Source organism: Gopherus flavomarginatus, chromosome 11 (assembly GCF_025201925.1).
Source record: "Gopherus flavomarginatus isolate rGopFla2 chromosome 11, rGopFla2.mat.asm, whole genome shotgun sequence".
NCBI lineage: Eukaryota > Metazoa > Chordata > Testudines > Testudinidae > Gopherus > Gopherus flavomarginatus.
The window spans coordinates 45859191-45982093 of NC_066627.1; the positions used below are offsets into that span (position 1 = coordinate 45859191).

At 43.7% G+C, this 122903-nt stretch overlaps 4 protein-coding genes and 3 long non-coding RNA genes across 10 annotated transcripts; 3 read left to right on the forward strand and 4 right to left on the reverse strand.

Annotated features, from left to right (window-relative positions):
• The first annotated feature begins 7658 nt into the window (after positions 1-7658).
• MRGBP (MRG domain binding protein) lies at positions 7659-15132 on the forward strand. The gene is made up of 5 exons (XM_050918704.1): positions 7659-7853; positions 9197-9318; positions 9851-9932; positions 12359-12433; positions 13688-15132. Exons 1-5 carry the CDS (start codon positions 7691-7693, stop codon positions 13876-13878), a joined length of 633 nt encoding a protein of 210 aa, XP_050774661.1. The 5' UTR covers positions 7659-7690; the 3' UTR covers positions 13879-15132.
• A 2170-nt stretch (positions 15133-17302) lies between these two features.
• On the forward strand, positions 17303-29521 carry OGFR (opioid growth factor receptor). Of its 2 annotated transcripts, XM_050918668.1 has the most exons (9): positions 17303-17590; positions 20044-20124; positions 22411-22458; positions 23502-23564; positions 23891-23978; positions 25383-25461; positions 25977-26043; positions 26413-26561; positions 27788-29521. In XM_050918668.1, exons 1-9 carry the CDS (start codon positions 17390-17392, stop codon positions 29199-29201), a joined length of 2190 nt encoding a protein of 729 aa, XP_050774625.1. In that variant the 5' UTR covers positions 17303-17389; the 3' UTR covers positions 29202-29521. The 2 variants fall into 2 exon arrangements, with proteins under 2 accessions (XP_050774625.1, XP_050774626.1); XM_050918669.1 differs by lacking the exon at positions 20044-20124 and having other exon boundaries at positions 17304-17590.
• Positions 20319-41437, reverse strand: LOC127031635 (uncharacterized). Its single transcript, XR_007768587.1, has 2 exons — positions 41408-41437; positions 20319-20916 (listed from the first exon to the last, which is right to left on the reverse strand). It is a non-coding gene; the product is annotated as an uncharacterized LOC127031635 (long non-coding RNA).
• On the forward strand, positions 34925-105697 carry COL9A3 (collagen type IX alpha 3 chain). The gene is made up of 32 exons (XM_050918674.1): positions 34925-35513; positions 36783-36851; positions 45665-45700; positions 46854-46925; positions 50753-50806; positions 58739-58774; positions 60506-60529; positions 61106-61159; positions 62587-62640; positions 64624-64665; positions 65803-65859; positions 68712-68765; positions 69314-69367; positions 70492-70545; positions 71508-71561; positions 72947-73000; positions 74721-74774; positions 76016-76069; positions 77365-77418; positions 78519-78563; positions 79708-79761; positions 80509-80562; positions 85194-85247; positions 86592-86663; positions 90341-90376; positions 93301-93345; positions 94772-94804; positions 95965-96111; positions 98122-98176; positions 98949-99131; positions 102756-102833; positions 103813-105697. Exons 1-32 carry the CDS (start codon positions 35448-35450, stop codon positions 104028-104030), a joined length of 2070 nt encoding a protein of 689 aa, XP_050774631.1. The 5' UTR covers positions 34925-35447; the 3' UTR covers positions 104031-105697.
• On the reverse strand, positions 68688-77060 carry LOC127031634 (uncharacterized). 2 transcript variants are annotated; one of them, XR_007768585.1, is made up of 3 exons: positions 77014-77060; positions 73264-73512; positions 68688-69634 (listed from the first exon to the last, which is right to left on the reverse strand). It is a non-coding gene; the product is annotated as an uncharacterized LOC127031634 (long non-coding RNA). The 2 variants fall into 2 exon arrangements; XR_007768586.1 differs by lacking the exon at positions 73264-73512.
• Positions 77570-101502, reverse strand: LOC127031631 (uncharacterized). The gene is made up of 4 exons (XR_007768582.1): positions 101470-101502; positions 81653-81771; positions 81333-81562; positions 77570-78017 (listed from the first exon to the last, which is right to left on the reverse strand). It is a non-coding gene; the product is annotated as an uncharacterized LOC127031631 (long non-coding RNA).
• A 6-nt stretch (positions 105698-105703) lies between the features above and the next one.
• Positions 105704-119307, reverse strand: TCFL5 (transcription factor like 5). 2 transcript variants are annotated; one of them, XM_050918680.1, is made up of 6 exons: positions 118586-119307; positions 117465-117651; positions 116712-116874; positions 112404-112647; positions 109819-109960; positions 105704-105886 (listed from the first exon to the last, which is right to left on the reverse strand). In XM_050918680.1, exons 1-6 carry the CDS (start codon positions 119305-119307, stop codon positions 105764-105766), a joined length of 1581 nt encoding a protein of 526 aa, XP_050774637.1. In that variant the 3' UTR covers positions 105704-105763. The 2 variants fall into 2 exon arrangements, with proteins under 2 accessions (XP_050774637.1, XP_050774638.1); XM_050918681.1 differs by having other exon boundaries at positions 112404-112644; positions 118586-119172.
• Positions 119308-122903: the final 3596 nt, after the last annotated feature.

Sequence of the window (122903 nt, forward strand, 5' to 3'; positions counted from 1 at the left end):
TATAATATTCTGGGGACATCCGCACCAGATTCCTGATGGGAACTTTGGAACAATCAAATAAGATTGGTCTCCAGAGATTCCATTGCCAGTTTTATGTGGAGCCTGCTGGGTAGACTGGGCTATACAGATACTCATGCTGTGCAGATTTGATCAATAATGATCATCAATAAAGCTCAGAACTATTAAGTCTCAGGATCTTGATTTAGGTGCCCCGAGGAATTACTGTAGTGAAACAACAACACATTTCTCTTGCCATCCTTTAACTGGATCAACCCAAATGCTCTGACCCTTTTTCCATTATTCTTTTTTGTGGGCAAAAGCAGTAGATTTCAAACAGAGCTCTGAATTAACCGAGACCATCTCCTTGGCCCCAAGTTCAAAAGTATTTCGTTGCCTCACTCTCCTTTATTAATAACCTTTGAGGATCTAGGCCCTCCTGCTCTTCCTTCTCCACCCAGCCAAGTGTTCCTCCCTTGCTAACAAAGCTGGCATACACTGATTATCTAGCTGTTTCTTCTCTATGAACTGGAACCAAATCCCACTGTAGTCAAAAGGAATTTTTCCAGCGCTTTCACTGAGCTTTGAATAATACCCTGTGAGAGCCTTTCCAATGGAATGAGATAATGTTTCTCCTTTCTTTATGCTTTTTTTAACGGAGAGACAATATATGAGACAACTCACCAGAGCTAGAGTACCTGTGTGACCAACATCTGCAGAGACATAATTCCCTCTCAATAGACCCCATGGTGCGATACTCAGGACTGCTGCAAGCTATCACAATTTCCAGTTAAAATTCAGTAGCATTTATTTGGTTCATTCTTAGTCACACTCATCTCTGATGTACCCAGACTGTCAGGCTTCTCCTGGGGGGTTGGGAGAAATAACAGGTTTCAAGCTTTGGACACATTCATTTTCTGAAAATGCTAAAGTGTTTCCAGACATTCTCTCTCTGAATGGCATCTGTTGTAGTTTTCAAGTTAGAGAGAGCAGAACTTAAAAATACAGTGGCAAAATTTGAAGAATCAAAAGCCTCTATTTGCAGTAGCCTCCATTTTTTGCATACTTAAAATGGCCTGATTCCTTAAAACACTGGCCAGCATAGCTCCGTTGGTCAGGTGAGTGAAAGAAACACACACCCTAACAACATAGCAAGACCAGCAAAAAAGGCCGCCAGTCAGCATAGCTAATGTTATTCTGGGAGGTGATGCCCTGATACCATCAGAACTCCTTCTGTCAGCATATGCTGTGTCCACACAAGGGGGCGGTGGAGTGTGGACATAACCTATGTCTACACTGAGCTCAGAGGTGTGACTGCAGCATGTGTATATCTACCTGAGCAACCTTCGATCTAGCTAACTAAAATAATACCAGCGAAGCAGGGGCAGCAGCACACACTGATCAAGCTCAGCTGGGACCCTGGGTATGTACTCAAGTGGCCGTGCTGTAGTCACATGGCTCTGGCCAGGCCAACACTTAAAATGTAGGTCAACGTAGTTACTGTGCTCAGGGGGTGTAACAAATCCACAACCCTGAATGCCGTAGCTGTGCCAATCTAACCCCCAGTGTAGACATAGCTATGTCAACAAAAGAATGCTTCTGTCAATCTAGCTACCGCATTTTGGGGAGATGGTGTTCTTCCACTGATGGAAAAAACCCTCTTGTTGCTGTAGGTTGGTCTATGTTTAAAATTTAGGTTGATGTAGCTACATTGTTGAGGGGTGTGAAAACACACACCCTGAGCACCATAGCTACACTGACCTAACTTCCAGTGTAGAGGCAACAAGGGCAATGGAAGAATGCTTCCGTCCATCTAGCTACCATCGCTCAGGGTGGTTGTGTGCCTACACTGACAGAAAACCCCCTTCTTGTCACTGTAGGCTGCAGATACACTACAGGGTTATGCCAGCACAGCTCTGGAGCCGTAGCTATCCCAATATTGTCCCTGTAGCGTAGATATGGCCCAAGGGGCATGCTTTAGTTCAAAAGGATGCACGGGAGTGCCTTTAATAGCCATTCATGCAACACATAAAAAATTCTTCGGTATTCAAAAACAAAGCTCTTATTTTGTTAAAAGTATGAGCACATGGCGTTCTAAACCTGTGACAGAAATAGTCGTAGCCATATTGCTCATCCCAGAAAACTGATGCTTCTAAAGATGATGCCAAGCGCTAGGCATATTTCTGAGTTGTTCAAACCGAGAACTCTTATGAAATGTCCAACTGCACAGTCCTGTTTCTCCTGAGGAATCTAACCTACTTCTGCAAAATGATGAGTACCCTCAGCTCCCACTAAAGTCAATTGGAATTTTGCTTTTGATTTGATCAGGAGAAAGACTGGGCTCTAAAAAAGGAGGGGGAAAATGTGAGAACAAAATTATGGTTGTCCTACATTGCCAATGTCTATTTAAAAATATTAGTAAGATTCAAGACTCAATAGGGGAAAAAAAGTCCACAATTAAAAATTCTAAATCTGGTCATAATCAATAAAGTGGCTAAGCACAATGTTATTATGGCCTCATAAATGTTTCTTGGAAGCTTTGAAATAGCCCAGAAAGTGTAAATACAAATACAAAGAAATAGAATTCTCTTCAATGGAAATAGAAGTAAATACTTGAATACACAAACCCTTTCTCTCAAATTACATTTTTTTTAAATTGCATGCTATTGTACTTTCAGAGGTAGCCACACATTTTTTCAAGTACACACAGCTTTGTGTTTCAAATGTCATTAGAACTTAATGACATAAAAATTGCTATCTAGACTGACACAATGATTCCTGCTTCATAACAGTCTTTAAAGAAAAGAATAATTTGACACATTTAGAAAGCTGAATAGTATCTTAACAGAGCTGAAGATTTTAAAAAATAACAAACCAACGACTCCTGGAAAACTTTGAAAAACATTCTATTGCAGAACAATTCTGTTACTCTATAATTTATTTGCCTTTATTTCTTCCTTCATTTTTTTTACTCCTTGGAACATATGTATGAAAACAGGAATTTGTTGCTCGGAACTTATTTGCTCCTGCTGTTTAGTCATCACAGGAATTCATAATCCTCTTTTCATAGTCCCACCCGATGATTTGGCATCAGCAAAGATCAAATTAACAGATTAAAACAGATCTGGAGCCAAATTAGTTTAAGGCTCAAGATCAGGGGTGGAGTTTGGATTGGGACAAAGGTACTAAGTTGAATTTAAGTATACCGAAGTCTTGTGAACTGTTGATGCATGATTTTAGATAAAAATAGAGAAAAATCTTGTGAAATCACAGCTCTCCAGTGGTGGATGCACAATAATAACTATATTGATACAAATGTGGTGATGGGCAGATTAGATTTTAGGAGATGTCCACGATCTTAAACAGTGAAAAATCTCATGGGGAAAAATTGTTCTTACAAGATTTCTACCATTCTGGGTTGGAGCTCACAGAAATAGGTGTTCTTGTGGGATTTCAATAGCATCGACAGCTGGGAAAATAGTCCCCTTCCATTTTGAAATGAGGAACTGGATCCAGAGATTCAAATCTTAAAACTCCTTCTGCCCAATATTCAAAAGAGTTCAGATTGAAGTTCTGGTTTTGACCCACCTCTAAATGTTTTATCTAACCCTTTAGCCTATTTTAGATGTGTACAGAGCATCAATCGCCATTGTAACAAGGGAGGGGTGACCAGCCTGTGGCTCTGGAGCCACATGCGGCTCTTCAGAAGTTAATATGCAGCTCCTTGTATAGGCACTGACTCCAGGACAGGAGCTACAGGCGCCAACTTTCCAAAGTGACAGGGGGTGCTCACTGCTCAACCCCTCGCTTTCCCACAAGCCCTGCCTCCACTCCATCCCTTCCTGTCCCCTCCCCTGAGATTGCCATGATCTCGCTCCTCCCCCTCACCCCCCGGAGCCTCCTGCAGGCCATGAAACAGCTGATCAAGAGGTGTGGGAAGAGAGGAGGAGGCGCTGATCAGCGGGGCTGCCAGGGGGCAGGAGGCACTGGGAGCGGGGTGGGGGCTGAAGTGGGCCTGCTGACATATTACTGTGGCTCTCTGACAATGTACATTGGTAAATTCTAGCTCCTTCTCCAGCTCAGGTTGGTCATCCTTGACAATTAGACACCATGAACACTCATGGAAACAGAAACTTTCCATTGTGGAATACTTTTGATGATAAACTCGTAAGTTTTTCCTCCATAGTTTTTATTATTAGGGTAATTTACTAGGGCCTTTGTACTTGTAAGTATCTGCTCCTGCTGTTTATTATTCACCTGAAATAGTAATCTTGTGTTTGTGACCACAGATATTTGTTGTGGAAATTATTTTAATGTCACAGAGAGGATTAAGATTTCAAGAGAGAAATAAGCAGCAGGAATACCTGATCACCTTAGCAACAGCGAGGCTGTTTCATGCCTGTATACCTAATAATAAAAAGAAGAAAACACAACACAGAAGAGGTGATACATTTTCACATTTTTCTGAATGGAATGTTTTGGGTAACATCTGTCTCACGAGGCAATAGTGACCTCCCCTTTCAGAATTCTCAGCAGCTAAGTAGTTCCTTAATTTTAAGCATATTTCAAAATGTATCAGCCGCAGGTGTGACACTTCAATTCTAGCTAAACATTATCTAGTGCTAACAGCCCATACCCATCCCTAGTGGAACTTTGGATTTCACTAGTATCTTGCATCAAAAGACATCTGAGTGCTTTAGAAATATTAACTTGCACAATATGGGGAGCTGTGTGATCTAGTTAAAACAGCATTGACCTGTGACTCTGGAGACCTGGCCTCTATTCCCACCTCTGCCACTAACCTGCATTGTGACCTTGGCCCAGTCCCTTCACTTCTCTGCTTCACCTGCACCATTCCTCTGTCTTGTCTATCTGAAATGTAAGCTCTTTGGTGAAGGGGACTGTCTCTTACTATGGGCAGGTCTTCACTACCCACCAGATCGGTGGGTAGTGATTGATCTATCGGTAGTCGATTTATCACATATAATGTAGATGCGATAAAATCGATCCCCAATCGTGCTCCCCGTCGACTCCAGAACTCCAGCTTGTGAGAGGTGAAGAGGAGTCAACGGGGGAGCGGCAGCAGTCGACTCACCGCTGTCCTCATGGCCAGGTAAGTCGACCTAAGATACGCTGACTTCAGCTACGCTATTCGCATAGCTGAAGTTGCTTATCTTAGGTCAACCCCCCCCCACTAGTGTAGATGTGGGCTATGTAAGTGCACAGCACCTGACACCAGTACTTGGGCCTCTCAGTTCTACTGGAATACAAATAATGTTAATATTGTACCCCTTATAGAAACATCAGATAAAAATAAATAGGGATGAATATTGTAGGGTTCTTTAGAAATGTAAGCTTCTACAGAACCTACTCTAAAAAACTGCGGAATTTAATAGAGAATGAGAACCCATCTACAGACCTCTTAATACCAGACTATTGAAGAGAGAGAATTTTGTACAGTAAAATCTTTAGGATGGTTCAAAAAACCTATAGGAAAGTTATTTTCTATTAAATTCATTAGGACTTCCCATAAGTGCACTCATAGTTAAACTATTAATTATCCCCATCTTACAGATTTGCAAAGAGACAGCCAGATTGATGCCTGGTCTGTGCTTAAAATTAGATGGACCTAGCTACAGTGCTCAGGGCTGTGAAAAATTTTGCTTCCTGAGCACCTAGTTAGGTCGACCTAACTCCCACTGTAGATGCAGCTAGGTCGAGGAAGAATTCAGAGCGTAGCCATGCCACTGTATTGTAGACAGGGCGAAAGACCAAGATTCTCAGCTGTGTCCACTGGTCTGAGCTTGGTTTTGGTGCCCAAGTTGACACAGCCTGGGACTGAGTTTCAGAAGTCCCAAGTAACCTCAGCTGCAGCTGCAGTCAAGGGCTGCTGGCGCTGCAGTTCTAGTCAGCGTTTCCAAATGAACACAGCCAAGGTGTGTCAGAGGGCACCCAGCTCCCCAGGCCAGAGCCAACACCTTTGCTCAAGAGACAGGCCTGAACCAGACCCCACAGGTCTGATGTGCACCAAAGAGAGACATCTCCCCAACCCCGATCCCTCCAGTGCCTCAGGAACCCAAGCGCTTGTGCCCCAAGACCAATGGGGACTGGCTCTGAGGGCAGCCAAACTGGTCCCCTTGCCCTCTCCTGAGGGATCTAAGCTGCCTGACTGGGACTCAGGCCCAGCTCTAGACCCCAGGTGTGGAGGGTCCAGAGTAGCCACCGGGGGAAGCAGCGCTGAGCCCCCGCTGCAGGGATCGGGTGGCCACCAGGGGGCACCAGAGCTGAGGGGCAGGGAGCAGCTGCTGAGCCCCCACTGAAGGGATGGGGGGGGTGTCATAAACAGATAGCTAAGGGTTAATGTCTCTTTCACCTGGAAAGGAGTAACCTGAAACACCTGACCAGAGGACAAATCAGGAAACAAGACTTTTTCAAATCTGGGTGGAGGGAAGTTTGTGTGTGAGTCCTTTGTTCTTGTCTTCTGCCTGTACTCTCTTGACTATGAGAGGATTTTTTTCTGCCTCCTGCTTTTCTAATCCTCTGTTTCCCAGTTGTAAGTACAAAAGATAAAATAGTGATTTATAGGGTTTTTATTTTGTATTTACATGTGTGTAGTTGCTGCAATGTGTTAAATTGTATTCTTTTGAATAAGGCTGTTTATTCATATTTCTTTTAAGCAATTGACCCTGTATTTGTCACCTTAATACAGAGAGACCAGTTTTATGTATTTTTTCTTTCTTTTTATATAAAGCTTTTTTTTAAAACCTGTTGGAGTTTTTCTTTAGTGGGGAACTCCAGGGAATTGAGTCTGTGCTCACCAGGGAATTGGTGGGAGGAAGAAGTCAGGGGGAAATCTGTGTGTGTTAGATTTACTAGCCTGACTTTGCATTCCCTCTGGGTGAAGAGGGAAGTACTTGTGTTTCCAGGACTGGAAATAGGGAGGGTGGAATCCTTCTGTTTAGATTCACGGAGCTTGCTTCTGTGTATCTCTCCAGAAACCGAGGGAGGGAACACCTGGAAGGCAGAAGGGGGGGGAAATGGTTTATTCCCCTTTGTTGTAAGACTCAAGGAATTTGGGTCTTGGGGTCCACATGGAAGGTTGTTGGGGGGACCAGAGTGCCCCAAAACACTGTAATTTTTTGGGTGGTGGCAGCTTTACCAGGTCCAAGCTGGTAACTAAGCTTGGAGGTTTTCATGCTAACCCCCATATTTTGGATGCTAAGGTCCAAATCTGGGAATAGGTTATGACAGGGGGCCAGGACTGAGGGGCAGGAAGCAGCGCTGAGCGCCTGCTGCAGGGATCAGGTGGCCACCAGGGGGCACCAGAGCTGAGGGGCAGGGAGCAGGCACTGAGCTCCTGCTGCAGGGATCGGGGCGGCCATCAGGGGGCGCCAAAGCCGAGGGGCAGGGAGCAGCTGCTGAGCCCCCGCTGCAGGGATCGGGGCGGCCGCCAGGGGGCGCCAAAGCCGAGGGGCAGGGAGCAGCCGCTGAGCCCCCGCTGCAGGGATCGGGGCGGCCGCCAGGGGGCGCCAAAGCCGAGGGGCAGGGAGCAGCCGCTGAGCCCCCGCTGCAGGGATCAGGGCGTCCACCGGGGCAACGCAGAGGCTGGGTCGAGGCAGGGGGCGGCCGCCAGGGGGCGCTGCGGCGCCGTGCAGGCCGGACCGCGGCGGCGCTTCCGGGGCCGCGCGGGGCGATGGGCGAGGCGGAGGGCGGCTCGGCCGGCGCCGCGGAGAAGCCCCCCGTGCCCGCGGGAGGGGCGGCTCCGGAGCCCGGCGCGCCGGCCGAGGAGGCGGTGGTGTGGAGCCCCGAGGTGGAGGTCTGCCTCTTCCACGCCATGCTGGGCCACAAGCCCGTAGGTGAGAGCAGGCCGCGGCCAGACCCCGGCCTCGAGTAGCGGCGCCGGCCGGGGAGGAGAACCGGGGCTGGCGGAGGCTCAGGGCGCTGGGAAGCGCCGGGCCCTGCGCCGCTGTGCCGCCCCTAGTGGCCTGACGCGGGCGGCGCCAGGGGAGGATGGTGCTGCCCCCAGCCCAGCCCGGCTCCCGGGCTGCCCTCCCGTAGTCTCAGCGCCCGGCTCCCAACCCTCCCCCAGGGCGCTCTCCCCTGCCGCCGCCGCCCGTCCTTTGGGGGCCTGTGAGTGGGCGGGGGGACACGGGGGGCCTCTCCTCTGGCTGGCCGCCTGGGGCGCTGCACCCACGTCCAGCCAGGGGACTGGCCTTACAGGAGCAGAGGGCAAGTACCAGCCTTGTCTCTTTATAGGCAGGGCCTGAAACAAGCCCTGCCCCCAGCGGGTAGGGATTTTCACATGTAAAAATATAGGTAAGGAATTGCGAATACAGGGAAAACTTAACAAGGCAGGGGACTACTGCTGGGCTTTCCTTTCCCTCCCTCCCTATCCTTGACTAGGAGGGAGTGCAAGAAAGTCTGGGGGAAAGGGGTCACGAAAGCTTATGCTCAAATAAATGTGTTAGTTTCCAAGGTGCTACAATTACTCCTGTTCTTTCTCCCCTTCAGTTGTTCCTTGTCGGGGAACCTAGAGGCAGTGACGCATCATCTCTGCAGGCTTGGGGGTGAGGGGTTGTTAGGTGCAAGTGAAAAATCCAGAAAAATGCTTGTTTACTTACTGTTTATCAGCCTGGATTTTAACAAGTAGACCTGCATAGATCTGTTGTAGTTACTTATTCTGTGACATGATACACGTACATCTTAGTGCAGGGGCTCTCAAACTGGGGGTTGGGACCCCTCAGGGGGTCACAAGGTTATTATATGGGGGGTTGCGAGCTGTCAACTTTCACCCCAAATCCTGCTTTGCCTTCAGCATTTATAGTGGTGTTAAATATATTAAAAGGTGTTTTTAATTTATAAGGGAGGTTGCGCTCAGAGGCTTGCTATGTGAAAGGGGTCACCAGTAAAAAAGTTTTGAGAGCTGCTGTCATAGTGAATGGTTTCAGAGTAGCAGCCGTGTTAGTCTGTATCCGCAAAAAGAACAGGAGTACTTGTGGCATCTTAGAGACTAACAAATTTATCTGAGCATAAGCTTTCGTGGACTACAGCACTACATGCATCCGATGAAGTGGGCTGTAGCCCGCGAAAGCTTATGCTCAAATAAATTTGTTAGTCTCTAAGGTACCAGAAGTACTCCTGTTCTTTTTGTCTTAGTGAATGTCGCTGATAGCGCTAACTTTTTCCTGCCTTCCTTCAGGTGTGAATCGCCACTTTCACATGATTTGTATCCGAGATAAATTCAGTCAGAATATCGGACGTCAGATATCCTCCAGAGTGATTTGGGATCATTTGAGCACCATGTACGACATGCAAGCACTAGTGAGTATAGAAGATTGACATTGGGTAATCCTGATTTCCAGTAGATTTCAGCAGCTTTGATATGTCAGACTCGTTGGGCCTGATTCTTCCATTAATGTAAATTAGGTGACTCCTATGAGGTCAGTGGAGTTTCACCTGTGTAAAACTAGTACAGGAAAGAGGAAAATCAAGTCCGTTATTTCTTCCATCTTATGCTCTTGCTCTGATGTAAAATTTCTAGTTCTGTAGGCCCTGACCCAGTAAATACTTAGGCACATGCTTAACTTTATACATTCAAGTAGTCTTACTGACATGTATAAAGTTAAGAACTCACAAGCCATTTGCAAGATCAGGGCTGAGAAATTGTCTCCCTCACATCCTGTATCTTGTCCTCTGATAACCCTTATGGAACTCCTGACCTCAGACTCAGATACCCTATTATGAGTTATTTGATCTTTTCCTATGCATGAAATTACTTGGGTGTTTGTTTAGAAAATCTGAACTGATAGTTCTAACAAAATCATACAAAATAAATTTTTCTTTTCTTTTTAAGCATGAATCTGAGATTCTGCCCTTCCCTAATTCAGAGAAAAACTTCATCCTGCCTGAGGAAATTATCCAAGAAGTGAAAGAAGGTGAGATCTGATACTAGGTTTTACATTGGGATGCTTTAATCCAATGTAGGTATGATTAGCCAACTTGAACTCCAGAAGAAGGGAAGAAGTAATGATGTTCCAGCCTGATGCCAGTGTTTCCCATCATCGGATTGTGTGGGTATGGAAAACAGTAGAAAGTTTAACATAGATGGAATCTTTGATACAAAGACATTTTATTTACACTATTTAGATCCAAACTGTCCCTTTGATTGAGTACACAGGTCTTCCACTTACTGCAGGGGAGGGGTGGCTGCTGTGCGCAGCAAGGTCATCAAAATTTGGCCCTTTGGACTCATATGCAGGTGATTAAAGGTTTATTTGTTTTGGAAGCGAGACGAAGTTGCACACTTTAGTAAGACTACCATTGATAGTAAGCACTGTGTCTGACTGTGTTTGCCAGGCTAGATCCTTTGTGTTTAAAATGATGGCCATGGAGTTTTGTTTTATTTCTAGAAAGAACTATATTAAAATATATAGTCTGTTTGGCCAATGAAAATTCCAGTTGTGTGTATGTGGTAAAATATTACCAATTAAGATTCATTAGGCAATTGTTACAATAATGGTACTTTTCTTGAAGTACAACTGTTTTAACACTGTAGTTACATTGGATAGCTGCAGTTCTCTGGCAGGTAAAACACTTGCCTTTTGATGGGATGTTTCACAAATCACCTGTGGTGTGTGGGAATTTTGCAATTGTTAGTTTCTTACATTCATTTTGTTTGTTTTATTTCCAAGACCACCATAGATAAAATTCTTTCTCCTTCTGAAGGGATACATTCTTCATACACTTCTTGCAGTAGTTGCCTCACAAATTACTTGAAAGCAAACTGAGAATCTTATCTTAAATTAATGCATTTATAGCTTTAAAGCAATACAGTTGTATTTATATTCAACTCTAAAATCTGTTCACAGAATCATAGAACTGGAAGGGACCTCGAGAGGTCATCTAGTCCGGTTCCCTGCACTCAGGGCAGGACTAAGTATTATCTAGACCATCCCTGACAGGTGTTTGTCCAACCTCCTCTTTAAAATCCCCAATGATGGAAATTCCACAACTTCCCTAGGCAATTTATTCCAGTGCTTAACCACTCTGACAGTTAGGAAAAACTAATGTCCAACCTAAACTGCCCTTGCTGCAATTTAAGCCCATTGCTTTTTTTCCTATCCTCAGTGGTTAAGAACAACAATTTTTCTCCCTCTTCCTTGTAACAACCTTTTATGTACTTGAAAACTGTTGTTATGCTCCCTCTCAGTCTTCTCTTCTCCAGACTAAACAGACTCAATTTTTTCAATCTTCCTTCATAGGTCATGTTTTCTAGACCTTTAATCATTTTTGTTGCTCTTCTCTGGACTTTCTCCAGTTTATCCACATCTCTCCTGAAATGTGGCACCCAGAATTGGACACAATACTCCAGTTGAGGCCTAATCAGCACAGAGTAGAGCGGAAGAATTACTACTCATGTCTTGCTTACAACACTCTTGCTAATACATCCCAGAATGATGTTCACTTTTTTTGCAACAGCGTTAACACTGTTGACTCTCATTTAGCTTGTGATCCCCAGATCCCTTTCCGCAGTACTCCTTCCTAAGCAGTCATTTCCCATTTTGTATGTGTGCAACCGATTATTCCTTCTTAAGTGGAATACTTTGCATTTGTCCTTACTGCATTTCATCCTATTTACTTCAGACCATTTCTCCAGTTTGTCTGGATCATTTTGAATTTTAATCCTATCCTTCATTTAATGTTTCTCCATGATTTTTGACTGCTTAATTTCAAAACTCCTTTATTCTTAGAGATCCTCTCTGTGTAATCTGATCTAGCAGAAATCTCCACCGATATGTAGCCCACTGACCAAAAAAAAAAGTCAAACTTGGAAGATCCAGATTGTCATCAGGTACCCAGTGCTGTTATCCAAGATAGGAATTGGAAGTTTAGACGTCTACCTCTGAAAAAGGACAGTAGTTCTTACGAAATTTTAAACTACACTGGAACGCCTCTCAACTACTAGCTGCAATAAGTATTCCACTCAGTATTTGTAAAAGGCAGCATCAGTCCAAGCCATTGCAGCATATTTTGCCCAGTTACTATTATAAAAATCTATTGGAATCTGTGTTTTGGTGACATCTGCCCTAATTGTTTCCATGACTCTACCTTATATTTGATGTCAGCAGTGATTGTGGCTCAATTGTTCTTTCCAGCCATCTGTTTTTTGGCAATGAGTAATCTGTTTACTTAACTTGAGTCAGTGTTGGCTGTTACAGTAACCAGTTTTGAACACCGTGTACAGTAACCAGTTTTGAACACTGTGCACTTACAGTTGATCCTGAGGTGCCGAACACAGGAAAAGATAAATTATACTTCTATCGACCAACAATCATCATTTGCTTAATAACTCTTTTTACAGGAAAAGTAATGATTGAAGAAGAGGTGAAAGAAGAAATAAAAGAAGAGTTGGAACCTCATGCAGGCCCAGAAGAAGGTACATCTGTAATTTTTATACTTCATAGCCAAACTTATCTAGAAGGCAACAGCAGTTCTGAATGGATTTCATCAAGTGGTATAGACCCAAAATTTGACTTACCTTAAACTTAAAAATGGCATGATATGGTACAGAATCTTTAAAGAACAAAAGAGCATCAGTCCGTTGCCAAGAACTAAAATACTTTAAAAATGCAGAAACTACTGTCTTTCTGGAGATCAACAAATTTGTATCCCCTTTGCTGGTTCTGCAGTTATACTGAACAGTGCCAAAGTCCTCAAGCAGTTGATCTGAGCTCTGGGAACAGATGCTAGAGGATAAAGGGCCATAGCTGATTCCTGTTAAAGCCAGAGGTAAAACTCCCATTGCAGTAAGCCAGCCTCAAGGTGACAAAGGTGTAGATCACACTAGCAAGGTCCACATTCAAAAGAAATGATTGCAATCTTCTGGCTCGGTGCAGATGGGAAATATAGTCCTTGTATCTTCTGCTATATGATCCTGTAGCAACAGCTGTGGATATAACAGTATCCCTAGTTTGTGAAACTGAAACAGATGGCAGGCACCACATCTCAATGGGAGGAATCCTTGCAGTACCAGATTAGTTGGTTCACCTATTTTGGCATCCTGCTGGCAGCAGTTGCCAATATCTGATATTTCAGAGGAATTACCTTTTGCTCCCACCTCAGTTGGGCAGTGCTATACAGTGCTGAAGCAGGGGAACTCCATTCTTATCTCTGAAGCTTCCTCCCTGACATATGAGATGTGATTTCTCTCATCATTTTACGTTGGACCTTGTGTTACTGCAATCAGTGAGGATTTTACTGTTCATTTTAATAAGAGCAAAATCAAGCCCATTGTGGGTCGTGAAATTATCCAGTTATATCATAAAATACTTGTTTAATTTTAAAATACAGCTACAATATTTACGTCAATGACAGTGAGTTTCATAGGCTGAACATGTGCCCTGTAAAGTAGAAGTCCCTTGGAATAAACAAACATTATTGCAATATAATCTAGGTTAGTGGATTATACTACTATTTTTAATTGATTTATCAAAGTATGTGGAGCATTTTAAGGACAAATAAATGAAAGTAAGGTATTCGTTTTAAATAACTTTTTCTCTGTAAAATGCAGAGAATACTTGCATACTTACAAGGATGTTGGGAGGCTTAATCAGTTCGAAAATTTCTATATAGTATACAAAAATTGTTCATATGAGCCTGATTTGGAGTCCTTGCTTTGATCCCTTTTCAGCTTATGCACCTTCAGGAAACTTGGGAAAAGCAGCTGAAAAACCAAGCAGCAAAGAGAAAGAAAGGAGCTCATCAGATTCTGGGTCCAAAGAAGGAGCTGATAAAAGGAAACGTAACAGAGTCACTGAAAAGGTCTTAAATGCAAACAGCAATCCCTCCAGTCCAAGTGCTGCAAAACGGCGCAGAACATAGAGAATACAGTGAAAGACAGGTGCTTTTAACTATAGAACCAGGGAAGGGAACAGTAGAATGGAATAGGAGAGAAAGGAAGTTGTTATAAAGATTTGTTAGGTGGAGAAAAAACTATTTGACCCTGATATTAAAAGCTTCAGCACATTGTCATTATGTGTGGACATGGGTTTGTGTGTCTTCTCTCATAACGGGTTGCTTGCTGGTCAGTATTGCTTAGCTAATCGATGGCTACATTCTCAGGATACTGCAGGAGAGTTGGCAGTTTTACAAGCATGTTTGTACTTAACAAGTCAAGTGGTGGCATTTTAAAATATTAGTAATGCGCGCGCACACACTCACACTGTGTTAACAGTTTGTGAAATAAGTTCTTGGCGGAACAAGGAGCCTCAGTTCTTGAAAAGCTTACGTCATTTATTTAAAGTTTGGATCCCTTTCCAGACTTATTTTTATTGCTTTCTTTGGTTACTGTTTTGGCCCCTTGCTGGGTTACTGTTCTTAGGACATTTTACTAGTAACATGTTATAGCAAGAACACCTTTTTCTATTAAATGTCTGGCTTTGTTGGTCCAGTAAAACTAAAAGCTAGTACGTTAAATAAAGATTTAAGGTGAAGCATTCTTTGTTACTGTTCTGTTTGACTGAGGGGAAAAGTAACCCTCTGTCTCATGGAGACTTAGTGTGGTATAATTTATTTTTCAACCTTTAATTTCATACTGTAAATAAAGGAAGATGTTAGATGTTTATAGACAGAAGTTCTCATAAGTGGCTTAAACTAACATGTCCAGTAGTGCCACATGGTATGAAAAGGATCCACTGCGCTATGCAAGAACTTGGAGATACTGCCTCATCCAGTTGTACTGTAATAGTGTATATAACAGTTGGTTTTGTATTTCAGTATTTAAGTCAATTTTTTTTAAAAAAAGCTATTTTTACAAAGGGCTGTTAAATGGAAATAATATTGTAAAACCTTAATCTTGTGCTGTTATTGTAATTTCCTGGAGTAGTTTTAGTTCACTCTTGCTGGTATTTTGAAACTTATTTTCAGTCTTATATGCTAGAGTATTGAGAATTGGTAGCAGTTACTATTTTTGAATTGCCAGAAAATGATCAATTCCCCCATTTTCTCCGTTCCCTCTTCCTGACATACTGATTTTAACAAGTGCATGTTAAACTGCTGAATGAAGCAGTCTGAAGTGTTATTGGTTAGTATCTTCACAGTATTAACTTTACTGTTAAATAAAACAATAGCCCAACACTTTTGTCATGAAGCATTGTCATCTACTTGAAGTGTGACTCTAATAGTTTGTCTCATTGTGTTTTATTAGTTGATCATTATGAAAACTAGCTTAAAAAAAATACAGGCTTAGGACCATTTTTTTAAAAGATACTTAGGTGCCAGTTTCAGAAATGTCTCTGTGTTGGAAATTGTGAATCCTCCTCCCTTTCCCCTATTTTAAACAATGGAGAAATGGATGTGTCTTGTTTTGGTTAAACAGTGGCACCAATAACTAGTATGTGGTCCTGTACAAAACCTCTTTGCCTTTGCAATTGGCTCATCCGTGGATCTCAGTAGAGCTCTGGCAATCTGTGTTCATTTTGTTTACTTCTGCTAAACAGGCAGGAGAGACAGCACATCCCATGCTTTGCTAGCCTTTGCCCATCATTTGTGTTTAAGTGACTACATGGTAGATATAAAATCCAGAGCACATGCCTTATTCATGAGGCTATTTTAACCTCTTAGTTTCTAGACCTCTACTCCCAAGTTTCTGCCATCCTTTCTCAGATTCCTATGCCAGGCCAGGCAGCTGGACTGAAAAAAACAAATCCTGCTGCTGTTCTTGCTCCAGGTCAATAGTTTCCTGCTAGCGGGTTTGTTAGAGGCCTGTCTTCTGCTGGCCTTCACTACACCCCACGCTGGCCTCCACAGACAAGAGGGCAGCAAGAAGAGCCTCAGCTCATCCTGAAGAGAGGAGAGGGATCTGGCACAGGAAAAATGGAAGGGCACTCCCACGGTAGGGAGTGACAACAGAGATGAGGGCAGGGCAGTGGGGGGGAATATAGCTAAAAGATGATGCCTGAGAAGCCTACTGGTTGCCCCCAGTCAAACCAGATGAGGTATAGCAGGCAGCTAGGTTTCCCCATGAAAAAAGCTGCAGGAAACTGGGGCCTGTTTAAGGGAAGGGGGGGGATGTGTGGCAGAGGGATTGGTGGGTGTATTCATCGATCAAGTAACCATCCAAACTTTGAGGAACATGGCAGAGTCCACAAAGTCAAACTTCAACTGTGCATAGATTGTGATGGCACTAAGAAGCAGGGCTTTCCCCTCCACTTAGCAGCAGCACAGCCCAAAGAAGTCTATATTACTTTTTAGGGGAGTGGGTGTTGTCAAGACAACCAGGGGATGCACTGAAGCGCTAAAACCCTGATGGAAGATGATAGTGGCCAAACCATGCAATCTTGTAGAGAATCCCTTTGGGGTGTTGTGTGCATTAACCACAAGGCTATCCTTTCAAAAAAGGGTATTTTTGCTATGTTGATCGCAGGCTTTGCCAGCTCTTATGTTTTTGCAAAGCTGCCTGACTGTGACAGGACATCACCATGTGATGCAACACTTCAGCGTAATCCCTGAGTGGGTGGGATGGATTTCCTGGTTTTTGCTTTTTTGATCTGGTAGAAGGGATATATAAGAGTAACCTAGAAACTACCCATTTTGAGGTTAATTTAAAATGGAAACCAGCCTTAAAAAATACCAAAATGTTCTGCAAGATGTCCTCTTCTCCCCACCTTCATGAAGCTCTGGCTTCTTTGCAACCTTGTCCCTTGATTTTTTTCCCCTTCAAATAAATCATTATTAAGTTGATCGAATGCAGATTTGGGGTCTGGTACCTCCTTACTCCAATCCTGCAAAGAGGTGCTCACGTGCTTACACTTATGCACTATTAAAATCGGACAAACATTTGTAGGATTGGATTTTACAGCCTCCTATTGCCCGCTGGCAGTGGGGCCAAAAAAGGTAGTGAGCGCTGGGCCCCTCCTGGATGCCTGCTCTCTACCATGGCCCCTGCAAATCAAAAGAAAGATAACAGTGCAGTACCCTACGCTAGGCATCCATGGCGGGCCCGAGCTGTCAGGCTGCCCTGCCTGCGGGAAAGGGCTCGCTCTCTCCGCGGGAAGGGTGTCTGCAGCCTGCGTGTGTCTGAGTCACCGACTTTTAACCATCAGCCTCGCCGCGAGCCGGTTTGGCGAGCGCCCCTAGCTTCCGGTTGCGCCCCATGCCGCAGCACCGCGCCAGCTGCTGGAAAAGCCTCCGCAGCACGAGCCCAGCGAGGGGTGGAACGCGGAGACACCGCCAACGTTCCAAGCGGCGCGCCTCGGCCAATGGCGGGACCGGGCTGCGGACCCGGGAGGCGGAGCCAGCTGTGCCACACGCCTCCCGGAATTCCATGAGGCCACTCACGTGGCTGGCTTTGTACCCTACTGCTCCCAGGGGCTAACAGAGCGCGGGAGCCCTGATGGCGGCTTGGATGAGCTTCAGGGGGCTGGAGGATGGCGAGAAGAGAGAGGGGTGCTGCTGGGAGTACGACTCCACCTGGGAGAGCGATGAGGAGGAGGAGGGAGAAGGGAAGGAGTCGCAGGAGGCCCGAGCCGACAGAGAGGGAGAGGAGTCCTCGCCAGGGTGGTTCAGGGGCTCCCACCAGGCCAGCGGCGCCCAGGTGACTCCTCCGAGTCGGCTTTCTGTATGTGAAAGAGGGGGGCGACCTGGTAGGGAGGCTGGGGGTTATTTTGGCAGGGCGGTGGGAGAGGTTATTCCTCCAGTGTGCTCGGGGGACTTGGGGGTGAGGAGAGAGCCCCTCAGTATCAGATCTGTGTATGTGGGGGAGAAATATTAATTTGCCTTTCCTGCCTTTCTCCTGGCCTTGAAGGGTTAGTGGTAAACAGTCGCTCACTCCTTTTAAGCAAGCTATCTTCTGTCTTCAAAATCTCCACCAACTCCCTATTGTAAGGCAAATGTTTCTCTCCAGCCCAGTAGTTTTCCTCGACTTTGCATTACTGTTTGTTAAATGTGTTATGAGCTGAGGTTGCATAGTTTATTCTGCAGCTTTGAAAGGTACAGCTTTCACATGTTGTAATGTCACACACATGTTGCTACGTGGAGTGTCTTGGAGCCTCTTCTGTATAGTTTCTTAGCTTGTGAACAAGAGCAGCCTGAAGTACCTTCAGAGAGTTTCATGGGATCACAGCATATTATTTTGCTGTGATCTTAATGAACCATATTTCTGAATGCCTCAAAGAAAGGGCAAACAAGCTCACTACGAATTAATTTTGCAAGAGGTGGGTATTTGGGACAGAGGTGTGCTGGTGAGGTTACTGCTCAATGGAAAAATTAAAATAAACATCTGAGGTGTTATGTTCCACTAAAGCTTCATGAAATTGCCATATGCTGTTTCTGAATATCTTTCCCAGCATTCCTGGTAAGCAGGATAATTTTGTTATAAATCAGCTTTCCATCTTGTAGACTCAGTTGATTCCACTTCCCTGAATCTATGATGGTGAATTCTGGTTTTTTAACATCATAGCTCAGAATTGTTGACACTGAGCATCTTCTGTTGCTGTATATGCTCCAACCACTTTATTTGGGGTGGTGGGTGGCCTTTTATTGGTGGCCCTAAGGGATGTTACTCTTAAGATTATCAAGTACCATCAAGCAATATTTCTTCGCTTTTAAGAATGAAATAACATTTACTAGGTTTTTACAAAGCTACTTCAAGAAGGGGTGCTATATAGATCTGTGGTGAACCTGAAAAAGACCACCAGCTAATGTCATACAGCACTTTAAAAAATCCTTATGAGGCTGCAAAATATGATTTTTATTTAACTCTGATGCTGTAAAATGTTAGTGTTGGATAACTGTGTGCTTTAAGTCTCTTGACAGAGAGAAACTTTACTTCATCAGTGAGTGTTAATAACAGTCCCAGGATACTACTTAAACAGATCTTTTGTTTTGCTTTTTGTCTTTGTTTTAGGAAAGAGAAAATCAAAGCTCATTGCAGTCTTTTTTTTTTTTTTCTAACTCCTCCTATCTTGGGGAAAAGGAAACTAATCCTTGGGTTCAGTTTCACTTTGATGACTCAGGTCAACACATTTGTAAGGTTAGGAGGTTGCACATCTTAGTTAATACACTTTTTTTTTAAGGAAGGTTATATTTTTAAATTATGTGTAGAAGCTCATTGGGAGCGTTCAGTAAAATAGCTTTTTGATTTTACCTTGAAGCACAAAGTAATGCTTTATTCTTCAAGGGCGCAGATTTAGTAATAAGTTTGCAAACAAAACTAAGACTTAGATCCTGTAAATGAATCTGCCCATGCCCACCCCAGCAGCAGCAGTAGGGAGTTCTGTTGACTTTACTGAGATTCTGCTTGTGCAGATCCATTTGCAGAATCTAGTTCCAGGACTTTGTCTCAAGTGCCTGTAGTATTTCATGAAATGCTATTCACAGAGATACAAGTGTCCTTGTGGACGAACTTTGTTTACTTATTGTTAAAGGGATGCTGTCAAGTCAAATTTAGTCCTAAATGTAGGTTTTGGTTTTAAAGGAAAAAAACTTTTACAAATCTTCAAACCAATTTTTATTCCTGTAGAAGCATCTCTTCCCTCTCCCTCCTCCCCCCCCAAACAAGCAAACATTCCTCTGCATTGTGCTAATGCAGAGGAATCAGAAAGTGGAATGGACTAGACACTGCTTCTTTTCCTTTCTTCCCTCTTTCTATGCTAAGAAAATTGCCTGTTGTTGATCACGAATGCGGCTGAACTGGTGCTGTATATAGTTTAAATGGAAGCAAAGGCAAAGACAACCTGTTTTCAGCACCAATGAATGGATTTTTCAAAGCCTGCTTTAAAGGGATGTTGTAGCTTCTTACCCCCAAAATATCAGCACCCTGCTTCTAAAAACGTTAACTCTTCCTTTATAAATGTATTGCTATCCCTCTCAAGCAAAGTCTGCAATAGTCTTTGAGGAGAGTGCGAGAACTCTTATACCAAAAAACATCCAAGTTTTCTCACCATTCATTTTACACACATCTGCAGCCTGCAAAGAGCTCTGACCAGTTTGCAAAACAAGTACCTATTTTCGCGCTTATTAAACTAACGTAGATTCCTCTCTCTTCAGTCTAGATGGTATTGTCTATTCAGGAAGACATATATGTTTTTGAGGAAAGTTCTTTCAGAGCTTAATCTTTCAGATGTCCAGGTTAGAGATTTTTTTTTTTTATTTTATTTTAAATACGTACTTTCAAACAACTGGCTGAAACCAAATCCTAAATCGTATATGTCTTTTGTACGTCATTACAAAAATGCTGTTTGTTCATAAGTGGAGCTGTCCATGGACATGTTTTGAGGTAACTTTTTTTATTACATTTAGCTTCCCCTATAAAACAATATGCATTTTTGTAATAAAAATCTTGGGTTTTATTCTAATTTTTTTAACATGTGCTTATTCTACTGCAGAATAGCAGGCTTCATGTTCCATTGCACCAACTTCCCTCTCTAACAACAAAACTGACTTTGCATTGTCCCATCCTCAAATAATTTTGTGAGGATGAAACCTCTGTTTGCTTAGGCTGCTCTTACTAGAATGCTGGCCACGTTCTCTTTACATGAGTCTTGCAGTTGTCTTCCTTTCTTTCTTGCCACTGGTTGCTAGCTCTTGTTCACATCCTCCAGCTTTGTTCTCAGCTTTTCTCACACACCTCTGAATGGAAGCTTAGCGCCAGGAACGCAACGGCAGGAGGTTGGGTATGCCTTCTCTGCTTGCCTGTCGTTGCTCTGTCTGATGATGCTCTGTTCGAGGACTCTCTTGTCTCAGATCCACCAGCTTTCTAAACAAAACTTGCTGCACTTCTGCTTCATATGAGTCAGCTTCCTTAAACTTGCATTATATCTATCTTGTCTCTTGCAGACCTAATCCTCTTCCATAATTGGAGCTAGTCTTCTCTTATTTCATGACACCTGATTGCGTTAGGGGATATTGGAGCAGAAGAGTCTGAAACGCAAATAAGACAGTTGGGGTGAAATCCTGGTCCCAGTGAAATCAATAGCAAAATTCCTGTTGAACTCAGAGGAGTCAGGATTTCACTCCTGGATTTTAAACATCAAGATTGTAGCTGGATTTCATAGGGCGAAATCCCAGTCTCTGTTTACATCCTAAAAAACAACTGTACTGACCTCCCTAGCACCAGGAATTTAAGTTCTAATCTTGGTCCTTCCATTGACTGGCCTGGACAAATCCCTCACTTATCTGTCTGTTTCATCTCCTGTAAAATGGGAATAATGCTTATCTACTTTGCAGTCTTGTTGATTTTAAATATGTATTTAGCCACCTCCTCTCTGGGTTATGGGGAAATCTGTGTAAATGTTCAAGATTTTTTAAAATTACTTTATTCTGTGGGAGACCTTTTTTCCAAAGGTGTCTAAAAGAAGTGTCTATAACACCTGGAAGATAAATGCTAAGTGTTTTTATTATTAAAAATCGATGGGACTGGACAGAGAAATCTCTTGACTACAAACCATTTGGTACATAATCTAATTCACCCTAAATAACGCAGTGGACATTGATCAATATTTGACTGTTTGCAGGAAAGTCTCTGTTTCCAGGACAGGAGGAGGAAATTATAATGGTCAGATAGTTGCAAAAAAATTGGGAGAGTTGTTTTGTTCTTGCAAGTGCTGAGCACCAGGGGCCAGATCCAGGCAAGCACTTTGAGGCTTGGTCCCAAATCCATTGAACCTGATGGAAAGATTCCCATTAACTTCAGAAATCTTTGGATCAGACCCTTTCTGCATGAGTAGTCTTGTTGAACTCAATGAGACTTTCCAGGCACTTAAGGTTAGACGATGTGCTGAAGTGTCTTGATGGATTGTGGCTAGAGTGTCTAGCAGCCTGCATGAGTCCTATCTGCATCTTTCTGCTGCTTGCATATTTTAATGGCAGTTCTGTCATTGAGGTTTGTATAAACACAATCCATGTTTTAAAAAATAAAAAACAATTTGCTTTTTTAAAAACATCAGTTATTTAATGTCACTCTCATAACTCCCACTTCCATGTGATGCTGGCAAGGAGAAAGTGAAGCTTTAGCCAGTGATTTCTGTCTAAACACTGTATTAAATTCATAAACACATCTTAGACTTCGAGGGCCTGATTCTCCTTTCACTTTCAGCTGCTTTACCCCAACGTGTAATTCAGTGACTTCAGCAGATTTGCTCAGGATTTTGTATCAGCTTATCTGAGAAAAGAATCATGTGGCAACTGTCTGTGGGTTTTTTAATACTGATTTGAAGTATAAACAACGCAACTTCATAACTAATAGTACTTGTCACTGAACTGACTGACTTGAAAGAAGTAAAATGTTACTGGGGTGTCTTAGTTCTTGATGTTGATGAGTGAACTGTATTTTTCTTTTAAAATATAACTGAAGTTTGGATTCAATAATGTCGCCCTAAGTCTCATGTTGAAGTATTATTATTTCTTTATTTTTAGGAGCGAAGAAGACCAGCTGTCTCATCAATTGGTTATAGAGGTTTTGAGGTAGGATTAAAACAGTGTTTGCCTGTTTGGAAAGATATAGATAATGGTGATGGGAAATATATTTAAATAACTCACTTGACTCTTGGCTACGTTATCTTACATAAACCAGCACTGCTGCTTGCTAAATCCACAGCTTCTTCTCTTCCGCTCTAAGCTGTGGAAGAGTTCAGTTTAGTAATATTCTAAGGGAGTGATCACCTAAATATTTTGCAGTTGGGTTTAAGTAGCCCTTTTGCTCCTACAAAATGTGCGGAAATGAGGTCTGGACTTCAGTTGTGGACTTCAGTTGTCTAGGCTACAATAAAAGGTGTCCTTTTTTTAAAGGAAAAAAAAGTGAGTTTATGCCTTAGCGTTAACAAGGAAATTTGTATTTTATTGTGTAGGGCTTCCTTGACCATCTAAAGTGGGAAGAAAATACAGCATGCCTATTAAAGTCTTAGTGTAGACCAGATGTTATCGTGTCTTTAAGAAACCCACACCTTTTATCTTAGTCTAGATAAGATATTGATATTTGGGCCTCATTCCAGTTAGCATTGTCTTTCCTACTCTTCAAGGGTAAGATTTGTGGGGTTTGATCCTACCTGCCCTAGGGAGAGAACTGAAGATTCCAGTCCCAAGGGTAAAAGACAAATAACAACTCTGCAGAAGTTCATACAAGCAAACCATCTGACCCTGGTTAATTAGACCGGGAAGGAAGGAAAAGCTGAGTTAATAAAGGTGATGGTGTCAAGCTCTCTTAGCCTGAAGGTACCTTCAGGGATGCAGTGAAACAATCAGAATGATAGAATGGGTGCTGAAGCATAGGTGAATCCTCAGCTGGTCTGCCAGGGGAGATGAGAAATTAGAACTTCATGGAGGATATTAATGGGGGGTAATGGGAGATATTTGCACGAGAGGCTGAGGTTAGCCAGACTTTCTCATGTTAGCCAGAACAGCATTTACAGCATCATTAGTAACCAACTCTTCAAGAAGAAAAAACAGTGTTTTCTGTTGGGAAGCTTTTGTTCTGGATCTCTGATTTGTCTCTTTCCTCTTCCCTTCAGTTCTTGACTGGACGCAACTGGACAGCTGCAAAAGATATGCAGAGATACAGGCATTGTTATCCGGTACAGGCTAGAGATTTATGAACTTTCATGGTTTTTTCCTCTTCTCATGCTAGACACAAGGGGTGCTTGGTTGATGTCATTTTATCAGCTTTAAATTGGCAGATTGATGAGGAATATTAAAATAATGATAATGTAATTCACTTCTCCTCATCCAGTTACCAGGATGTACTCACTACATCATGCTGGCTCAGAAACAAGCTGTTAGCTCCCAACTGCTGTTCTCAGACTTGATAGCCTTGCTAGCAACACAGAAGAACTATGGGGAAGATCATTATTTATGTGTTTTAATGCATTGCTGCTTGTTAATGTCTCTCTCTCTTCTGAAGGGTTTGAAAGAAAGGGAACCTGATGTTGAAGAGGAGGAGATGTGGAATTTAAGTTTTTACAAAAACGAAATTCACTTTTTGCCTCATGGTACGTATCTGACCTGGACCTCCCCATATGTGCAATTGTAATGCATGTGAGCTTGCAAAGTGTCCCACTGATTGGAAGGAATAGAATCCAGCTCTCCTGATTTCCAGCCCTGTGTTCAGTCTGCCAGAGCTCTGCCTTGTGTTGTCTTAGCTCCATGATGCACAAATACATGTAAATCAGGGTTTCCCCTTTAAATTGCAGAATGCGGCCAATTCCTTGGTCCTTGTTCTTTCCTTTGTTTCGCTCTGTGGCATATGCAGAGGTAACTCACCATGTGCACTTCAAAGTTTTCTGTTTGTAACTGCAGTTTGAAAGGCTCTTTGCTTTTTAAAAGATTAACTGATTGGGGCAGGCAGAATACCTGGTGGGCCCCTCTGTAGTCATTAAGTATATTTGCCCACAAGCCATTCTTTAAAATGTTAAAAATGTTTTCCGCTAGGCACCTTCCCACAGCAGGACATTAATGCCTTTAGACCCACATTCACATTAATTTCATAGCTTTGGATGAGAATCTGAGCTGTGGGTGTGAACCTTCGGCTCTCTAGATGAGTGTTTAGCCATCCAGCTCTCCCTCATGCCAAATCCCTGTGTGCTGAATTCTCACTCCAAGGTGCCTTCGCTTCAGGAATATGCGAAAGTGAAATGACGAGAGCTGCCATCCAAAGGGAAAACAGTAACATTTCATCACTGATCGGAAACTAAAAAATGAGATGAGTGTTTAACCTGACGTAAGCATCTGTAAAGTCTGGATGCTGTTTTTCTGGGGGTCCTTCTGGATCCGGCTGTGGTGCTCTGTGGGATGTCAGTCTTCGCTCAAGACTGTGAGACTCTGAAAGTACTAGAAGGCTTCTCTCCCCTTCATAGGGCTTGATCTTGAAAAGTGCTGAGCTTCCAGTGACTTCAGTAGAAGCTGAAGATGCTCACTACCTTGTAGGATGTACTTGGGTCATTGCAAGATCAGGCAGCAGACTCATTCTGGACAATCTACCCCTAATTTGTTGTGTGATAGCAGATCATAATGCTAGCCTGGCTACTACTTTCTGGGTTTTACGGTGCTTGGCTTGTTAGAAAATAATCCATCAATATGCAGTTATTTGACTGTGCAAAGGAATGCAGGATTGGGCCCTTTAAGGAAATGCCATTCCTGAGAGAGCCAGCACTCCAGTGTATGCAGAAACCTATGCTGTTAAAAACATAACTCTGTTAGGGCCTCTTGGAGAGGAAACTAGGTTGTCATTTTGTTGAAAGTGCTTTTTTTATGTAGGTTACCCTGACCTCTTTTGAAGACAGTGGGACAGATCCTGTTTTCTGTAACTATATCCCATCTCCTGGACAATCAGTTAACTTTACACATGCTCATTTGCTGCAATTTCTTCTCTCACCTCCCACGCTTTTTTCACCTAGGCTTATTTATTGATGAGCTCCTTGAAGCTTGGCAGGAGGATTACGAGACTCTGGAAGAAAACCATTCTTATATACAATGGTAAATAATTTATTACAAAAGGTGATGTCTCAAAGAATTTGCTGCTTCAGAGCTGCTGTGGCTGGCTTCTCAGAAAACCTTGGGCACCTCTCCAGCTCTAAATTTGTGAGATTTATTTTAGTCAGTTACATTCTTTGAAAGTAACAAGAGGGTTGAGTATCCTGGCGATTTCCCTTGCAGCTCTGTCAGTAGTCTTCAATCCCCAGCTGCAGTATGTATGGAAACCAGGTACTGAGCAAAGATATTGTGGTGATGGTTAAGTTAGAAATACCCAGACAGATAAACAATTAAGGCTGCTAATAGTATAAGTATGTATAATGACTTTTCGCAGTATGACTTAGGCTGTTACAGACTAAACTCTGTGTGTTTTCCATGTTATGTCCTCTCGAAGAGGATTGTATTTGGTATCTACAGCATTTTGGAGACCTTTCTGTTAACTTATTTTTAAGAAGCATGTGTGCTAGGTTAAATGTGATCTCTATTTTGTCTAATCTGCAAATCTTCTTTCCTTTCAGGTTGTTTCCTTTGCGTGAACATGGGATGAACTGGCGTGCAAAGCCTCTCACATGTAAAGAAATTCAGGTGTGTCTCTTTTTTTTTATTTCAAGCCTTTTATATCTGAAAGGCATTGGGGGTTCAACTAGGTAAGTGTTTGCCCTATACTATATAAAGTTACTCTGTTTTCTTCCCCACCATAATGGAGCCAGCTCCAATGACTGTTAAATGCAGCTTTTGATCTTTTTGCCCCTCAAATATCCTCAGCAATAAATTATAGGTTTGTTGATATAAGCTAGAAATAACCAGTGAAGATCCCAAATGTGTGTCTTTACACAATAGCCATTTGTAAGCATTGTGTGTAACTGAAAGACCTCTTAAATAACTGATGCAGATAGTTTTAAAATCTTTTTGGGTTGCCATACATGCAAATTTGGAGTCTTTTGTGCATTTCAGGCCTTTAAGAAATCCAAGGAAGTTATGCAAAGATTCATCAGAGCTTACAAACTCATGCTGGGTTTTTATGGAATAAACTTGATCGATCAAGAAACGGGGGAAGTGCGAAGAGCAGAAAACTGGCGTCAGAGATTTCGCAACCTTGATCGGTGAGTCCCATTTACACTGTTTGTTTGGTTTTTATTCCTCACTCTCAGGAAAGAACAATCAAATGAAGCCAAATGAATTAGTTGTGTACAGAGATAAAGGCTTTCTGTGTTACAGAAGTTGAGTGATCTGACCACAGAACTGGGAGCCAACTAGCCAAGAGTTTAGGTGTCCTTATTCTGGCTATTACTTGGGAGGCCTGTCAGCATCTTCTGTATTTTAAATTACTTGAACTGCTTAGAGGCCACAGCTGTCCCACCGTGAGCCATGGGTGTATCGTGTGTTCCTGCTTTGGCATTACTAGCCGAAAGGTGGGTGTCCATCTGAGTCTCCCTAAGGCTGTAATACAGGCTTAGAGACTTTGATATTTGCGGCCTCGGAGTTTGTGTCTCACACGTTTACTCTTCAGTGAGATGGGTCTCAAGCAGCTGTAGTCTCTGAAATCCACTGGAACAATTTTCACCTGTAGCTCAGTATATGTCAGGGATTACTTCTTTTAAGACATGCTGGGAAGAGTGTATAAAGTTCAGTTTTGAAAACAAAATGATACGGGAATTAAGAGTGACGATCCCTCATTACTGTTGGGAACTTGGAGTCCGAACTCCTGAGTTCTGTTGTTGGCAGTGAGCATGACTTGCTATGTGTGACATTGGACAAGCCACTTAACCTCTCAGTCATTTACATAGGGAATTATTCTTATTTAATAGCTGTGCTTCCTAAGGTGTTTGTAAGGCTGCTTGAATGCCTGTGAAATGCTTTCAGGTCCTTGGATGAAAAGTGTTACTTAAAAGCAAAGTAGTGGTGTTGCAGGTGGTATTGTCATGCACTGATTGACGATATCAAATCCCTTTTCCAATACGTATCTTTGTAGTTTAAACTGCACATCAACGATGGCAGTGGGGAAGCCACCCCCCATTCTGAAGTTCAGATATCATTTAATCTCTGCTACAGAGTTAACTGGAACATTGAGACATGGATGGGATAGCACTGTTGAAAGCCAGAGCAGATAAGCTAGATATTACAGCAATAGATTCTTCTAAATAGGCTGGCTTAAATGTGATCTGCCCTTAAAGATTCCAGTAAAGACTTACTTGTAGTTAACAGCGTTCAGCATGTCTGCTACTTTCTGGGTTCGAGTGGGACTCTGTACAGTGCTGCTTTCACTTTAAAGATGTCATTTTCATGTTTCACTGTCTTCAGTTCTTTTTTTTTTCTGTTTTTCTCTCAGGTTTAGTCACAACAATTTGCGGATAACTCGTATTCTGAAGTGTCTGGGAGAGATGGGGTATGAACACTATCAAGTACGCCTGGTTAAGTTTTTCCTAACAGAGACACTTGTTTTCCAAACACTCCCAAACGTTAAGAGAAGTGCCTTGGATTACTTCCTGTTCACCATCAGAAACAAGCAGAAGCGAAGGGAACTGATACACTATGCATGGATGCACTTTAAACCTCAGGATAAGTTTGCATGGGGGCCTCATAAGAAACTCCAGAAATATAAAGTTCCATCGTTAAAGTCTCAGCACTGCCAAAAGGCTGAGGACGAGAAGGAATCCATCAGAGATAAAGAAGCAGTGGGAAAGAATGAAACCAGTCCTCCAGACAGGGAGGAGAAAGTTGGAGATGCTGCATACTCAGAAACCAACAAGGTGACTGATGAGTGTACCTCAGAGGAGCAAAGTAAATGTGGTGCCATGTACGTTGCAGAGCGAGGAGACAACGTAGAAGAGAGAGAAGCCTCACTTCCCCAACTAGGAGAGACGGTTCTGAGTGAAGACCTTGTGGGCATGGGGGATGGAGCAGAGAGTGAACGCCTAAAGGAAAGCAAGAAAAGAAAGCTTGAGATGAACAGATTAACTGGTAAGTGCACAGGGCTATTGCAAAGTCCCACTGATATTGAGAAGATCTCTTATAACCTAGGGGAATTTGCTATCAATCAAAAGACCACGGAGACTCTTCCGGCATTGCCAGAAAAGGGTGATCACGTAACAGCTGAAGAAGGTGACATCAGTAGTGAAGACTTAAAGGCATCTGAGTCATCTGATGCACCTGTAAAAAGAAGGAAAGTTGATGAGGCAGTGCCGGAAAACAGTACTGTAAATGTGGCAATAACCTTGAACACTGACACCACTACCTGCAACGTCCAAGCAGCAGGGGCTGAGCAAGGAGAAGTTAGTGATGAAGACATGGGTGTGGAAGAAATTAATGTGAAAACTGAGAATGGTGCTGATGGTGCATCTGTGAATTCATTGCCTGGTTCTGAGACTAATAAGCCTGATCTGCGTTCTCTGGCAGGCAGTGGCTCAGTGCTATGTGAAGCAAATTCAGAAATACAGAACGAAGAGCACCAATGTAATGAAACTCTCACAGTAAGTGAAGGCCAGGTAGACGACAAAGAACAGAAAGAAGGGACAGAAAATGTCGGTGCAAGAAGGGAAACAAAAATCCCAGACAAGAACCGGGGTCAAGAGCTTCTTCAGCGGTGTGTGGTGGAATCTTATCCTGAAAAAGTCAGTGCTAGGAACATAGCGCAAGAAATTGATTGCATTGAGGACTCAGCAGAACTGAATGATCAGACAATGGCAGAGAGTGGCAAAAACATTGCAGTAGCACCAGAGCATGGGGAGGAGGAAGGACAGTAATGTCCTGAATTCAAGGAGCATAGAACAGTGATTCAGACTCCAAAGGCACATGGAAAAAGACGTCTCCTTTAAAACAATCCAGAACAAACTCATTCCTTCCCCTTCTTTCTGGTTGTCCTAACTAGAAAAAAATCTGCTTGGTCAATTTCATAGGGAAGAGCCCCGGCCTCTTCCTGTTCCTGTTTGTATCTGACATGCTGGACTGTCTGCAAGTATTTCCCCTCCTCTTCACCTCTTTTTTTGGTATGTGTTTTAAAGAAAGAAAAAAGCTTCTTTCCTCTTTGAAAGAGCAAAGCTCTTATTTAATAAGTGATCTTAATCCATGGAATACAGATATTTGTAGGATAAACCAATTGGTTTCTGGTTTTATTTTTTTTACCAGGTAACTCCTCTTGGGCACTTTGGAAACTGTCACATTAAAAACGGGGAGTTTTTACATTTGCTGTCTCCCTAGTAAAGGCCAATGTGAGGCCCTGTTGTGATATCATGTTGGTGAGGCTCTGCTGAAATCATTTTTTAAGGAGACACCAATTTGGTTCTTCAGTGGTTGTCCCACTTGAAACCTGGTGCTTTTCTGCTCCGTGAGGGCAACGGTCCCCCATTCTGCTAATATTTGCTTGCAAAAGGGGTGAGGGTAGCGAAATTTCATGTATGTGAAAATGCAAATGCCTTTCCATTGGTAAGTTCTAATTTTAAGAATTTAGTTTGGAATACCAGAGTTGTTGATTGAACTACTCAGTCCAAATGTTTGACAAATATTAACTTTAACGGGGCTTTTCTCCAATCTATGTGCAGGGATGTTGAGGGTTTAATTCCATCTAGCCCTAGCACAAGTCACTTATGCATTTCTTCCATGGGTTGTTGGGAGACTGGAAACCCACCAGTCTCTGAAAGAAAAGGAAAAAAAATAAAATACAAATCCGGCATTGCTTAAAGAGAGTGCTGCCCTCCTGGGAGTCCCTTTTCCTCTCTCTGTGGAGCCCTGGTGTTTTTTTCAGATGCTACTTCATTGGTTCTGAGTCCTTGAACTGTCTGTCAATGCAGTTTTCATCAGGCTACCGTTCCCTTGTCCCTAGTGCGGATTTTCACCCTTGATGATTTTAATCCCTTTTCTAGTTCGTGCACATGTTGTGCCAGTAGCATTCTGTCTCACTGTCCCAAGCATGTTCTGCAGCGTGTCCTGTGCACTGTTGGGGATCATAGCTCTATCTTGGCTGTGAAACAGTTAAACTGTTGAGAGGTGTGTTTTAAACCAGAAGCATCATGAGAATCTCTTGTCAGCCCCTGCCACCTACTGACCAGCACTAATGATGTTAATATCTATTGTTACTACCATCTAACTTGCACTTAATGTTAATAATGTGCACATCGGCTTTGTATGGAATTCAGCTGACGTAAAGGAGCATCATACAATGTCATGCTGTATGTAGGAGAAAATATTAAGGTATTTACCGCACTGGGCCTGCTTCACCAAGCAGAAGGAGAAAAATGCAGCAGCTGAAAAGACTGGACTTGATGTTCATTTAAACTCTGGTTCTATTTTTGGTTGGTTTGTTTTTTAAATACCATTTGTTTTTTGTAGAGCATTGCTGCAGCTTAGTTCAGCCATCTTATCAGAGAGTGTTTTCTTCTGCATATTCCAGCTCTTAAGCAAAGAGTCTTTAACTGTTCTGGAATTTAATCTGTGACTTGCCTGCTCAAAACTTGTATGCCCTGATCTGGCCTGGCATTTACACATATGTGTAACTCTAAGCACGCATGTAGTCTCGTTGAAGTCGGGGCATATATGCTTATAGTAATACACAGTAAAGGCCTTAAAACCCATTTGTTACAGTGTTTTTTCTCTAGAAGAAAAACACATTGTGTTTAAATATTCAGTAAAACTAACTAAAGACCTTCAGTGTTTAGAGAACACAGGGAAAAATTGCTTTTTATGAAAGTCTTTGTACAGTTTTATAGCTGTCTTTTTATTTAAGTAACGACGGTCTCACTAGATGTGTTCATACATGGCCCACTTTGCGTATCTTGTATGGTGATGAGTTTTAAATGAGATCTCAGTATAATGTATATTAAAGTATGATTTTAATGCAAACCAGTTGTGGGAGTTGTTTTTTCACATGTAGGGGAGGAGGAGGAAGAGTGGATTACCAAGTTCTCACTTGTGAGGCTGTTTTGAGGACCTTGCAGGCTGTTGCACATCTGAAAAACGTATCTTGGTGGGGAGGGATGTGCAGCTTCTTTGTGGGTAATCTACTGCATTCTAAACTTGGTTCTGGCCTTGTTGATCTAGTGAGATCTGTCCTAATTCATCCCTTTTCATAGTTCCCTTCTTCGTAAACACACACAAACTTTACCCCTCTCTATTTCTCATTCAGCTCTCCCAAGCATACAACTTATGCATCAGCAGTCCGCTCTAACATAACTGTGCATAACTAGGAATCCTCCAGAACTGTGTATAGGATAGGAAGCCTGGCACCTATGCCTGTCTTCTATCTGGGGAGTGATACCCCCTCAATCTGAACTGCTGGCTGGCCCAATTTGCCCCAGATTCCACCAACGTCCGTGTCTTTGGATATTTGCCTGGCCTTCACAGAGGTGGATCACCCCTCAGCTGTCGTGTTATGCTTCAGTCTAACAGGATTTAAAAACTTCTTAGACTGATGTCTTGTCCGGTACAAACAATACTTTTTTTTTTTTTTAAGTGTTCTCTCTAACGGAGCTTGAAATTAGTATTTCTTTTTCCTAATTGCCATGTAGACAGGGATATTATATCTTTAGCTCTCACTTGTGGCATGATAAATTTAACTTGCAAAATAAGTGTGTGTAATTAATATATACAAAATTTTTATGCAGATGCTGTCTGTGATGCTGCAGAATAATCTTTACTGCTACATTGGGAAGGGAAAGGAAGGATTGCCTTCTGGTTCAGGAAGATCTGGCTTCATTTTCCAGACTATCACAGGCTTTGGGGGCAGGTTGTTTATCTCTGTGTGCCTCAGTTCCACACCTGTAAAATGGGGATAATGCTTCCCTCCATCCTGGGCTGTTGAGAAGACAAATGTTTGTGTTTGGAAAGTGCTCCCTTATGGTAGTGGAGACTGAAGCTGTACCTAGATGGATGCCACTTTCTGTGGCTGCAGCAAAGAATCCTGTGGCACCTTATAGACTAACAGACGTTTTGGAGCATGAGCTTTCATGGGTGAATACCCACTTCGTTGGATATTCACCCATGAAAGCTAATGCTCCAAAACGTCTGTTAGTCTGTAAGATGCCACAGGATTCTTTGCTGCTTCTGCAGATCCAGACTAACATGGCTACCCCTCTGATACTTTCTGTGGCTGTTGCTCTAGGTTTTTATAATGTGCCATTCCTGCCCATTGACTTTAAGATAATTAGCATTAGCTACTCTAGGAATGGGCATAATAAAATATACGTTACACATGCACACACAAAGAAACTACATTAAAAGCAGGAATCAGTTCTGGGTTCTGTTCAATATCTTCATCAATGATTTAGATAATGGCATAGAGCAGTGGCGGGCACCCTGCAGCCCATGGGCCACAAGCAGCCTGTCAGGGTAATCCACTGACGGGCCGCAAGACCGTTTGTTTGCGTTGGCTGTGCTTTCTTGCGGCCCACCCCCGGATTACCCAGATTGTCCGCAGGTTGCCCACCACTGGCATAGAGAGTATACTTATAAAGCTTTGTGAATGATACGAAGCTGGGAAGGGTTGCAAGTCCCTTGGAGGATAGGATTAAAATTAAAAATGATCTGGACAAACTGGAGAAATGGTCTGAGGTAAATAGGATGAAATGCAGTAAGGACAAATGCAAAGTACTCCACTTAGGAAGGAACAATCAGCTGAACACCAACAAAATAGGAAATGACTGCCTAGGAAGGAGAACTGCACAAAGGCATCTGAGGGTCAGAGTGGATCACAAGCTAAACATGAGTGAACAGTGTAACACTGCTTCAAAAAAAAATCCCCAGCGATCATCATTCTGGGATGTGTTAGCAAGAGTGTTGTAACCAAGACCTGAGAAGTAATTCTTTCGCTTTACCCCATGCTCATTGTATCCAGTTCTGGGTGCTACATTTCAGGAAAGATGTGAACAAATTGGTGACAGTTCAGACAAGAGCAACAAAAATAATTAAAGGTCTAGAAAACATGACCTATGAGGGAAGATTTTAAAAAAAAATGGGTTTGTTTAGTCTGGAGAAGAGAAGACTGAGGGACATAACCGTTTTCAAGCACATAAAAGATTGTTGCAAGGAGAAGGGAGAAATGTTCTCGTTAACTTCATAAGCTAGGACAAGAAGCAATGGGCTTCAGTTGCAGCAAGGGCAGTTTAGGTTGTACATTAGGGAAAACTTCCAGTCAGGGTAGTTAAGCACTGGAATAAATTGCTTATGGAGGTGGTTCATCATCAGTGCTGGTATAGCCTGGAGGTGTATTAACTCCCTGTGGGTTCCCTCCATTGCACAAGGTCATTCAGCCCATAGTTGTACCTTAAGTACTAGCCCCCACAAACACCATGGAGCAAGGGGAGAGGTTAGAGCCCGTGGAGCTATGCAACGGAGGCAACCATCCAAGTGCCCTCTTGAGAACTCCAGATGGGATTAGGGCAAGGTGCTTTTGAACCACACCTTAAATTAATGCTGGAGCAGGTGTATAGCTTGGCAGCTCACCTAATGAGTGTATTTCACTTGGATCACAAGACCTTGCGGCTCGGGGGCAGCCCTTGCTGCATGTTGGTTCCCGACTGAAGTTTATTGCTTGGAACAATGAAAACAAAACATTTTTGCTATATTTTGTTGGAGAGGGGACCATCTCTATTTATAATGAGCACAGATTTTTGCCCTCATCATCCCCACTAGGCACAAATGTCCCATTAACCCACTGTATGTTTGTATCTCTTTTCTGGGGTAATGGAGGAAGTGGTCACGCTAGGAGACTAGTGCATTGTTGCTTGGAGGGGAGGGGAAAGAAGAGCCATGAATCCACTTTCTGAAATTTGCACGGTCATGGCTTTTGAAGGCATTTGCATCTCTCCTTCCCCACCTCTAGGTCCCCAGCTCCCCCCTCTGTGCTTTCTACCAACTTTCTGGTAGGCAGATGGAATCAGGAGAGGTGGGCAGGCTCTTCTGTACTGGGAACACACACTTTACTCATTCAAAAAGGGAAAAGAGCTAAAGTGTGGTTGCATCATAATGAGCATCTCTGACCCCTCAATCGCAATGAGTCTCTTTCCCCAGTGCATCTCCGCTTCCCGATTTTCACAGACAGTCCCCTTCTTTGGATGAAATCATCTTGAATTAACACGTAAAGGGAAACGTGGAGCCATTTGTAGGATTGTGAGCCTTGCTAATGTGCTCACATCTCAGATAATCTACTTTTGGATTGTTGTCGTCTTCTCAGTGTCACACGCCTGTAGTGAAAATATCTCAAAGGCAAGTTTTGTTTTAATCTTTTCAGCTTTCTGTGGCTTTCTCCTACATTCTTCTCCTTTGCTCTTCTCACTGTCGGCTGTCTCTTCAATGCCACATAAAGTGCCCACACAAAAATCAACCAGATGCTCTTTGAGTCTCCAAGAAACACACATCCATCAAGCATTTAATGAAGCAAAGATATTAGCCCTATTCTCTGCACTGACCTCGTGCCTTTATAGGGATCCCTGCATTTATTCCACAAGAGTAAAAATCCACAGACATTAACGAAGTCTTCATTTTTGTTACATTTCATCCATCCAGTACTAAGTTGGTAGTGAATTGTGAACTACTTTTCACTGGCCTAGGCGAGACCAAAGTGACATCTGGGTCTGGGGATGGTGGATTTTAATTTTGTCTCCTTTGGGTTATCTGTCTGAGTGACAATTTAGCTAAGGCAAGTCCAGCCTTTCCTTGGTTAGAAAGGTCCCCTCCCTATTTCAGTTGGCCTGAGCTGTCTGTCTGTGCGGTGAATGTGTGCCTCCTTTCATAACTGACTGTGCCACTCTGCAGTTTGCCCCCACCCTTTCCGCACCTTCCCCCTCCTGAAACCTGGTCTCTCTCTCTCTCTCTGAGCTCAGCCCTTCTCGCTTGCCTGTGCTTCTGAGCTCTGCCCCCTCCAGCTGGAGACTCAGGTTTATCTGGAGACGGAGGGGCTCATTCGGGAGCTGAGATCTGGGAGGTGAAGGAGAGATCCATTGGAACCAGGAGAAGAGAAAGGGGCTAGCTTCACTGAAGAGAGGCAGAGCGTGGAGACCATGGCTGGATTCTCGGCTCTTGGGCTGCTCTTTCTTTTTCAACTACTAGCCACATCCTCAGCTCAGGTAAGAATGTGCTTTTACTTCTAATGGCCAAAAATCCCAGCTATTGATGGAAGAAATACATAAGGATCAGAGGGTCTCACAGCAGCAGGATTAAATATGCACCATATTGCAGCAGGCCAGATAATTGCTGTTCATTTAAAATTGAAAGTTTTGTGTGTCAGAGAGCATATTGCCTAGCGGTGAGAGCAGAAGCGTTTACTGGTAGGGGTTTGTTTCATGTCCTATGATATGGAAACTGCCACTTTAAACTTTATGTAAAAGAATTGTCCTCATAGTTTGGTTTATAGCCGTGTCGGAAAAGCCTCAGGAAAAGGAGAAGGAAACAGTGATTTAGGAAAAAATATTTTTGTTTTACTTTAAAAGACAAAGTTGCCCACTAAATAGAAACCCCTTTGTGCTCCACTTCTTCATCCCATTCCGGGTTTTTCTCCTCTCCCTCCCCACCCCCGGACCCCCAGTTGATCTATTTTTGAGACATGTTTAGGAACAAGCACATTTAATTTGTATTCATTCAGGTGAAGCTACGTGTATTCATAGCAAACGTCCCTGTAGTGGTGTTAACTTTCCAGTGTGTATCGTTCAGGAAAATTCTCGGGGGGAGGATTTTTCATTGCCTTAATGAAGGAATTTTTGCAGCCTGGCTCAGGAATTCTGAACTGACCCTCATCTGCTGTGAGCAGAACTAGCTCCACAATGAAACCTTTGTTCCCTGAAGCTGCATTGCAGGTACCCTCTGGAGCTCTTTCCACAGAGCAGACCTTTATAGGATCCCGACTTCTCCCACACCCCTAAGAGCTAAACCCCCACACACTGTCCAGCTCAGATGGGTAATTACTCAAGTCCCTTTAGCTGTGCCTTCCTTCAGACATTAACTATATGGTTCCATCTCTTCTGCTGCCTGGTTGTATACGGAATGTGAATGTCATTTTTAATACCAACCGCGCACATACATTATTCTAACTTGGCTTTGCCTTTTCTCTGTGTCTACACTGTGAGTGACTGGGAATCGTTTTAGAGCCACTCCTGGAGCCAGGGCAGATATGATTTACTGTAAGCTTCCCATTCAAGAAACAGCTCCTGCTGAATGGGGATGGGTTGGGTCTCACGGAAGCACCGGGGACGTGCTTAGATTCTTAGCAGATTAAGTCTGGAAAGATCCTTGCTTCCTCTGAGCCTGTCATGGCTAGAGAAGGGGAGCTGGAGTCGCGCTGTGATCTGTGATCTACTGTGTGTGTTTTTTCTTCCGTTCCCTTTCCCCATCCCTCCCAGAGAGCAGGACCACGAGGCCCTCCTGGACCACGAGGACTCCCTGGATCACCTGGCAAGGAAGGCATAGATGTGAGTGCTGAGCAGCAGGGGGCAGGCTGAGCTGGGGGAGGGAGGTGGGGTGGAGCAAGGGGAGGGCACATTTCATAGGGAATTCTTCTAGTCTCCTGTCGTCCAGAGAGGCTCCAGGCATTTGGGCAGCACTTCAGAGTGACCGAATTAACAGCCCATGTGCCATAGGCAAGGAAACCAAGGGGCTCTGTCCTGCTGAGGCTGAGTTACGTCTGGAGGTGCTGAGTGCCTACGAGTTGCTCAGCACTTTGCAGGATCAAGTCCTCAGTGCCAAGTGGGAGTTTATGACAAAGCTGGTGTGTACAACAAGCATTTGTTAATCTTCCGGGCCTCCTGCAATGCTTTCTCTCTGGCATCTGCAAAGGATGCTGGTTAAAGGGTGGAGGACAGTGGTGGCTTTAGTGCAGCAATTACTGGGTGGTGTTATTGCACGCTTGGTACAATACTTTGTATTTTATACCATTAGACAATTGTTTGTTTTAAAAGGTGTCAAGCACCTGGCTCTCCGGAGAGGCCCTAGAAAGCTGAATGAAATATACCACGCTGGATGCTGATCTCACTCACACTGGCTTGACACCACTCTAGCTAAACTGTCTTCAATGGAATTACCCCAGATTTACACCCATCTGATGGAGATCAGAATCTGGCCCATTGATTCCACTTGGAACTTAAATGTTCTTAGTTTGTAGCAAGAGGCAAATTAAATCTATGGGAATACTTTTTTGGTGGTTAATTCCTTAGTATTAACCCTTCCCCATGACTACAGGGTCAACATCTGAGTTACTGCAGAATTTGGTGAAGGAAGAAATCTTGTCCTATTTCTTTTAGTTGAAGTTTCCGTTGAAATGAATTGAAATGTATACCCACTGGATAAAGACAGTCTTGTCTTCCACACCTATCACAGTGGATTAAAATCTGTTCAGGTGATCTCAAAGGAGACTATTAATATCTCAAATACTAAGGATCAAATTCTGATCTCTTCATTCATGTTGAGTAGCACCTTACTCCTTGAGCTACTCGTGGAGTAATTTTGCTACTCATCATGAGTAAGAGTGTCAGCATGGGGCCTTAAGCAGCCTTTTGAAATTCTATTCCTCCCATGCAAGTTAGTTTATTTTGGATGAGAAAGCTAAAAAAAGGTTTATTCCTTTGCATCTTGTAACGGGTGAACAAGTAGCTTTTGTGCTGCTAATTGCAGTTTTTTATGACCATTTTGCAAGGCTGGCCCCAGTGAAAACCTCATTGTTTTGCAGCCATTTCCCTCCATGTGTTCACTAGACTAAGGGAAACCAATTTACTAAATAATCTTATCCTAGTTTTTAATAACGAATGGTTTAGAGAAGGTAGGTCGTGAACTTCTATCTGAAATTTTGTAATAGAAGAACAAGGCAATTTAAAATGAAAGATAGCAAAAGAAGTTCTTTTTCACACAATTAGCCTGAAGAACTAATTGCCACAAGTTATTATGGCATGCCAGAGCTCAGCAGGATTCAGAAAAGGATTGGATATTTCTATGGGTAAAGAGTGATGATAATAAGGATTAAAAGAAGACCAAGAATTTTAGGACGGGTATAAACCTCATGCTTCAGTTCATAGACCATCAGCTAACTAGTAGGGATCAGGCAGAAACTTTTCCTGGAAGCAGGCTGTTCTGTTACTGCGTTCTGCTGGGTTTCGTTCACCTTCCTCTGAAGCAGGTGTTACTGGCTGCTGTCAGAGAGCGGATACTGGGCTTGATGGATGACCGGTATGATCCAGTACGGCAATTCCTATGTTCCGAATACTGTGCCATTCTCACTAAACAATTTCCCGCATAAACAGAAGTTAGTGTCTTTGATTTTAATAATCCAAAGATACCATAGAGTCATAGAAATATAGGGTTGGAAGGGACATCAGGAGTCATCTGGGTCAGGCCCCCCACACTGAAGCATGAATTCAGTAGATCTACTCCATCCCTGACAGATACGTTTCCAACCTGTTCTTAAAAACCTCCAACTTCCCTAGATGACCTGTTCCAGTGCTTAACTCATTATGTAATTAGAAAGTTTTCTCTAATATCTAACCTAAATCTTCCGTTCTGCAGATTAAGCCAATTATTTCTTATCTTTCCATGGGGTGATGTTGAGAACAACTGATAACCTTCTTCAAATATGTAAAAGGCTGTTTTAAAGGTGGCTATCAGTCCCTGTTCTCCCTCCATCACTCCCCCCCCCAGTCTTCTTTTCTCTAGACTAAACATGCCCAGTTTTTTTTTCAATCCTTGTTTTCTAAGGTCTTGTCATTTTTGTTGCTCTTTTTGGATGCTCTCCCATTTGTCCACATGTCACAATTCAGGCAAATCCGTGTCGTCAAAGTGTGGCAGTCTGCTTAGATAGATGTTTTTGAAGATGTGTCGGCTGTTCTAAAATGAAAAGAAATAAAATGCTGTTCCTCACCCTACATGGACTGGGTTTCCCTTCAAGGAACCCAAGGCCACGCTTTCAAACATGCCCTGTAATTCTAGAAACCTCTGTTCTGGGCTCCACCCTGAGACGCCACTGGCCCGAGTGCTCACAGCTCCAGCCAAAGTCAGCGGGAGCTGCAGATGGTCAGCACTTCTGAGGCATCAGGCTTCACATGTCTCAGGTGAGAGACCCAGAAACGGAGACATCCCTAACTAATGCCCATTCATGAAAACTTGGCCCTCGTTGTCCAACTTGGGCCTGATCCTGCAAAGCTCTGAGCACCGGTTACACATTTTTAGGGGCTTGTTGAAGGAAATGGACTTGGAGGGCCCTTGGCACCTTGCAGGATGAGGCCAGGTAATAATAACGAGTAATTAATCAGCTGAAGCTAGTCTTGATAGATCATAATATTAGACTGAGTTAAATCTCAGGGGAGCCAAACCCTGCAGACCTAGCTTGCAGAGGGAGGTTGGTGAGAGTTTTGACCATGTAAGGAAGGCAAGATTTCTCTCATACTCTGTCCTTAACTGAATGAAAGAAGGATGCAGCGGGAGCAAAAAGAAGGAAAACATGCTGTCGTGTATTAATAAATGAGAAATGCTCATCAGTCATTCAGGGTCAGAGCCTTGTATCATTCCACCCGTTGAGTCTGCAAGGAATCCCATTGACTTAGAGCATCAGGGTCAATATTTTAGTGGTTAGCATAGAGTGCACCAGCTTAATTTAAGGACCACCGTTTGCCAGGGTTCTCTTAGAAGATGTTGTGAGGTGTGTAATCCCACATGGCTGTGCCTTTTTATAACTCTGAATACAGAGGAACCTATTGAAGGTGTGTCAGAAATCTAGGCTGTTTTTTTTTTTTTTAATGAAAGAGCAGCTGTGTAAATTCTAATACTGTAAAGAAATAACTTATTTTATACGAGTGAGATCATTTTCAAAGGCATGCTCTGAACTTTTCTTGAGCATTTTTAAGATACTAGTTTTTTTTTTTCCCCTGTTTTTTTCTAAAACCATTCTGGCCACATTCAGTTCATAGATGGCTTTAGAGAAATAAGTGTGCAGAATGACTAAAGAGCATTTGCAGTCAGATGTACACTGCAGAAGTGTGCAGCAACTGCTGAATATAGGCCTCAAACAATGAACATTACATAATACGCAACTAAATTATTCAGGCCAACTCTGGATAAACCTTAAATGAACCCGGTGCTATTGGCACCCTTTCCAAAAGCTCCTTGCTGTGCTTCTGCCTCTCACTTTCAATCCCATTGAAGCCTCCTCTAATTATCTCCTTTAGAACACTGCATGCTCCATGATCTGTAACAAGGTAAGTGCTTAGCTCCCAGGAATACAAAGGGTGTGTTGTGATTAAACCAGTCACCTAAAAGTTGCTCTGAATTATTTCCAGCATGCAATTGCTACAAAGCCATTGTCAGTTCTCTAACAGACATTTCCCGTCCGGTCTGACTTTAATACAGGGTGGCTGGAGACTAAGTAAACTTACTTCCATCTCGTGTGAGACAGGGGAGAAGTATTCCATTACTGACAGCCACTGATTCTAATTCACTAAGAAGGATGATAGCTGTGACGGGTTGGATCACAGAAACCGCCCTGGGAGCTGCCAACCGATGTGCTAAGACTACTTCTATCCCTGTTTTCCCTGCCAGCTTAGGACTTCAGCACCCTGTCTTGCTGAGCCAGACACTCTTGTCTACTTCAGCAAAGACCCAGAGTCTGAATTACCTGCCCCAAAGCTGCAGGTTTACCTGAAAACAGCTCACAGAAGTGTGCTTGTCTTTAGCACCCAGATGCTCAACTCTGGGGTCTAAACCCAAATAAATCCATTTTACCCTATATAAAGCTTATGCAGGGTAAACTCATAAATTGTTCGCCCTCTATAACACTGACAGAGAGATATGCACAGCTGTTTGCTCCCCCAGGTATTAATACATACTCTGAGTTAACTAATAAGTAAAAAGTGATTTTATTAAATACAGAAAGTAGGATTTAAGTAGTTCCAAGTAGTAGCAGACAGAACAAAGTAGTCACCAAGCAAAATAAAATAAAATGTGCAAATCTATGTCTAATCAAACTGAATACAGATAAGATCCTCACCAGTTCCAGAATGCTCCCTTTTACAGGCTAGCCTGGGTCCAGCAATCACTCACACCCCCTGTAGTTACTGTTCTTTCTTTCAGTTTCCTTTCAGTATCCTGGGGTGGTGGAGAGGCTCCTTCTTTTGCCAGCTGAAGACCCCAATGGAGGGGTATCCCAGGGGTTTAAATAGACTTTCTCATGAGGGTGGAGACCACCTCCTCACCCTGTATAGAATCCAGTCACAAAATGGAGATTTGGAATCACATGGGCAAGTCACATGTCCATGCATGACTCAGGACCTGCAAGCAGCAGTCATTACCCACATGCTACCTTGAATGTCCTCAGGTAGACTTCTTATGTGGATTGGAGTCTTCCAAGCTCTTTTGTCTGTTAAATGCTTCTGGACTGAGCACTTAATCTGTAAATTCCTTTCCCAAGAAGTGACCAGAAGGGCTACTTCGAAATCAAGCAATTATACAGCCAGTGTTCATAACTCTGAACACACAAATGGTGCCTGCATACAACTAGGCTGAACATAACCAGTAGATCATAACCTTTACATGTAGCAAAACCCTATTCCAGTTATATCATACATTTTATGAGCACCCCCACCCCATAAAGCCTTATGGGGTACAGGTAAGTGCTTAGCTCCCAAGAATACAAAGGGTGTGTTGTGATTAAACCAGTCACCTAAAAGTTGCTCTGAATTATTTCCAGCATGCAATTGTTACAAAGCCATTATCAGTTCTCTAACAGACATTTCCCGTCCGGTCTGACTTTAATACAGGGTGGCTGAGACTAAGTAAACTTACTTCCATCTCATGTGAGACAGGGGAGAAGTATTCCATTACTGACAGCCACTGATTCTAATTCACTAAGAAGGATGGTAGCGATTTACCATCAGAGGTATAAACGCTGATCAAAGTTCTGATTCTGAATGGGTTCTGCTAGCACAGACCCCAGTGCTAAGGCAGAATCCCCTTGAAATCAAATGGGGACCCCACAGGGGTTCACAATAGCAGATCCCAACGTGTGATCAGGTCATACGACAGGAGAACTGTTCCTGAGTGGCTTTCTCTAATGCTGTGACCTTGCTGCCATGTATCGGTATCACAGAGGCCTGTAGGGAAGGGGACAGGGTGATGGTGATAATCTAGAGGAGGATATAAAACATTGCTGTTCATTCTGTTATTCAAAACCTGCCATCTCAGCATAACTTTCCCACTTGTTTTCATTATAAAAGCTCTTCCCCAGCTCGGATAAGGGCAACTATCTGTGGCATATTTCTGAGCAAAGGACTGCAATGGAATGGCCTCCGCATGTCAGAGTACAAAGACTCCCTCTATTTATTGACCCTCCAAGCTGTGTGTTCTCTCAACAGCCGCGCAACACACAAATCCCTGCACTCTGACTGACTCAGGGCAGCCGGTCCAAGTGTAGGGATTTGCACAGGAACTTTATGGTTGCAGACACAGTAAACATAGAGTCAGGTCTCAAATTCTTCCACCTTGGTTACTGTCTTCACAACTTCCCCCACCCAAAATGCCCACTGTGAAGCTGGCCACCACTCACCCTACTCAGTAGACCACTCCTGTGCCTCCACATCTCCTCCTAAGGATAAATGGAGCTCTCACCTCCCCCCACAAGTGTAATTAACAAAAAATAAATTTAAAAGGCAATGTGGGTTTATTATTTATTTAATACCTGCTCCATTCCAGCCATAGGCCCCCTCCTCAGCCATCTCTTTGCCCTGGAACTTACTTTACCCAGGATAGAGCTAGTACATCTTAAACTTACAGCACCCTGAAACAATCCTCTAGGTAGCCTTATGGAGGGGGAATGAGCCACAGGTCGTCTCAATCACGGTCACTGAAAGGTGGTTTAAGAAATAAAAGCAGAAACTTTGTCGGAAAAGTAAATCCTGCCTACAATTGTTTTCTGAAGAATTTCCCCCAAGCAGACATCACTGTGGTTTCTAGGCAAAGTGGAGGAAAAAGGGTTAATATTCTCTCTGCTTCCAGGTGACTGGGGATTCCCTTTCCACAAGGGGAATTTCCAGGTGGTGTCATAACTGGTTTTACATCACCCATTTCTGACCCCCATTCCAGCGAAGGCGCAGGAGGGACTGTGGCGAGAAAATGCTGTGCTCCGGTGACCACAAGGCTGCTCTAACTTTATGCCGGGATGACTGGCTCCAGGGTTGGGAGAGTAGAAAAGTGGCAGATAGCCATCCATGCCCCCTCCCCAGAGCACAGCTCAGGAGATCTGAGACATGTTGAACTCATGGGCATAACAGGCAACATGTTTCCTTAGATTATTAAGAAACATTGCAGAGATATATAGATATATAGACTACATTATCTGCGTCACAGATACATAACACTTCCTACGCAGATTAATATAATTAGGCCATCTTCTTTGTGATTTTTTATTTTAAAATAGCTAGAGGGAATGCAATAGCAGTTCTTAGGTGAAAGAAAATCTTATTTTTCTCTTCATTTTAGCTACATTCATTAAATGCTCAGCTTGTCTGCAGCAGTGGATCATTCTGTTTTATGTACCGAGATGGCCCCATTGCTGGAGCATCTGAGCACCTCACAATTTGTAGTGCATTTATCCCCACAAGAGGGAGGTGCTTTTGTCCCCATGTTGCAGACAGAGACACAACAGGGCCAAGGATTTGCCCAAGGAATCCAGTGGGAGAGCAGGGGATTGAGCCCTGGGATTCCCAAACCACTGGGCCATCCTTGCATCATGATGTGTAGAGAAGACAAGAAAGTGAAAATAAAGCTCAGACAGTTCCCATTCTTTCATATCGGTTGGTCCGTGGCCCATGCTAACCTATAAACAATATGAATGTGCAGCATAGTATTGGATGTGGGGAGACATGGTCCAGCAACAGGAGTGGAGGTGGCTCCTTTGGTGTACAGGCTGTGATTCAAGTCCAGTTTGGAGATTTTTTTATTTGTTACCTCCGTGCTGGGTTGTCAATGCCATCATTTTAACCTGGATCACCAGCAACACTGAATATGGGAGCCAATGCCCAGTGGTGCAATGTTATCCGTTGGCAGCTACCTTACTTATGCAATTGAATTGGGAGGGATGGAAATCAGTTGTGTTTTCGCTTGTGTCTTCTCCTCCCTCCAAAGATTAACCTCAAAAATAGAGCCCGTGAACGGACATGTAGCCTGTCTCATCACTGGTTTATGGGCACATGTTCCCCTGAGAGTCTCACAAATCCTCAGGATGTTCTCTTGTATCCAGTTTTGCATTTGGATCTCCAACTCAACAGAATATGTAAAAACTTCAGTGGCCAGATGGCTTCCTCTTTGCTTTACCTCTGACGAAGCCCGGAGTGTAAATTATTCCTGGAAGGGTCTGGGATAAATTATGCTGTTTGAGCAGCATTCAGAATCATAGGACTGGAATGACCTTGAGAAGTTACCAAGTTCAGTGCCCTGCACTCATGGCAGGACTAAGTATTATCTAGACCATCCCTGACAGGTGTTTTTCTACCCTGCTCTTAAAAATCTCCAGTGATGGAGATTCCACAACCTCCCTAGGCAATTTATTCCAGTGCTTAACCACCCTGTAGGTTAGGAAGTTTTTCCTAAAGTCCAACCTAAGCCGCTCTTGCTGCAATTTAAGCCCATTGCTTCTTGTTCTATCCTCAGAGGTTAATGAGAATAATTTACCTCCCTCCTCTTTGTAACAACCTTCTATGTACTTGAAAACTGTTTATTATGAATGAAAACTGTTAACTGAATTGTCTCTCTCTCCAGAGTTTGCTGTTGAATAACATAAGGGTTTTGCTAGATAGAATTGCCAACCCTCCAGGATTGTCCTGGAGTCTCCAGGAATTAAAGATTAATCTTTAAGAACATAAGAATGGCCACACTGAGTCAGACCAAAGTCCATCTAGCCCAGTATCCTGTCTTCCGACAGTGGCCAATGCCATGTGCTTCAGAAGGAATGAACAGAGCAGGTAATCATCAAGTGATCCATCCCCTGTCGCTCACTCCCAGCTTCTGGCAAACAGAGGCTAGGGACACCATCCGTTAATCTTTAATTAAAGATTATGTCATGTGATGAAACTTCCAGGAATATGTCAAACCAAAATTGGCAGTCCTCAGAGATGTGGAAGATTGAATCAGGGAGCTTCATATTTCAGAGGATGACAGGATCAATACCTTAGCGTATGGCAGTATGTGGCTGCTGCAAATAGACTGTAACAGGGAAAGATTTCAGTTTCATTGTCTTTTTTCATTCCTTTAGGGAGAACCTGGCCCACCTGGTTTACCTGGCCCACCAGTAAGTATTTACTGATCAACAACTAATTTGCTGTCTTGCTTGTAAATCTGCTACGAGAAATAATGTATGTGAATCCCTAATTTTTCAGCAGCAAGGGTCACAAACTGCACTTTCTCCTCTCAGTCCACAGCAGAACTCCTATTTGCATGTTTGGCATGAAAACTGAGAACAACTGGCAGCATGGAGTCAGCACTGACCTTAAGAAGAATCATAGTTAGGAGAGCAGAGGATCTGGGATAAAGCATCAGAATAGTGGAGCTAAAGGGCTTGTATTGTCATGCAACTCTCTTTGCAGACATTGTTTTTACAGTTCTTTCAACATGAGAGAGAACACTATGTAAATGCAGAGTTTTCATATGGTTATGCAGCACTCTTAGCGCTGGTCTCCAGTTTGGACATTTGTTTCTGGGTGTCCAAACCATCATTTGGGCATCCTTCTGGTTGCTTGACTTGCACACACAAATGCAGCTTTTGCGCATTGAAAATGAGCGTAGGCCACTCCTGCAACTACTTTTAGTTTTACCTGCAAACGTGGACTGTAAAATCAAGCTTGGAAATTTGGCCTATAGTGAAAAAATGCGCAAACAAAAATGGTGAGTAAAGCAGCTTCAGGGATAAAATGAAATATTGTGACAGACTTTGCTGTAGGTGGCAAAACATGCAGGACTCAGTCCTCCACTCTGGTTCTGTAAAACTGAAGAGGGTGTGTGTGACAGTGCTAGCATTATGTCACCTTTGTGGCTCCCCATTCCTGAGACCATCCAGGGTCGTCTTTAGCTCCCTAGGCATCTTAGAGTGGTCCTAGGTCTCCTCAGAATTGTGCCAGCTGCAACACTCCCAATCACACCCGGATGCCCCCTTCTGCTTGGGCTGCAATGGGGATCAGTACACGTACATGGAACTGCACGAGAAGAAAGCTGTGCCAAGCAATTACCAGGTTTATAGAAAACTGAACCAAAGCACATAAGTGTCTAGAGATTTACATACTTGTAGATTAATTATCAAATCAACTTATTTTGAAGACATTTTCCTGCATTGCAGGATATAAATTTAGCACTTTAAGAAATGAGCTGGTCATCTTCATCTTGTATCAAGTTATAGCCCGCTTCTGTAATTATTATATTAACAATGGCTGTCTATTCATCTGGTTTAGGGGCCAAAAGGTGCACCAGGGAAGCCTGGAAAGGCAGGTGAAGCAGGGTTACCTGGCCTTCCTGGAGTGGATGTGAGTATTTCAGCTTCGTCTCTTGGATTGATCAAATATTTTACATTGGCATGACCCCAAAGCAGCTTGTCGACTTGCACTAACTCTCCCGGGTAGCAGATGTGGGTGCTGAACTGAATCTGTCAATTACGCACCAAGGGAAATCTTATGCAAGATCAATGCAAACAGCAAATTTTAGTTGTTGTTCGGTTTTGCAACATGTTTTGATCAGCACAAAGTCAAAACTTAGCGCATCAGTGGTCTATCCTAGGCACTAGCTGTCAGTGACTTGTTTTGATGGTACGATCAGCGCTGTCTCTCTCCATGGTTACTCCCAGTGGCCCAGAACAGCCTCTGGCTGTTGGAGTTACAGGTGATTTGAGGCGTGGAGAACATTTACATCATCAGGTGTTTATTGTGCAAGCCTCAAAATCCTCCTTTTATTTGGGCCGTTTGCACCCACCTGACGCGTCAATGGCATGAGCCAAGAGTGACCAAACCTACAGGAGTTCAGATTTTCTTCAGGTTCCGTTGCAAGTGGATTCTAGGTTCCCAGTAGGTTCGGAATAAACCTCTTCAGTCCTCTTCAGGGTGCCAGATGTCTTCGGTCCTCTCCATCTTGGGATGCCAAATTACTGAAACACTGATATGGCTGCTGTATAATCAAGTACTAAAATAGACACATTTCTGATTCAGGAATGAGGAAACAAAACATCAGACTGATAACGTTTAGTCAGTTAAGTCCTTTCAAAATACATGAATGTTGTAAACCAATTAATATTTTTGGATTTAGTGGCTCTTCAAGGCTTAATAATGCATGTGCTTCATTAGAGTCCACGTGCAGCTGGCTTTAAGTGCAAATGAGGCAAGGCTGTGATCTGGTGGTAACTGCTACCAAAAGCCAATTACTAGTATGAGATCTAGTGGTTTGAATGCAATGGTAGAGCACTGAAACTGTAACTGGCCAGTCTTCCATGGACTTCTAGCAGCACGGCATTATTCTTTGCTGTCCTGTGGCTCATTGTGCATTGTCCTGCCCTAAAATCAGCACATATCTACCTTCCTGATGAGAGAACAGCTGCTACATTCAGAGAATTGCGGGTCTCCGAGCCTAGCATACAACGACTGCTTGCCACCAAGCATCTAACCAGATTATGTACAGGATACAGCTCTATGTCTCTTTGATCCAAATGCTGTAGCATTGTACTATGAGAACCTGGAAGTGAAACTGACTCAAAATACATCATGTCTGTTTTCATTCTCCCAGGTGAGTGAAACCCTGATGGTAAAAACTACACAAACAAGGAAAACAAAACTAGATTATCTGAACATGTGCAATGCTATGGTGCTTGGGTTGCAAACACTACGAGGAAATCTTTAAACATAAAGTTAATTGATTTTTTTTAAAGTGGCTTATAAAAACATATCTTGTTACTATTAATAATTTTTTAAAAGGTAACCTAAATTTGGCTCTAAACTCCCTGGCAGTGTCCCTTTATCTATACAGTTGCTTCTGTAATTCTGTACATTCCCTTTCCCCAGCAAGGTTCTGGAGGTTGTCTTCTCTCACCCCCTCACAACCTGTAGAACCTCTTTCATTCTGGTCTTTGACCCTTACATACTAATGAGGTTTGCCCTTCTGGGTGATTAATCAGCTGCTTCTGCTTCTGAGCACATATCTCTCTCACTATATCTGATCTGATGGCTTGTTATACTAGCCATCTTTCCTCTAGACAATTTCCAATGCTTTGAGAAAAGGCAGTGGGATAGTCCCTCAGCTCATATAAATTGTCATAGCTCCACTGATTTCCACTGTTTATACCCGCTGAGAATCTATCCTAGTGTCTTCATCAGTCTCCTTTTATGGTTTTCCTAACTATCCTGTATATTTGATAAGCTAAATGTTTAACGCTTGTTGTCCTCCATTATGGAGCGCATGCCTCTTCCCATTTTGCATTTGTCCCCTTCCTCTGAGTTGTTTTGTTGCTGGCTTGAACATTGCTTCTAGGGGGATGGCCCCCCAGCTCTATATCTGTTGACATCTGCCTGAGCCCTCTGTCTCACATTGCTCTCTGGCTCAATCAGATCCTCACTACACCGTAATTTCTTAGTATTGAACATTTCAAAGACTCAAGTTCTTCTCCTAAGTAAAAAACCAAACCAGCCAAAACCCCATGTTATCTCATCTCTCTGATTTCACTGTCACTCTGCTTAACTTTCCTTCCAAGGCCCAAAAACCTGGATTCATCCTTAATCCAAACCGCCTTCTTCACACCACCTCTTCTGTTTCTGTATGCGTCTGTCACCCTCTCTGGAACTCTCCCTGGATTGGTCCTTACACCAACCCTGACTTTGCGAAATCCCTTATTCACATGTTGATCACTTTCCTCCTTGTCCATGACAGTTCTCTTTTATGAGCTTAAATTCCCATTCTTGATATTTCAGAGAGTCCAATGCTACAGCCAGGTCACTGTTGGCCTAGGAATTGTGACCAATAGCAGCCCATCCTTCATCACTTAATCCTGGGTCCATCTCCAAAACCCAATTCATGTTTGCCTTCCTGGTGTCCTGACATCTCTGTGGACTCACTCCACTCCACTAACTTTGTCCCAAGCTCAGTCACTCCATTTCTCCAGCCTTGCTCTCCCTTCCATTCCCCATGGTGGACCCAATCTGTGACCTGATGTTGTATTTCTACTGCCTCATCTGTCTTGCGGTGACTTCCTTCCTCCCGCTAAGATGTTGAACCATGGCCTATATTTGACTCTGACCTTAAAACTTTCCTTTTCTTTAATAGCTTTGACAGGGACACAGTAAGTATTTTGAGTCCTACTGAGTCACACCTGCCCATTAACAGCAGTCTACTCCAAGAAATAGGTCACTCAAAGGGCAGGGTATCACTTAGAGTGAGTATTGAAGGCCCTTCATGATACTGCAGCACATGAAAGATGTTAGAGTATAAAGGTATTGCTATTGTGATCCTAAAAAGGGGATTTTAATTGCTCACTGGCCCGATCCTGCCCAGACTTACACACCTGAATAACTTCATTCATGTGAGTAGTTCCAGGGGAGTCTTTGCAGGATCAGGCCCTATAACACCCTTCCGAAACAAAGCTAAGCATTGAATCTGAGTCCCAGACTGTGGGACCTCACAGGTTTCAAGAAACAGAAACATATGGCTATTGATTTTTTTTCCTTAACATTCATGACATGTTTTTAAACAGTACACCCCAAATCTCAGTTAAAATGATCAGTACTGTAGCTATTTTAAAATGAATAACTGATGGAGTAACACTTTTTTAACAACCATATGTGTTTTGATCATTTACTTGAGGCAAATTAAATGAAGATATTTATTTTTAATAACCGATTAGGGATCTAAACATGAAAGTAGGACAAAACCTTCAAGGGCCAAAAATGTTCAAAAGTAGGTGCAACAAGTGCCTCAGCTGAAATATATGTACACCCACTGTATGCAAAAACTGGTATTTGCATATGCAGATCAGATAATTGCATGCACAACTCGGGGGTTCTGTGGCCACTGTAGGAGCACACCTTGGGCTGCATGAGCACCCATTAGCCCTAGCTTTGGAAATTTGGCCCAAATTTTAGCTGTGGTTAAACAGTAACTGACTTGAGTGTTTCACCAGATGTGCTGAATGAGCAGAAGAGAGCCATGTACTTTCTGTCCCTGGTTTCTCATTAAGAGGATGATTGTCAGGATTTCATGGGATTTGGGCACCCAACTCCCTTAGCTCTTCTGTAACAGGGATATTGGTTGGGGTTTCCAACTGGCTCTAGCTATGTCTTCTTCTCTGCTCTTATCCCTGCCTTTCTTTCCCTCCCAGGGTTTAACAGGACCTGATGGCCCGCCTGGCCCAAATGGGCCACCAGGAGAAAGAGTAAGTAATAGAACTTAAATCCCTAGTCTGCTTACATTTATATTCCCAAGGTACTGCTCAATGGTTATTTCAAATTTCTTTGTAACTTGGTGACATTTAGAATATTATTTGTGTAGTCCTAGCACCTACAAGCCCTAGTCCTGGACCAGTTCTCAATTGTGCTAGGTGCTGTACTCCACTTACATGCTTGAAACCAACTGCTGTTCTCATCTCCCAGAATTGTTTTTTTTCCCCATGTAATTATGATCTAGGGTTGTGCACTGGGTCTAATGTTTGTATTTCAGGTGTTTGTGTTGACATATTTCACTGGTTTGTTTCTAATTGCCTCAGGGGGCCATATATGTGCCTGGTCTTGGATGTCCCGGATAAGGAAATATCATTAGCAGACCAGATCTCAGGATACTTTGGGTGCATAACTAGCTCCTTGATGCATTCAGAAAGCCTGTGTAGAACATAAATTCAATTAACAAGCTTTCCAGGTTTATCCAAATACAGTTATTAGTGCTTTATTTGTGGTCTGAGTGCAGAGTCCTGTTGTTTTTTCTACTGCTGCTTTTTTTTCTCAGTTGTGTAGACTGGTGTCTTCCATTAATTCCTGGGTTGTGGTCACACTTGACATGGTGACATCATTAGTTGCATCAGCATGGATGTCACAGCCTTCACAGCAAGAAGCAAGATAGATTTTTTTTTTTTTATTGAATGTAATAGCTGCTTATAGGAAATCTGCCAAGAGGCACTATGGGAAAGAGAGAGGTCTGCCGTAGATCTTACAGTATGTTAGGTCTCAAGCATTGTCAGTCGTGGAGCAAAACTGTGCTCTTGGTTGCTTCCCATCTGTGCTGGCATTCTCCACTTGAGAATCCATCTCTGTTGCGGTCGTCTTCGACCAAGAGGAGATAAGTAGAGGGAGGTTTTCTGATGCACTCACCTTTGGCTTAACTCTGCTCCCGCTGCAGCCAATGAGTGTTTTATCCTTGATTTCAGTGAGGATGGTTGGCACCTCCTAGGATCCAGCCCCTGATTTTCAATACAAAGAAGGCCTGGGCCACAAAAGCATGCCTTATTTGCATGTTCTGTTACCCATATTTGCACATGCCCATCTGAGCGCACACACACCTGATATCCATGTGCAAACAGGGTACCTGAGAATTTGATGTATGCACAGAGTAACTCACATTTTAAGCATTGAGCTGAAACATGCAAATTCATGATTAGCACACACAACAACCGAACTGGACGTTCAGATTAGACGTGTTCCCAGGTCTTGAAAACCTGTTTGTCAGCATGGTGCATATTTTAGACCTGTTGACATTTACAGCATCTTTTTAAGGTCAGTGATCCATCTAGAAAGTCTTTTTATAGTCAATACAATAAAAGCAGGGGAAGAAATTGTTGAATTTGAAAACAGAATTTTAGCAATGCAGCATTGTTATCCTAACTTCATTTGCTCTGGCCCTTATTCAAGAAAGCACAGAAGAACCATTGCAGTCAATGCAATACAAGCATGTGCGTATGTACTGTCTTCAATGGATGTAAGCACGTGCTTAAAGTTAAGCACATACTTTAAGTTCTTTTCTGAATAAGGATGTTTTCCTAAACTTGGGCCTCTGTGGATAAAAAGGCTCTTCTGGCTGTCATTATGACCAGGTGTGCTTGGCTTCTGGCAGTGTATTCACAAGAGATTTTTAGCTTCTGTTACTATATTATTAAGAAATGTTTCTGTTCTCCCATAAAGGCTGCCTCTTGGTTTGTCAAAGAGATTCTCAAGCACCTAATGAAATAGTTCAGTTGCTCTACGTCTGTTCTCCCACTGACTTTAGGAGTAGGACTCTTCCTATATCGATGGCATTGTCAGCCCTGAGAGGTTTTTAAACAAGAAAACAATTAATTTTGGCTATGAGATTACCTGGATTATCACCTTATTGCTGATGCCAAAGGCTTTTAAAGATTTAAAAGATTTTAAAAGGGCTGTTTGAAGTTTAGTGTTTTATACTGTGTGTACACAGTGTAGAATGCATCAATAAATCAGTGGATTCCTGAGAAAATACCAAGACTCAGCTACTTTCTAGAACCCAGAATAATTTATATTTATGACTGAATTTAGAATGGCATATTAGGCACACATTTTATATACTGTATCCATGTATATTCAGAAGTAATATTGCCCTACTGTAAAAAATTATGGGAAGATTATTTTCCAATCATAAGAGAAAGCACAGTGTTATCAGGAGAATGAGTTGAGTCAGAAAATGCATTATTAACTGATGCACCTCCACTGAACTTAATTGAGTCACACCATGTGGCTCCAGGACTGCATATTGACCTATAATCATTGAAACCTTCATTGCTATGTATTAAGGTCCTGAACTTGCCCTGCTGAAGTCAATGGGAGTTATGCAATTGATTTCAATGGGAGCAGAATCCAGGTTTAACTCAGTAAGTGTCAAGAACTTAACATTTTCTTTTTACAGGAACAGCATCTAGCCTTGTCCTCAGTGGTTGTAAAGGTTTTAGGGTTAAAGATGAAAGTGATCAGAAGAAAACCTGAGTAATATGTAGTAGGACAATGGCTGAGTTGACATTTGCAGCAGAGTTGATTTTTATCGGATTACAGCCATTCCTAGCGTGACACTTCTTAATGAGGCACTGGGCTCCTCAGAAATCTGTTTGCTTAACCATCCTCTTTAAATATAATAAGGGAAAACATTTCTAATCTGGGTTGGTATGCAGAAATCTTGGGGTGGAATGGCAGTGCTTCCTGGGATCACCAAGTAAACATTCTCACCAGCAGTTACTGGGTTATTTTCCAGGTCTGTCCATCTCTCTTGTTATCACACTCTGTACTGGATACAATTTCAGACTCTTTTCAAACTCAGAAAATGCCCCCCAAATATTTCTGAATTAAAATAATGGTTTCCTTGTTGAGAAATTGGATGCCAAGTTTTAATCCTTGAGTGAGGGTCTTTTGGCTTCCTTTTAAATCCCTCTGAAAATAAAGGTCACACTTGGCCATAATATTTCAGTATTTGCACTCCTGACAGCAATCTGGACCAGGACATGGGAAGGCAGGAGAGAGAACCTGAAGTGAAAGTCATCAGAAATCTTCTGAACTCTAAGACTGGCATGTTTAAAGGATCCTGGAGGAGTTAAGCACCCCTGGGCCCCTTAAAAAATCCTAGCCCCTAGAAAAATCACTTCTGGTTCAGTTTGAATTTTGAGTGGTGACATGCGAGAGTTTTTATCAGAACTTGTTCACCCCGGCCTCATTTAACAGGCTCTGAAATAAGAGTACGTGCTATATCTCTTGACGGACTGGTCTCCAAACACACGCAAAATTCCTCAGTAGAAAATAATGGGGTTGTTAGGGTGCATTTGTGCCAGTGTCGTCTCTGAGACACCTGCAATTTATTGTCTATGCTTCTGCTTTCACTCCCAACATTTCTAAACTGTGCATTTAAAAAAATACTATTCTTTTTTGATTTTGGGGGAGTCAGAGCCAAGGCAATTCGAGTGCGAAGGCACCCTGGCAGCCTGCCAGACTCCCCCAGACAAGGAGGAAATCCCGCGACGGCTACTCTTCAAGTGGGAACCTGACCTGGATGCTCTTTCCCTGGGGAGTTGCTGGGAGGAAAAGGGAGCACCAGTTGCAATTTCACAAGTGTTCTATGCATGCCACCCGATTCAATCTCGGGGCCTACGTGTGCAATCGTGTGGATGGAATTCTGAAAACCCGGGGGCTAAGTTCACAGTGGCATGGGCGGTTGTTCTAGTTTGTGCATGCAGTCACCATGCACAATTGCGCACACACACTGACAGAATCCACCGTCCGTGTGCTCCGTCATGGGAACTGCACGTGCAAATTGGGCGTGGATTTTGTGCAAGCATTTCATGAGCCTGTGGCAATCTGACACTGAGAATCCCAAGAGTCAGCGAATGTAACAGACGAGCACTCCACTCGCATGGGGCATCTTGTGTAAGTGGATGGCGATTTTTACTGGCTGAGCGTTAAGTTTAAAATGTCCTATAAATAAATACATCGCTTGTTGTGGGTCTGAGTCTGCCACCTCCTCATTTACTGTTCTGAGTTCTGCCTTTACCCTGGAATTGCAGCAACTGAGAACAATAGTAGCAATGCAAGTAAAGAGCTGTAGGCGCAGGAGAGCAAAGCTGTTCTATCTCGCATCGTGAGCATCGACACAGCATAGAAAAATTCAGTGTGAGGCCTGTGTTGGTGCCATTAAACAAAAGATAAGCTCACTATCACTCACATTGAATAAGAGTGGCACATCATCTCCTCCTCCTCCTTCTCTCTTCCCTCATGCTTGTTAACATGAATAATTAAGTCAACCTACCGTTATCGGCTGTCTGGCTGTATTTTCCTTATCCTGTCACAGCTACATCTCCTTTCTGGTTAAGAATAGGCTAAGAACTTTGAGACCATCAGTCAGCTAACCTCAAGCAGAAACTCTTGGCAGTAGAAAAGAGGGTCGGGCTTGGGGTCTAATATTTGTGTGTTTACACATTTCATTGACTTTTTCAAGCTTCCTGGAGCCACTGATGGCACTGAAATAACGGGAGAGCTGGTCTCCTGATGCTCTTTCATTTCCCAGGTGGTAGCAATGCTATGGGAAGGCCAGATGGTGTGTTACTTGGGCCAATAAATTGTTCTCCAAGACTAACAATGGTGGTGAAAAATGAAAGCTTTAAAAATACTCTGCTACTGAGGTTTTGCCCAAATGCCAAGAGATTCGCGTTGAAGCAGATTTCTGTGGAACTCCCGTGCATTTCCCATGCACAGATTTGTATAAGCCATTAGTTCCTGGGTACTTCACAGCTCCCTAAGTTATGTTCTGTAGACAACGATCCTGTGTGTGCTTTCATGCGTGTGTGTCAGTCATTTGAGCTAAGAAGTAAACTCTTCCATTTTCACTGGTAGATTCAGGAGCATCTAGGGAGTGGAATTTGTTCCCCCAGGATGTCTGCCTCAGCTCATCCCCACATCTTTAACTGAGCCTTCGAGCTCTCTTCTGTGCTGCCCAGATCCTGGTGTGGTTGTACACTGGGCTGGTCCTTGGGTGTAACTTAGAGTGGCCATCAGTGACCTTTGCGGGGCTGATACAGCAGCTGGGAATTGCTGAGCTGTAGAGAAGCCCCAGCCAAGTTCTGGTTTCCCTGCACGTACCCCCTACACTGACTCCAAGGAGGGAGGCGGGGGTCGTGTTGAAGCCGTATAGCTGGAGGATGCCACTTTGGGCAGGCAAGGTGACAGAAAGCAGCCCTAAGGCAAGGGAGAAGCTGCCACTAGCGTGTTCTTCAGGTTTAATGTGTATCAGATTGTATATTGGACCCACTCCCTTCTTCATGGTGACACATTATTTGCCTTTCGATATTATTGTTGGTTTATGATGGTTTTGAATGGGGTTGAGTCTTCCATTGCTGTTCAGCTTCCTTAGCACCAGCGGGAGGGCTGGCGGATTATACATTCAATTATTGCTAATACTATTTTTGTTAACTGGTCCTGATCAGCAGCACCATTAGGCAGCTCATTTGGGCCTGTTTGCAAACCCTTTGCTCACATTACTAGCCGTGTTGATTTCAGTGGGTCTACTTGTCAGGGCAAGGGTGCGTGTGGGTGTGATCTCAAGCACAAAAAGCTTGTATTTAAACCTTATCGACACAGTAGTAACCAGCACCTGCTGTCAGCCGCAGTCAAGCGTGCGATTCCCTTATCTGTCCCCACCTTCCGAGGTGGAAGATAATCTTTAGTTCCCGTAATTACCTCCTTATACAACAGCAACGGCTGCTCCACACTAGGGGCTCCCAATCTAGCCCTTTAGAAATTGAATTGGGATTTTAGGACCTGATCTTGCAAGGTTAAAATCTGTGCCTAAGCATAGGAGAACTCCCACTCGGGCATTAGTATGCCATGCAGACACATCTCTGAATTCTTCCTTTGCTAGGAGCATACCATGCTATTTCCTAGGGAACTCGTCATTGTTACAGGCGTCGTCAAAAGTGTGTCTTGATGAAGGTCATTTTTGATATGACAGTAGGCAAGTAATAGCTAACTAGCGGTGTGTCAACTGCATTGTAAGCCCTGGACTATGGGACCCAGGTTTGTGGACTGGATGTTTCCAAGCCCTCCCTTGAGCCTCCACACTGCACTGTAAACCTGGGTTTGCTGTTGCTGAACTCGAGTCTCACAGCCGTGCTAACATCCATGAAGAATAAGGAGAATTTGAAGAACTTCTGACTTGCAGCTTGACCTGTGTCCCCACTGCAAAATGACAGGGCTAGGACCTGAGTCACCATGTGACTTGGGCTCTGACCCACCTTCCCCACTGCAGCCTGGATCCTGAATACTTGCTGACTGGAGTCAGACTGATGTGTGTGTGTGTGGACCGAAGGGGGGCTTGGGCTCAAACCTGACTTGGAGCCTGGGTTTAGTGTGCAGTGTAAATATTCCCTCAAGCTCCACGATCAGCTACTGCATTGCTGACTGTTCCAGTACAGTGTAGATTTTAAGGTAGGTTCATTACACAGGCAAATGGCTGATCCTGGGCATATTGGCACACCAAAAAGTTTTGCAGATCGCGGCCTGCAGGAATGAGGACTCCAGAGTCACTAAAGATGTCATGGAGTCTCCTCAGAGAAATACAAACCTGTTGCCAGTTTTCAGACGGTGGGGATGACAACTCTGTTTGACATTACAGTCCGCTGGGCATGGCATTAGTATGAATGATCTTCTATGCCATGAGACTTATTGTATTGCTGGCTAATGTTTTATTTATAGTCAGTACTGCACTGTGCTTATAGATAAGCCCTCTGAGTCTCCAGATATTTGTAGGGAAGACGGCTGGGAAATTGTATGATTCAGCACCCACCATTGAGCACAGTTGCTTACTCAGAGGGGAATGTGTTTGCCCTCAGCACCAATGTAAATAAACCCAAATCTTTCCTGTAATTTCACATGGCAACAAGGGCAGAGATTAAGTTACAGGAGGCCTGCCATTCTGTAACCCGTTGTGTTCAGTAGCTGTAGAATCACCATGCAGGGAACAGTATTTTCTTCATTCATTTTTCCATTTCCATTTAGTCTGCTTTGGAACATTAACCAATGATTAATTTCATAGACTCTTTCCAGCATTGGCATCTTCAGAACACAACAAAGGGATTAAAAAAGCCCAGCTGTCTGTCTCGTTGTCTGTAATGAAGCAGAAATTTAGCAACTTCAGTGATTTAATTTTATCCTAAAATCAAGATTGCAAACATGCTCAGAAACCTGTAAATCAGGCTTAAGGTTTGGAATGCAAAAGCAGGAGGGAAATAACACCACAATAGTTGGCAAAAAGAGACAAGTCCCAGAATCTAAACATCTTTGCTTGAAGGGGAAAGGGATGAATTAATAAAATGCAGTACAGTTGGGTCCCGATCCTGTCAATGATTTCAGATCTTGCCCTCGGGTCCACAGCATGAAGTAATTACGGGACGTTTCAAACGTTAGAGTGAATCTCACTGGCTATCTGTAGCCAACTTTAAAGATTCCCAGTGACCAATCTGTGACCTGTTGTGTGTTGTGGTTCTCCACATTTAGTCTCACTTAGTGGAGTCCCGTGTTTTAATCTGAGCTCACAGATTTTTCTAAAAGAGTAGAGAAGAGGCTCTGTATTGAGCATCAAGAGCATTCTTGAATCATTTAACTAATCAGACATGTCAGAGGGTCTTTTACTCACGTCTGTGAGCTCAGTCTCGCTTTACCATGTGGGTGGTGTAAGATGCTACTGAACTTCTCCAGAGTAAGGTGACTCCATGATCTGGTATGTTCTGGATGCTCTGAGCCAGCAGGCTGACATCTAGATTAGAAACTCCCCTTTTACTTCTGTGGAGAGACCTAACCCGCTAACTCATATTCTGATGTTTCTAATCCTACAGGGTGCTTTAGGACCTGCAGGGCCGCCTGGACCAGCTGTAAGTAACTGAGAATTTGCAGACTTGTGTAGCGTAATACAGGTGCAGAATTCCCCATAGTAAAGTACCAGCAAAGCCCGTCTTGATGACAGTTATCTCATTGTGAGGGTCAGATCACAGGGCAAGAAAAGATGTGGGTCTTGTCTTGAACCAAACATACGGGCTCAAAGATGAAAAGAGATCATGTACTAAGTAGAGATGTTGGCCAGGAGGGGTCTGTATTAAAATATATATATTTAAAATATGTAAAACCAGTTCTAACTGTCAAAGGCTTGATCCAAAGCCCGCTGAAGTAAATAGGAGACTTTCTGTTGCTTCAGTGAGCTTATGCCCAACATTTATAAATTACCCAGCGTGGTTCCTGTCAGACGTGGACATATGCCAACTCATCGGGCATTGCGCTGGGCAAGATAAGGTCTTTTCCAGCCTGTAAAAAGGAGCTGTCAGAATGTTCAGCCTGCTGAACCATCCAGCTGGTTAAGCTTCCTCAGAGACTTTATAATAATTCTGAAATCCACACAGCTGTGTTAGAAGATCTCTTTATTTAGCGGGGAGTCACATTTAACCATCGCTATTTGGGCCAATGGTATTACAGAAAAATTTAGAGCTAGATCCATATTGATCAGTACTGATGTCTTAGTAACAAAGCCCCTCAAAAAGCCTACTAGGAAATTAAATGATGGGCATGTTTTAATTCCAGATATAACCTCTCCACTGAAATACTGCATTTAAAAAACCTTGGCTCCTTAATGCTGAAAAATCAAATAGCCTTTTCCAAGGTGATGATTATTATGGTGTTAAAAATCCAGCTTCTCAGCCCAGGGAGCTAACAGGAATGACTAACTTAGTGTGCAACATCAGCACATGCTACTGACACTGCCGGTCCTCTCTTCATATGACCAGGAGGCAGAATATTGAGGTGCATAGAGTCAAGCATTCTGGTTGCTTGTCAGTTTCAGTAGACTGTCCGCTCCCGAGGTCAGAACAGTCGAGATGGTTTAACATACCTCGCACACATGTGACATGGCCTATGTTATACTGAAGGTCAGACTAGTGATCACAGTGCTCCCCTGTGGCCTTGGAATCTCTGATATCTCGATGATATCTTAAACACTGTGTTTACGGGCCAGCAGCCAGTCACATAACATTAATTCGATCACAGTCCTTATTTTATCAGGAATGGTAGTTTTTTTTTTTCATATCCCCAGAGAGATGGTTTTCTTTTAATGTAGCTTTTAACAGGTACCAAGAGAAGTGGCTTCCCAACAGCAAAGGATTTGTAGAGAAAACTAGGTTAAAAAAAATAGTGGGGGGGCTGTATTTGTACCCTCATTTGTGCACATGACCCATTGATGCGTCACTGGATGAATCTTGGAGCAGTGAATAGCCCGCGGGCAACAAAGTGGAAAAGTGAACGCAAAATACAGACGACAAATCTAGGTAGGGTGACCAGACAGCAAGTGTGAAAAATCGGGATGGGGGTGGGGTGTAATAGGAGCCTATATAAGAAAAAGACCCAAAAATTGGGACTGTCCCTATAAAATCGGGACATCTGGTCACCCTAAATCTAGGATTCAGTAACTGTCTCTGGCTCCACTTTCTGACTAAATTAGAACAATAGGGGCTAGGGGAGTGTTGGGCGGTGGGGGAAGTAGTTTTTTGATACGATGATTCACTCTTTGTGTGGTCAGTTTGCAAATGATCTTTCTTTGTTTTAAATTTTGTTTTCAGGGCAAGGGACTGCCAGGCCCTCAGGTAAGTAGCAGCATCTTTCCCAGGGCTGGTCTACACTAGAATGTTGGGTCAACCAAGCTACATTGCTCAGGAGTGTGAAAAATTCACTCTACAGAGCAACATTGCTAGGTTGGCCTACGTTTTAAGAGTAGACCAGACCTCAAAAAGGGGGTTTAACTTATTACATTGGTTGTGTTCTACTTTGGTATTTTCCCCAAAACCCACCCACAGACCCAGATCCTTGGGTGCTCTGAGCAGTGCTAAATCCAGTGGGTGTGAAGCCATGGCTAAGGGTGGCCTGATGCAACCTTTACACTGCTGGAGGCTGGTTTGGCCACTGATGTGAATTAGAGATGCCACAGAGTGCAGCAGCTTTGTACCTGGTGGGAATATTTCATTGCTTTCCCCTGGAAGGGGATCCCTCTTGAGGACAGGGAGCCAGGGAGTGTCTGTGTTCGTATATGGAGCATCTGGCTGATAAGGTGTGTAAGGGAGAGGTGTAAGAGTGGGGGGGTGAACAGCGTAAAGCATTTGCTTTTGTACTGTGAGAGCAATACTGGGTAGCAGCATATGTAATGTTCTGGCTCAATTTTATAGGGGCCTCCAGGACCCAGCGGACTCCCGGGCGGAAACGGACTTCAGGGGCCAGCTGTGAGTTTCCTTTGCTGTTTAATTCCCATTGATTGAACATCCTGCAGCCACGGAAGAACAAGGTCTATTTCTGGCCTCTTGCTGTGCTTGGGAAGGTTAATGAGAGTATGACACCACACTTGCTCCGTGAATAGGCCAGCAGGAGATGCCATTCCCTGTACTGGCTAGTGCGGTGGGTGTGTGTCAGCAGGGCTGGTGCAAGGATGTTTCACGCCCTAGGCGAAACTTCCACCTTGCGCCCTCCCCCGAACCCCCGCCCTGAGGCCCCCCTCCCGCCCTGTGGCAGCTCTCCTCCTCCGCCCTGAGGTGTCCCCCCTGTGGCAGCTCCCCACCCTCTGCCTGAGGCACCCCCCCGCCCCAGCTCACCCCTGCTCCGCCTCCACCGTGAGCACACCATCGCTGCTTCACTTCTCCCGCCTCCCAGGCTTGCGGCGCCAATCAGTTTAGGCGTTGCAAGCCTGGGAGGCGGGAGAAGTGAAGCGGCCACGGCGTGCTCGGGGAGGAGGTGGGGCAGGGGTGAGCTGGGGCGGGGAGTTCCCCTGCGTGCTGCCTCCCCCCTTACTTGCTGCAGGCGACCCTCTCCGCATCCCCCTGCCCCAGCTCCCTCCACCTAAATGCCGGTGGCGACCGGGCAGCTGAAAATCTGGCCGCCGCGGTCGCTGCCGAAGAAAATGGCGCCCCCCAAATCCTAGCACCCTAGGCGACCATCTAGATTGCCTAAATGGTAGCACGGCCCTGTGTGTCAGCTGCCACGCCAGAGCTGCTCAATGTGTTCAGTCATCTCGCTCTCTAGTGGCTGAAGTCTACAGGACGTGTTAGCTGTAACTGCGAATGAAGGCTTTGTATCTCATGCCACATGTGTGCCGGTTAGCTGGTGACAAAGGTGTCCATTCTTTGTGGCAGGGGATTTGTCACACCTGGAGCTCAAGCATGTCACTGGCATGAAGCCATTTAATATATTGGGTCAAATCTTCCTTTTGCAGTCATGCACAAAATTTGCATTCACATTTTGAAGTACAAATCCTGAGGACTTATGCCTTGGACTGAAGGAATGCAGGTGCAAATACTCAGATTTGTCCTTGTAATTCCTTTGGCAGGCACAAAAGCATCTGCAGAAAGAGACGCTGTGGCTCAGTCCTCTTCTAGACATGTCCCCATATGCCACATTAAAAAAAATGTGATTGCATTTTTGTTTCTTTTCAGATTTTCAGTCAAGTTATTAATATGGTGAAATTGTCCCAGGAAAACCTTTCTTATCCTCATTCATCTCATACATATATAGTATTTATATGTCCCACTGGATTGAACAGCAAAACGTCTGTTGATTTGAGTGGGAACAGGACTGGGTCCTTCAATGGACTCTTTTCCCAAGAGAGATTCTACAGAGTGTGTATATGGGAATTCTTGTTATTTCTCACTCCTTTTAGGGACCATCAGGTCTTCCAGGATTCCCAGGACAGCCTGGACCTCCAGGGCCTCCAGTAAGTTGCGATTTTTCCATGTAATAAACACAAAGAAAGCTAAACTTGGTGTGATTTTTGGAATCTTCTTCTTGTGCCCATGGAAACAGCTGACAGGGCAGTTGCATTTTTTTGCTGTTTTAGGTTCAAACTCACACTTAAGTTGAAATGTTCCCTACAAACTAAAAACAATGCATTAGGGTAGTGGTTTTCAAACTTTAGCAACCCGAGGATCCCCATTTTGATTTAAAAAAATATGTGGACCCCCAAGCCCCCTGCTCAGCCCCACACCCTGCCCCCAAGGCCCTGCCCCATCTCTTCCTGTCCCCACTTCTCCCCTACCCCTCCACTTCCCTGCCTCTTTTCGCCCCCTCCCCCGAGCACACCCCATCTCCACTTCTCCTCCTCCCTCCCAGCACCTCCTGCACACCCCAGACATGATTACACCCCCCCTCCTGAGCGAACCTGTGTCTTCCCCTTCCTCCCAGCGCCTCCTGCACACCCCAGACATGATTTCACCCCCCCTCCTGAGCGCACCTGCGCCTTCCCCTCCCTCCCAGCGCCTCCTGCACACCTCAGACATGATTACGCTCCCCCCCGAGCGCACCCGCGCCTTCCCCTCCCTCCCAACGCCTCCTGCACACCACTGAGCAGAGCAGCTGTTCCTCGGTGTGCAGAAGGTGCTGTAAGGGAGGGGGAGGAGTTGATCAGCAGGACCCGTGGACCTCCTGGGATACCCTCGCGGACCCTGTTTGAGCAACGCTGCATTAGAGGGAAAGCAATGACTGTTTATTGCCCATGCTTATGAGTGTTTATTATTCCTGCTGATGCCGAGTGGGCAGGGAGTGATGCAGTGCCCTGTGGCTTCAGGTCACACACTGATCACAGGAAAGATTTTTCCTCCCGGGTAACCATGGTGTGATTGGCTGTATTGTTATGGGATTTTTCTTCACGTTCCTCAAAAACAGCTGGTCTTGGGGCCTGAAATGGGTGAAGATGATCCTGTGAAGATGTCTGGCACCCTGTCTGGAGGGATTGCTTACCCTGACAGCAGCAAGAGCCTTTATTAGATGGAGCGACAGTCTGATGAACTATATCAGACCCTGTGTTCCTGTAATCCCATGCCCTTGTGTGGGTTGCTGGCTGTTAGGATTTAACTTGTGCATCTAAAATCATGAGCCTCTACCGTGTGAGCTAAAACATCCACCTCTGTTAGCTATGGTTATACTAACCTCCCCAACCACTGCGTGCACCAGCAGCCACCCCAAGAGGGGGATGGACGCCATCCTGTGTCAGCGTGAGTTACGTTCCTATCATACATATCCTAAAACTAGCTTTTGTGTGTAGTGGAGTAATTGTGCAGGTAGGGTTGTTGGTAATTACCTATAACTGAGGAGATGGGTCTCCTTTAAAGGCGTCTGCATTAGACAATGAGTGGAAAGTCCCCCCCCTATAAAGGGAAATTCTCCTGAAGATAACAATCTTGGGAAAATGGAACTGGGGTTCCCTCTGAAAAATTTGCTCCTTGGCAAACATGGTTCCTCCCCACATCCTGCAGATATAATCACACCTCTATGTTGGTCTGCTTAAGCCATAGCCATTGTGTTGGCAGCTGTATGGTCTAGTGATTAGAGCACATTGTTAGTGGTTAGCTGTCAGGGCTCCTTAATTCTGGGGTTCTGTTGCTAACTCTGCCACCGATTTGAGGTGCGTGACCTTGCTTCATCCGTAAGTGGCTCATAGGCCTGGCGTTGGCCATCTGCCAAGGGATGAATTTTACCTTGTGTGACTCAGGCAAGCCATTCAACCTAGATTTACCTCTCTGTAAAAGGAGTGTAAATCTATTGACCTAGCTAACTCATGAATGTGCTTTGAGAGGCTCGAATGAAAAGGAAATACAGAAGTGGAAAATATCTGTGTCAATAAAATATGTTTTTTGGAGATAACATTTTCTTTGGTGCTTTGTGTTGATATATTTAAAAGTCTAAATGTTCTTGGTTATAGGGTCTTCCAGGGGTTCTTCCTGATGGCAGTGGGGACCTTCAGGTAGGTTTTTCTTTATATTGTAGCAACACATTGTTAACTTAACCCCTTAAACAATTTTTTATGTATGGATTTGGGTCAACATAGGTCTATTTTAATGTGCAAGGGCTAGATCATGCAAACATGGTAACCATACCCATTAAATTAATGGAGCTGTTTGTGTGGCTAATGTTTCCAGGTGCATAAGTATTTGCCCTATCAGGGCCTTGGACTCTTTCAAGTATGAAGATATTTTAGAGCTCTTTCAGGATATTCCTTGTCATTTTACTTCAGTTTGTTCCTTGCTTCCCTAGTGCCGATTTTGCATATGTTTGATCCCTTTCCAGTTTAATGAAAAGCAAATTTTAGCATTTGACAACTGATAACAATTTTTCATGCATCTGTTTCAAACAGAAAAAGTCAAATTTGTTTTGCTGTTTATTTCCATGGGCAGCAGCACCTTGTTCCCAGGGGCATAAGTCTTGTTTGTTCTTTCCTTTTTGGGCAAATATCTTGATTTCTTTATTTCAAAGGAATGAAACAGACATTAAGGTAATGAGTGATATAGATGATATTTCAAGATTTCACAGCTGTTGTTATGACAGCTTCTTTGCTTTCCTAATTAGAGTACTCTGAAAAAGCTTGTCTTGTTGACACTGTCTTATGGGAAAGACTTATGGAATATAACTGAAAATAACTTCTTTGGTAATTTTTTAGGCCACCCTATCGAATTTAATAGAAAATTATCTCCCTGCTACAGAATTATAAACAAAGGTTTAAAAAAAACCTATAGAAGGATCTCATTCTCGATTGTTCTATAAATTTTTTTGAAGTACTAGCTATAGAATCCTCTTAAAATTGGGCAGTTAACACACTGAGTACCTTTCCCAGACCTGAGGAAGAGCTTTGTGTGGCTCCAAAGCTTCTCTCTCGCACCAACAGAAGTTGGTCCAATAACAGATATTACTTCCCCCGCCTTGTCTCTCTCATATCCTGGAACCGATACGGCTACAGCAACCCTGCAAACAATATATAAGAGCTAGGTATTAGTGTTAGTATTATTGATCAGCATATTTTCCCCCTCGATAATAATGACACCCACCTTGCTCCAAACACCCATTGTCTGTGATGGCTAAACCCATGCATGTTTGTTTTGTGCAGTGCTCAACTCTCTGCCCCCCAGGCCCTCCAGGTCCTCCAGGAATGCCAGGATTCAAGGTAAGAAAAATATCCTCTGTAAACACAAGGAGTTGAGTCCCAGAACGTGTGGCAGCGGAAGGCCTGTGGCTGAGAGTAGGACTCAGGTTCACACTGTACAAAGTACACTACAGTCCTCCTTTATCCGAGCTGGTGGGTCTTGGAGGACGTTACCCAGACACAAATTGCCATCAGCTTTTATTTTCAAGAGAGAATTGAAGGATACAGGCCCCATCCTGCTCTCAGCACATGGCATTCCCATTAACATCCATGGGAGTTCCAAACGCACAGGGCTTGATCCCACCATAGCGCTTAACCACACACCCCCCCATGGACTGCAGTGGGAGAATTTGCAGTGCTTAAAGTTAAGCATGTGCTTCAGTGCTTTGCTAAATCGGGACTCTGGCTCCTTGCAGGATTGAACTCGGAGTCCCTCTTTGTTAGCTGTAACTTTGACTGTCTCTACTGCAACTGGGAGGGTGTTCCCCAGTGCACACAGACGGATGTACTTGCTCTGCTCCAACTAGTGTGCTAAAAATAGGAGTGTGTCTGGGGTAGCAAGGGCAGCGGCTCGGGGTAGCTGCCTGAGTACAAACCCCCAGACCCCTCTGGGCGTGTCTCAGGCAAGTAGCCCGAGCTGCTGCTCTTTTTAACATGCTAGCTGGAGCACAGGTAGCCCATGCCTGCCTCCTCATCCCCTTAGAAACACATCCTGGGTTTTTCAAGTACACTTATCACTGTGATGCGGAGATACCTATTGTATTGTGGAGGGCATAACTCACGTGACCAAATACCATTTCACCCTATTTCCCGCCTACTGTAGAACCCAACTGCTCCCCAGTTTACAACGTGCTGCTTGGCAGTATGTAAATTCAAGGCTGCAGCGGGTGTTCCGCCGCACTGAAAGGCAATACCCCTCACTTCCCATCCCGCACCTTGCACGGATTGGGTACCAAATATTTAGTTCATCTGTCTGACGGGACAAAACCTCAGCTCAGCTTCTCAACCAGCTGCTCTGGTGCTGAGCTGGGGGAGCTCAGCTTCTCTGATCCTTGCAGCAATATTTAGCAGATGTAGAGGGACAATCCTGCAGGAGGCCGAGTGTCTCCTGGGGAAATACTGGTGTCCTTCAGTTCCCATGGAATTCAGTCCTCTGCAGGAAATGCTCAGCTCCCCAGAGAACTGAGAGATCCATTAGAAACACACACAGTCAACTGTTAGTGGTAAGGGGTGAAATTCAAGGCCCGCGAAATAAGAAAGTCTCCAAATAGGGCTTAAGTAATGGATAGGTCCTGAGCTCGTCCTCTGCACCATGAGGAATTTCACCCAGGCTAACTAGTATTAGTATGGTCTTTTGCCACAAAAATAGTGGAGATGAAAGGAAATGAAGCAAGGCAGAGTTTTATATCAAGATCATTGGAGTGTATATGGGTTCATTGCCAGCCTGATGGGGTTGCCGGAGATGTAATAATAAGCTATGGAAGATTAAATATCCTTTTGCATAAATGGGCTTTTAAAAAAATGTAAAGACCTCAGGTAACATTTTTCAAAAGCACCCAAACCTCATTTTCAAAAGTGACATAGGGTAACATTTTCAAAAGCACTTAAATCCCATTTTCAGAAGTGACTAGAACTTTTGGTTCTCAGTCACTTAGATGCTTTTGAAAATTTTATCCTTAGGCATTTAGGAACTGTAAGATGGGCAGCCTGCTCGTGGCCAGAGATTACTCTGTGGTGCCCTGCCTCTGTTTCCTCCTCTTCAGGGCCCTTTCAGAATTCACAGTTCAAAGGTGGTTCCCATTTATTTAGTCTTTTGGTACATATCGGCACCAGGGCCGGCGCTTCCATTGAGGCAAACTAGGCAATCACCTAGGGTGCCAGGATTTTCGAGGGGCAGCATTTTGCCAGGGGGTGGGGGCGGCAGGCAGCTCCGGTCGACCTGCCGCAGTCGTGCCTGCGGACGGTCCGCTGGTCCCGCACGGCTCCGGTGGACCTCCCGCAGGCACGGCTGCGGCAGCTCCCCCAGAGCCGCGGACCAATGGACCCTCCGCAGGCATGACTGCGGCAGGTCCACCAGAGCCGCGGACCAACGAACCTTCTGCAGAAATGGCTGCGGCAGCTCCACCGGAGCCGCGGGAGCAGTGCGCGGGGCGGCGAAATGGCTGTGCGCCTAGGGCGCAAAAAACTCTAGCGCTGGTCCTGATCGGCACCAAGCAGTTCAGTGTGTCTCTCCTGACTAATCCCAGATAACACAAACTCTCACAGCCTTCATCCCAGCCGGCCTTTGCAGTCTCTCCCCTGCATGCACAAGGTCTCTCCCAGACCTCTCTGCCTTGAGAGCTTTCTCCCACTCTCTCCTGCTTCTTCAGCATTTCCCCTGCTAACTCAGGGCCCTGCAGTCTCCTGGGCTTCCCCACCCCACAGCATCTTCCTGCCCAGTTTTTATCCCATGATCGCCTGATTCAACCTAAGTATGGCTAGTCCTGTAATCGGGGCTGGCTTAACCCTTAGCTCTCCAGCCCCTGGGCATGTCACCCTGTTACAGGAACCTAAAGTCTCCATTGGAAGAAGCTTTTGAAAATAGGGCTTCTGAAAATAGGGCTTCGGCATTTTTGAAAATGTTACCCATCCTTCACAACTTCAGTAGAATACATTCCAATAGACACGGACACGTCTTGATCAACTACTTGTCTGTCCTAAATGCAACGCCCATCCAGGATATGAGCAATGATGCTGCACAGCAGTTGCGTAAATTCCTCTCCAATAACTTCAGTCAATTCCCTGCCTTGCTTTAAATCCTGTCCCCCTTATATAGCTTAGCCTGCCACAGGGCAATAATGAAACTCTCAGCTCATTCTTGATTTTATTTTTAGGGGCATACAGGCCACAAAGGAGAACCTGGGGAAACAGGAAAAGATGGTGAGAAGGTAAAACTCTGTTTAAAGAAAAAAATTAGATTTTTTTTTTTTAGCCTTAAGACCAAGGGATTTCTCTCAGAATGATGCCAGGGCAGAATGAGACAATTGATTAGACAGCAAGGGAAAGCTCGTTATTTGATTGTACTTGGCATGTGGACTGAAGATCATTAGCCTCCATCATTTCATGTGTGAGAGAGAATATTTTAGCTAAAAAAAATGAATCATTTTTATGATCACAAATTTCAAGCATGGACTCTAAGCTGGCATCTGCAGTTTTGCTGTGCCTGGTTTTGCAGCTCATGCAAACGCTGCATTGATCACACAAGTTGGTTAGTTAGTTGCCTTCACTATCTGACCAATTGACAGAAACACTATTTGTGGCTGGAAGAAATTGCATAGAGGCAGAACATGAGGCCATAGTTTTGGTGAGGGAGGGTCTGGGGAAATAATTGGTGGGGAGGGTTAGCATGGAGAAGATTCTTGGGAAGAAGGTTATCAGGATCCAGGGTGAGATTTATCACTGCATCTTGTCTAACTTTCTGGTTTTCTATGCCCAGGGAGACGCAGGCCCTCCAGGTCCTCCAGGGATTCCAGGCAGTGTCGGCCTGCAGGTAAAAACTGCCTTTCAAACAAGAGCAGTCCCCTGATGCTCCCCCCAGTCACGCAGGATTTCAGTGTGAAATGCGAACAGTTGGGATCTGTCCATGGGGCTCTGGGATCAAGTCCCAGGCCAGCCTCTCTTACCCATTGTGGACACAGCAGTGCGCTGCTGGTAACAGACTGCACTGAGGGACGACTGATCCAAAGCCATTGACGTCCATGGAAAGACTCCCTTTGTCTTGCATGGGCCTTGCTTCAGGCCTGGTAGTGGTGCCATCCTGTGGATGAAACATTAAAGTGAATACTCATCTCATTGGCCCAGGTGGAGGCCGAAGGGCCCATGCCACGTTTGGATGGTAATGGGACTGAGCTCTGCACTGGGTCGTATGGATCCCTATGGAAAAGCATGGCTGCCTCACAATGCCGTCTGGTGGCCTGAGTGCAGCCCCGCACACAGCACCTCAGCTCAGTTTCCCTTCTTGGATCTCCAAATAAACCCCACACAGGGCTTTTCCAGTGCGATCACAACTGCCCTCCTTAGGGTCTGATTTATTAACTTAAAGTTCAAAGCGAAACACGAAAGTTTTTCCCTCCAGCCTTCAGCTCTGTACAGCCCAACCCCCACCCTAGGCTGGTCAGAGTCCGTCCTGCCTTAGGAGGATACTCCCAGCACTTCCTAGCTGCAGCAATTCCCCTGGTCTCTGGGTTTCCCCGGCAGGCGCCTCTCTCACTACACCCTCTTGAGCATCCCCCTTATTGCCGCCTCTGTCTGCTATAAATAGAAAATTGCCTGGTTCCCCTCAAGTGGGGCTCATTCTGTCATCAGGGTTGGCTTGACCTCAGGCTCCCCAGCCCAAGAGCAAGTCTCCTCACCCTGTTACACCCACCTCCCTGAATCTATCCCTCTCCAACAGAAGAACCAGACTGTATTGTCTCAGTCTGAGACCTCTCTGCTTTGGGGAGCAGTTCTTGGGGACAGGGTTTGTTGTCGTCCCCAAATCCCTCTGCTCGTCACTGTTTCTTAAGACTTCTTTGCCTTGGTTTTTAGGTTTTCACTTCCCCGTTTTTATCTCTTTCCGCTTCACTGTTTTATATTTGGCTGATTCGCTTTTAATGGGTTGTTTTTCTCACTTAGGGGCCAAGAGGGTTAAGAGGCCTCATTGGCCCAGAGGGTCCAGTCGGGGACAGGGTAAGTAACTATCATCTTCTCCAGACATTCCCCCTAGACTTTTCCCTCATTAAACCCATGCAGAATAAAATCCAATGGCCCTGTTAGATTTCACTGCCTCTAATTAATTTCATGTCCACGTCCTGTAAGAGCAACACTCTTGGCAGCTATTAGACACTGTGTGAATAAAGTTACTTCCCGTTGCCCTGTGGGATGACTGGCCAAGGAAAGCCCCATGAGGGTGCAGACTGTGGGCCTAATCCTGCAAGCTCTCCAGGCAGAGGACTCACCTTGAAGACAGCGGGAGTTCTGTGCATGGGCTATCCACAGGATCGGACCGTATCTTAGAGTAATAACGTAAGCGTGGGGGGACAAGTTGATCTGTGACAATACGAAGATGCTGTTGAGCCTTGCAAAGGGCCGGGGAATGGAACATTTTCTGAATGTTTTGCATGCGATTCCCATCTGGAAAGGAAAGCTGAAGAACCAATCGGAGGACAAAGATTTTTAGAACATGAGGGGGTGGGAGAATCATGAACACTGATGTCCTGTGGTGTCCAATCCTGTACCACTGACTTCAGTGAGAGTAGGATCAAGCCGTTACTGAACAATGGTGGCTGACCAGCATGGTCTTCGTCGGGTGTGCCTGGACAGTAGCTCAGGGCTGAACAGCTGAGCTTGAAGATGCCATGTCCTTCTGTAGGGCCAAGTACGTTACCAAGGCTTCACAGCTGTGAGTGTTATGTGTCTGGTGAGGAGATAACAGCAAGGAGACCCAGAGTGAAAACCTGCTGGTTTAGACCAAGATCCTCTGCTGGAGTCTATTAAGATCCTAACAGTTACTAAGGAGCATGTTGCGTCTTTCCATTGACATGTATGTGCTTTCTTGCTTTGTAAAAATAATTCAGCTAGGGGTGTGGCTAGGGTGTTTGGTCCAGAAGAGTCCTGATGGCCGCATTTTAATGCTGTCTTACTGGTTTTAGGGACCTACTGGTTTCAGAGGGCCACCAGGACTCCCAGGACCTCCCGGGAAAGCAGTATGTATCCATTCTTATTTTTGTAGAGTTTCCTTTGAATCCTCATGGCGATGGCCTCTAATGTCACTATTGGTGCCTAATGCTTGCGTTCACCAGGCCAAACCTTCCACTGCCAGTGAACAACAGAACCGCCCAGTTCCCTCACCAGAAAGAACGCACGTGTTGCATCAGCACAGTGCTCACTGAGTGAGATGTGCACAGGCAATTATATTTCCATAAAGACCTTCCTGGTTCCCACTGGGTACCTCTCCCATCTGATACTGGATCATTCCCATCTTCCTCAGCCCCTTATTCCCCGCCCCCCACACACTAAGAGCTACATCATCTCCTTTGCCCCAGATGTCATGCTGTCTTCCCCCAACCACCGACAAGTTCTCATTCTGGCCCTCGTAGGTTCAACACTTCCCATAGTTCTTCATTGTCCACCTTTCCCTCCACACACACTTCAGCAGATGTGGGCTTCCCTTTTATGTGCTTTGTTCACGCCTTCTATGTGGGGAGATGTTCCGCTTGGTAAGAGGAGACTGAGCAAGCTCCACATCTGCTCTCCTGCCATTCCCTCCTCTTGGCCAGATCCATGTTTAGCTCCCAGCCCAGAAGACCATTTTTCCCCAAGGTAGAATATTCTGTTCTGTGCCAAGGATGCAATTACACAATCTTTTGTACAAATCCTGAGTGAATTAGAGTTGTGCAGGAGAACTGTGATGGGCTTGGGGCGGGGGGACAGATTCCACACACCCACCGCCCGTGGACAGATCTCCAGTCTCTCTAGACTGCCCAATTATAGGTCCCTGTTTTAAGACATAGGGACACTTGAGCCATGGAATTGTGGACCCAGTAACTATACCATCCACCCTGCCTACCCTGCCACCAAGCCTGTCCTCCACTGTGGTTTATATGGAGCCCGGTTCTATGTTGCATGGTGGATGCAGAGTCCCTTAGCCCATTTGCTTTGCAACCATCCACGCCCTCCAATAGCGGGACTGCGGCCGGTCCACTACACTGGGGAAATTCACCCCAAGTGAGCTAAATTCAGGTCTTGTCACTTTCCCACACAGGAGGCATTGAGCTACTGCAATCAGGATCCAAGTGGTAACAGGTGAAGTTTCCCTCCAGCCTCACCACCGTATTTAACAAAGATCGTACTTCAGATGAACGTGGGGAAGAGCGTCCCTACCCTGTGGGATCACTGCCTGAGCCCCAATTGCAACCCACCCATGTGCACAGTGTTAGCGATTGTAACCGTGAAAGTATAGCAGCACTCCTAGCGAAACGTGGGCATCCCTCATGCCTGGCATGGCTAATTCCTGGGAACAGCGTGGAGACCATCTTAGTGCTGGTCATCAAGACGGAGATGGTTAATGGGTTTTCTTTTATCATTCCAGGGAGACCGAGGAGACAGAGGACCTCAAGGGTTCAGAGGGCCCAAAGGGGATACTGTAAGTGCAATAAAACACTTGCCTACTAAAATAACAAACATGAAGTCTAGTTTGCAGTTGTACAAAAGAGGTGAGCCTTAATTCTACTTGTGTCGCTTTGCTGGCAGAAGGAAAAATTCTCAAGGTAGGTTAGAAACTGACATTCATGCCTCTGGATGAGAGGCACTTCTGGGGAGGAGACACATAGATGGGTTCAAGGAGAATCCTTGGATCTGTTTAACTCAACCCTGTGCTCCAAAGGGGTCTCAGACCACTGCATTTACCTTTCAGTGTGAGATGTTATGTCCTTGATCCAGGTCCCATGTCAACTTAATTTTGCAAGAAATCCTTCTGAAATGTCTTTATGTAGCAACTGCTACTTATCAGGAGATGGAAGATAGTTCTGTTCCCAGTTCTGCTCTCAATTCTCTGGATGGGCTTGGGCAAGTTACTTAATCGCTCTGTGCCTCAGGTTCCCAATTTGTAAAATGGGGATGATGATACCTATTAATCCTTATAAATCACTTCCGGGTCTGTGAATGAAAATCACTGGATAAATGCTAAGTAGTGGTAGTTACTATTTCTATGAATCAGAGTGTTAAATATATTATTGCTCTTAAAATGAATCTAGGAAAGATCTTTAGAAACAAACTTTGATAAGTTTTCTTCATGGAAAAGAGTGCGCTTGTGCATGTATTATATCCGGTCATAGGTCTGAGCTTTCGACAGGATATTACCTTGTACATAGTTCAATCATTTGTTGTATCTTTTTGTCAGAAGTTCAGGTTGGAAGAAGAGTAGAGTTTAGCAAGATTTCTATACTCTTATTATTTTACTTGCTCCATTGGTCAGACTAGTTATTTAATCCTTGATATTTCCCATCAAGCAGGGCTCAAGTGAGTGGGAGGAAAGCAGGGATATTTTCCCAGCCATTCTGAAAAAGCTGAGCTTTAAGGCTCAGATTTGTGATGGTGTCTAGGCATTCTGCCACTAATTATTGCAAGGTCTAAATTACCTACTCAGCTACATCACATTTTCAAAAGTGACTTAAGCCATGTCTACACTACCCGCCAGATCGGCGGATAGTAATCGCTCTATCGGGGATCAATTTATTGCATCATGTCTAGACGCGATAAATCGATCCCCGAATCGACGCCCGTACTCCACCTCGGCAGGAGGAGTAAGCGGAGTCGACGGGGGAGCCGCGGCAGTCGACTTGCTGCCATGAGGACGGCCAGGTAAGTCGAACTAAGATACTTCGACTTCAGCTACGTGAATAGCGTAGCTGAAGTTATGTATCTTAGATCGATTTCCCACCCCCCCCCACCAGTGTAGACTAGCCCTAAGAAACCAGTCTCTCACTGAAAATCAATTGGATTTAGGCCCCTAAATGCCTGGCCATCTAAGTCACTTAGGCTTTAGAACACTAAGTGGAGCAACATATGAATACCTTTAAAAGTGTGGGCCTATGGGCTCGGGGCTTGATTCAGCAGCCGTTGGTGTCAATGGGAGTTTGCTCATTTGGGTCAGGCTGCTGATGCTGAGCACACATCTTCTGCTCGTCTCTTGCTCTAAATGAGCTAGTTATCCATCTGTGGATAGCTCAAGGTCAAACACAAACCGAATGAAATGAACCTATACTGTTAACATTTGAATATTGAATTTATTTAATCCTTTTACCTAATGACTGTTTCTCTGGATATTTCCAGCACTGGATGATAAAAGACTTGTGTGTTTCTAGGGTAGACCTGGACCAAAAGGATCACCAGGGACCGGTGGACCCATAGGAGAACCTGTAAGTCAGATTTTAAAATTACAAGTCTCTTTTGTTCCCTGGTTCATGACTTTACAATACAGCAAATGTTAGAAGAGCTTTTATGTTGTTTCTGTTTGATGTAGTCTCCACGTTAAGGGCTACATTTTCAAAGTTGTCTGAACCTGGACACTGAGGGTCTGTTTATGCAATCTATACTTATGTTCAAGCCCGGAGCTGGTTCTGTAGAAGTCAGTGGCAAATTTCCCTTTGACCTCAGTAAGTTTGGATTTTGGCCCATTCGTTAATTTGGCCCATTGCAGTTGATGGGACTATTTGCCTGACTGTTTCCTAACAGGAGTGAAGGCTGCACAATCTGACTGGACAGTTACACCTACAATTTAATGCCCAAGCAGCATTTCTGCAGTTGGCTGTCTAAATGGAAAGGTCTGCAGACTTAAAACGTCGCAGAACTAAATTTAGAGGATGCACATGAAAATGTAACCCTGAAATTTAATATAATCAAGTCACTTACTGGTTCTGGCTTAAAATTTAAAATATATTGGACAATAATGGTGACATTGGGTAAATGAAGTGTATGTAGGGTGACCAGACAGCAAGTATGAAAAATTGGGACAGGGTGTGGGGGGTAATAGGAACCTATATAAGAAAAAGACCCCAAAATCGGGACTGTCCCTATAAAATTGGGACATCTGGTCACCCTAAGTATATGTGTTTGTGGAATTTGTTAATGCTGCAATCTCTGGAATTAGAATCTGGGTTATATTTTTATGATCCACAAGTTATATTGTGGTTAAGAATAGATGACCTGCAACATCATATCCAAAGTTAGTGAAACCTATAACCAGTGGTGGATTCGTGGGAACTTATTGCTCATTAAGGCTATGTCTACACTTCCGCAGTAAGTCGACCTAGGTTACGTGGTCGGTCGACCTAAGTTACATGGTCGATATAGCTTAGGTTGACTTACTGTGGTGTCTACGCCATGCTGTCTCCTGTTGACTTATCTTACTCTTCTTGTTCCGGGTGGAGTACCGAGGTGCACCGGAGAGCGCTCTGCTGTCGATTTAGCAGGTCTTCAGTAGATCCAGTAAATCGACCCCCAGTGCATCAATTGCCAGAGTGTCAAATACTTTTAGGGGACTTTATAATTCAACACTAAAGGACTGACTGATCCTTATATGTTTCTGAACCTTTGCATGAGAGTTTGTAATCAATGGTGTCTGCGTCACAATCTTATTCTGCATTGTGCTCTTATTCAGGGCATGCCTGGCAAAGATGGACGAGATGGAACACCCGGACTCGATGGTGAGAAGGTTTGTAAAATCCTATTTCAACACCACGCAGAAAGATTTAAATTGCTGTCATCCACTGTGCCCAAGTATAGGCTTTCCTGAAGAAAAAGCAATGATCGAAAGACTTTGGCTCAAGAGAGAGATTTCCTGTAGTGTCACTGAGGCAGGAGAGGAAGATAGTTCACACTGATTGCCCTGGGGAAATCCCAACAAGAAATTAAACCCAAAGATTATGTGACATAATGAATAGAATTAACTGATATTACCAGGGTTAAGTGACAGATCCTTATTACACAATGACTAATTCTAAAGCCACTTATTTGTGGCAAAACCTGCAATATAAGTGGCCTCCTTATGACAAATGTTTAACGTCCTTTCAGAGCTATTGGTGGAGACATTCTTTTGTTCTCATCACTTACAAGGAAAGTGCTGTTAAGTGCTAGAGAGTTAGACATGTAACTGTGGGGTTCAGATTTCTGAAGGAGACCCTGGCAGGTGATCTCATGGAAATACACCTATTGGTCCTGGGAAAAAGGAACAGCCTTCACAAGTGAGAAATTAGAAGCTGTGGGTAGAGTTTTCAAAAACATCTAAAACAGTCAATGGGAGTTGAGTGCCTACTTCCTCTAGATGCTTTTGGAATCTCATCCCTTGTGTGCACACAGGCATTGCAGTTACCCATGTTGCACCTTCAAATGCCAATTGGGGCCTGCATATGGTTTTTGCAGATACAATAGGTATATTTTGATAGGTGCACTTCCCTTAGAATCTTTGTCCAGGAATGTACGCAAAGGTCTGATTCTGATCTCGCTTACACTCACTTTGCATCAATGTAACTTTACTGATTTCAGCGGAGTTTTTTCCTTTATTTACGACAGTGTGACTTAGAACATTATTAGGCCCTATAAAAGTTTAAGGCCAGATTCTGATCTTGCTAACAGCCACGTAAATTAGGAGTAACTTACTGAAATCAGTGGAGATGCACTGGCTTGAAGCTGGCTTGTGAACAGATAATACGATCCAAAATGTCCAGCTCTGAACAATGAAATTAAATGTCGGAAGGTTTAGGCAACTCTCTGTGTGGTATAATAATAAAAATGAGCACAGATTTTCTAGAGGGTATAAATGGGATTAATTCATCCAAAGGGGCTTTTCTAAAATCACAAGATTACAAGCGATTCTGGATTCTACAAATATTGAGTGGATGGGAAATAAAGCCTGTCTGGAAAACATCTGTTTGCAGAAGAGTCACCCCTGACTAATGTGAATAGCATCAGATCAGTCAATTGTCCATCTTAACCTATTGCTGTTTACAGGGTGAAGCTGCCCGCTTCGGTCCTCCTGGAGAGAAGGGGCCAAACGGACTTCCTGTGAGTATCACAGTATTGTTCCCATAAAAGAGTTGGAACATCTTGCCCAATGTAGGAGTGATACTTCTCTGTAATTTGACTGGGATGGAGGACACAAGAACAGCTTTTCTCACCTTGGGCCAAATTTTGGAAAGCATTGAGGCATCTAACTCACACTGGGATGTGCCCAGATGTCTTTCAAAATCTGGCCTCTTGTCTCACCATGTGTCTCAAACGTTTAAGCGCATACATAAGACTCGCTTCCCATGGTGCAACATGAGAACGCCAAATGTCTGTGCACAGTATATTATACAGACTGGAAACAATCTGGGATATTTGCACAGTAAATCATGGCAATACAGCTAGAAACATATAAAGAGAAATGATCAGATCCAATCCAGTTGCAGCCAAAAGACTTTGCTGGGGCTTTAGGAGAAGATAAAGTGATTCCGTCCCCTGCAGTTGGTGATAATCACCTAGTAATACTCCAGATTCTTGTGTCAGCCACAGCTGTGTCAGTGTGAAGTGAATCAGTTGACAGTGGCACACCTCCTGCCCCAGTGCCACCACAACAGAGCGGCTGAAACCCTAGGCAAGTTGCCATGGTGTTAGTTTGTGTCCTAATATTTCAGAAAGAAAACAAAGAGGAAAAATGTTAGCATCATAATGACATTTATCCCTTAGCCTAAGGGGCTAGGGCTTGGAAGTCAGGAGACCAGAGTCTACAGTATTCCTAACACTGACTTACTCCAAGACATTGTTGGCCAAATTTTAAGATCTCTGATCTCCAATTTCTTCATCAGTAAAATGGGGATATAAATACTTACCCCGCCCCTGCTTTGTAAAGTGAATCGTTGAGTGAAAGGTGCTATATAAGTACAAACTACTGTTATTATTATTGTATGTTTCATGTTCACCTTTTTTTCTCATTATCGTCAGTGGGAAGTGTATGGGTAGCACTCTGGATAATGAACTAGATGGTAATTTCTTCCATTGTTTTCACATGGAAAAATGTCTCTAATAGAAACTTATGTCCTGTGATTCTAAATGCCCGTATAAGTTTAATCAGACAGTAAATGTTATTCTACAAATTGCACAATTTCTGTTGTTGTTTTTTTCAGGGGCTACCTGGAAGACCAGGTCACAAGGGTCCAAAGGGTGAAGTAGTAAGTTAAGGAGAAGTTTTCACTGGGAAACTATTGTGTGTGTCATCTTAGTGCACTGCAATTTTAGGCCCAGTCTGGCAAACACTTACACACGTGCTTAATTCTGAGCTCCAGAATAGTCTCACTGAGGTCAAAGGGCTGAAAACACGTGCATAAATATTTACAGGATTGAGTCCTTAGGGATCATGGCCTGCATTTCTTTTTAAAATTGGCCTGCTTGCGTCACCTGTTGAGGTGACACAGTGTGGATATTCGCCTGGCTGTGCACATTGTACCTTCTCAGGTGTTTCTCAAAAGGACTTCTGAAGATCTCACTTTGACGGGTATTTCGGAAAATTAAAATGCAAAAGTATAAAATGCACAGTTCAGTCTCCAGTGAGTAAATATCCAGTGCAGGGGGTTTAATTGTGGGAAGATCCCTCAAGTTTCTTTAGACAGTCTGCTTCAATTCCAAAGACCGCCAACGGACCTCTGATAACCCTACCAGTGGCAGAATTTTGGAATTTGCCTCTCTACTGCCAAACTTTCACCCTGAAGTCACAAGACTTGACATGGCTGCCACACAATATGTGTAAAATGGCACTGTCAGTAAATCTGCATCAACAGTCCCCTTCAAGATAAGCTACACGGAATCTTTACAACAATGCATTTCATTCCTACACTTTGAGACACCAGACTGGCTCTCAGCAAAGTTTGATGAAAGAAAATCTGAAACAGATTGAGGCAACTCATCGTAAAATTGCTCATTAAAGTGTATTTGTTCTGACTTTCCCTCCCTTTCAATCTTCTATCTAGCATCAGCCTCATTATTACATACTATATACAAAGGCTACTAGTCCTCATGCTTCAGGGTGTAGATTGATCACTGGCTGAGGTCAGGAGGAAATTCCTCCCACTTATGGTGTTCCATAATATATTGGAAGTTCCAGCATGTGCACTTTAGCATAACTGTTCTATAGTTTTATATGCTATAAGAATTCTTCTCTTCTTGGAGTTTTATTGCTGTCTTTTAGCACGTTTTACTATCCCGTCTCCCCAGCAAGACTTATTAATTTCATGGTTTTCCTACCAGCTGGTTGGTAGGGAAGTTACAGAAGTGACTATGAAGTTCTGCCCAGCTGACTGTTTGTTTTCCCCACTACAGGGTAGTCCTGGAGAGATGGGAGAGGCAGGTCCATCGGGAGAGCCTGGTATCCCTGTAGGTATCTCCACATCTTATGTATATATCATGAAACTCTATTCAGTGCCTCTTAAGTTCCACCGCTGAGCTTGAGCTCACATGCTGCTTCTCTGGCACAACTGAGCTTGGCATATCCATAATAAGTGTTATGAACGTGTCTCTCTCTCTCACACACACACATATATGTGGTTTTTATACAAAGATATATAAAAAGTATGTGTGTACAGTGTGGTAATGAGGGCTGACAAAACAGTCCTTCACTTGTGGATGTAGAAACATTATGTGTGATTTTATCTGGGGAGCAGGATGTGGGATGGAAGTCACATGTCAGTTCATTAGAAACTCAAATACCACTTGCCCTGCTGCAGTGGAGTCAAACAAGCAGTCTAGAGAGGCAGTGTGCCCTAGAAGATAATACGCTGGACTGGGACTCAGGAAACCCAGGTTCTATTCTTGGCTTTGCCATTGGCCTGCTGGGTAACCTGGGGCAAGTCACTTCACTGCTCTCTGCCTCAGTTTCCCATTCTGTAAAATGGGGCTAATGATACTGACCTCCTTTTGTAACACAGTTTGAGATCTATGAATGACAAGTGCTATATAAGAGCTAGGTATTTTTGTTATAATTTATTAACTAGCTGATACTCATGAACTGACAGTGATGTGAGACATGAATGATATATTTGTGTAATGGTTTTACAGTGGGTTGGGAAGGGTGAAGTTCCTGCTTGACGAACAGTACCGATAACTTTTTGATATTGTTGATAGGGTGAGGCCGGTATCCCTGGTGAGAGAGGTGAGCCCGGACCTAGAGGAGTGTCTGTAAGTAGAACATTGTTTCTTCAAGCATAACCTTTCTGCAGTTAAAACACAGCTCTGTTATCAATCTTCAGAGCCACCATCAAGCTAAAATAAAAGGTTCCATCCTCTATTGGCATAATGTCTGTGGATTTACACCAGCAGAGAATTTAGCCCAAAGTAAATGGGCCAAGGTCTCCTCTCTTTTACCCCAGTGTAAATGTGGAGTAACCAGACTGAAGTCACTGTGCTTGTTCCATATTTACACTGAGGTAACGGAGAGGGGAATTTGTCCCATCTGATTCATGTGGCTGGTGCCCTTACATGATGGCAGCTTGGACAATCAGCACCTTCTTGATTTGGTAATAATAAGGGTTATTCTGGAATACCTGGCCTCTAGCGCTCTAAACGTGAAAGCCGTCCCTTTTAGGTGTCATTCAGAGATTCTAAGGCCAGAAAGGACAACTGGAATCATATGGTCTGACCTCCTGCATAACACAGGCCAGAGAATTGCCCTCAAATAATTCCCGTTTGAACTAGAGCAGATCTGTTAGAAAAACATCCAATCTTGATTTTAAAATTGCCAGTGATGGAGAATCCACCACAGCCCTTGGTAAATGTTTCCTATGTTAATGACCCTCACTGTTAAAAATGTATGCTGTGTTTCTATTCTGAGCTTGTCTACCTTCAACTTCCAGCTGTTGGGCCATTGTCTGCTAGATTTAAAGAGCCCATTAGCAAATCTCATAGCTGTAGAAAATGTTTATAACAACATTTGAAATCATACAACTCACCTAGGTTACTTACAGCCTTGAAACTTGGAAGAGGTGTGTCGAAAGGCTTGCAAACATGCAGGGAGCCATTGCACTCTTTTGTGCAAAGTTGTGCCCGTTTATGGTTTGCATTAAAATCACAGCAAACTCATGACCGCACAGTTTGATGCAAAAGAAGGTCATGTTTGAGGCTTTTGATGATATTTCATTTTGGGAGTTGGTTCAAATCCAGACACTGAGACAGCACAAACCTGTGAGGATTTTGAAAAGGAAACTAATGTTTGTGTGAAATGAAACAGTGGGTTTTGCCCAGCTCTAATTGCTTAGGTTTTTCCTCTCACCTGTAAATTGTAAAGAATTTCTGGTTTGAAGCATCTCATCAGTCTTGGGTCCAAAACAGGATGCTTCATACCCATTCTCAGCATTGCCACCGAGCACAGGGAATAAAGAGCTATGAGTGCTGTAATGAAGGAAGAGTCTACAGATAATTGCATTGCTCCCCATTGGGTTCCTGCAGAATGGTGTAAGATAAAAAACCGGCTTCGTTCACAATACTAAAAATTCCAGGACCACCATTTATTTTCCTATTTTCCAACAAGTGCTACTGTTGTGGTTGGGCCTGAATTTACAGGGGGGTTTGATCTTGTTTAAGTATTTTTGAAATCAGGAAGCCTACAGGACGTCTAAGATGATTTTTTCATATGTGCCACTTGGGCAGAAACTGAGCAGTTTAATAAGTTATTGTTCAGAACAGCTTGCTCTTTAAATTTCCTAGAAAAGGGAAATAAACCCTAGAGATACAAAAATTATTTGTTTTATGTCCTCAAATTTCAAAGTAAAATTGGGGAGGGGAAAAAATAGATATTTGGTTGTAAGAAAGACAGTTCCAAAGTTAAATGAGAAAATGAAAGTAGAAGGAAAAAATGAGAGCCATGAAAGTGTCGTTATAGTCAGTGGAGGGCCTGTATAAAAATGGCACTATTTTACTTAATTAGATCTGCTGATTGAGTTTATTCTAGATCATGTCTTCTTCCTTTAAAAAATTAAGGCTGGGGAGCCATGCAGAGCAGACACAGCTATGGGTTACTGAGCTAGATTTTAATCTGACTCTCAGTAAAAGAGATTCTGTTAATGATTCTGTTAATGATGCACAAATCAGAAAGACCACAACTGGACATTTAGATTCCAGAGTGAGTTTGTAGCAGGGATTTGGAGAAATCACATTTTTCAATTGCTCTGCTCTGGCTCCGCTCCAGCTCCTGGCACAAACCTACTGCTCTGCGCTCCAGCTCCAGGCTTCGCTCCAAAGCCCTGATCTGTAGGCCTGGCAGTTAGAAAAACAGGCTTTTTCTTTTTTAACTCGTAAACTGAGTAAATCTGGTATAGAGTCACTGCGAGATAATGTGTGTTGAACCTCACAGTACCATTTTCAAACAGTCACTTTCATGGCAGAATTTCACCTACGACCTAAACTTTCCTCTCTGCTTCAATCGCATAATGGCAAGAGAGGTTTAACAGTGAATCAAATGCTTCTTTTCGTGGCAGTTTATCATGCTATTTGTATTTCTCTGATAAATACACTGCACCTACATTGGGAAATCATTACTCAAAAAGAAAAGTTAGACTGTTTAACGAGAGAGAATTAATAGCAGATGTGAAATTCTATTCTTCGGGGCCCTGATTCAGGAAGGTACTTCAGGAAGGTGCCCAGCTTTAAGCATCTGTAGGGTGACCATATTTCCCAAAGAGAAAACAGGACACCCTCAGCCACTTGCCCATGCCTCCCCCCGCCCCCCCATGCTGTTGCCGGTTCCTGGAACCCAGGAGGCTGTTGTCTGGTCTCTGGAAGCCTGATCGCTGGAAACCTGGGTGGGAGGAGCACGCTGGAATGCTGCTTCCCCCCACACCCAGCCTTGCCCCTTCCTCACAGGGGACTGGCATCTCCGTTGGCCCCCTCTGTACCGCACCCCACTTTTTTGACAAATGTGGGCATTTGTCCTGTTTGCTCTTGCCAATTGATCAAGTCAGCAAGAACAAATGGGACAAAAGTCTCCTTTTGGGGAAAAAAGTGGGGACGGCTGAGATGGCTTAAAAAAGGGACTGTCCCGGCCAAAACAGGACATATGGTCACCTTAAGCACAAGTCCCATTGACTTCGGCTCTTACTGAATAAAATGGTGCCATTTTTACATAGCCTACTGACATGGAACTGCTCATATGTTTAAAGGTACTTCACTGAACTAAGGTCTGATTTGGATCTCCCTGACAGTGGCTTTGCTCCAGAGTGCCTGTAACGTCAATTAAGTTTTTATTGATTTAACACTAGTGTGTGCTCGTGACTTGTATAATATCTTATGTGCTTGGGGCAAAAAACCATGCTGGGTTCTGTCCACAGATATAACTAGTTCTCTGTATAATTCCAAAGCTCAAAACAAGGGGTAAAATCTTCAGAAGCACATAAGTCTCCTTAATTTTACAATAGGATTTTGGCTCCTAAGTGACTTAGGTCTTGAGAAAGTTGTACCCAGTGACCTTGGAGCCTAAATCCCATTTTCAAAAGTGACTTATTGCTTAGTCTTAGGCTCCTAAGTCATTTAGTCACTTTCAAAATTTGATCCAACATCATTTGTGTGTTTCATTTTCTCAGTAGAATGCAGCCTAGCCTCTTGTACGCAGCTGTCAGTTTTCAATCAGAAATGTTTTTAGCTGGAATAACAGAAAACACAAAAGGCTGCATGTTCAAAACACCTGACTGAAGTTGCTGGTGCAAAATGCGCCTGCACAAACATACATTTTTGCAATGAATGTGACTGCCAGTTGTGACTGCCCCAGGCATGCACTTTGTCATGCTTTTGTATTTGCATGTGTGTATTTCAAGGGGGTAGTTCCTGACTTCCAGAGGGGCTGCACGCTTGCAGCTCCTATTTGCTTCACTTGTAGTGGTGGACGCTCAACTCGTCTGGAAATCAGGCCCCAGGTTTTCAATTTGCCAGGCCCCCACAGTCTGTTCCTTTAATTACCAGTTTTCTTCCTAACTTCATCTGACAGTTCAGTAAGAGTTGAAAAATGGTTCAGGGAATTAATTAGCTTAACCTGTATGCAATTAAATATGTGATATATAGTTAGTACTAGAGTTGCTTGGAACTCCATCTACCGTCCCTCCCCCTCCCCTCGAAAACCTCTTTCCCAGCAGGCTTATGTGTCAACCTACTAAGAACAAAATGATCTGTGAACTGGAAAAGGTGCAAAGGGATTGTCTTGTGTTTTCAGTTCCTGCGACTTAGACTATCTCAAAAAGATCCTGTTAGGCTGTAAAAAGCCTTGGCCACTTATTTGACAGTCTGCCCCTGTATTAACCCGGAAATCTCAAGAGGATGATCAGGTGTATCTGTCACAAAAGCACCATTTAGCGGATCACGGTCAGAAAGCACCCACTGACTTCACTGGGATTAGTCATGTGCTTAAAATTAGACCCCTGCTTCCCTGCCTTGCTGAATCAGGCCAGTGAACTGTATCCCTTCAGAACTGGAGTGTCAGGTCTGAACTGACATATTCTTAGGGCTGTGTGTCTAGGAGAAGTTTGCACAGCACGAGTCCTACTGTGCCTGTCTCTAGCCAGGGTCACTTAGGCCCTTGCATTCGTAAGAACCAAATGAATCTAGGCACTGAGTAAAACAGAAATAATCGTTATTGTTAATGGTAATCATAGGAATAAAGTTCAATAAACAGCAAGCTGCCTTGCAATGGCCGTCCATCAGAATGGCTGTTAGTACTGCAGGGCTGCCTGCTTTTTGTTGTTATAAGGAAGGCAATTCACCTGTGTTCATGACTCAGTTGGTTGTGAATGATCTTTCTTCATGATGCTTATTCTTCTCTTTCTCAGGGCGCACTTGGTCTTCAAGGCCCATTGGGAGCCCCAGGTGTAAGAGGCTTTCAGGTCAGTAAGCTAGAAATTTGGGTAATTTAGTACCCACCAGGTTATAATCGTTTGGTGTCCATGCAAACTTCTGGCAAAGAAGATTGGGTGATAGTGACAAATGATTGGAGGGACTGGATTTCCATTAATTAGAACATACTTAATGCCTTCTTAAATATAACACAGTGAAAGGGAGAGCAAGGAAAGAGCAGTAGCCAAAATACTACTGTATCCACTGCAAGAACAAACACTGTCTTTATTTCACAAATGCAGGGGAAGTCTTTGAGATCTGATCATTTTATATCCTCCTTCACCTGGATATTCCCAACCCACTTGTCTTGAGTGTCCCCTGTGCTAGTCCCGGGGACCCCTCCTTTAATCCCATCACCTGCACTCCCAAGATTGCAGCTACTTTCCCCTCTCCAGCCAAAAAGTGGCTAGGGCCAGGTCTACACTACAAACTTGTCCCAGCATAGCAATGTCAGTGATGATCTGGGGTCCCAGATCAACAGGGCTGTGCCAGCAAAAGCCCCAGGTGGAGACTCAGTTACACCAGCAAACCCGTGCTTTTGCGAGTATAACTTACTTCACTCTGGCTGGGGCTGGATAGCTATGCTGGCAAAAGTGCTTTGCTGATATAGTACAATGGTATAGCTGTGTTGGCAAAGCCTTCCAAGTGTAGACCCGTCCTAGGATTCCGCACGAAGCCTGAGCAGCAAAAGACCTGAATTGTCCAGAGGACCCACTCTGGAGCATCATCAAGTGCTCCCCTATCTGCAGCACATCCAGCCTCCGTTGTCAGGGAGAGCTCAGCCTCAAGCCTTTCACGTGGCTCTGCAAATGTCATCAAGAAGCCATCAGGCCAGTTTTGCATGGGTGTTTTGATAAAGCTGCTTTGAATTAAAAAAAATCTGCAGGTTTTCATACAGTTCTCAGTGTACTGACCACATCAAAGCAGTAAGGGCTCTATCATCCATGGCCCATGGAGACTCATCGTACTGAAGCTTCATTGCTTCCTGACTCCCAAATTTGGTTCTATTGGTGCACCCAGATGGCCTTATTGTGGCTGCTAAGCAACCTCTGCTAATGCCATTGATGATCTGCAAGAGATTGGGCTGGAGTACCTCAAAATGCCTTCCCCTAGTCAATGGTGTCAGAGGGGAAGGATAGGGCCAGCAAGCAAGGACATGAGGAAGGAGAAGAGTGGTACTGGGGTCTGGAAGGACAGGGATAGTGGTCGGGACTCGGGAGAGTAAAGAAGGAAAAAGGGAATCTGGAATTAATGACTTTGTTCAGGAAATCAGTATTGAGACTGGTGAACTCTTGGGATATTAACAGGTGCAAGGACTCTTGTTTTCCCTTTAGGGCCGCAAAGGTGCCAGTGGGGAACCTGGACTCCCTGGCCCTACGGGGATTCGTGGTGAATTTGGTGACAGGGTAAGTAGAACTGGGCAGGAAAGATTTTTGCCGCCCTGCAAAAACTTCTGGGGTCTCAAACAATGTCCCCATACCAAATCATGGTGAAAAGTCAATATCTTGAAAATGTTCATGAACCAAACATCTGGAAACCGTTTTGGTTCAAGTCATTTGAAAAGTTTTGTTCCCATTTTGACCTTTTTTCTTGTTTGCTCCTGAGAGGACGGGCTGAATGAGAGCAGCCCTCACTTTACTCCCTCCCTGGCCCGTTCCCTCCACTTTGAGTGAGGTAGTGGCCCTTTATGGGGACCCTCTGACAGTGAGGAGAACTTTCCTATATGGCAGATTTCCCAGCATTGGGGTCTATGTCAGCAGTGTCTGCCTGTCCTTGCTCAGTTTAATTACTAATTTTTTCTCTAATTGTCGATTCTGAAACAAAAGCAATCTGTTTGCTCCTCAGGATTTTCCCCAGATCTTTCAAAGGTACAACTCTTGCCCATAAATTGGATGATGCTAGTGACAATAAAGTAAAGCCAGCAGAACTGCGCCAGCTTGTGCTCCCTGCCAGACCGGCGATGGAACACAGCCTTTAACATTTTCAGATCCTTATTTTGAACCTTACCTCTAATTTGAACATTCAGTTTTATATGGATAAATAACTGGGCCTGCAACAAAGTGCAAGTGCAAGCAGGAGCGGTTAGATACCTAACTTGCTGGCTTGCAAGAGTAAAATGTCTTTGTATGTTTACATTTTACCATTTGCAATTGCAGTTCATTGCAAGTGCAAAACTTCTACTGCCAAGTTAGGGGCTTTGTAGCTGAAAATCAAGCACACGATACCATTCAGCACATATAAATAAGAGAATTAGGCGGTCTAATGCTTCAGAACCTGGGTTCAATTCCCTGCTCCGCCACAGACTGTGTGTGACCTTGGGCAAGTCACTTACCCTCTCTGTGCCTCATTTCCCCTTCTGTAAAATGGGGATAATAGAAGTGTTCTGCCTCATAAGGATAAATTAAAAATTGTGAGGCACACAGACACTGTGGGATGGGACCATATAAATATCTTGGGCCTTGTCTACATTACTCGCTGGATTGACGGGCAGCGATCGATCCAGCAGGGGTCGATTTATCGTGTCTAATCAACCACCGAGCGTTCTCCCGTCGACTCCGGTACTCCACCGGAGCAAGAGCTGCATGCAGAGTCGATGTGGGAGAATCAGCAGTTGACTCACCGCGGTGAGTAGATCTAAGTACGTCAACTTCAGCTAAATTATTCACAGAGCTAAAGTTGCGTAACATAGATCGATTCTCCCCCTTCCCCCTTGTAGACCAGACCTAAGATAGAAGATCCACCTGGATAGGCAAAGTTCTTATGTCTTGATATATATAGGTTCAGCTGATTAATAAACTGAACCATTCCCTTATGCTTCCTGATGTCAGCCTCAGCAGGATGATCCTGACAAATCAGCCTTTTACTGATCTGTTGTTAAAAACAAACAACCAGTCCTGAATCATAGGAGTTAGAGCTGGAAGAGGGAGGGGAATCATGAGCTAATCAGCATTTCCAGTGCAGCATCTCCATTCCTACACGTCCCATTATGTTTAGACTGAATAGTTTATTTCAACAAGATTTTCCAGATCCTATCCCAGCCAGATCGGACTATTTGTTTGCAATGGACACAGAGCCGAAGAGGGTTTACTCTACCTGCTCTATATGCAGATTTCATCGAAGTGCAAGATCTCCATGCTCACAGGAGAGCTGCATTGTAGTTATTTAGAATATTTAATTAGGACGTTTTAAAAAAATCTTTTCTTTTTTCTCTACAAACGGAAACATACCTGGGCCCTGCGAGGCCAGAACTTAAAAATAAATTCAGTGGTTGGATTTAAATAGAATTATTCTCGTTGAAAAGAAGCCAGCCGCGCAAAAATGAATGTGAGTCGTCCACGGCCTGCAGGAGAACAGTAGCCGTGTGTTCCATGGCTTCCTTCACTTCCGCTTGTAGGTAAAGTCTCTGTGTAAATAATCACCCCGGGCACCAGGGATTTCATAATGGGCCTCTGTCTTAGACCTGGAAGAATCTTGTGGTGAGATTTCTGCTTCTCAGTCACAAGGGGCTCTGAGTCTGGATGCTACAACAGCAGGCGTACTGTAGAAACAAGAATCTCCACAATGAAAAATGTATTTTTGGAGATGATGCATCCCTTTAAAACTATGGCCCTGTTAAAAATGAGTGAACAGAGAACAAGTAACTGTAAAAAATAAATAAATAAATAAACAAAAAAAAGTAGCCCTGTCACAGAGTTTGGGGAATAATATTGCATTTGCCACTGGTTCATTTTTAAAATAATAGTTATAAATACCCAGATTCATTTCTACCTTCTGGCTTGTTACCTCTGAATTATTTTAATAGGGAAACTTTTTAATAGAACTTTCAGTTTTTTAATTGATCTTCAGGGCTTGACTTTAATGAAATGACACCTACTAATTCTATGTGTGTGTCTATCACGTTGTTCTGCTGGAAGTTTCTAGAACCAGCTAGGAAAAAAATCACATATTTGCCAATTGCCAAATTGATGAATGTGCCATAAAACTGCTGTTCTAAGATTACAATAATTGAACCCATCCAACAGTGCATTGCAGAAAAGACCAAGGTCCTCAGAACTTGAATTGGCTTCTGGCTGTGTTAGATGGATCCAAAGTCACAGGCCAGGGCTGCCAATGTATTGCTTCATTCTCCTTTTGAATGCTAAAGGGGCATGGTTGTTCTTGGAATGTTTCTTCAGACTGGCTAAATTACCCCAAGGTTTATAAATTACAGCTGCCTGGTTCACCTTTTACTCCTATGGACATCTGACCTTGCCACTTAAAACAGGATACCAGACAAGGTGGGTCCCTTACTGGCAAGTTCCCAAGTCATGCTTCTCTGTGGATGCCGAAGTCAGGAACAGATAACCCTAAACCCTTGTGAAAATTGACGTAGTAATAGAGACCTTGTAAAACTGTTATGAACATTCACAGTCCTGGCACAAACATTCACTCTCCTGCTCTATACCATGATGATAAAAAATCTATGAATATTTTACATGCCTTGGGGAAGGGAGGGAAAGGAACCTTACCCAGGGGTGAGCAAGGAAGGTGAGTCTGATGTAAATGGACAGAATTAACTGCACACGGCATTTTAGTTTTGTTCAGTGAATTAACAAGGATAGTATGAACAGAGTATCCCATAAGCCAAACTCTTACAATGACCACAATTTACTGTTAGCGGCCACAGAGAATGAACGGAAGGCTTGTGGGGAGGGGCCCTCAAACACTGAGACCTACTGCATTAAAGTTATTTTTAATGGCTGGCAGGTTGAATGGGTTATGAGGGAGATGAGGTGAGAGAGCCAATTCAGAGAAGGAAATTGTGACCTATCATCTCATGGCTTATGTATATTGTAATTGTCAAGAAAGAAATATGAACCACAGTGACTGCAGAATATTGCTGCAAAACAAACTGAACGCTAAAACCTCTTGTTGATTCTAAGAAATACAAATGAGTTCTGATCCCTGTCCTGCCTCTTTGTCTTAGCTGGCAATTACAGGATTAGTATTCCCACCCCTCACTGTGCCAGGGAACATCTGACTGTGCTAGGAATGCGTGGGAAAAGAACAGTTCCCTGCTCATTCTCCCTTTTTCTTGTTCCAGGGTTCTGGTGGAGTTTCTGGTCCCAAAGGTAACCAGGTGAGCCAAGGGTTGGTCTTTCCTTTTCTGGTTATTCTCTCATTTTATTCAACTAATATGATTTAACTGTAGCTTGATCACAGCTATTCAACAGCATTACCAACTTCCCTCTCAATTAAAATTAACAGGTTATTCAGCAGACACAGCCAACCCATTTTTCTTCTGATTAATTTTTGTGTGTGCTCAATGTATTTTATTTTAATAAAGGTATCTTGAAATGCCATGCTCAAGATCCTTTGTGTCTATCTTGCAGTCACAGTACATGGCAACTAAACTGCTTGGGGCCAAATCTTGCTCACCGAACTCACAAAAGTCAGCCTATAATCTTCAGGGGGGATACCCACGTGAGTGGTAAAGCAGGGTTTGCTTCACCACTCACATGGGTAGCCCCCCCTAAAGCCCCCAATGATTAACTATGTAGGGGCTAGGAACATTTAGCCCTTAATAAACTTTCGCTTCTAAATTGTCATGTTTGGATTGCTTCAATTGATGACCTTCCTTGAAATATGTAACTTAGATCAGTGGAGGAATGTGGTTTATCTCTGCAGAAAATGGAATGCATTCCCAGCAACAGTTTATCAGTTGCAATTATGCCTTCTGTCCTCCTTTTCTTGCTGTCTAAGGGCAGGCTCAGTCTAAGTTCAATAGGGTCTGTGAAGTCTAAATCTAAAAAAGACATCTAGTCCCGATCTGTACCATCAGCACAATGTCGTTTATTATGGGCTGTAACTGTGCCAATACCCTAGCCATCTTGTTGTGCCATTCTGAGTGGCATCTGAAACGTGTAAACCCAGCACATACCAAGGGGTAGCTCTGTATATTGTCTCTATTCCTACCTGAATAACAAGCGCCATCTGGTGGTTTAAAGGAAAAGGGATTATATATTGCGGCTTAACATGGCCATACAGAGCTATTCACCGAATGGGTCTTGGGAGACTTTTGTCCTCGTATGAGCCCAACTCGGAAATAAAGCTGCAACTTAATAATTAGCCATCTGGTTTCAAACATCACTGGAAACACTCCGGCCCGATTTTGGGTAGACCCCAAGTTTGTGACTGTTGAAGTTTAGATTTTATTTTTCGTAAGGGCTTATGAATAGTTTCCTTGCATGCACTTTATTTCAGAGGCTTGCTGTGATAATTGGACCTACAAATGTACCCGAATTGTGAGCTTAACTGTGACAAGTGGGTGTAAGTTCATAAGGTGTTATAATAACCTAATAACAGATGTTGATGGGAAAAGGTACAAAAGCACAGAGAGACTGAATTAGTCCAAACAAAAAGGCCTCAAGGATTGTGTTGAAATCATGCTTGGAAAACTGGACAGTGTGAGACCAAAAATCAATGAACCACAATTGGTGTGTCAGAAATTAGGCCTAATTAGTGGACAAAATAATGAGGGAATGGACTATTCCACCCCCTTTTGGAGTCTTTCAAGAAAGAGAATTTGAGGAGAAAAATTGGCTACTGGAGTGAGCTTCACTATCCTGGCTGCCACCCCCACTATCTCCTGGGACCCTGGACTTCCTTCATCCCAGTCCTAAAAGTTGTCTTGACCAAACTAGGCCAAAAACCAGAACCCAAATAATGCTGCCACATCCACCAGCTCCAGCTAAGTCCCAAATACCACATGGGATTTGAGACTTTGTTTTTCTCTCTTTCCTTCCCACCCAGGTGTCCTTTTCCTTCTCTGCCTTTTTCTCCTCTTTCCTATCCCTCTCCTTTTTCCTTTTGTCTAATAACTTCCCACGTAGCTGGCCAATGCTGCATAATTTGCAACACCAGAAAGGGGCAACTAAAATCAGTGCCCTAAACAGCTCAATGCTGGTATAAGTTTGCCAGATCTCAAAGTGACTAATAAAACAGTGTGCTTTGCCTTTGTTTTTCCAGCAGTGAGGTTGCAAGTGAAAGTCAAACACCAGAGATGGAAGCTGTATTTTCTATATTTGCTGTTCTTTTCTCTTTGTCTGTCTGTCTGTCTGTCTGTCTTGTTTAGTTTTCTTCAGAAATAGGATCAGACTTTAACAACAGTAGCAATGAAAGCTCCAGTCCATTTCTGCAAACTTCTCTTTCCCCAAAAAGGACAGTTAATACCCTCTTTCAGAGCATCTAAAAAAACCCATCAAACAAGGGGAGTTTTCCCAGCTAAAATGAATAAATTAATATCTGTTGTTAAAATGAAAGCCTTACTTAATACTTTACATTTCAAATGCTTTAATTGTTTTTCCTTCTATTCTGTGTCTTTAATAAAAGGTTAAAATAACGTTTAATGGTTTGCTGTGCTACTAACCATGCCAAGTCTCTGTACACCAAACCCCAAACCTTTAACGTTAAACCATAACAGGGTCTTGTTAACACCTTAACTCTTTAGGCCCATGTAGTCCAGCTGAATTAATACAACCAGCTGCTTTGAGGTCACATCCTGGTTTAAACAAGGAATTTTGTCTGATGAACAGACTTAGCACAGAACTATCTTCCTGGAGCAAAGAGTGTTAAGTGTGGACACCTGTTCTGGCTGCATTGCTGCTCATCAGCACTTGCCAGGTCCTTGTCTCTTATGGGTTCAGCCCTTGCTCGTCACTCTAGAATTAAATTTTTGCCACAATGAGTTTGATGCAAAGGGCTCCTAGCTCTTGCAGAAGGCTGCCTGTTATCCATGGTTGCCATTCAGAGCAGCAGAACAGCTATTGTGGAGCATACCTTAATTTTGCCATATCTATTTTCCAAGTCAGAAAACTTTCCCACTGCAACAACAAGGTACTGAATCCTCTTTGCTGCCAGTAGGAGTTGAGGGTACTCAGGGCTCAAAGGACTGGGCCCTGACAGAGTAAATCTCACTTGGAAAGTGTAGTGCATGTTTGTGAATAACCATTGCAAACCCACTGGTGAGGTTCTCATGTGTTAACTGTTGTGCCTCGTTATCAGGGCAATGCTGGAGCAGATGGCCTGCCAGGTGACAAAGGAGAACTGGTAGGTGTCATTTAAACAAAACAAAATTTAACATATCAGACAGTGGGAGCCCAGAGATTAATGAACCAATGACTATTAAAACCTGCCAGCGTTGAATACACGAGGGCTCCGAAGGCTACAGTTACACTATTGATTGTGAAAAGAGAACGGTGTCCTGTGAAACCAAACCAAGTATTCCATTCACCAACGGCACTGTGCCCATTTTAGTCTGACTAATAAAACTGGAGGAGGATTTCTCATGTGTATAGCCAGTAGGGTGACCAGACAGCAAGTGTGAAAAATCGGGACAGACTAGGGGGTAATAGGAGCCTATATATATTAAAAAAAGCCCCAAATATCAGGAGTGTCCCTATAAAATCTGGACATCTGGTCACCCTAATAGCCAGGGATTCATCATTCGTTATTTCTACCCCTCAGGGAGATCAGGTGCACTGCACAGTGCATAGAAGCTGACAGTCCTTTCTGTTCTTGGGTGTTGAGGCTTTGGTTCAATGGAGGCTGTCACTGCCAGGGAGCTACGTTCAGCCCTGGTATGTGGGTCTAATGATGAATCCCTGTCTACAGAGGTGAGGAATCCTCTAGTTTTACTAGTAAAACTAAACCGATCAGTTATTCCTTACAAGCGCAGTCCACAGCTGAACCTGTTTTATCCCCTGGCCTTCAGCCCCTCTCCCATCCTCTCCAGCAGTCGGAGGATTGCACTGCTGAGCAGACGAGCCCTGCACTGCTCTGCAGATCTGCAGGGGTCACAGTGGTTCTCAACCTTTTTGGGCTCAGGGTCCATTTGTAAATGTTTATGGCTTGTCATGACCTGGGGGTGGAGGTGCTGGGGTGGTTTCAGTCAGATCCTGCCCCCTAGTGTGTGTTGGGGGTTGGGTCCTGCCTGGCACTCACCCCACAGTGGCGGCTCCTGCAGCTCCTGTGCTGTGGGGCTGGCTGCGCTTGGCTCTCAGCATTGCAGTTGTGTGAGTGGAGTTGTGACCTGGCTCGTGGGGTTCCAGTGCCACTCACTCAAATTTGGCCTACTCAGACTCCTGTCATCATGACGGCTGGGCCAAATCTGAGTGGCACTGGGACCTGGGAGGTGAGCCCAGCCAGCCCCGTGGGACAGGAGTTGCACCGCAACCCTTTGAAAAATTCTGGCAACCCAATTTTCTGTCCCAACCCCCGAGTTGAAAGATACCAATGGGGTTATCCTACCTCCTGGCAGTGCCCTTTGGCTTTCTATGCCCCTGTTTGCAATATTGTGCTTTGCATTGATGTAGAACCCACAGACCCTGCTCAGGAATCCCGTTACATTAAGTATGGCACACAGTGGTGGTCCCTGCTTCCAAGAGCTTAAGGATCTGCTTTTAGATGTTTACTTGGCAACTGATTCTTGTTCTTTAGAGAAGAATAAGATCAAACTTCCCTTTTTTCTTTGTAGGGTCCTTTCGGCCCCCCGGGACAAAAGGGAGAGGTAAGTGTCATCCATTTCAGATTGAAAGTCACAGAAATGTTAAGGAAACAAATGTGCTTATCACATCCCAATGTAGCTTCTGATCTCATTGGGTTATGCAGCATCAAGGGTGGCATTGTCTTTTATTTTCAGCTCTGGTCTGTGGTCCATTAATATAGCCATTAGATGACCCTTAGTGTTGACCTTTGTGATTTTCACTGGAGACTGGTGAAGCACTGGAATGCGTTCCCTAGGGAGGTGGTGGAATCTCCTTCCTTAGAGGTGTTTAAGGTCAGGCTTGACAAAGCCCTGGCTGGGATGATTTAGTTGGGAATTGGTCCTGCTTTGAGCAGGAGGTTGGACTAGATACCTCCTGAGGTCCCTTCCAACTCTGATATTCTATGATTCTATGATTTTTCATGCACACTCTGCATGGAGTCTTCAAGGACGGCTACCTAAGTTGTGTGTGTAAATCCCACATCTGTCTGTGGGAGTAAAAGCTCAGCAATGTAGAATGGGGGAGTGTGTAATTAGCCCCATGCAGCAATGCGCTTAAGCACAGGCTTAACTTTAACTGCCGGGGTAGTGCCATTGATTATTGCTGAAAATGCCTAATGTGGAAAACAATTTATTCAGAACTCTTAGCACATCACTTAGGACGTCTTGATGAGATAGAAATTTGGCCCTGGGAAGGATCAGATAAGCAGCAGCCTTGAGAAGGAATGAATTGCTGTTACTATAATGGTAACATACCAAAAGGAAGAAACAGTTAGGTCTCCATGCTTGAAATCAAAGGCCCTGTCCATGCTACGGTGGAAAGCAAGGGAGCATCAATGCTGTTGGTTCTGACATGGTTTCCCAGAATGGTGGTGTTCTGAGAACCATGCTGTAAATCTGCTACTGTGTGACCTTTTTATGTCACTAGAATGGTTTGAATACCGTTGCTGCTAGCACTGTTTGAACTGTAGCATGCATATGGCCTAAAACATGCATAATAATCATGATAGACATGTAAACCCATACATGCAAGATGAGGAACATACGTGGTCAGCATAGCCACTATGTCAGTAAGAGAGAAAACACAGAAGCCAGAAGGAAAAGCTTAACTAAGAAATACTATGAAAGAATAACAATATGCTGAGCCTCCTGTTTTAAGCTGTTTGGTTTCTCTTCCTTCTTAGTCAGGAGAAAGAGGCGAGCTGGGTCCTAAAGGTATACAAGGACCTAACGGGACTTCTGGTGTGCAAGGGATTCCAGGTCATCCAGGACCTATGGGCTACCAGGGAGAGCAAGGTATCCCTGGCATTACTGGAAAACCTGGCCCTCCAGTAAGTATCATCTGTTCCTTGATCACAGTCCTGCATTGGAAATGGATGGATGGGTAACAGGCAGTACCGGTTATGCTGGACTTTGGGTGTAGGGTTGACTCTGTTTAGAGAAAGTTTACAAAATAAGTTTTTGCCCTTTTGTTCACAAATGGACAAGTCTTGCAGTACTTGCAGCATCAGTACCTTATGAAGCAGATCAGGCTAATGGACCGAGAGGAAAGATCTCCTTTGCTATAAGTCAGTAAAGAAGAGGTCCTTAATGGCAGAAATAAATAAAAATGCCAGCCTGTGGGAGGCGGATGGTCAGGGAATTTGTAATAGGATGTGTAACTTTTGTAACTCCAGGTTGCTGGTTCAGATCTGGTGCAGGTGAGAAGGGAATGAAAGTTACCATCTCATGGACATTCAAGGTATGTCTACACAACAATATTAGCCCAGGGTTCGAACTCAGGCTTAAGCCTAACCCAATTTTGTCTACATAGAAATCACATTAATCCCAGGCTCAGACCCAGGGTCCCAGGACCCCACAGGAATGGTAGGTCTGACTTGAGTCAAGCCGCGACCCAGGGTTCAAGCCCTATTGCTTTGCAGTGTGATGTAGCTCCACTGGACTCGTGGCAAAAGTATCCCACAATCCCACAGGCTGACTTTCTTTGTCCTCTGAATAGTCAAGTTTTGTGGACAGTCAAGTTTTCCCACACTGTTAACTCAAGTTCTACAAACCCTGGGCTTATATTGCAGTGTTGACATACCCTCAGAGGCCTGTGTGAAATGTGCTTGGTGTTCTCCGTCCAGTTCCCAATGGACGAGTGTCCACACCACCAAAACTATATCACAGCTGGTATTAATTGGTTCCCTTGGGGTGGTCCCCTGAGAAGGGCCAAAGAATGGATAGGGCATGGAGACTGAACTACCTGCTTGTCCCTCCAGAGTAGGGCTGAATCACGCTGAAATAGTGTTGAAGCAGCATGTGCTGACACTACCTGTGTTGCTCCTGTTCTGTGAATAAATGTAAACTATCTCCAAGGCTGTCAATACAGCACTAAAGTAACATAAAAATGTAAATAGATAATAGGAGCCTGGCCTGCCTTCTATAATTTGTCTTAAGAGTAACACTAAACTGTGTACGTCTCAATTGCTAAGTGTTCTCAGAGGGCAATTGGTTCTAGTGTGTTAATGTTGGCAACTGTTTAGTCAGATCAGAAAAGAAAAGGCCTCATCCAGTGGATTTTAACATTTAAACATTATGTGCCAAAGATTAAAGGGGCTTTTAACTTGGACTTCAGCTTTGCAGGTGCAAATAACTGTGCCCAGAATTGCAAATGAGGGCACAAATATGAACAAATTAAAGGTCATCAGCATTAGACCAGCTTCTAATTTTGCACTTCCACCACTGGCATTTGTGCATGCAAATCAGGTAACTGCGCATCTAACTAGCAGATTTGCAGAAGCAGTTTATTTGTACAAAAAGGTGCACAATTTGCAAGCACAGAATTAACCTTTTAAGGATTAGTTTCCTCTCAATGTGATGTGGTGTTAGGAGTTACCTGCATTCACGGGTTGGATGTGATGTGTGAAGTCATGTTTGTTCTCCATAACTGTGAGAGCACTAAGAAAGTAAATTGATAGCAGTCAATAACTTAAAAATGCAAACCTGTTTCCTGTTGGGTCATTATAGTATTACTCACATTAGGGTTTGATTTGTTATTTTCCCCACGCTTGAGTTTCACTTTTCAGTAAAGGCCAAATAAACAACAAATTAAATATATGACTTGGAACATTAGCACCACAACATTCCCACTAACTTTAAAATCAACTTCATTAATATTACCACCACCCCAGGACCTTAAGGCTGAAGCTAATATTTTCTGAAGAAACTACTCTTTCTTCTTAATAGAAATTCTTCTGCTTGATTTTGCAGTCCATTAGAAATAAGTTTATTTCGGGGATCAATAGTTTAATGACAAGAAATAATATGATTTTGTGTAAGGACTCTTTTGTCAATTGCAGGGCAAAGAGGCCAGTGAACAACATGTAAGAGAACTCTGTGAGGGAATGATAAATGGTGAGTATAACTGGGAGATAGCTGAACTTTAATTATGGTCTGTATCAGAATATAGCTACACTTTGTAGTCAGAGAACACTTGTTTCTGTTTAGTTTAACAATGATTGTAATAATCTGAGACATTAGGAATTCCTTTCCAATGGGACTTGTATTACTAGCCAATCATTGCAAAGTATAGTTTCCATTCACTGAATGGCTTATTGATATAGTTGCTGTTTTATGATGCCACAGGTCACGGGATTTCATTCCTGATAGAGCAATAAAGTTTTGCTTCAAAGAAATTATTTTTTGTCTTTTGAATATTTTGCTTCTTGAAGATTGTGTTTGTCACTTTTTGTGGCGAAAACTAAAACCTGCAAACCTATTTCAATTACTTGAGTATTAATTTCCATTAAACTTTGCTTCAAAATTATTTAAAGTGTTTTCCTTTAGTTTATAAATAACATGAAAGAAAAAATTCATCAGTCTGCAAAGTGTTTAGATGTTTCTGAGCAAACCCCACCCCGCCCCACAAGTCCAGAGGTTTACTCTAATGAAAAACCGTTTTTTGTCATCTTATCAAAATGCATTCACCTGATTCAGCTCAAGGCATCTCTGGTTGTGGGTTACCAGGACAGATTCTAGCTTCAGAAATCCAGAGCCTATAATCGTCTCCTTTGATTGGATACACTTTGGTGGCAAATGTCACATACCAGAAAAAGGTTTTCAAACTTCAGACACAGGCATAAGGCAAAAGAACTTAGTTTTGGTTTTGTTGTTTTTTTTTCCTCAGAACAAATTGCACAGTTAGCTGCTAATTTGAGAAGGCCCTTGGCTCCTGGACTGATGGGTCGACCTGGTCCAGCGGGTCCCCTAGGTCCACCTGGGGCAATGGGAAGTGTTGGTCATCCCGGTGCTCGTGGTCCACCTGGATATAGGGGGCCGACAGGAGAACTTGGAGACCCTGGTCCCAGAGGTGAGTAAGATGAAATCAGCGGCAGCCTAATGAACCTGCACCTGCACCCTTTGAAATCATTGAGAAAACGTCTAACTTCAGTGATGCAGGAACAGGTCCTTGGGAGGTTAGAGTGGGGAGAGGGGTTAGGATTTTCTGTATTACAGTGCACTCTGTTTATAAGAATTACTGATATATGAATCAACTGCATATAGTGATCAAAACCACTGGAACTAAATGATTTCTATACTAAATACTCCACTTGTAAGAATCAACTGCTTATAAGAATCAAATAATCTGGGACGGCTATGCACTGTAGTATACACTGCAGCGTGTGCAGCTGCTGAAGCTCCAGGCATTAACAGGCACCTATTGTTTAGTTAACGAAGTAAATCCTCATCACTGTGATATACTTGGGTATAATGAGGAGTGAGGCTTGTCTTGGGGATTTATGACCACTGTCCCCCTGAACTCCTCCCAGTATTTCCCCCTCCTGTTCCTGTGCCATCGTCCATGCCATTTCATTTGTCTCCAATAGCTTCCTCAGTAGTACAGTAGAACTTCAGAGTCATGAACGCCAGAGTGACGCACTTACAGGTCAGCCACACCTCATTTGGAACCCGGAAGTACGCAATCAGGCAGCAGCACAGACCAAAAAAACCCCAAAACAAATACAGTACAGTACTGTGTTAAACATAAACTTTCCTTGTGCTGCTAGTGTGAGAATAATCCAGCCATGATGGCCAGTGCAAAGTCTGCAGAGTGGTTCACTACAGCACTGTGGTCTGCCCGTGTTGGGGGATGGATTTTGCTTCTCAAATCCATAAAAACCCAATCACCTGGGTTTTGAGGGGAAATCCGGAATTTTACCCATAAATAGCAAACTTTTGCACAAAAGACCTTTAGCATCAACCTAACTACCATTGCAAAGTGACATATACCTTTAGGACTAAATATTTAACTGTGTGTTTCTTGGAAGCAAGTGTGTTTGTTTATTTTCCTTAAACAGAATTAAGATGGCAAGTTAGGACAAAGTTAGGTGCGGGGGGCAGTGGTGGGAGGGAAGGAGGACAAAGGCAGAGTATGCTGCATCTCAAGGCTACTTAGGCCTGAGCCTACAGACCTTACTCACATAAGCAAATGCTGCAAGATTGGGACTTTTATCATTAGCTATTTACACCTTACAATTAATGTGCAAACATTGCAAATTGGTAACAGTTGCTGAAAGCAAATCCAGCATTTGAAGATTTTAAAACTCCTAAATGTAATGTATAGATCCTCTGTGATACATGAGATAAAACACTAGGGGGCAGCACACTAAAGAACTTGGTTCTGCAGAAATTTAACTTTTGCTTTTGGGAAGCCACTAGTAAATGTCTCATAGGGTTGCCAGCTTTCTAATCACACAAAACCGAACGCCTTTGTCCCGCCCATTCTCTGAGGCCCTGCCCCCGCTCACTCCATTCCCCCTCCTCCCGTCACTCGCTCTCCCCTACACTCTAGTCCAGGGGTCCACAACCTTTCAGAAGCGGTGTGCTGCTGAGTCTTCATTGATTCACTCTAATTTAAGGTTTCGTGTGCCAGTTATACATTTTAACGTTTTTAGAAGGTCTCTTTCTATAAGTCTATAATATATAACTAAACTATTGTTGTATGTACAGAAAATAAGATATTTAAAATGTTTAAGAAGCTTCATTTAAAATTAAATTAAAATGCAGAGCCCCCCAGACTGGTGGCCAGGACCCGGGTAGTGTGACTGCCACTGAAAATCAGCTCGTGTGCCACCTTTGGCACCCATGCCATAGGTTGCCTACCCCTGCTGTAGGGTGACCAGATGTCCTGATTTTATAGGGACAGTCCCAATTTTATAGTCTTTTTAGGCTCCTATTATCCCCACCCCCACTCCCGTCCTGATTTTTCACACTTGCTGTCTGGTCACCCTACTAGTACCCTCATTCACTTTCATCAGGCTGGGGCAGGGGGCTGGGGTGTGGGAGGGCTCCAGCTGGGGGTGTGGGCTCTGGGGCGGGGCTGAGGATGAGGGTTTTGGAAGTGTGGGAGGGGGCTCAGAGCTGGGGCAGAAGGTTGGGAAGTGCGAGGGGGTGCGGGCTTTGGCTGGGGGTGCAGGTTCTGGGGTGGGGGCGAGGATAAGGGGTTTGGGGTACAGGGGGCCCTCAGAGCTGGGATTGGGGTGTGGGCTTTGGGAGGGAGTTTGGGTGTGGGAGGGGACTTAAGGCTGGGGAAGGGGGTTGTGGTGCAGGAAGGGGTGAAGTGTTGGCTCTGGGAGGGAGTTAGTATGCAGGAGGGGGTTCCGACCCTCGGGTTGGGATGTAGGAGGGGGTTTGTGGTGTGGGCCCACCTCAGGTGGCTCCCGGAAGCAGCCAGCATGTCCAGCTCCTAGGTGGAGGGGCCAGGGGACTCTGCACTTCCCACAGGGGCCAGCCCCACAGATCCCATTGGCCGCAGTTCCTGGCCAATGGGAGCTGCAGAGATAGCGTGCTAGGCAGGGATAGGAGCCCCTGTGGTTGCCCCTGGGCCTAATAGCCAGAGAAGCCGGCAACTTCCAGGAGCTGTGCCGAGCCCGGGCAGGCAGGGAGCCTGCCTTAGCCCTGCTGTGCTGCCCACCAGACTTTTAGCAGCCTAGTCAGCATCGCCACTAGGATCCCTTTTCAACCAGACACCTGGCAACCCTACTCTCATTATGATGTAATTTTGGAATGTACAGAGATATGACCATTATAATTTAATAGGTTTCATACACATGCAGCTATACCAGCAGTCCCCAAACTTTTTACCTTGTGCCCAACCCATCTCTGCCCCCCTAGAGCCAAGGCTGAGAGGGGGTATTGTGGGCAGGGATAAGGGGGTTGAGGCTGGGGCCACAGCTGGGGCAGGAGGCAGGGGCAGGGCTGAGAGCAGCAACCGGGGCCCTGGGTGCAGGGTCAGCAGCTGGGGCACTGGGCATGGAGCCCAAAGCACAGTGCCTCTGGCGTGGGGTCAGGAGAGGAGCTGGGTGACTCTCTCTCCCCGTCGGGTCTAGTAGCAATGCCCTCCTGAATGTTCCTCCACGCCCCACAGTTTGGGGACCTCTGAGCAATACTAATTAGGGTAGCTAATTATTGCTGCCAAATTTATGAACTTTGGACCAGATTTTCACAGGTAGTTAGGCTCCTAAAGATGCAGGTGCCTAATTGGATTTTCAGATGTGTCTAGGCCCTAACTCCCATTGATTTAAATGAAAGTTAGACATCTTGGTGCTTTTGGAAATCCCATTTAGGTGCCTAAACACCTTTGAAAATCTGGCCCTTTATCCTTAATATAAAATGATGGACAATTGTAAAGAGATCTGATTGGCTAATGAAAGTTCCAGTAGTGAGAGTATGTGATTTTAAAATGCAGCCAATTATAATGGAAGTATAACTTTTAAATAAAAAATGAAAGTAGTAAATTCCAAGAAATGCAGAAATCGCAAAATGTGCACACCTGGGGCCCAAATCTGGCAATTGGATCCATGCAGGTAGCTTCTTGGCACTAAGTTTTGCATCACCCTTTATGGTGACAGGATTTTCCCCTCCACATATGAGGGCTAACTTGGCTGTCTCTGTAAATTATTATTTAAATTTAAATGTCTTTACATCATTACAGGTGATACAGGTGAAAAGGGAGACAAAGGTGGCACTGGCATAGGTATTGATGGGCCTGATGGAGATCAAGGACTTCAAGGTAAGCTGATGCAGTATTTAGTATGACAGGAAAGTACCCAAATGACAGCAATATGGACTGTACCTGTTTATTCAGGAATATACTTTTATTTTTATGATAAATCTCCTCCCAGATAAACCTTTTCATAGTATAATTAAGACGATGTATTTTACGGGGACATTTTTACTGCAGCTACAAATTCAATAGAGGGACACAAGGGGAAGATTTCCCAAATGGCAAAAGAGAGTTGCTTTTGTGCTTAACTCTTCGATTTGTGCCTTTGGGAATCAACCCACATGAATCCTTCACCTTCAACTGATACCAGGTACAAAACTAGAGGCCAAGCTGAGGATCCTCTAAGACTTTAGGCTGAGATGTACAAAGGACCTAAGGAAATTAGGTGTTCAAATCCCATTAAAATTCAATGGAGTTTGGACACCTAACTCTCTTGGATTTTCAAAAAAGTCTCAGCCTTACACATTTTTTGAACATCAGGGAGGCAACAATCACTCTAGGCTAGAATAAAGGCTGTTCAGACATAGCGCATGTGGTTTGCGCTATGTCTGAATTCCTTTCTCCCTACAGTTACCATGCTAATCTGAGTTATGTGGTAGTAGAGAGATGACTCACTCAGAAGCCAGTTTTGAAATGGTCAGCCACAGCAAAGTATGGTAGTCCCCAAAACAAGCAGACATATATGTAGGAACAACTATGAATTGGCAAACTTCTGCTGTCAGCTATACCAGTGTAAATCCAAAGTAATTCCACTAAATCCAATTCAGTTATTCCAGGGTTAAACCATTATAACAGAGCAGAATTTAGCCTGTGGCTCAAACCATTACCCTATTTACTACAGATATCCTATACTTCAGAGAGCCATAATACAGCACTAGATATAACCCTCTTACAGCTTACAGATACCTACCTAATATTTTAAATTTTACATGCAAATAAAAGCCAGGATTTCACCCCAAACCATTTTTCTTTTCTCTTCTTTAAGGTCCACCAGGTGTAACTGGAATTAGTAAAGATGGTCGAGATGGTGCTCATGGTGAACCTGGTCTGCCAGGTGATCCTGGTTTACCTGGTGCAATAGGGGCTCAGGGAACTCCAGGAATCTGTGATACGTCAGCCTGCATGGGTGCTGTTGGAGGAGGATCCAAAAAAATCTTCAGCACTAAAAGTGGAGACGTGACTGAATATTTAAGTAAACAGTGAATTGTATGAAAAGAGTCAGAATCCTCCTAGTGATAAATGGACAAATATTCCTTTTATTAAAATGAATAAATGGAGACTTTGACACAGTAATTCAGTTCCATGACACAGGAAAGCATCAGACAAAAACCTTTACTAAAAAGATGCTTAAAATTGCTTCCCCACCCTCACCCCTTATTTTCCAGAATTTTTACTGCAAATCAGTCTCACTTTCCCTTCCTCCCCAGTTTGTTGAAGAGACCTACAGGAGGAAGCGCTGCTCCTTTTACTGTCATCTCCCTAACTGTACAAAAGCTTGTGGTTATTTTGCATAAAGGCTTGAGTTTATGCTCACTGAATTCAGTAGTGATTCAGGCACTAACTGAACATCATTGAACATGTATATTTGTTGTCCACCATGAATTATTAGACTGTACCTCAAACATTTGCCATGGCTAGTAAATGTTAAAACCTTTGCACTCTTGAAATCTAACTCTGCAAAGGGTGTAATGTATATATTATAATTTACAGGGGAGAGTTTTTGTATATTTCCATGTTATAATAAAGGATATTCAATAACAGCATCTTCACACCCTCTACTTCAGCTATTTGCACAGAATTTGTGAAAAAAATCCCAAGTCAGAAAGGATGCTCTTCTCAACACCAGCCAAAATTACTGTATGAACTATTGTAAAAATAAAAGGAGATTTTTTTAACCTTTTTTTGTGATGTTGTAACTGTCATTATACACATCAAAGCTTGTTCTACTAAACCCCATCTTTCCCCCAATTGTTTTTTTTAGAATTATTTAGAAATAAATTGTTGCAAAATTGTGAATATCCGTGATTTAAAACAGTATTTATTTTGGGGTGACCTTCTTTTGTACTATAAAACCTGTCAGCATCATCTGTTTTAAGAAATTAATAAAGCCACTTTTTCAGTTAATAAAATACACTATTTCTGTCCTGAACATTGCATCTTATTAACAAGCAGAGACATTTCTACTCTTTTAATATGAAAATATTTTGTGCACTTAAATAATTCACCGTTTACAATATACCACTTTTGGACTGAAGCAACAATACAGGAAAATTGTTGGACAGTTTGTGCAAGAAATATTTAAAATACTACTGTATTTTAAAAGCAATGCCAATAGCATTGTATGATTCTTTAGTCCTATGGGGATGTACGGTTCAATATGAACTTCAAATTTGAATTCCAATGCATATAATATTGTTTGTAAGATGTGCACTTATACAAGCGCTAACCAATTCAATTTTCTCACTGTTTCAGTTGTGAAATGGGCACTATAATGGCATCTTTATTTATTTATTTTACATTTAACAGGAATGTACATTCATGACTGACTAAATACAACAGGACAGGTTGATGGTCTATAACAATTTCCAACTATATTATATCAAGTTAAAATGGATTTTGGTAGCTATTGGGGGAAAAATATTTAGTGGCTGTCATGACATTTTCTTGTTGCTTCTGGTCCCAAAGCTCTCTAAGAGGACACTGATCAATTAATATTGTTGGTAATTCATTTATCTTTCCATTTTGAGTAAAGAATGTTTTCTTTACTGTTCTATTTATGTATTTTTACAAATTATATTTTGCAAGTCACTCTTGAGGATTCTTCAATTTCAAATTAGTCACAGGAGATGAAGTCCAGTATGTGGACATAAAATAATTGCTATGGAACATCATTAGGTATCAATACTTTCCATAAAACGCTGGGTATTTAGTTCAAACTACTTGATCTCCATTGCTGTGGTATTCTGTATGTTTTCCTGCACTGGACATGTTACTAATGAGTCAGCTCTCGTTAGTTTTAGTCTCCTGCCTGTTTTACCACAGAACACAGTCTCAAATTCCTAAAACCAAAAATACAAAGTAATTATTATCATGCTTAATGCAATACATATTTAAGTAAATTATTACTAAACTACTAAGGGGTGGGCAAATCCTGCAATGGGTAAACCGTCGAGGGAATGATAGTCCAGTGGTTAGGGTGCTAGCCTGGGCCATGAGAGACCTGGTTTCAATGTCCTGCTCTGCCTCAGACTGCCTGATTGACCCTGGGCAAGTCACTTAGGCCCAGCTCCTCAAAGGTACCTAAGCAGAGATAAGTGCCTAAATATCTTTGAGGATATGGGCCTTAACCTCTCTGTGCCTCAGTTCCCCATCTGTAATATTGGGATAATAGGGTTTCACTACCTCACAGGCATGGTGGGAGGCTAAATACATTAACAATTGTGAGGTGTTTAAAAAACAATTGAATTGGGCAGAAAAAATTTGCCTGCTACTACTGACTAAATACTGTAGGAGCCCCTTCCAGCTAATGTGACCTTTTATAACCCCAGCAGTTCTGATAGTGAATGTTTGCAATTGTGCCTCCAGCGCACCTGCATCCCCCAAACCCATCTTCATAGTAGAGCATAAGGAACCCCTGCAATGTAGTATTAAATGAACATAGATCTCTCAGTTGGCTCCCAGCATAGTGCTCCCTTCTGCTGTGGAATCTTGTTGGTTTTGCTGCAATCAGAAACTGCCACAACTATTAAGGATAGAATTTGTTCCTCCATTTATGTGAACTTTTGTGTGTCAAATCAGTTAGCATTTTAGGAGAAAATTTTACTTTCAACCGGTCACATACAGCCCATTAGTCAATGGATACTGCTTATATATAGCTGAAGGCAGAACTTTTATTTTTGACTACATTTCTGCAATTTAAAGCTTAATTTTTATGACAAATTGGGCAGCTTTTTCAGTGGACAAAACTTTGTGGACACAAATGCTCCAATCCCAAAGACTTCTGCACACGAATGCTAGTCTTCACAGTGCCTGCCCTAAGGTGTCATTTTGAAAAGAGACTAGGGAATAAATCAGTTCTTGAAGTGCTGTACGCCGCCACCACCTCCTGGGAGGGACCATATACTAAAAAGGCCACTGAAGGCTACTGCTACATGGCCATTGTGCATGGGTGTCAAAATCACCTCGGCCGTCATCATTGGATAACATAATAGGCATACAGAAAGATTTTATATATATATATATATGAGGGCTGTCAAGTGATTAAAAAATTAATCATGTTTAATCTGTTAATAATAGAAGACCATTTATTTATATTTTTGGATGTTTTCTACATTTTCAAATACATTGATTTCAATTACAACACAGGATACAAAGTGTACAGTGCTCACTTTATATTTATTTTTGATTACAAGCTCTTTAGCATGAAGTTGAACTTAAAAATATAGCGTTATGTAAAAAAAAGTGCATTGAAAAATTAAACAATGTAAAATTTTAGAGCCTGCAAGTCCACTCCGTCTTGCTTCGTGTTCAGCCAATTGCTCAGACAAACCAGTTTGTTTACGTTTGCAGGAGATAATGCTGCCCGCTTCTGGTTTACAATGTTACCTGACAGTGAGAACAGATGGTCTCATGGCACCACGTCGCAGGTGTTCTCATGGCACCGTGTTATAAGCTATTTATGTGCCACATGCGCTAAAGATTGATATGTCCCTTCATGCTTCAACCACCATTCCAGGGGCCATACATCCATGTACAGAGCCGTCCCTACCCATACGCAAAGTACGCAGCTGCGTAGGGCAGCAGGAAATTTGGTGCCCCACATTTCCTGGTGCCCTATGCAGCTGCGTGCGGCTCCAGCCCCTGCTCTGTCCCCTCCCCACTCCACCCCCTTCCCCAAAGCCTCTGCCCCCCCCACCCCGCCTCTGCCCACACATGCTCCGCCTCAGCTCCACCCCACTCCACTGCTTCCACAAAGCCCCCACCCCTACTCTGTCTCTGCTCTGCCCCAGCCCCAGCCTCTACTCCTCTGAGGACTGCAGCAGGGGGCAGGCCTGCACTCACTAGCAGCAGGAAGTGCAGCGATCGAGCCCCAGCCGCGCCATTGGTGAATGCTGGGGCGGGGGTCAGGTCCTCCCTGGCCCTCCAAGGCTGGAAGCCAGGAAAGCAGAGTGGAACAGGCTGTGGCTGGGGCTGGGTCACTCCACTTCCCACTGCCTCATGAGTGCGGGGGCAGGGGGAAATGCGGACTTGACCCTGTACTCACTGGGCGACAGGAAGTGGCACAACCCGGCCCCAACCTGCTCCGCTCCGCAAGCTTGTTCTGTGGGGGTGGTTGCCTCCTACCCCTCCAAGATTGCTCCTGCCCCCTGCGGAGGACTGGGGCCAGCCCCCACCACGGAGGCCTGCTCCCCCTCCCCCACCAAGAAGGCTGTATAGAGCACCAGAATGGCTAGGGACAGCCGTCCATGCTGATGGTTTTTGCTCGCTAACAATCCAAAGCAGCACAGACCCATGTATGTTCATTTTCATTATCTGAGTCAGATGCCACCAGCAGAAGGTTGATTTTCTTTTTTGGTGGTTTGGATTCTGTAGTTTCCGCATTGGAGTGTTGCTCTTTTAAGACTTCTGAACCTATGCTGCACACCTTGTCCCTCTCAGATTCTGGCAGGCACTTCAGAGTCTTAAACCTTGGATCAAGTGCTATAGCTATCTTTAGAAATTTCACATTGGTACCTTCTTTGCATTTTGTCAAATCTGCAATGAACGTATTCTTAAAATGAACAACGTGCTGGGTCATCATCCGAGACTGCTATGACATGAAATGTATGGCAGAAAGTGGGCAAAACTCCCCCAAGGAGTTCAGTCACAAATTTAATTAACGCATTATTTTTTTATGAGCGTCATCATCATGGAAGCATGTCCTCTGGAATGGTGGCCATAGCATGAAAGGGCATACGAATGTTTAGCGTATCTGGCGTGTAAATACCTTCCAATGCTGGCTACAAAAGTGCCATGCAAATGCCTGTTCTCACTTTCAGGTGACATTGCAAACAAGAAGCAGGCAGCATTATCTCCTGTAAATGCAAAGAAACTTGTTTGTTTTAGCGATTGGCTGAACAAGAAGTAGGACTGAGTGAACTTGTAGGCTCTGAAGTTTTACATTGTTCTGTTTTTGACTGCAGTTATGTAACAAAAAAAAATCTACAGTTGTAAGTTGCACTTTCATGATAAAGATATTGTACTACAGTACTTGTATGAGATGAGCTGAAAAATACTATTTATTTAGTTTATCATGTTTACAGTGCAAATATTTGTAATAAAAAATAATATTCACTTTGATTTCAATTACAACACCAAATATAATATATATGAAAATGTAGAAAAATATCCAAAATATTTAATAAATTTCAATTGGTATTCTAGTTTAACAGTGTGATTAAAACTGCAATTAAGCGTGATTGTTTTGAGTTAATCGCGTGAGTTAACTGCGCTTCATCGACAGCCCTAATTACTGAACTCTCTAATAAAATAAAGTACAAGACAAATAAATTCACTTATAAAAACCAGAGAGATTAGGATAGGAAGCAGAAAATGGAATGGGAAAAACAGCTCAGTGTGTATGAGTGAGCAGGATAGATATGGATAAAAAGTGGAATGTTTAGAGAAGGCTTCAAACCTACAGCCTGCTCTGGTTCCCCTAATTCCCGAGTGTGGCTCTAATGGACCAAATCAAACTTTACTTAGCTTGTGAGATCTGTTGCAACACAGACTATGAGCTCAATTGAAACCATTCTAATAATACCTATTAAAAGAACATCCAGTTCATTGACTTTGTATCCTTCAGCCATGTTTTTAAGAGACAAAATAAACGTCCAACACAGGTGTTTCATGAGTCTTTCGTGATGCAATACAGATTTAGTTAAAATGTTTAACTATTTTAAGATCATTATTAGAAAAATTTAAAAAGATGGATTGTATGAGATTTATTAACCTTTTTCAGGGAATCCCCGTGCCTTTCCTGAATATATTTCAAAAATGCTGTTGTCCACTGTAATGTTGTTGCCTTATCAGTATCAGCAGTGCAGAATGGAACCAGAAGATTCAATTCATCACAACAAATCCGGATTCTGCGCCTACAGTCAACGCAAAATAATTTCCAGCAGCCAATTAACCCAGATAGCTGACATAGATGTATAGCTGTTTGATATTTGTTTTGCATTTTGAGGTGACCAACACTGGATAGGTATGAATAGGAATAAACACAAATATTTAGAAGATTCACCAAAGCTAGCCCAGGTCAATGCAAATTATATTGCTTTGTGCCAGCTAATTTGCCTACATTCCAAAGAGCTGCAGTCACCCTAAGACAATTTTGCCAGTGCAACCCTTCGTCCGAGCTTTTATTGGGGAGAGGAAGAGGATACCAGCTTTAGTTTTAAGCCAGGGCTTGATAGATGAACCCCTAGCAGCGGCTTTAAGTTCTGAGGGTTTATGCTGAATCACTGCACGATGGGGAGAATCCACTGAGGCCTAACACATGGGCGCTAAACTTTAGACACAAATTTTAATAGTTCTTAGCTGGTTGTATTTTTGCTTTTGTGGTCATTATTTAACATTTACAGTGCAATAGTGTCTAAAGATCACATCAGGTTGAGCCCTATTGTGCTTGGCACTGTACAAATATATAATAATAAATGCCAATCCCTGCCCAAAGAGCTTTCAGTTTATGGCTGCTCTACAGTATTAGCAATCACTCATTTCAATATTATTCATTTCTACTAGTGTAAGTCTTTCTTAAAACTGCCTTTAAGACACAGAACGCTTGTATCAAATTAGGATCTATACAGTTATACCCTGTGCAAATGGGAGTGAAAAGCAAATGACATTTTTCCATGGTGTTCAATTGTACCCTATTAGCATTGTGTTGGCACAGAACCCTGGGAGTGGTGGGAAGGTGACTGAAAGCCACCTCTTTGCTCGCCTGATCCTGAAGCTGGCTGAGAGCTGAAATGCCCCCCACTGTAATGTAGAGCAGCCTACAGGCTAAATTATATCAGAGTAGTTCTCAACAGACCACTCTGCTAGCTGAGGCTCACCAGAGCACATTATGTTCTGGACCTGGCACTTCATGTCCAAAGAGGTGGGAGAGTAGGTGGAGTCAAGTCAACTATGTCAGCTTTATTTAGAGTTTATTGTATTAGTCTTAGAATAATTCTAACTATATTTCAATCACAATAAGAAAACATTTTATTTTCATTTCCTCTAATCAGCTGCAAAAGAGAGAGAGATAATTGATTTACAGAAAGTGACCATTACTTTGAAATCACTGTCATATGTCTGCCATGATTACACATCTTTTGTTACCTATGTACCTGAAGTTTGCATACTTCCTGTGTTGTTATAAAATAGCCATGTTTTGAAAGAATCTGTTAAAGCGTTTTGGTGTATCTTATATTATTAGAGAGTCAATAATAATTTAAAAAAAACCCTAAACACCTAAACCAGAGTTTTATTTGCCTTCAGCAGACACCCACTCCCTTTTCTACATGAGAACCCAGGTGGATAAAAATCAATGATTTAAAAAAAAATCAGATTTTTTTGATAAAATGCTTTTTGAGGAAAAAACCTATCTAAAGATAGTTTGAATTAAGATATGTTATAGATCAAAGATATCTCATCATGGAATATGAATTATAAATTCTAATTCTATAGTATGAGACAATATATTCATGAAATCTTTAAGAAAAGTTATGTAAATGAGTTCCAATAGTTCTTGGATTAGGGACCCAATCTTATGGGGTTCCAGGGAATTCTGCATAGATTATTTAGGTTAACCTTTCTATCTACCCAATGGGACTCAGTGCCAAGTCTAGAAGATACCATTAGAGATACTTAGTTTTGCAGTTCTCAAACTGTGGATTTGTGTCTCCAAAGATAACATGCTTGTTAACAGCAAAAATGTTTTTAAATAAATAAATAAATAAAATAAATAAAGTGTAGAGGCAGATGTGAAAGTAAGCTGGTACGGCATAATGGCAAGAGCCAGTACACCGCCAACTGTACTGGCTTCCCCAGGCCAGCGATTTAAAGGGCCTGGGGCTCCCGGCAGCGGCCAGAGCCCCAAGCCCTTTAAATTGCCACCAGAGCCCCACTGCTGGAGACCCTGGGTAGCAGAGGCAGCCAGGAGCCCTGGGGCTCAGGCAGCGATTTAAAGGGCCCATGGCTCCCAGCAGTGATTTAAGGGTCTGGGGCTCCCAGGTGCTGCTATCAGGGCCAGGGGACTTAAAGGCCCTGCCCCCCTGCTCAGGACTGTGGCGTACCAGTAAGTCCTTTAAGTTACTTTCACCCCTGTATAGAGGTGAGAAATAACAGACCTCAATCCTATTGTCCCTCTGCAAATTTGCATACACAGTTAATCCCTTACCACCCTGATGAGAATGCCACATTCCCCAGCTGATGAAGTAAGCTAAACATGTCCAATAATCTATTTTAAATGATATAATTAGTATACTGTAGTTAATTTATGCTTTAAGAATTTTTTTTTGTTGGAACTCTTCACAGAGCCATGGAAATTACCTTCTGTCTCTTTCCATGCGGTTATGTCTCTCCCGGCGCTGAGAGATTCCTCCCTGAGTTCCACTCTGTGCCTGCATACTTGAATTTACCTGTGTTGACTGCCAAGTACCTTGTGCAGATGCAGTATTTTGGCTATCACATATATTTTGAATTTCACTAAGAGGTTTGCGGTCTACATTTGCATCCAACTGGCGTATTCTGCTGCGACTTCTTTTGTTTATTGCTTGTTTACATAAAGCTTCTTCTTTGCAAAACAAGGGGAAAAAGCAGTACTTTATTTTTGATTCTCCCACTCTATCATTATTTAATAAAAATTAAGCTTCACTGAAACTTTATGATTTTGTAAGTTTTCATTTTGATGGACTAATCCGCAACTAATATAAAAAAGTTAGACCTCCGTAATTGTAACTCTTCTTATTTTCAAATGAGTTCATACTGAACTCAAGTTCATCTGAAAATTAAGTGCCCAATTCTACTAAAGCACTTTGAAAATATAAAGTGCTGTAAATATGAAATTCACATTTTCAAGATAATTACTGCTGCACTACTAAATGTAAGCTAGTGTTGAGGCAATCAACTTTTTCATCCTACTATTCAAAGGAAAAAATGTCAACCAATAAATGAGCAATATCAAGTTAATAATTAAGGATCAAATGCTCCCATAAAGGGGAACTTCCTGTATATGGGTCTGTAAAAGCAGCAAAGAATCCTGTGGCACCTTATAGACTAACAGACGTTTTGGAGCATGAGCTTTCGTGGGTGAATACCCACTTCCTCAGATGCATGTAATGGAAATATCCAGGGGCAGGTATATATATGTGTGCTAGCAAGCAAGCTAGAGATAACGAGGTCAGTTCAATCAGGGAGGATGAGGCCCTGTTCTAGCAGTTGAGGTGTGAAAACCAAGAGAGGAGAAACTGGTTCTGTAATTGGCAAGCCATTCACAGTCTTTGTTCAATCCTGAGCTGATGGTGTCAAATTTGCAGATGAACTGAAGCTCAGCAGTTTCTCTTTGAAGTCTGGTCCTGAAGTTTTTTTGCTGCAGGATGGCCACCTTAAGGTCTGCTATAGTGTGGCCAGGGAGGTTGAAGTGCTCTCCTACAGGTTTTTGTATATTGCCATTCCTAATGTCTGATTTGTGTCCATTTATCCTTTTCCGTAGAGACTGTCCAGTTTGGCCGATGTACATAGCAGAGGGGCATTGCTGGCATATGATGGCGTATATTACATTGGTGGATGTGCAGGTGAATGAACCAGTGATGGTGTGGCTGATCTGGTTAGGTCCTGTGATGGCGTCGCTGGTGTAGATATGTGGGCAGAGTTGGCATCGAGGTTTGTTGCATGGATTGGTTCCTGAGCTAGAGTTATTATGGTGTGGTGTGCAGTCACTGGTGAGAATATGTTTCAGGTTGGCAGGTTGTCTGTGGGCAAGGATTGGCCTGCCACCCAAGGCCTGTGAAAGTGTGGGATCATTGTCCAGGATGGGTTGTAGATCCTTGATGATGCATTGGAGGGGTTTTAGCTGGGGGCTGTATGTGATGGCCAGTGGAGTCCTGTTGGTTTCTCTCTTGGGTTTGTCTTGCAGTAGGAGGCTTCTGGGTACACGTCTGGCTCTGTTGATCTGTTTCCTTATTTCCTCGTGCGGGTATTGTAGTTTTGAGAATGCTTGGTGGAGATTTTGTAGGTGTTGGTCTCTGTCTGAGGTATCAGAGCAGATGCGGTTGTACCTCAGTGCTTGGCTGTAGACAATGGATCGTGTGATGTGCCCGGGATGGAAGCTGGAGGCATAAAGGTAGGCATAGCGGTCGGTGGGTTTTCGATATAGGGTGGTGTTAATGTGACCATCACTTATTTGCACCGTGGTGTCAAGAAAGTGGACCTCCCGTGTAGATTGGTCCAGGCTGAGGTTGATGGTGGGGTGGAAGCTGTTGAAATCATGGTGGAATTTTTCCAGAGTCTCCTTCCCATGGGTCCAGATGATGAAGATGTCATCAATGTAGCGTAGATAGAGAAGGGGTGTGAGTGGACGAGAGCTGAGGAAGCGTTGTTCCAGGTCGGCCATGAAGATATTGGCATATTGTGGGGCCATGCGGGTGCCCATAGCAGTGCCACTGATCTGGAGATATATATTGTCATCAAATTTGAAATAGTTGTGTGTAAGTATAAAGGCACAGAGCTCAGCAGCCAGTTGTGCTGTGGCATCATCAGGGATAGTGTTCCTGACAGCTTGTATTCCATCTGTGTGTGGGATGTTTGTGTAGAGAGCCTCTACATCCATGGTGGCTAGGATGGTGTTTTCTGGGAGGTCACCAATGCATTGTAGTTTCCTCAGGAAATCAGTGGTGTCGCGGAGATAGCTGGGAGTGCAGGTGGCATAGGGTCTGAGTAGAGAGTCCATATATCCAGACAGTCCTTCAGTGAGAGTGCCAATGCCCGAGATGATGGGGCGTCCAGGATTTCCGGGTTTGTGGATCTTGGGTAGTAGATAGAATAACCCTGGTCGGGGCTCTAGGGGTATGTTGATTTCTTCTGGTGTTAGTGTAGGGAGTGTCCTGAGTAGATGCTGTAGTTTCTTAGTGTATTCCTCAGTGGGATCTGAGGGAAGTGGCCTGTAGAATTTGGTATTGGAGAGTTGTCTGGCTGCCTCCTTTTGATAGTCAGACCTGTTCATGATGACAACGGCACCTCCTTTATCAGCCTCTTTGATGATAATGTCAGGGTGGTTTCTGAGGCTGTGGATGGCATTGCGTTCTGCACGACTTAGGTTGTGAGGCAAGCGATGTTGTTGTTCCACGATTTCTGCCTGTGCACGCCGGCGGAAGCATTCAATGTAGAGGTCCAGGCTGTCATTTCGACCCTCAGGAGGAGTCCATGTGGAGTTCTTTTTCTTGTGCTGTTGGTGGGAGGGCACCCGTGTATCAGTGCACTGTTCAGTGTTGTCCTGGAAGTATTCTTTGAGTCGGAGACAGCGAAAGTAGGCTTCCAGATCGCCACAGAACTGTATCATGTTGGTGGGGGTGGCAGGGCAGAAAGAGAGTCCCCGAGATAGGACAGACTTTTCTTCTGGGCTGAGTGTGTAGTTGGATAGATTGACGATATTGCTGGGTGGGTTAGGCGTACCACGGTTGTGGCCCCATGTGGCAGGTAGGAGTTTAGACAGCTTACAGTCCTTTTTCCTTTGAAGAGAGGTGAAGTGAGTAATGTAGATCTCCTGTCTTATTCTAGTGAAGTCCATTTGTATAGAAGTTTGGTTATTAATGAGAGTCTCCAGGTTGGAGAGCTCTTTTTTGATGTTTTCTTGTTTGCTGTATATGGGTCATAGCTCAGTGAATTTCAGCTTGTGATATTTCCTCCTAATTATTCCTTGCTGCACTAGCACAACTATTGTCACTATGTGGGGCAGGAGACAGAGAGAGAGTACCATCACATGCACAGACTTTCCAGGATGCCCGCAGATCTGTCCAGCTGGAGAGGGGAGGGGCAGCCACACAGAGGCCCGTGCCTGACAAACTGCTGTATAAGACTGACAAGACTTTAAAGAGAAACTGCTGAGCTTGGGTTCATCTGCAAATTTGATACCATGAGCTCAGGATTAAACAAAGACTGTGAATGGCTAGCCAACTACAAAAGCAGTTTCTCCTCCCTTGGTGTTCACACCTCAACTGCTAGAAGAGGGCCTCATCCTCCCTGATTGAACTAACCTCGTTATCTCTAGCCTGACTCTTGCTTGCATATTTATTTATACCTGCCTCTGGAAATTTCCACTACATGGATCCAACAAAGTGGGTATTCACCCAGGAAAGCTCATGCTCCAATATGTCTGTTAGTCTATAAGGTGCCACAGGACTCTTGGCTGCTCTTACAGATCCCGACTTACAGGCTACCCCTCTGATACTTGACATTTTTATAGGAGCCCTGCTGCCATTGCTTGCCCTGTTCTCACTGCTCTGAAATCCCCTGATGCCCCTCAGGTAGAGACTTACTACAAGGGGAGAGCCTGAAGATGATAATTCAGGTTTTGAAATTCCCCTGGATGTGCTGGCGCACTGATGGTTTTGGCTCCCTCATAAAGTGGCTTGCCACACCAGCACTTGGGGCAAACACTATAGTCAGAAACTAGCAAGGATGTTGATCATTTCTGAAAGTCTGTCAAATATCTACTGATTCTGTAGATTACTTGTAGAGTTCAAATTGCATATATGGAACCAGTAAAAGCACATTCATCCTTGAAAACAAACAAGTCAGAAGAAATATAATTTGAGGTTGAGTGGCACAGAAAGCAAAGTGAGCAGAAGCTAAATCATTTACCTCCTACTTTAATCCAAACTTGTTCAGGTAAAGCTTTATTCCTAGTGCCTACTGTTTGTTTAGTGGATTCAATTTCCTGATGATAACAAAAAGAGAATGTTCTAGGTAATCCGATGTCTTGATGTTTGGCAGCTTCCAGAATAGTACATGATGTGCCAGAGTTCTGAAAAGGAAATTAGGGAGTGTTAAGTGAAAAGAGGAGGAGAATACTTTTGATATGTATTTTAATGTTAGTCCCATCCTATGAGTTGTATTGATAAATCAAATGCCAATTGTGATTTTTTTTCTGTACCACAGTAATGTGATTTTAACATCCAGACCGTTTGTGTAGTTTTATTGTACCTCTGGCAGTTTCTGTGTGCCAGTTTTGGTTATTATTCTTGGCTTGCAGTAACTGTGAGAAAATGAATTTCATGCGTTTTTGTCAAAAGAAAATGGAAAGGAGGAATCAAGAGACAACTCTACTTGCTAACCACCTACTTGCCGGTAGCTATGTCTTTGTGAAGGAAACTGATGTAGCAGTGAACTGAGTGACTTAAACAAAAGTATCTTCCTGGAAAGAAATCTAATAGACTGTTGGTCCTGACAGTTGGGTACTAATTCATGTAAGAGATATAAGGACTTAATCAAAAAACTCTATAAAATAACTTTGAATCTGATCAATTAAAATGAAATTGTATTTTACAAATTTAGACTACTGTTAAAGTTGCAAAGAAGGAGGTTACAAATAGTAATAGAAAACATAAAATCTACCTGTGTTTGTGAAGGGTTAGCACTTCCAGAAGTAGAACAGGCATTCATAGTAAATAATGGATATGTGAATTGTAAAGCAGTAGCTGCAGCAGCAGTCTTATTTTTCACTAATGTAGTACATTTATTCTGCTGCTGGTGAAGAGGCACACCCATTAGTTCTGCTGGTTGACGAACAAGTGTTACTAAACTAAAAATAAATAAATAAATAAAACAAGACCAGTTACTTGAAAATGATCTCCTCTTCTAGTGACAATAACTAAAAAAAAAAAAATTCATTTCAATTTACTTTAAATACACAATACCATTAAAGGCCAACTGTTGACCTCACTGCCTTCAGTGGCAAAAAGGATCTGTTTAATAAATTATTTTATTCTGTACAGTGAAATTACACTGTTAGACTTCATAAAAGTATTTCCTTCAGCCCTCTAAGTTTGAAACTGAAAAAGTACATATTGTGGTGTAATAAACACAGGCTCAGTAACAAAAATATTCAAATAAGTGGCAGTGTGTGCAAGTCTGAGGTTCATATCTTGCTACAAGCAGATTTGTGCAGATAAGCTTTTACATTATAACACTAACCAGAGTCCTCTGATTAGTCTGTGTGAAATCTGCATTACTTCTTGCAAAATAAGGATGCAACATAGAATCTCGGGGTTAGAAGGGACCTCAGGAGGTCATCTAGTCCAACCCCCTGCTCAAAGCAGGACCAATCCCAGACCCTTAAGTGGCCCCCTCAAAGATTGAACTCACAACCCTGGGTTTAGCAGGCAAATGCTCAAACCAAACATCTAAATAAAGCTCTGGTTTATATATTTTGCTTACATTTGATATTGATGTCAAAAATAAAGTTGAAAATTAATTAATTTACACAACTATATTGTGTATTATATTCATAACTGACCAAGTTCAGACCTAGTGTAAGTAAGCACCATTTGAAGTTAATGGGAATTAGGCCCCACTTTCTCAAGATCTTAATTTTGTGCCAAAGCACACAGCTAGTTATTTTGAGTATTAAAAACACTGCACTGTTCATATGTTTGAATCTGCCTAAATTAATACTGAACTACATGAAAATATATTATTTAACAGTAAACTTTAAACTAAAGTTAATGACAACACACTTGTTAAGAGTCACTCCAGATTCTTGTGGCTCTTGACGTCTCGGATTTTCTGTCTGGATGCTGTTGAATCTGTCTTCCAAACGAACACGAACTGCAGATTTAGACCTAGGCTCAGGAGCTGGTGCTGAATTTTCTACAAGTACAGTTTCTTTATTTATCCCACCAAAATTTTCACCATGTTTAACTCTTACTATACTGTGCCCTGTGACTTCTACAGAGCTGCTATTAGGTGTTTTATCTACTTCATTAGAAGGGAGATTAGATTCACTAAGTAGCATCATTCTGAGCTCTTGAAAGTCAATGTGCCCCAGACATTGGTTTGAACCCATTAAATTGCTGTCAGAAGATAGACCTGACTGACAGATAACTGGGTAAACTGACTGGTTCCCAGAGTATGATGAATAGCCAGCTTGATTGGTGTTCACTGAGGACTGGTGCTGAGGTTGATCTGCAGGATTACTAGCTGAGAAGAAAGCAGAATTGAGCCTAGCTTCCATTTCGCCTTCGTTTGCTTGTGCCTCCATGTGTGAATAGAGTATGTGCTGAAGCTGGGTGTACTCTATTTCAGTCATTTCCACCAGGTTGAGGTCTGTGGTGGTGAAGTTTAGGTTTTGCTCACCAAAGGAGCTGTCAGTTGGGACTTCAGGTCCAGCAGGAGCAGGATCCGGAACACCAGCAACTGTCTGTGGACTGGAGGTCTGTTTTGAACTTGATCCTGACATGGCTTCAAACTAGAAACTGAATCAATCACTAATAAATCCTTCAACAACAAAGTGTGCGCTTCCAGCAAATGCTATCATAACCACTCCCTCAAAAAAAAAAAAACACAAAACCTGCAAATGAAGTACTCCCCGGTAACAACTCCAAGAGAGCAATGAACCATCACCCTGTAAAAAAAATGAGTCATCCAACCCAAGCTGGAGAGTACAACCTCTTCCCCAGTCAATAATAGTTCTTCAAGAGGGGACATCACATCCTGCCTGGCGACCCCCCAAAAAGGAGTGTATAGCCCCACCCCCAGTATGGTCCCCTCCAAAAAGAGAGGGAATAACTCACCGGAAACACCACCTCCAAAACAGGGTGTAATCTCCCAATATCACCCCCTCCGAATGGAGGCTAGGGCCCCCAATAATGTCCCCAGAGAAGGCACTACCCACCCAATGATGCTGCCAAATAGAGCGGGGGCTCTGCCCCTGATAATAATGGCTTCCACCCACCCCCCAAAATGGAGGGGGTCAGCACCTCCCAAAAACAGTAACACCAAGCAGGGGGGAGGGGTATATTCAGCCCATCCCACTAACACCCCAGAATAGGGTGGTGGAGGGGGTCAGCTCAGCCCAGAGCAGCCTGCCCCCTCCCTAGTGTTCACTGAGGCGCAACTGTACCCCCCTCCCCCCAAAGGCCCGCCTAGAGGTGCGGCCAGGTGCGAAGTCTGCCTAGCAACAGGCAGGACGCGGTGGCGGGGACTCTGCGAAGTAGAGTTCCGCCTGGGGGGTTGGACCGCCTACCCGTGCGCGTGCGCCGCCGCTTTTTAACCGCCGCGAGCCTTCCTTCCTCCCCCGCCCCCCGCCCCCCAGTGACCGCGGGAGGCTCGTGCGCGGGCGCCACCCGCGGCGCCCTGCCTCGCGCCGTAACTGCAGACGCTGCAGGGGGAGATTCCCGCCGAAGTCGGATTAACGGTCACGTGCCCGGCCCGGCGTGGGCGCGCTAGCGCAGGAGCAAAGAAAACCGCTGCGCACGCGTCGTCGTCCTCAATCACTGGAGCGGCCGGGCGGGGCTGTGCAGCCCTGTGCTGCACCCCGAACCGCCCCTCAGGAACAGGCCGCACCCCGTTCCCCTGAACAGCCCCAGATCAGCTTCTCCCAGGCCTGTCAGCACCCGCCCCCACACACTGGGGTGATCAGCTGTCCCGATTTTATAGGGACAGTCCTGATTTTTGGGTCTTTTTCTTATATAGGTTCCTGTTACCCCCCCACCCCGTCCCGATTTTTCAGACTTGCTGTCTGGTCACCCTACCCCAGGCACAGCACCCCGAACCGCCTCCCCTCCCCTCCCCGCCCTCAGGGACCATCTCCCTACCTTACACCCCCCCCATGTGCAGCACCTTCACCCCTCCCCCCACCTACAGCTGGCCTTGGTGTTTTCCATAAAAAATGAAACTTTTAACATACTTTTAACCCTAAATACTCCTGGTTCATCTCTCTCCTCCCCCACCCCCCCAGAAATACCCCATACACACTCACCTTGAGACCATCTCCCCTCCCCCCTTTCCCCAGGAACACCCCCACTCTTCATTCTTGGCAGGAAGACAGTTACACTCAGTGCTCCCCATAAACTCCCCCCTTCCCCAACTCCTTCCACAAGCACCCCCACACCATTTCCCTCTCCCTCCTAGACATTTCCCTTCAAGGAATCCTATCCACAGAGTATCAGCTCTTCTGTGCCCAGCTCTGTCACTGTCCAGCTGTATGACCTTACGCAAGCCATTCCCATCTTCTCCCCACAGTAACAAGGGAAATAAATCCGAAGAACAGAAACAGAAGAGAGGGAAATGTAGTAAGATGGCCCTGGATGGATGGGTATGCTGCATAAACATGCTATTTCTGTCACTACTTCATGTCATCACATAAAAACATCCCAATGGTGTTTGACTAGGTTGAAATAATGGTGGGTACAGGAAAACTACCCCAGCGCAATCAGGCTACCGCAGAACTTTGGCTGGGAGGAAACGCGAAGGCCAACTTTTGCTCTGGGGTAGAATGGCCTAAATGCAAAATAACTCAGATGAAGGCAAGAGAGTTTATGCACGTTTAAACTCCTGCAACTAGGATGGAGCAAATTTTGTTCTTTAATTATGGAGGAATTGGTCCGATTAGGAAGAAGTTATATCTACACAGCACAATGTCATGACTGAGTAGGCATGATATTCAAAAGTATTAAGTGATTGAGAAGCCCAAATCGCATTGACTTTCAATAAGATTTGTGCCCCTAAAGTCACTAAAATCTTTTCAAAATCATGCCAAATACCTTTGTGTGGGATCTAAAGAGCTTTGAGGATGCTGTCCTGTCACACAACAAGTGGGCTATCTAGTACTGGTCACTCTGAGCTCAACAACCCAATTTATTTCTTATGCATAAGCAGTCTTACTCTTGATTTTGAGGTGTAATTTTTCTTCTGGGAAGGAGGGGGGTCGCTCCCTCTCTCCCACTGCCATAGCCCCCGAGCTGGAGCTGGGAAGGAGGGGGGTCTCTCCCCTGCCACACCAGCCACAGAGCTGAGGCTGGGAAGGAAGGCCATCTCTCCCTGGCAACCGCAGCCCTGGAGTTGGGGAGTCACCTTTCTCTGGCCCCCGCAGCCCTGCACATCCCAAATTCCCCCAACCCCCTTTTCTCATCTCACTGCAGCCTCCCACCTGCCCCCTATTCTCCCCAAGGCCATCACCTCGCTGTGTTTATGTCTCCTGCAGGGTCCAGACACCTAATTAGTGGAGCCACACCTGCGCAGCTCCACTAATTAGGAGGGTGGCCCTCCATTCTCTTGTGTGCAGCCACCCAGGCCCACATCTTAGAGGGAACTATCCGCGGACCTCCTGAATGGAGCTCACGGACCACTGGACCACAGTTTGAGAACCTCTGATACAGATATTTTTCTGCCTCAGTACAACAGATTGGACTAGATGACCTATTGAGGTCGCTTCCAGTCCTACACTTGTATGATAAAAACTCAGTGTTGTTTTTAGAGTTTATCTGAATCAGGCTAAAAGTTGTCATTCTTTCAAGCCCCAATTTTGAAATCTAGATAGCTTATCTTGCAGCAGAATTCAAGTCTAGCTAACCACAGAGTGAACACGGCCATGCTTATGAAATGGAACCACCACCAATTTTGTCAAGCCCCTGATGCTGTTTCCTGGCTGCTGGCTCTATGTAAGTACAGACCTACTGGGCCCTAACTTGACCAAATCCCACCATGAACATTTGCAGGAGCCTATTTGACATTGCTATGGAGACCACCATCCTAGCACACGAGAAACACAGAAGTCCCTTGTAGTCACTCCACCTGCTTCCAGATCACAGAAGGCGTTGTTCTTCATGAATGGGATGAATTTTCCCCCTTCCATCTCTGCAAAGGCCGAGAGCTGGTGAGCTGTTTATTGAAGAAATTTCTCATTAGTTCTGCAGATGTATGCACTGCAAATGACAACCTCATAACTCAAATAAAAAATCTGCACCACCCTAGAAAATGTTTTTGAATGACTAATGTAAAAAAAAAACATAAACAAGTAAAATAAAGATCTTACTTGTCTTTCAAAACCATTAC

Excerpts from the sequence above, each read along its gene's own strand:
- TCFL5 (XM_050918680.1), bottom strand. The coding sequence starts at position 119,307 with ATGTCAGGATCAAGTTCAAAACAGACCTCCAGTCCACAGACAGTTGCT. Across the intron at positions 117,652-118,585 it reads TCTGGAGTGACTCTTAACAA|TTTAGTAACACTTGTTCGTC; the intron begins GTGTGTTGTCAT and ends ATTTATTTTTAG. Across the intron at positions 105,887-109,818 it reads ACGGGGATTCCCTGAAAAAG|GAATTTGAGACTGTGTTCTG; the intron begins GTTAATAAATCT and ends TTTTGGTTTTAG.
- OGFR (XM_050918668.1), top strand. The coding sequence starts at position 17,390 with ATGGCGGCTTGGATGAGCTTCAGGGGGCTGGAGGATGGCGAGAAGAGA. Across the intron at positions 23,565-23,890 it reads GATACAGGCATTGTTATCCG|GGTTTGAAAGAAAGGGAACC; the intron begins GTACAGGCTAGA and ends TCTCTTCTGAAG. Across the intron at positions 23,979-25,382 it reads AATTCACTTTTTGCCTCATG|GCTTATTTATTGATGAGCTC; the intron begins GTACGTATCTGA and ends TTTTTCACCTAG.
- COL9A3 (XM_050918674.1), top strand. The coding sequence starts at position 35,448 with ATGGCTGGATTCTCGGCTCTTGGGCTGCTCTTTCTTTTTCAACTACTA. Across the intron at positions 60,530-61,105 it reads AGGGACTGCCAGGCCCTCAG|GGGCCTCCAGGACCCAGCGG; the intron begins GTAAGTAGCAGC and ends TCAATTTTATAG. Across the intron at positions 65,860-68,711 it reads CAGGAATGCCAGGATTCAAG|GGGCATACAGGCCACAAAGG; the intron begins GTAAGAAAAATA and ends TTTTATTTTTAG.
- MRGBP (XM_050918704.1), top strand. The coding sequence starts at position 7,691 with ATGGGCGAGGCGGAGGGCGGCTCGGCCGGCGCCGCGGAGAAGCCCCCC. Across the intron at positions 7,854-9,196 it reads GCTGGGCCACAAGCCCGTAG|GTGTGAATCGCCACTTTCAC; the intron begins GTGAGAGCAGGC and ends GCCTTCCTTCAG. Across the intron at positions 12,434-13,687 it reads TCATGCAGGCCCAGAAGAAG|CTTATGCACCTTCAGGAAAC; the intron begins GTACATCTGTAA and ends ATCCCTTTTCAG.